Below are 144,179 nucleotides of genomic sequence, written 5' to 3'. Positions count from 1 at the left end.
TCTTTGGAAGGCTAAGGAGAGCGAGGCTCACCATATCATCATCGGCTATAGTTATTCATACACTACCAAGCTCATCTCTGCATGTGGTGAGCTTATTCAGATATGTAGAAATAGTGTCACCCTTCTCCATCTTGATTTTCCAAAGCTTATCCTTGAGCGTCAGTTTCCTCTGGTCACTATTGTTCTGATAGAGGTCCTTCAATGTCTTCCACATTGAAAATGAAGTCTCCTTCCCATGGAGACTCGAGACAATATGGTCTCAAACTCCCTCCAGAAGAATCTGTCTCGCCTTCGCCACACACTTCTTCCATTTAGCCAATTCTTGTGCATTACCTGTCGCTGGCTTGGGGATTTCTTGATCAATGAAATCCTTCAAACCATTGTCTTCTAATACCACTTCCATGCTATGTATTTTGAACTTCCATCCAGAGCATACTCGAGTCGCAAGCCATTGAACGCCATTGGTGAACTTTGAAGTATGATAAGAATTCGATTTTGCACCTGCAACCAAGAACTTCAAACTTCAAATTTCCCTTCTCAGTATACTATTCACAGCTTCAATCAACTTTTCTTCGATACCACGTAGAAATTATGACTATAGATTAACGTGATTATGAAATATAACTAATGCAAAATACTTAATCTACTTCTATAATCAAACTTGCGGAAACTTAATAGATTTGAGCAAGATCAAGTGGAACACATATAACAAAGAAGAGGAATCAATACACATGAAACACAAAAGAATACTCTGGGGAAGGCCTCAGATAAAGACCCCGCTATCTGTATTATCATACAAGCAGAAATATATCAGGATTACATACAACTTCTCTCACAGCTATCTAGCTCTCAGTACAATCCCTCTGTTATAGATCTGACCCAGACATATATGAAAAGATACCAATATACCCAATAACTGTAAATAATCACCAAAAATATATGATAATAGAAATAAACCCAAGAATAACAAGATCTGAATATAGAAATGCTTCTCTTTATTGATCAAAACCCTTAAGGTAGGACAACACCATACATTCACTCCTTAAGGAAGGAGAACACTCCACAAGCCATATGCTTGTTCATACAATATTCCTTGACATCTCTCAATGGGGAGTCCCTAGCCTCTATATAGGCCTCATACATATAACACCATGGGTCATTACCATGGTTCCCTCCATACCATGTATCTAATACCATGGGATTATTACATTATTGCTAACTACTTATGGTCCCTTACATGATACGGGTTAACCACCTTATTTATTACTATGGCCCATCCCATTATTACATTATTCCCTTGGGTACCTCCCTTTGTACCCCATATTATCTCCCCTAGGTATACTACATTTCACCCCCCTTAAACATGTTTCGTCCCCGAAACATAAGAATAACACAAATAATAAGATCTACTCAAAAGAGTAGTCCACTGGTACCATGCACGTGCATCGAGCCATCCTAGAGAAAGGTGAACCCTCGATCTAGTTGGTGCCTCGCTCACTTGAGATGGAAGTTGACTCTGGCGGCTCTTCTGTGTTGATGTGTAGTTGGTGGATCGATGCCCCTCTGTATCTGTCATGCAGGGGTTGTTGTCCTTGTGGCTAATTCGTTGCTATCTTGTTGGTTGTTTACTTGCAGGGTGATGTGGGTGGTGATATGTTGAAGTTTTAATCAACAGTGTCTTTTTCTTTAATTCACCACCTAATGGAGCCTGATTGGTAGCTAGTACATGTTGTGGTGCCTGTTGTTGTTTCTTATCTTCCAATATTACTTCAGCCACTGAGTCCTCATCTGATGTATCAACACCTATAATATTTTCTGTTTCAACCTCCTTGGATTCTCCCTATGTTTCTGGTACCTGGTTTGATGTTTGTGTTTGGTTTTCGACCATTAAAGGCTCATCATCTGATGTGTCAGTGTCATTAGAGCTTTGTGCATTTGTCTCCATAGTCTCTGCTTGGGTATTAATAAAAATATCCTGCAATGTTATTTTCTTCTTATTATACCAGAGCTTCAGGAATTTCTTCTGCACATTAATATTGACAGTACCCACAGATTCCATCTAAGGATATCCTAAAGCAACATCCATGTTATCCATATCTGAAGTATAAAAATCACAATGCAACACATACTTATCCATAGAAAGCTTCAAGTCTTTATAAACTTGAACATCCTCATTATCAACCTGTGTGTTTTCAATGTGTTTTGCTGGAGCTTGCAATTTTTTTGCCAAATTAACATTGATAAATTTATGCTTGCAACTAGGATTTATAGACACAATGATCTTCTCCTTCTGAATCAATCCATGATCTTGAAATAAGGAGATACCAGTAGGAAATAACCCCACATGTTTCTCATTATCTTGTTTTCTGGCATGAGACTATCTGTCAAAAAGGAATTTTTCAAATTCTCCATCGGGCAGGTTGGAACATTTCTTTTGGTTAAGTAATCCCCACCATGTGGCCGCCTCATCTTTAAATTTAGCCACTACCCAAAATATCCAATGTTTTTCCCATAATGAATTTTGTGTTTTTATGTGTTCTTCAATAGTAGGACCATTATCGTTTCCTATAAAATCTGGAACTGCCATGAAGAGTGTTTTGAAAAAAAATCACTTGCCGAAAATTTGAAATAGTCACAATTTAGTCAATATTGCTTAGAATCCCTATTATGACATGTTTTTTGAAAATGAACAACCCTTCTGCTTCTTCCCATGTAATAGAAATCCTGATCTAGGCACTGGAATTTCATATTCGCGCTACACTTGTGCCGCCGTAAATTTTTTTATGAAAAAAGAGCTATTTTTAAATTAGTGATATCTCCCTTATCTGGACTCCGATTCGACTGATTTTTTTTTTTGAAATTGGGTATTTTTTCACCAACAACTCAGATCTACAATTAGATTCTGCATATTTTTCACCAGAACATATAGATCTGATCTACAAACTTGCCGCCCCGAAAAATGTATGCAACACAGCTGATTTTTAAATCAGCGATATCTCCCTCATTCAGACTTCGATTCGACCAATTTTTTTTCCAAATTGGGTATTTTTTCACCAAAAACTCATATCTGCAATTAGATTCCATAGATTTTACACTAGAGCATACAGATCTGATTTGCAAACTCGCCAGCCCAAAAAGTTCATAAAAAATATATTCGGCTTTTCCCAAGAAAGTGCTCTGATACCACTTGTTATAGATATGACCCAGACATATATGAAAAGATACCAATATACCCAATAACTATAAATAATCACAAAAAATATATGATAGTAGAAATAAACCCAAGAATAACAAGATCTGAATATAGAAATGCTTCTCTTTATTGATCAAAACCCTTAAGGTAGGGCAACACCATACATTCACTCCTTAAGGAAGGAGAACACTCCACAAGCCATATGCATGTTCATACAATATTCCTTGACATCTCTCATTGGGGAGTCTCTAGCCTCTATATAGGCCTCATACATACAATACCATGGGTCATTACCATGGTTCCCTCAATACCATCTATCTAATACCATGGGCTTATTACATTATTGCTAACTACTAGTGGTCCCTTACATGATATGGGTTAACCACCTTATTTATTATTGTGGCCCATCCCATTATTACATTTTTCCTTTGGGTACCTCCCTCTGTACCCCATATTAACAAAGAAGAGGAATCAATACACATGAAACACAGAAGAATACTCTGGGGAAAGCCTCAGATAAAAACCCCACTATCTGTATTATCATACAAGTGGAAATATATCAGGATTACACACAACTTTAGCTCTCACAACTATCCAGCTCTCAGTACAATCCCTCACTGTTGCTCATATGCCTTCTCCTCTGCCCTCCAAGCCTCCTATTTCCTTGCGCTGTTTTACTTGGGTAATCCAGCTGTAATCTTATGTGACACTAATCTCACACACTGCTCCAACACACTGTAAAACTGCACAAATCTCAAGGAATGAATTCCTTCTGCATGCAAGAAGTTTTCTTATAGGAAAATTCTTGCAACTGATAGTACACTTTCCCTACCTTTAATCTCAACTGGATCTTTGTTTGAACTGACATGCATGAGTTATCGATAAGAGAATATTCAATTATTTGGAGTACACTAGTTTGATACATGCATGCATTAACTAACTAAACTCACAATTAGTTCCTTAAATTGTTTGGAACTAATTTAACTGAACATAACTCAGTTAACTGAGCCAATTAATTACAACTCAAATGCAACACAACCTTATGTACTTAATTAAGGGATAATCTACTTAATTTAAGGGATAACTGTTGAATGACTTCACAAAGACTTTTAGCTTGAATTTCTCCAACTAATTAACTCAAGATGAATTAATTAATTATTTTCCAAGTAGTGGGTGAGACTAAATTCGAATTTTAATTCTTAATTTTAATTCAAGGACAAATTAAAATTGGAATATTCTGAATGCTATTTTTAGCATTTCTTGTTGCTATTCTCGACATACTCCCCATTGATTTTTGAAGATAGTTATGAGCTCATTCCAAGCTCTGATAAAGTCATCTCTGAGCTGCCTAAACTAGATCCTAACATTTCATTTTAAATATTGTACAAATAATCTCATATAAACATTTTCCTCTTCTACGTTCATATTGTCAGCAAAATCTAGGAAGGTTGATACATGATCCTTTGTTGAGGGACCTATTTCTCCATTGAATCTAGGAAAATGTTTTAGATAACCATCAGGAAAATTTCCCAAGTTTGCAGGGAGAACTAAGGAAACATACCTAGCTTGCACAATGGGTCGAAAAGCCATAACATCAGGAGGAGTATGGGGTGTCTGTGTGGATGTTTATGAGGAAGAGGAAGATGATGAAGATGAATATGAAGAGGATGAAGATGAGCCAGTAGGTGTATTAATATGTGGAGGAGAGGGAGGAGACCTCTTTAAGGATTTGAAAGGGGTTTTGATAACCAATTATTGAATTCCTAGTGGGAATTATTCCTTATTGTCAAACAAAGGATTTGAATAGATAGAAAATGTCTCTTCAAGATTAGTTGAGGATGATGGAATAAAATAAGGAGTTGGTGTAATGAAATATTGAGGTTTGAATTTAGGTAAATGTAAACCCAATTCTTCCTTAGATGAAGGTGATTTGATAAGAATGGATGGAACTTGATATGATTCAAGTGACTATATTAAAAAGGCTAATGGAAGGTCTACTCCTCTAGAAATAAGATCAGAAACCCTAGGAGGTAGTTCAGTCCAATTAGGATGGGTTGGCATAAATGAAAAGGGATCTACATATGGAATGTATTTAGGGTGTTAATCTGAAGAGGAAGAAGGTGTTCTATGTTTCTCCTTGAAGAGGCTCTCCTAATGAGTCTTTTTGGGTCTGGTAGAGGGTTAACAATCTAAGAATTAGAATGTGATCTAGTATGCTTATAAGGAACTAGCTTAGACCAGTGGAATCACCAGGTGAAATATTTTGACCTATAACCTTATCCTTTATTCACCTTAAAGGAAAGGGAAAATCGTTGCCCCAGGGAAAATTTAACTTTCAGTTCTTCGCTCCCCGACAATGGCACCAGTCTGATGTTGTCCTTTGAGATAACCTAAGGTCAATTGGTTATGCCAAAGCATATAAAATGTTTTGTTGATTTTAATGGTTTGGATGACTAGTGAACTGTTTAAACAACATGTGCTTTAAACTTAGAAAGATCCTTAATAAAACAAAAGGATGTTCTTTAAATACATATGGTTATTTTGATTTAAGTGGGATGGATAAGTAAAATATAGAGAAGTATAAGTGATTGTTGGCTTTGTGGGGCCTAACCCAGGTTCAACATTAGTTAGCCAAACAAATCCCCACACTACTAGCCCTTTCAGCATCAGCTCGCAGAGCGTAGACCGAAGTCTCACCCGAAGCAGTATGGGGGGATGCTAGAACTAATTTTCCGCACCCTGAGATGGTCATGATGTCGATTTATACCCTTTTTTATTACTTTTGCGCAAGTCACTAAGCTTTAGGGCTCTATCATTTTACCCTTTATTTCTCTCTTTAGTACCTCCGCGAAGGTGTACAATTAACCTTCACGCAGCCTTAACCCGTGATCCAAGTACTTCTGCGCTGCTATGACAACGTATTGTATAGGTTCCCAAGTTAACTTAAGTGTTCTACTTATCTTACTAATCAAACACAGTTAGCGCCGCGTAAACTGATGTCCTTACTTGTGTTTAATTAACCAATACAGTGACATACATTCATGCATCATATGAAAATTATAAATTAAACCCAAAATGTAATATAACTAGATGAATTAACAAGAAATAAATACATAGCATTTGAAGAATACTTCTCTTTATTGATATCTTCATATTAATATAGAAACTATCTGCCCTGCGCACACAGTTGTAGGGGTCCATGCACTCAGCTACAGACTTCCACCCTAGGCCTTAGCACACTCACCTGCAGAGCCTCTACCTACACTAAGACCTGAGAACACTTAGACTTCAATGCTTAATTACTTACTTCATTCTTTGCTACCTAACTTCAAAAACTACTTAGAGCTTACTTACTTAGCTCCTTTTTATACAATCCCATGGTCCGCGGACCATGTGTGGATCTTTACATCTGACTTTACACTTTACAAAATAAGGTGGGCAACCCTTTATGACTCTTAACACCTTCGTGCTCTACAACCACAAAATTCGGAGACTTTACAACTTTATTACAAAATTATCACAAAACATGGGCTTTTAGCCCAAAAACTACTCTTGGGGGATCCCGTTCCCAACTGGCCCCCAACGCAAACATGGTGACTCGCCCTCGAGTCACTCTACAGGCGTGGAGATCTTGGCGTGAAGACCTCCCAGCTTAAACTGTATGACGACAACCTCGGTGGCGCACTTTGCGGCCACTTGCTTCACTTCTTCAACCAACTGCTAGGTCGCTGGTCCTGAACTGTCAACCTAAAGCTTCTGCTAAGTCGATTGCATATTAGTAAGATTTCCTTCAATAGAGGCCGTGACTGAGTAAGCCTCATCCAACCAGGGCTTCAAGCGCACCTTCAACACCGCCTCTTTTTTCTGCACTGCATCTACCTATTCTTTCAATGCTTTAGCCTCCTGCAGCTTCGCCAGTCTCTACATGAGAGTAATGATGTGCACTATACCTTTTAATTTGCCATAGCGCTGCTGCAGTTCTCGCGCCTCTATCTCTAGCCACTGTACATTAGGTTCCTCATGCAGGCTCGTCAGGACCTCGAATGACTGTTCAAACAATCGTGTGAAACCTACTACTACACTATCTACCGCCGCTATCACCTCTGTAATAGTGGTTGCACTCTACTCCTTTACTTCTAGCAGAGTTGAAAGTTTGGCATTCAACTGTAAATCTGCAATCTGTAGGTTCAGCTCCAGCTGAACCTTAGCCAACTTTGTGCGAGCATTGCACACCCCTGTAGCAAGCTTGTAGACCTGTTCATTTGCCTTCGCCTCCTTAGGAATGGCTAATTCGGTGACCATTCAGCAAGCTTCCCTCACAGTCTTAATCATATGCATATTTGTGTTAGTAAGTTCCACCATGGAAGTGAGGGTGGTGTCTCGCTGCAGTGTCATCTGCACATTATTGATCTGTTGTTCACTGATTACCTGCACAACATGATGTTCACAGGCCCTTAGCTCTGCGATCATTTCATCCTGCAATAGGTGGAGCGCCTTTCCAGGGAGCGCTGCCAAGTTCAATCCCACTCCCTTGATGGCGCTGACAATGGGTCTGTCAGCTTCATTTTTTGTGGTTAGTGTTCCATCATGCAACACTATCGCTCAGGAGACCTTTGCACGCAACATCTCAGCAGCTTCTGAAGTACTGATAGAAAGGATGGTGGACACCGTGCTAGCCTGTGATGTGTGGGTCTGGACCTCCCGCAGACCCGTTTGGATGGCCCCCAATAGTAGTTGTTGTTGCTACTCAAACTATTGTAGTGATTCCACAGTGACATCCCACACCGTGTATCCAATGTCATGAAAATCTCCCTCTATGAGGGTGACTGGGTCTAGCGAAGCCTTACGGGCCTTGGATTTCTTCCTCGACCCCACTTTTTCTTGTTCCCTTGGACTCTCGATGTGGTCCAACGTCATCTGCGGGTCCACGCCATGCTGCTCTATTTGCTCGTCCATTTCTTCCTCTGTTTTGGGCGAAGGCGACCTTTCGCCTTTGTCAAAGCCACGCTTTGTTTCACCTGTCTTATTTTCTGTCTACTGGGTGGCATCGCACTCTGCTTGGGCCTTGTCAGTGACCTCCTTCTTCCTCTTCTCAGCCAACTGTGTCATATTGAGCTTGGCCTCCTCCTTTTTGCACTGTGCAGCGGACTTGCTTGACCCCATTGCCAAGTCTGAGGTAGTGCGACACTCTGTTGGTCGATGATCAAGTACTGTATCAATCGCGTCATACGTTGCCAGGTAAGGCAAGTCATACCATGTCTGCACAGGGTCCTTCCCTGCCTTGATCGATACGGGGTGAAATTCTTCCTTAAACTCCACATACTCCTGCAGTTTGGTAAACACAGTAGATGACAATCGCTATTTGCGATTGATATGTGGATGTTCATTTCCATTAATATCTAGAAGATCTTGCTATCCTTGATGCGCTGAGCATCCTTGGTCACCCACAACGAAGCGTACTTTGCTGCTTTTGGAAGGTCTGACGCAATTGAGGGGAATTGACTGTCTTTCGGCAGCTCCCAGGCTACCAGCACAATAGACAACAAGAGCCATGCATAGTGGAAGGCCTTGTTGAGCTCCTGTGCCTCGTGGATTTTGCAAGGAACTCACCGCAGAGATAACGTGCCCAATTAAACTGGACTCCTTTGGCCCATTGGGCTGTAAGAGCAACGACTGGTAACGGTACTTCATTTCCGTGACACTTCGATATAGGAGCATCGGAGCACACTTAATTAAAATTTAAGTTCAAAGCTGTGAAAAGGGTAACGTGGACAATTATTGTAAACTGGGGCAAATTCTGTTTAAACAAAGCTAAATTGATGGAATTGAGAAGTCTTTAGAAGGCTTGATTAAATGTAATTATTTGCAATGTATGTGAATAAAGAGATTTAGGGGTATGATTGCATGATTTGTGGGAGGAAATCGTGGATCCTAGATGATCCACACTTTTGTAATTTCTTATATAAGAGAGTCAGTGTTGTGTGAAAGAGATATAGAGTACACAATGTAGCCGTAGGGCAATTCGTGATTTAGGCCGTGAGGCCTTAGCCTATAATCGAGTTCTGTATATAATTGAAATATGCATGTTATCTAGATTTTGTGTGTCTGTGTATTGTTTATATATACATTCTTTACTGTAGATTGATAAATATGCATGTGCGAGTGTAAAGGACGAAGTTCCTATGAAATTCACCTTAGACAAAGATATATTTGTGTTATAATGCGAATTCCACCAACAAGCGAATGACAGATCTGTTGGATTTGAGAACAGATCAATAGAGGATAGTATTTAATCAAAACTGGAGTTGATTGAATAGCACAGCAGAAACCGTCCGATTGGCCAAATTGACGGATAATATCGAAAGAAGAGGAATGGAGGAGATTAAAACCACGTGTCCAAAGAAGGATGGAGCGGTCTTCGCAAATGGTAAATGGTATCTTGCACGCCCTAAAGTTGGGAAGCTGTATTTCTATAATTCACGTGATTAAGCTTAGTAATCGACATGTAGCATGAGAAAAATACTTTTCTCGTTTACCCGCGACTTGATAACTATCGTGCAAGAATCTACGCGAGATTGCGCAATAGTTGTTAGATCGAGCGGGGTCACATCGATAGTGGAGATTGTCCGGGTTAGTTGGAGAGCATATGACATGATAACTGTTCGATGGAAAAAGATCCACAGTGATCACGTGGGAACTTGCAAGCACGTTACCTCAGTTAGCGGACCCAATAAACTCATTAAAAAGAGTTTACGTTTTAGAGTGATCAAACCATCCATTTAATGGGTAATCAGATGCATATTGCTTCCGAAAGTGTGTGCAGGTTAACATTTGATTCAAACACGATAAGGTTTTATACAACGGGATTAAAAACTCGTTGAGTTCCAGCCATCAAGACCATTCATTGATTGATTGGTCGGGTTTCATTGTGGTTCCATTGAGATTAACTCTTCCGATGTATACGTGGGCCCATAACCCAAAGGTCCACACGTGAATTATGTAAAGATGAAGCTTTGTTGCATCCAAACAACTTTGCTGTCATCATTTGGTATCAGAGAAGAAGAAGATTCTATGTTCAGAAGGATGTATAGTTATGTTGAAGATTGGTGAGTTTATGGTCTTATATTGTCGTACAGATAGCGGCAGAAGAAAGTGAGAAGATTGCAGCAACCTAGAGCCAAGAGTGCTCAAATGGTTCCAAAGAAGAGAGAACCAGAGAGATGCCGAACGACTAAGCTCAAAGGAGAGAAGTTTGGTGAGGTATCATGTAGAAAGGAGGACTTGTTACTGCAAAGGTTTTGTTGAAGCTCACAGAAATATCATAAAGGAAATTCCACAGAGGATGTGGGTAGAATTGCTAAGGGATGGAGAAGCATATGACTAGGAGGTCATAAAATTTTGTACCTCGGGAGTTTGATGCAAGAGCATCAGGGCACCCTTAATTAAAATTTAAGTTCAAAGTTATGAAAAGGGAAACGTGGACAATCATTGTAAACTGGTGCAAATTCTGTTTAAACAGAGCTAAATTGATGGAATCGATAAGTCTCTAGAAGGCTTGATTAAATGTAATTATCTGCCATGTATGCAAATAGAGAGATTTAGGGGTATGATTGAGAGATTTGTGGGAGGAAATCGTGGATCCTAGATGATCCATGCTTTTTTAATTTCTTATATAAGAGAGTCTGTGTTGTGTGAAAGAGATATAGAGTACGCAATGTAGCCGTAGGGCAATTTGTGATTCGGGTCATGAGGCCTTAGCCTGTAATCGAGTTTTGTATATAATTGAAATATGCCTGTTATCTGAATTTCATGTGTCTTTGTACTACTTATATATACATTCTTTATTGTAGATTGATAAATATGCCTGTGCGAGTGTAAAGGATGAAGTTCCTATGAACTTTGCCTTAGACAAAGATAGATTTGTGTTATAATGCGAATTCCACCAACAAGTGAATGAGAGACCCATTGGATTTGAGAATAGATCAACAGAGGAGAGTATTCAATCGAAACTGGATTCGATTGAATAGCAGATTAGAAACCGTCGGATCAGCCAGATCGACGGATAATATCGAAGGAAGAGGAATGGCAGAGATTAAAACCACATGTCTAAAGAAGGATGGAGCGGTCTTCGCAAATGGTAAATGGTATCTCACGCGCCCTAAAGGTGGGAAGCGGTATTTATATCATTCACGTGATTAAGCTTAACAATCGACACGTAGCACGAGAAAACTACTTTTCTCGTGTGCTCGCGACTTGATAACAATCGTGCAAGAATCTGCATAAGATTGCGCGATAGCCGTTGGATTGAGTGGGGTCACATCGATGGTGGAGATTGTTAGGGTTAGTTGGTGAGTGGACAACATGATAACCATTTGATGGAAGGAGATCCATGGTGATCGCGTGGGAACTTGCAAGCACGTTACCTAATTTAGCAGAATCGATAAACTCATTTAAAAGAGTTTACGGTTCAGAGTGATCGGGCTGTTCATTTAATGGGTAATCAGACGCATATTGCTTCCAAAAGTGTGCGCATGTTAACATTTGATTCAGATGCAATAAGCTTTTATACAACAGGATTAAACCCTCGTTGAGTTTCGGCCATTAAGATCGTTTGTTGATTAATTGGTCGAGTTTTGTTGTGGTTCCGCTGATATTAAAGCTTCCGATGTATACGTGGGCCCATAACCCACAGGTCCATGCACGAATTATGTAAAGATGCAGCTTTCCTGCATCCAAGTAGCTTTGCTGTCATCACACTTCCTCATAACCTTTCCTACTAAAATCTGCGTGACCACCTTGATAGTATGGTCATAGATACTCGAGATGGCATAGCCCCGTGGCTTCTTTACGAGCTTGAATTTCTCCTTCACGGCCTCCACAAGGGCCTGCTCGATTTTCCCCTATGTAGGGTAGCTGCGTGATCCTATGGATCAATTTGTTGGTGATGGATATTGGCCCCTCTAGCTACAGACACCCATCCTGCACCAAGCATACCAGCTGCTTGATGACCAATACTGTAATCAGGGTGCGATTGTAGTGCGACACCCATAGCTGGTTGAGCAAACCTTCCTTGTCTACTCCCCTTAGCCACTTCCGCGGTTCTAATGCAGTCTTCCCAGTGGTTGTGTCAACAATGCGACACATTAGCTTCTCTAGCGCTAAGTGCGAGAACTTCTCATGGTCAGCTAAGTCCCAATATTCAAGTTTCAATAGAGGAATCTGTCCCAATCGCGGTCCTTCAAAGACAATTTCATTTGGTAGCAAAGGTGTGTGCAAGGCGACCTTGCTTTCATCGATGTCCTTCGGGACTTTGGTCTTGCCCTTGCGCGGAGGGACGTGTTCGGGAAACTTAGTGATAGGGTCAAAACCCTTGACTTCAACTTCGTTTACTTCCACACCCAACTCCTCATCATCCATCGGGATGTCCTCAATTTCTTCCTCCTCCGGTTCCAAGTTAATGGCTTTTCCCTTTTCCTATGCGGTGGGCTTGTCCTTCGATGGGTTTCTTCTAGGCGACGCGTGCACTGGTATCGTAGGCTGCGTGCCCTTCTTATCCTTCACACTTTCCTTGGTTGGGGTTGACTTTGGTCTAGGCGTCTATGGTGATTTTGGGACTTCAACTAATACCTCTGCAACCTCTGGAGCAACTCCCTTTGCCTCCCTAACAACCTCTGGCACAACCCCCTTGGCTGTCACTGCTTCGGCGTCCATAGCTTCGAATCTTGGGATAAAATCAAGGATGAAATTGCGGTTGGATTATGGAAATCAATCAAACACTAGGAAATCAAGCAATTATTTGAGGAATGCGTAGATTATGCACATCTGAGATCTCACCAACTCAATGTTCAAAATACCAAGTGTTTTTCGTTGGGCCTCCACTTGTACTTTATAGGCCATTTTGAATTCAAATCCGACCGTTCCCCCCACATTTAGTTCATTAATTCTGAATTAGCGGAAGATTTCCAAGGATCTTACCCACAAAGTTTGTCTTAAATTACGAATGCCCACTCCATTTGGCCTTATTCCTACCGTCAAATCATGAAAAGTGACTTTAACGGTCACTTTCTGGCTGACCTACGTGATTTCTCCCTGGGTAGTGCAACTCTCTTCGCACTGTCGTGAACCTTGTGACATTTCCTCATCCCACACAATCCTCTTGTCGCGTAGTTCCCCAACCTGGGCAGTGTAGTTTATAGTCTTATGCCTCCTTTCAGCTACATCGAGTGCTAAGACTATGCTACCTTCATATAGTCATCTGGCCGGATCACTGGTGTATTGCTTCAATCGACTTCCATTCACTTTTCTTGGGAAGAGATCTCCATTCAATTTAACTAACTTAACTGCTCCACCGTCAGTAATCTCCTTAATGACATAGGGCCCTAACTAGTGTATTATGAATTTCCCTGGAAATTTATCATACTCACTGTCATATAACAAAACCAGATCATTTACCTTAAAGGTGCATGACTTAATGTGCTGATCATGCCATGATTTTTTGCGCTACTTTTGGAATTGTTGGTGAAATCTAGCTAGAAGTCTCTCTTCCTCAAGCTCAGCCAACTACGTGAGCCTCTCTTCCAGGGCTCTGCGATCCATCATATCTGTGAGTGTTGCTATGCGTAGACTAGACACGATGTATTCCATGGGCATCACTGCTTCAACACCATATACAAGCCTAAAGGGTGTCTGTCCAGTCAACTTTTTACATATCATTCGATAGGCCCATAGTACTATGGGCATGCGTAGGTCCCAATCACTTCGTTGAGCATTGCAAACCTTGGTCAGCACGTTTTCCAGCACTTTATTGAATGCTTCCACTGTCCCATTAGCCTCTAGGTGATAAGGCCTTCTTTTCTAGTGATATACCTGAAATTCCTTCGTCAGCATGCTGATCGTTTTGTTCAGAAAGTGCATACTATGATCACTCATCAAAATCTTTGGACACCCAAATCAAACAACAAAATCCTTGCTATTGTTTGAACACCTTTCAAGTAAAACAAGCATATACTGGTACCACTTGCATCATGATGCAATCTGCTTCATGACCACTTGCTCTGGTATAATGAGCTTTGATATCGCCTTCTTTGAAGGTGGGATTAATCAACCTGATGCTCTGATTGTTGGAAATAATACTGAGAGGGGGGGTGAATCAGTATTACCAAATCAGTATAACTTTTTCATTTTCATATTCAGATTCATATACGCTACTTCAGTTAAGACAAACCGTGTGTATATGCAACTGTATGTAATGCAACAAGCGTATATCAGGTAAACTTATGATTTAGTTAGTTGATCCTTAATGAGTGCATCAGAACATTATTAACCATATGAGCAGTAAATAGGAGCAGTGTAACAAAACAGATCATCACACATAAGCAACACACATGAACACCATGATATAAGGTGGAAACCCTATGTGGGTGAAAACCACTTGCTGCAACTTGTCTCTTTCTTCCTTTAATAAGGAAATTCCTTTTACAATATTTATGTACTGGTGCAGTCTTATACCAATACGCAGGCTTCTACCTGCAGAAGGCTACAACCTTCTCTTGTTCTCTAGACTCTCCTGGAAGGGAGCTACAACCCCCTTAGCTCTTGTACTACCTGAGGTACTAGTACGTAGGTGATGACCTACAGAAGGCTACAACCTTCTCTTCACTTCCAGGGACCACATTTCATAAATTTTCAGACTGGATCCATAAATACAAAACAATCACCACTGAAATACAATCATCAACTATACCTGCATCATCAATCTCTAAATCACCCAATACTAAATCACTAAAACCCTGTCATCAAAACAAAGTTACCAGAAGACAGACCAGAGCCCAAAACCCTACAACAACCACTAGAACCAACAACAACCAGAAACATCAAATCTCATAATGTATACACTACTTGATTGTGTCAAAAACGCATGTACACTCACTTTCACCAGAGAGAACCCGCGTATAGATCTAAAGATAATTATTTATACCTTCGCTGCCATTTCCAACTCGATTCAGATCGAGCCAAGCATCACAAAACCATAACCAGTGTACTAGATCTTCACACTTCATCAGACATTCATTACTTGCACTTACACCCCTTGGCCTAATGATCTTATCCTTATATAGGTTTAGCCCTCTTTCAATACCATGGTCCAAAACCACTTAGAACCAATACCTTAGACCCAATACTTGGGGTCAACACCATGGACCAAATACCACGGACCAAAACTTAGTTTTCCGACATGTACGCGCCTTTCATTCTGTGAACCTGCGTGTGTATGTATACACACCTTTTGTTCTTCTCACCCGTGTGTATACGCACTTTCATCAAGGTTAACCTGTGTATATCTCTCTCTTGACCTGCTGTACTAAGATCTGTCCTCTGATTGAGTTGCCACCACGGACAACACCTGTATCATACCTCTGAGTGAGTTGCCATCAAGGACAACACTTGTATCATAATGCCAACACTGATACCACCTGATCTAAAATGGGGCACTAAATGCTTCTTGTCAGCTTACAAGAACCTCTCCCACTCCAAAGCTTATTAATTTCCAAGATCTAGCTTATGATTAACAAATTGCGGAATTAAAAGTGCTTGAAATGGGTGTATGCTTGTGTTTTCCTTTAAACTGTCTAATGCCTTAAGTTCTGTTTCTTATGTTGATATTTAAATACATGTAATAGTAAATAATATAGCAAATAAACATACACATAAGACAACAATATAATATGGAGTTCACCCTAATATCTTGGGCTACGTCTCCTTGAGCTCTAGTCAACTCGACTAAGCTCTTTGAGATTATGGTTGAATTCTTTTACAAGCTCCATGCTCAACTCCATTGGTTTATAATTGAACCTATGGGTTTAGAATGCCACCTTATCCTGCTGGCTATCCATACTCTGTAGACAAATGTAGGCTTCTCTGGACTAAATTCCTTCAATCAATGCTCTGAGCTATCTTGATCTCTAGCTTGCACCAACTCCCTCAGAATTCTCTTACTGTCTCTAGAACTCCTTCTTCTGTCTTCAGCACACATCAGACACCAACAATAGCTGGATCATTTGATCTCTTTGCTGTTCTGCAACTTTATTACAGACCATGGCTCTTAGAAGTCTATTTTGAGCTCTCTGGCTCTGTGGATCTGGCTCTGGCTTTCAGCTCTCTGGCTCATCTGGCTCTGGCTCTCTTAGCTATTTGGGCTTTGTCCGTCTGGCTCTGCCTCCAACCTCTGGTGGCTTTACCTTTGCTCAACCCTCTGGCTCTGAAGCTCTTAGGCTTACTAGCTCTTGATGCTCAATTTCTTAGGCTCTCTATCCCTTCCTCATCCAGAGGAATCATCCCTGGGCAATTCACCCCCAACCTCTGGTGGCTCTATGCCTCTATTTTCTCTGCGGCTATGGGATGTTACAGCGTGAGCTCTCTAGATAGAGAACTTCCCATAAGGGAGCCTGCTATGAGCTCCTCGAAGGGAGACTAGCTTCTCTACTGCTACATTGTTGTGAGCTCCCTACAAGAGTCATACTCTCTAGCTTTTAAGGAATCCCTTTGGCTTTGCGACTTCTTGTCCATTTCTATATGTCTCATCATGAGGAATCATTCCTTTCTATGGCTCTGCATCTCTTCGACTGGCCCTCTGGCTCACTGGATCTGTGGCTCTGTGTCTTCTATAACGCATTCCTATTACAAAACTCCTACTTACAGCGTGGCATAGGTGAATAGGAGCTATTTTACAATGGAAAAGACACAGTCGGCCTCTTTTTGGACTAAATCCTGAATTAGCAATATAATGGAAATACACAGGAGAAACAAATCATGAACTATTTAATCGGACTTCAAATAATATGAAATCGCGCTTATGATCCCATTGGGTTAGTCTTTGGTCATAATATTGCAATCGCACAAGCAGGAGGTCGAAACCTCAATATACGGGAAACACACAAAAATCCACATAAATTGGATTTCAAATTATGTGGAATCGTGCCTATAAACTTATCGGGTCCGTGCTTTCTCACAAGTCGCAATGGCAAGGCCCATTTCTATTGCTGCGATCTCGATCACCGATCACACTATTGATGCATCATATATCACATATCACATATCGCAATGGCCCGAAGTCCATTCAACACCCATGGTTTGTTTCGATGCGATGATTTTCGCCAATCATCGATTGCTGATTTGCACCTCCGAAATGTGATTAGTGATCTATTCCTAACCGTTGATCTGCTCCTCGATTCGACGGTCAATATGCGATCGCACATTTCATATCGCAAATCCTCTAGCCAGGCCTCTTTCCCTTCAAAGCTCCGATCCGATATGTCTTACGGATCCGATAAGGGTTCTAGGCTGCAGAATATAGTTTTTCGGGTCCACTGAAAGCCTTCATGCCTGTGTTAAGGCCTTCCCTTTGGCTTTTTGCGATGTGATATAATATGTTCCATTTATAATATATATGTGATATCAATGCTACATATATATATATATTTGCAATGTGATGAACTTTAAGGTATTTTATGTTTAAAAACACATTTTCCCTTAAGTCCCATTTATAAGAAATTGCCTCCTTTTCTAAGGATAATGGGCAATCTTCTTTTTATAATAACTTCCTCATCTAAAGTCCATTTTAGCCCATTCAAATTGAATTAGATTTAGATTAAAGAGATCTATGCAATGGGACTATTTCCAAGAGCATCCCTTGACTTTTATTTTCCTCTGTGAGGAACATTTTCAGACTTAGAAGTCTATTCTAGATCCATTTTGGATCAGTGGGGGTGGTATGTGTGGAATCCTCTTCCTTATCAAATTGATCACACTTCTTGGTGAGACCTTCGCGAGCTCTTCCCCATTCCCTCGAGGAGGTGAAATCAAGGGGCTAGTCTCTAGTTCTACACTACCTGCATTACTGTAAATCCTCCCACTTTGCATAGCCCCAAACATCAATTTATTCGCTTAACCCGATTTTCACACAGTAACATTTTAATCCAAGTGTTCAGAGACTTAACGTACTTACCTCGCAGTCCTTTGAGGAAACGTTGTTCTGCCTCGCTATAACTGACTGAATTATCTACCGCAAACTCAGTAATGAATCCTCCTATAATTCGATTGAACCAGTGATCAACAATGTGCACGATCTTGTCCTCCGATACTTCCAATATGCGCAGCAACTCTGGAGTCCACATAATAGGATTTTCGAGCTTGCACCTTCCTTGGCTATCTGCTAGCTTCGCGATCCACTCGTATAGCTCAGTAGGGAAAGATGTGAATAAAATTTCGTGGATCTCTATGTACATGTAGCAGTCTAACCACTCTTCTTTTGATAGTCGCAGATTCATATTCTCCTGCATCGTGAACTTGTGAATCTTCCTATCCAACCAATCTTCAATTTCTTTCTTAGTTGGATTCCAATGATACGACATTAGACATCTTTATGTAGATCCCGGTCCTGGTAATGGAACCATTTATTGGCTTGTTGGGGCCTGACCCAGGTTCAGATTAATTAGCCAAACAAATCTCGGTACTAGTGGCCCTTTTGGCAATAGTCCGCGGAGTGGGGATTGAGGTCTCACCCAAAGTAGTATGGGGGGTGCCGAAACTAGGTTTCTGCTCCCTTGAGATGTCTGAGGGGGTTGATTTGATCCAACAGTGAGTCTCTTCGTGCAGGTTACTTTGTACAATTTCCTGGCCTTTGCGCCTTGATATATTCACCTTCGTGCATCCATAACTTAGGGCTGTGGGGCTTTCGTACTGCTGTAGCAGCAATCTGCACTATTTACCTAAGTCTCACCCGAGATCTTACTTATTCTCTTATCACCATTAGATATCTTTGCAATAATAAATGCCTTATATTATATTTACTTATTCAACACATTCATATGAGTTCGCGTAGTAAATAAACAATAGACTTGCAATTCATACCCAATAATACATAAAACAGGAAAAGATACACAGAAATATGGTAAAACTTCTCTTTTATTAATTCTTCCCATGGTTACAGACTTGACTTGCCCTGCGCACTCAGCTACGGACTACTAGGCCTCTGCGCACTCAGTTGCAGAGCCTTCTCCTAGTCTACGACCCAAAGACACAACTTACACTTCGACTCAATGCTTCATTGACTCCTATTAGATTGATCCCTTCCTTATTTCTACACTTAGAGCCTCGCTCTATTTATACAATCCCATGGTTCGCGAACCATGGGTAGATCTTTCAAACCGACATTACATTACAAAAACAAGGGCGGGCAACCCTATGACTCTATTATGACTTCGCGCTCTGCACCCACAAATCGCAGAGTCTTTCCAATGGACTTAGTCAAAACTTGGGCTTTAAGCCCCAAAACATGCCTGGGGGGATGGAGGATTCCATGCCCAACACGTTGGAATTTTAAATCTTTTCAAAGACGTGATATTTTATCTTTAATTTCATGCTTGAAAATCGTTGGAACTCTAAAGTTTTTCGGAGTCATGATATTTTATCTTTAACGTCATTATTAAAAATTGTTGAAAATTTACTTCAAAAAACAAAAAACAAAAAAAACATTATTCCAACATCAACACTTTTCATTTTCAGGGTGTATTTTACACAAAAAAATTGGTGTTTACTGCCATTTTTAAAAAATGTTAAAAATTTACCCTGAAAAAAAATTGTTATTTCAACATCAACACTTTCCATTTTCAGCCTATTTTTTCATGGTTTTTTGGGGTTTTTTTGGCTAGAGTTCTGATTTTGAGGTAATAGTTCTTGTTTGATCAGTAACTTTGTTTTTTGATCCATTTTCCTTCCTTTACCCCTTTTTACCTTGGCTTGTTGTCACTTCATTTACTTGGCTATCATTACTAGTGCTTTCAGTTGAATCCTTTTAAAGGGTCATTTTGGTTGATAACATTCTTGCTATTGCAATACCGAACAATTCCTGAAATAATCTCAACCTCACACATTAGTCATAAATTCATAAACTTATCCATTCATAGATTTCAATGAAGACCTCATAAAGTTATCTTCATTTGCATTCAATTCCAACATCTCCTCATCCATGCTAAGCATAATTTGTCAATTTCTATTATTTATCGTTTTCATTCATGCTCACAATGAATATCAAGAGCATAAACATAACATCTTAATAATGATATTTATCAGCAATAGGTCATTCCTTCCCATTTTCCCAATGGTGTTCCATATAACATGGAATCCATTAAATAACTTTACTATGTTTCCCAAAACATGGTAAGTACAAATTATATTTTCATACTATCCACACAATGATCATATTTTTAAAGATTAATCCTTTATCTTACTACTATGATGGTTCTCAACTAATAACCTTCTAGATTGATTTGTATCCTCATGCCTTTATTTCATTTTCCCGTTTTATCATATTCATAAAAGATAGAATACACACACGTGCACAATTTTCAGTTAAGGAAACTTCCTTCTTATGATATTTTCATAGTGACCGTGTCACTATCCATTTTATTCATGTGGCCCCAGCTAGGTTCAACTAGTTGTTATGTCATCTTCTTATGCCTTCCACTATCATTTATCTTATGTACAGGTACATTTCCAGTTGGGTGTTATTCAACTCTTCTCCAAACCTACTTTTCTTTTGTTTCTTCGCCTAACAACCAACCAAGACAAAACCACAAAAGGCAAAATGAAATAATGAAAAATAGAGAAATATCATAATAGAAACTCAAAGAAAAAAAATTGTAGCATGACCATAATCAAGATCAACAAATAAAAACAACAACAAAATTGTAACTACAAAGACATGCAAAACATTCCCTCCACACTTCATCCTTTAGTTCCCAAGAAACTCAATCCCTTGAGTTCCCATCTCTTTCTGCATTACAGGTTGTTGGTTCAAGTGTCTGGAGGTTGCATGTGCTTTTCTTCCATGCAACAACCACGAGGTCCTTTCCCCTTGCACTATTTTGCATATATGTTGTGTCATTGTATCATCAATACCTTACTTTACATAGCCTCGATGCTTCAATACTACACGCAACACTTTCATTGGCTTCCCAATCGTGTTTTCAACATGCTCCTAATTACATGTTTACCATTAACCATGATTTTTCATTTGAGTCATGTTATGAAAACAGAGTACTCAGAGTCTTTATGCATGCACATACATTATTGTATGCAACTAGCATACCTTCATGCATCTAGCATATCATCATTTAATATCTATTCGGTTGACATGCATCGCTAAAATATTTCATCTCTTTCATTTTATCATGCCTATGCTATTATTCATCAACTTATGAAAACTTCTCAAAACATTAAAGAAAAGTATAAACTAGCAAGAGATAATTTAAGAGTTTACCCCTTTGTTGATAGTGTTGGACCCACCAACATTTAGGGGATCTCTCCAATGTGAAGTCCAAATTAGACCTCACATCGTTTGGTGTTGGAGTCCCATCTTGATCCAGGTGGCTCTAGAGACAAACACAGGACAAAGAGGGTTATGGAAGCTCAAAAATCAAAGTGATCAAAATGCTTTTGAACTAGGACCAAAGCATAGATCTTGTCATCCTGATCGTAGCTGTGTGAATAGTTCATCAATCCGAGCTCGTGTGAGGGAGAACAAGCCAGTCAAAGTTTTGGTCAAAGTTGGGCTGTGGGCCAGGTTTAAGTGTCCTACAATTTGACCGACCCCAGGGCATGAAACCTAGCTCCCAAAAGTGGGTGAATTTGTTGGATCGTTAATTTGTCTAATATCCCCTATATTAGACAAATTCGAAAATATGTTTGTTATTATATAAAAAATATATATATTAATTTGGGTGGCGGGCTATGACCCCCACCACCCTCTTCAGACCCAAACTATATTAAAAAATATTTTAATATTTAAATATGGTTCGACGGCCATGACCTCACTGAACCCTCTGGTCAACCACCATATACATTAAACAAAATATTAAAGTGATGGGTGGGCCACCTACGATGGACCCACCCACACCCCAACACCCCAACAACCATTTATGATATGGGTCATTAATCAAATGTGAGGCCAGCGGGCATTGAACCCGCCCGACCCATGTGGGTCGGTGCCCACCGGGCGGCCACATATGGTAGCGTACACCAACCAACCAACCCCAATTTAATACAACAAAAAACAATCGCCATTTCTAGATCATGTCACGGAGGTTAAGGGGCAGGCTGCCCAATGTGGACCCAACCCCAAAAAAAATTATTAATGTGGTTTTTTTAAAACAAAATTGGGATTAATATGGAGGGGTCAGGGTTTGACCACCCGACCTCCTCCTTATAATTTTCCTTTTATTACCAATCCGCCAACGATGTCCATTGGGAGTTCCGCCCACAAAAACATTATATAAACCCTCATTTCTCAACGCACAGAGGCCAAGGGTGTGACACGGAAACCGAGACACATTTGAATTCTTTATTTCAGGTGGAACCATGAACCTAGGAAAAACACAAGCAAAACCATGATTGAGCCAAATTCTAAGGAGGGCAAAATTTTGCTAGTGTCTAAATTGGAAAAATTTTATGTCGATCTTACACCTCTCAGTGACACGAGTCTGATGGTAGAGTCAGAATTTCGATCTGAGAAATAGATCTTCAGATGACCCGGAGGAGGGAATCTTCAAGAAATCTAGGGGGAATCTAAAAGATTCCTTAAGCTCCAGATTTCCACTTTCTTAGACTTCAGAAATTTTACAATCGATTTTTCACTATTCGATGCCACAAATCTGATGGTGCATTCATATTTTCCATTTGGTCATTCTATTTTTTTGCCACTTTTCAAAGTGGAGTGCAGTTGTCAACATTCATGTACGAGCAGTCATTTCCATGCGATTCGATGCCGTGAGATTGATGGTACGACCAACTTCAGCAGTTTGACATCCTTTTCTTCAGATGGCCCCAGGATTTGAGGTATATGCAGTATGTTCATGTACTTCTTTTTGCTACGAGATGCATTGTGCTGCGTAGATCCCTGTTGATGTTTGATGTGGGATCTTGTTTTCTTGTTTCATGATTCCTGCTTGATGTGATGCAGAATCATCTGTGGGATCTACTTGTTGTCATGTTTTGTTTGAGATCCCTTTGTTTTTATGTTGATGGGATACTCATGTGTCGCCATGTATGTTGCATTGAGATCCCTTTTATGCCATGTTGGCGGGATGATCATTATCATCATGCATGAGTTTAGGTCATACTGATAAGAGTCCTTTTTGAATGAGAGTTCCTGTAGCGGAACATCTCTTGGATCCTCTCCTGCATGAGGGCATTTTCCTTGTATGATAGCGATGTCACCACCTATGTACATCATCACTCTTTCCAACACTTAATGTAGTGGCCTACACCATCTTGACACTAGGGCCTGGAGACATAGTCCCTCCTAGACGAACTCCATTATCAAAGTCTTGTTATTTTATGTTAGTGGAGATTGTCATGTTCCTTCTTCTTTACAACATGCATATATGTTCAATTATGCTATTTTAAATGAAATTCTAATCACATCATGAAAGTAAAAGATCTTGGTTAAACCCATGAGTTGAGTCAACTCGGATTACATCCTATATAAAGGCTCAGTTGTTGAATTCTTAAAGAATTTCCTTGGCTCTGACTATTAGCAAGAGAGAGGGATACAATGGTACATTCGAAAAGCAAGAAGGTGTGTCTAGTGAGTGTTCAGTTGCAACTGTGTGAAGGTTATTATACTATAGAGGTGGGAGAAAGTGAGCCTCTAAGTGAGAGGTAAAATTAACACCCAAGATGAGACACACATGAACTAGAAAGGTATGTCTCACATCCAGCGGAATAGTCCACAACGGATGCGACGGTCGTTACAACCATTAAATGAAGAAATATATGTCTAATATCCCATGGAATAGTCCACAAGGATGGGACAACAATAAAAACAATTACATCACATTCTCAATAACATAAGTACTAAAATAACCGAAATAGTTCAACTATCTTAGCACATGTGAAAGAAAACATGAAATACAAACATCCGCAGAATAGTCTTAAAAACATACATAGTCCATGCATGAATAATGTGTTGGTCTTGTAGGCTTCTATTATTAAGTAAAAGTTCCAAGACACATGTTTACAATATACATCACTATATCCAGTAGAGGAGCATTGGAGCCACTCCTTGCTCCTCAAAGAACTAGCTTATCTCTCTAATGCCTTGTGGGAGAAGCCAAGGTGAAAAGTCCTTTGCTCATACAATGAGGGAGTATATATAACCAAGGGTGACTCTTTGACTACCCTCATGATTGTTTGACTTCCAATGAATTTTTAATTTACATGACCCTTTTCATTCCATGTGTTTCCGTTGGACTTCCACTTTACAATACATTTGAATACAATATACATGATCCACAATAGTGAAGTGGCATATCACCACTCATGACATGACATTGTTGACATGGACTGCTTGATGATGTGGTAATGTCAAGTCATCATTACTTCTAAGTGTTGGATGTCTTCTTGAAGATGCATTCGCTTCCCCTCCACATGGATTGGAGATGAAAAATATTCAATGATCTACAGTCTTGGATAGTGGTCACAAACTTGTGTCCATTCTCTTTCTCTTGATTGATCAACTTGTAAGTTCAACTAAAAGAGTCTTTAGGCATGCTTCCCTCCTTCTTCTCCTTCTCCATCACCTTTCCATGACATGATAGGGTACATGTTCCTACAATTCACTCATGACTAGATGACATCAATATGAAAACCTCCTAGTCTAAGATGATGCATCTTGATCGACCAACTGAGCCTGGAACAAGTGGCTATCTAGGAAGAGTGACTCAGTAACTGTGCAGTGAGCAGTTCCAGTAGCCAGGCGAAAATCTTGAGCACTGAGACCGTGCAGTGAGTAGCTCAGGGAGGCCTGAATGACAAGACTACACAATTTCCAGAGCTAGTGGGGACATGATGAGGGAATGGGCATTGGCATATCCAACTACGTAGTTTTGGGAGTCAACGGAGCTTGGGATTCTATGTAATTCAAGGACTTAGGGGGTGATCTCGAGGCTTGAGGATGCAAATTGCACAGTTTAAGTCCGTTTGGAGGACAAGAATGCGCAATTCTGGATGCCAAGGCCAGGACTTGGGCACAAAAACTACGCAGTGTAGTAGTCTTGGGAGATAGGAACTGCATAGTTCCAAGTAGGAATGTCATAGCTAGAAGGCTGAGACTGCACATTGCGCAACTTAGAAGGGGCCTGTTGAAGCTAGGTTGCTCGGTCGGGAAGTTTTTTTGAAAATGGCTAAGTGTGGGATTAGTGATGAACTATTATGGACCTTAAATGTGATCACACAATTGGAATAATTTTATGAGACGATAACATAGATCACCTGAACACATGAACAAATCATTTCCCTCTGTGTGATTTCTTTACAAAAAGATGTAACAAGTGTGAAACTTAAGATAGAATTTGGGATGACCGTGACGACACTAGTGTGATAGTGCTCAGAACTTTTTGGATGGGTGTGACAGATGTTTTCATAGTTAGAACAACTCATATGCACAAATACACACCTTTGAAACAATCAGAATAGGCTTGTAAATATTGCGCAATAGCCAAACATGTCAAAAGATGACAGTTAATCCAACATGCAAAGGGGAAAAATATATTACAAGAGAGCTCATGAAATAAGCTATAATGTTTGTGACAACAATGTAAAAGACCAAGGAAGGCTCTGAAATTGAGTGTAAGCCAAAATTTGGAGGGTGTTGCAACAACTACAACACTTGGTGACACACTAGTTGAAATCTATCTTCTCTATCTCAGTCAAATTCTTCTGTGCAGGGCCTTGGTTCTTCAGGGAGTATTGATTCATCATGCAGATTACTTTGGCCTTCCCCACTTACCCCACAGATAGATATGGTCCCCTCTATACCTTCTTGGTTTAACACAACATAATATTCAATAATATTACAATGTTTCCAGTAGGGAAGGGTAGTGTAGCTCATGCGTTTAAGATTTTCATAGTATATTTTTTCATCTATGATGTTGCTCCATTGCCAGTAGGCCTGGACAATACCCCGGTGGAGTCACGCAGGAACACAAACGTTGCTCCACTGCTAGCGAGTCTGGAAATCACCCCAGTGGATTTGCTTGCTTCACCTATATATGCAGGTAGCATTTATATTCTTTCGCCTTTATTTATTTATTTTAAAGAGAAATGTGCATTGACACTTAAATTATTTTTGGGTGGAAGATGGATCCCGACTTATTGAGAGTAGGAGAGGTTGTTCCTTCAAATAATCATATAGAGACCTCTAATTTAGGTTTTCTTATTTATATTTTTCCCTTCTCCATTTATACTAGCTGAATAAGCTTTAAGACACAAAAACATAAAGATTGAGTATAGGCATGAGGTTTCTGAAATAGACATGGGTTCATGGTTTGACCAAAACTCTCCTTACGTGTGGATCATATTTTCCATTGGAACTTCATCGGCCAAAAGATATAACCAACATAAGGAATATAGACATAAGTCTAGCCAAATGTTGAAGTGTCACAAGAATCATTAGAGTTTGGCCACACACATACTTAGATTCCACAACATGTGCATGCATAGCTATTATTCACATGAAAAAAACAAAAAAAAAACTCAGGAAAACAAAAAAACAACAAAAGAAAAGATTATGTACACAGTATAGGGCAAAACCCCAAATATTCATTGGCCATTGAGAGGGAGGGAGTCAATCTTCCCGTTGAGTGATTTAAGATGATAAGTGTGCTAGACAAGCTTTTCGTGCACCTTGAATGGCCCAATCCACAGGGGATGAAACTTAGTGTGTTTGCCTTTGTCCTCATGGGATTTATCCCACTTTAAGACTAAGTCACCCACACTAAAGTTGTTTTTCCTGCATACTTCTTGTCGAACCACCTCTTGATATGTTTCTAGTGAAGTGAAATTTTTCTTTTGCTTTCAACCTTTCTTCCTGTAGCTTGTGAAGGGTATCCATCCTACGTTGTACTAACATACATGGATTGTCTTGGGAAGATTGTGAGAGTTGAAGAGAAAGAAAGTAGATGTTGGTTAGGAGGATGGATTCTTTTCCATACACTAAGAAGGGGAGGTGTTCAGGGAAGGTTTTGGCATGACTTGGTCAGCCCATAAGACATTTACCAAAGCAGACTGTCAGTTTTTTTGCTTAGAGAATATGGTCTTTTTGATAATATGGATTAGGTTCTTATTCATGGATTCAACAAGACCATTCCCCTGCAGATAATAATTAGCTTAATGTTTCAATATAATACCATTTTCCAATGCAAAATCATAAAGTCTTAGTGATGAAAAATATGTTGCATTATCAAAAACAAGTGAAGTATGAATGTCAAACCTGGAAATGATATTCTACTGCAGAAAGATAATGACTTATTAATCATTCACCTATTTGAGAAGAACTACTTATGTCCACTGTGTAAAGTAATTTGTTGTGGTAAGGATATAGCGGAGTTGCTTTGATGAATACAGGAAAATTTCCCCAATATTATCCAAACCCCATTGTTGAAAATTTTATTCCACTACAATGGGTTGCAATGTGGTAGTTGACTTCTTGTTTCTACCAGCACACCTCTGACAAACCAAAAACTTGACGGCTTAAGAATGAGCATCTCTGAATAATGTAGGCTAGTAAAACCTAGCCTACATAACCTTATGCATTGTTGTGTTGCCTACGAAGTATCCCTCAGTTGGTCCATCATGGATGTCACGCAATACCTTTTCTGAATCATGTGCTTCCAAACACCTGAGCAGTACTCCATTGTGGTTTTCGTTGAACAACACCCCATGCACCAACTGATAGGAAAATTATTTAAGTTAGAATTCCCTCTTCTGTCATGCAGAAAAGTGGGAGGGCATTGTTTCGTACTCAAGGTATTGGTGCACATTTGCGTACCAAGAGTTTTTTCTAGTAGTGGGGGAGGCTCGCTTAATGTCGTACATCTCAATTTCTTTCTCCCATCCTGAAAGATATTCTTCTTATTCCTTTGTGTTTATTGCTTTTGCCACTAGTTGACAAATACCATGGCCCTTGATTATGTGAACTAGATTGATCCAATATCATATTCTTGCAACCTGGTCATCTAGTTCGCTCTTCTCTCACCCAACTCTTGTTGAATGAGCTATGATATTTGCTGGGTGCGGGACAACGATAACACAATGTTTTTTTTTTAAATAGGGCCAAAAGTACTTTACCGCCTTGTATACTATATAAGCATGTTTGTCCACGGTGAGGTAGTTAAGCTCTGGTACTTGAAAAATCACACTCATAAGGAGATAGGCCACTCATTGTTCAACTCATCCTTTTGGGTGAGAACAATGGCGAGAGAAGTGTTAGAAGAAAAAGTGTAGAGCAAGAAGTCTTTATTGAAGCCTGGGTTGTACAATGGAGGTGCTTCTGCAATATCTTGCTTAATATAAGAAAACACATCCTATTCCCTTTTATCCTGTTTATAATCTGGATCCTTCTTCGCCATATCCGATATTGGTTAGACAATCTAAGCGTAGTTGGAGATGAACTTGCGAAGGAAATTGGTTTTCGCCAAGAAGGACTGAATAGCCTTTTTATTCACCGGGAAGGGAATCTATGTGTTTATCCTTACCCTATCTGGGTCTAACTTAGTCCCACTTTTGGAAATGATGGGGCCCAAGAGATTACCCTAGGACACTATGAAGATACTTTTCTTTGCATTTAAGGATATCTCGTACTTGCAACATTGCTCAAAAATATTCTTTAAGCGGTGTATGTGGTTTGACCCATGTTTAGAGAACATTGTTACATCATAAATATAGACCAATACACTTCATACAATCAGTCTTCAAAACACGATGTCCATAGTGTGTTGAAATGTTGCACCAACATTGATTAGCCCAAATGACAATCGTCTAAATCCAAACATGCCCCACTTCATTCAGAAGGTAGTCTTAAGTCGATTAGGCTCTGCAATCAAAACTTGGTTGTATCCAGAATAACCGTCTAATAAAGAAAACATTTCAAACCCCGATATTGTCTGCAATATTTGTTCCATGGATCACACACGATTGTTGTCCTTATCCGAGGCATGGTTGATATTTCGGAAATCTACACACAAGCGGATTTTCTTGGATTTATTTATCACTAGGACCAAATTTGACACCCACGTTGAGTGTCACACTCTGTATATGATCCGGGCATCCAATAGTTTCCTTAACTCTTTCTGAATACGAGGCTCAAGCGTTGGATGTACTTTTCTCAACTTTTGTTGGAATGAATTGGCCCCTTCTTTTGTTGGTATCACATGCTGGATGATTCACGTGTCATATGTTTTAAGCTCATCGTACATCCACGTGAACACATCTTGTTATTACTTGAATAATAAAATAAAGGCTTGCCGCTCTTGTGGTGTATAGCGAGTACCGAGATTGACATACTTCAAATGTTTTATTGTTCCCAAGTCAATCTATTCGTGCGGTAGTGTGGAATTGTGGGTCTTAGCATTGACAGGTCCCCGTAAAAGATTATGCAGGTCATACATCTTCTCCAACGATACCACACACTTTGGGATGTGATTTCCTTTACTTGCATTGGTTGCGTCCTGCAATGCCTTTTTGTTCATCCTCATCAATCACTACATCTTTGATCACATCATCGTTCACCATGAAGCACAGTATATGTTAGTCATCAGCAAAAATGCATAAATTAGTGATATTGTTGGGGACGTATGGCTTATAAATAATTTCAACAGAAAAATTGTCCCTCAATGGTGACAACCTAGCAACGACATTTGATAATGCATATGAAACTATGTTGCACATTCTTAGAACATAAATGATATTGAAAGCTTGGAAATGTGAAATCGGATGCCATACCTCTTGTTGATAGCTTCTAAGATGAGGTGACACATAATGTATGGTATTGCGTACCTGTCGCACCACAATTTCTGAGTCACCTACTACTTTTAGGATGGAAACATTGAGGTTAGTGGCTCTTTGCAAGCCCAATAGGAGTGTTTCATACTCTACAGTGTTGTCTGTACACTCAAATTCCAAGCGGCTAGAGATCAAATTCTTTCTTTGTAGCAGGTCTATTAAAACACAACTAGCTCCAGAGCCCTGTTATGTTTTGGAAACATTGAAGTATAAAATCCACATATATTATATACAGGGACTGAGAACCACACTAGTATTATTTCTACTACTAATGTCTGTACAAATTTCATTTTCACCAGTTGGACTAGGAAGGAGCTCCCACTGTGTACTTGGTGGGACTGGGGATGGCTACGTAAGATAGCATCCCAGCTGGGTTTCTAGGAAGCAATTGCCGAAAATTAGTTTTGTTAAATCCATCAATTCATTTTTTCCATTCAAGGGAGTGACTATATATTTCATGTATCTTTCTAAATCCAGCCAAATGTGATTATTTTTTCCCTTATTTGGAAGCCATAGATGTGACCAGTTTGTGGCAAAGTACCTTTGTAACTTGCTGAACCAGTATCTGCTCAACATGAAGCTGTTTTCTTTCGGGATGTCCACAATCAATTTGTTGATACATTGATGGAATCATCCATCACATGATAAGAAAATGATCACATCTCTGAGTTCACCAATTACATGGACATGAGTTTTGTCCATATAAATAATTTGTGTATCTATTTTGTCCCATTTTGCGTTGATTTTCTTGGCAACAGATAATGGCATTACATTAACGGATGCGCTATAATCAACCAAGGAATTGTGTACATTGAAATTAAATATTTTGAAATATAATAGGAAAGGTGGGCTAAGATTATTTGCATCCATTGTTAAAGTTTTAAATACAGATTCGAGAGAACTAGAAGACTTACCAAATCCCTTGTCTGAAGAGGCAACATTACATGTGGTGGTCTACCCAAGAGCCCATAAGAGGATTTCTCGTTGGCTCATGATCTTTGTTAACTCAAACATTGAAATTTTCGCACGAACTTTCTTGATGTCCTCATCTATGTTGTAGTCCACGGCAGGAAGAATGGTCAAAGCTTCCAAGGTTGTAATTTGGTTCCTGACTTCCAGAGATAGTTTTGTTCTTATTGCTTACAGAAGTACTTTTCATTGAGACTGCTTTCCCACACTCACTCTGAGTGTTTTTCATTGAGTTGACAAGTGGAATGATTTTTCTCAACAAAGTTTCTTTAAATTTATGATTTGGCAACTCAACTATAGTGGTTGGACCTTGGCTTCTCAAGTTGTACCGGTTGGTCTGCTTTTGGTTCAGACCATCACTTAGAGGCTTCTTATCAACAATACTCTTTGCACTGTGAGTATACAGTTGAACATGTTTACTAGATGCCCGACACTTGGAGTTTCATTCACTGCAACAACTTCTTCCTTTTCTTTTGCAGGCTCAGTCTGCTCCTCAACCATTACCACATCAACAAGATGGGTAGAAAGCATGCTCATGGCCTGATTCCACTGTGGGCATGTTTTCTCTGAATGACATTATTGATGGTACAAAAAGTATTGATCTACTCCCAAGTGTTCAATATTAAATACAACATTGGAGCTCTGAACAAACTTTTCCAATTGGTTGCTACTACTGCCATAAGTTGCAGTCCTTCTCACCAGGTTGAATCTTGGAGGCTTGCTACTCATGGTGGTCTCGCTTGACCTTTGTTTGAGCTCTTCCGTCTCGTTTGATAGAGTCTTGCCAACACAAGTCAAGCTTTGAAGATCAGATGGTTCTTTATCTTTGACATTTCTCATGGAGACCTCAGACCTTTTACCCATGTCTTTGGAGTCTTTTATTGGTTCATCATCTGAGATGACTCCGATTTCACACAAGTCCTCAACAAAAATAGCCTCTTCATAATTTTCCATTAGTGTTTATTTCTTAATTCACTTCACAAACTATGTGATGCTTGATAGCAAGGCAGAAGTGTAGTAATATATTGTGATGGATTCATGAGGTTTCGTGTTTCCAGAAATTTATTCAAGATGCGGTTGAACCTCTGATTGAAATCCTTCATTTTCTCCTTTTTCTCCATCTTAAGATTACCCAGCTCTTTCAATAACATGGCGAGGGTCTTATCATCAGCAATTTTTTCAAGGAATATTTTCTTAAACCCCCTCCAATTTTGGATGGATTTCAGAGGAAGGTTGTGATACCGTACAGTTGATCTACCATCCAAGGTACATGGAAAAAGTCTACATGCAACATCATCATGACGTACCTTAAGTGTTTGCAGATGTAGGTAAAAGTTGTCTAAATTGTCTTCAATCTTCACTATTTTATTAGGGTCATACTTTGTTAAGAGCTTCTCTGAATGCTTTGGCATCTTGTGTAGAACACCCAGAAGTGTGAGTGGGCCTTGAGTCATCCAATCCAAATCTTGGTCACCATGTCTTCTTCTTTGTTTTCCTCCCCTTCTTTTTCAGAATATGATGGCTCTTCTTCCTCTTCCTCTCCTCCACCTAACCCACTGAAACATGTGTCTGAGAGTACAATGTTATATCTGTCACCATCGTGAAAGAGTGGAGGCCCTTATTCCCTTTCAGTAGAGTTTGCTAGTCCTTCAAGAGTGGAAAGAACCACGTCTTCAAGAGTATAAACCATTATCCCTGTTTGGGTGGTCTTATTCTTCTTCATAGAATATGGAAGACTGATTACTCTTGTGATCAATCTAACAACTTTTGTAAACTAACAGGTTATAGGATGGGTGTTCTGAATCTAATCGTATGGGATTTCACAATTTTGTTCAGGCTTGGGATGAGAAGAGTCACTAACTTCAAAAATATGAGTAGGGGAGGTGAAATGAGGTTGGTGGGGTTATCAATGATAAAACACTAACTGCCCTCCTTCTAGCACCATAAATGTTGATGGTGTTGGACTTTCCAACATTCAGGGGATCTTCTCGATGTGAAGTCCCAATTAGACCTCACATTGTTTGGTGTAGGAGTCCCATCCAATATAAAGGCCCCGTTTCTAAATTATTAAAGATTTTCCTTAGCTCTAAATTTCAGCGAGAGAGATGGATGCAAATTTATCTTTGAAAAGAAATAAGGTGTGCCAGGTGAGCGTTCAGTTGCAACTATGTCAAGGTTATTCTACTCTAGAGGGGGGAGAAAAGTGAGCTTCTAAGTGAAAGGTAATATTACCACCCAAGAAGAGACACAAATGAACCAGAAATGTTCGTCTCACGTTGAGTGGAATAGTCCACAACGGATGCGATGGTTGTCACAACCAACATATGAAGAAATATATGTCTAATATCCTGTGGAATAGTCCATAAGGATGGGACAAAAATCAAAACAAAACCATTACAACACATTCCCAATAATATAAGTACTAAAATAACTAAAATAGTTCAACTATCTTAGCACATGTGAAAGAAAACATGAAATATAAACATCTGCATAATAGTCTTACAAACATTCATAGTCCATGCATGAAGAATGTGTTGGCCTTGTAGGATTCTGTTATTAAGTAAAATTTCCAATACACGTGTTTACAATGTAAATCAATAGCTCCAATAGTTGAGCATTGGAGCCACTCCTTGCTCCTCAAAGAACTAACTTGTCTCTTTGATGCCTTGTAGGAGGAGCCACGGTGAAATGTCCTTTGCTCATACAATGAGGGAGTATATATAACCAAGGTTGGCCCTTTGACTACCCTCATGATTGTTTGACTTCCTATGAATTTTCAACTTACATGATTCTTTACATTCCATGTGTGTCCTTTGGACTTCCATTTTACAATACATTTGAATACAATATACATGATCCACAATAGTGATGTGGCATATGACCACTCATGACATGACATGACGTGACACTTCTGACATACACTGCTTGATGTGTGGCAATATCAAGTCACTGTTGCTACTAAGTGCTAGATTTCTTCTTAAAGATGCTTTCTCTTCACCTCTGCATGGCTTGGAGATGTGAAATCTTCAATGATCTTCAATCTTGGATAGTGGTCAAAAACTTGTGTCACTTTGCTTTCTCTTGATTGATCAAATTGTAAGTTCAACTAAAAGAGTATTTAGGCATGCTTCCCTCCTCCTTCTCCTTCTCTATCCTCTTTCCATGACATGATAGGGTACTTGTTCCTGAAATTCACTCATGATGAGATGACATCAATCCGAAAACCTCCTAGTTTGAGATGATGCATCATGATCCACCAACTAAGCCCAGAACAAGTGACGGGCTAGGAAGAGGGACTCAGTGATTGCACAGTGCACAGTTCTAGTAGCCAGGGGAAAATCTTAAGCATTGAGTTTGTGCAGTGTGCAACTCAGGGATACGTGAACGACAAGACTACGCAATTTCCAGATCTAGTGGGGACAGGCTGAGGGAATGGGCAGTGGGAGATCCTGTTGAAAAGTGTGCAACAAGAAATACTAAAAATAGAAAATTCTAAAAATAGCCTGGCTATAAATAGCAGTTCAGCCATTGGAGGTCTTAGCAACAATGGGTGAAAAGTGAAAGTGCTAAAAATATCTTTTCTAAAAATAGCATTTCAAGATTCCTTCTTATTTTAGTCAGTCCTTGGACTAAACATAGGAAGTAAAATTCGAATTTGATATCAACAGCAGTTTGAAAATTAATTAATTAATTCATCTTGAGTTAATTAGTTAAGGAAAATCAAACTTGAAGTCTATGTGAGGAAATGCAACAATTTATCCATTAATTGAGGAATTTAACCTTCAGTTAAAGAGATAAGAGTGAGTTGTAATATTGAGTTGTAATCATTTGACTTAGTTGAACTTAATCAAGTCCAGTTAGATTAATTTAACAGTTTGTTAAATTAATTAGAGTTCAGTTAGTTAATTCTTGCATGCATGTAACTTGTTATCACCAAAATCAACCCCTGATAGGCTGCTGATCAGGAAGACTTTGAGTAACTCTTTCAAACCAACTTTTGGCTGAGGTTTAGCCTCCTCAACCTGAGAGGGCTCTCTCACTAGGTTAAAGATTTTTGGTAAAGATTAGATGGATAACTCTATGGATTGAAATCAAATGAAAATGTATAAATGGTTGAAATACCAATAAACAAGCATCTATTGGGCTATGGAGTCAGAGTATGTTTTAGTACAACAACAGATTAGCTTACATGGAAGTCAGGGCATAAAGAGTTTTAATCTACTAGCAAAACAGAGACATAATATAGGAAACACAGTTTATAAACACATGAAGGAAGTTAGAGCATTATCAATGAATTCTAAGTAACATGTGTTCATACCACTGCAAGTGAGAAAATAAGGAAAGCCATGAGGAAATCAAACACATAAAACCCTCTCTGAATCCTGAGTAGTAAAGCCAAACTTCTCCATTAACATAAAACATACAGTCTTCTACAATAACATAATATGCCTTGTTTCTCTTCTAAATTTCCAACCCTTTGTACATTAGATCTTCTTCTATATATAGAGCTCTTTACAAAACTAATATTCCTCCTCCAGCATGAGGGGAATTCAAATTCATCCTACTATGACACCTATTGATGCTTAAAACTAACTATTAAATGCAAATGACACCTAACTAGCAGTCCTAGAGACCTAATACAACTAGGAGTGTAACTCCTTATTATGATTACAACAACCTTATCTAAGCATTTAAATCATTTTTTGACAACTTGCAAACTCAAGAAGTCAAATTTGATGAAGCCTCCCACGTGGTCATCTGACTGCTGAAGACAAACCCTAGAAATTAGGGAACATGTTTCCTTGTTTTTAGGTTTAGGATCCCTGAAAATGGCATGTGGGATAGAGCCTTTATCTCCTCATCCGTGAAATTTTTTTCAAAAATGAAGGATATTTTTGTATTCCATGATGTCTAGAACAAAAACCTCTCTTGGTTTTTTAAAACACTTCTCCAGCTGTCCAGAATCTATCCTTGAAACACACGTGTCAAACAGGAAAAATCCGTTCTCTGAATTTTCGGTTTCAAAGAAAGATTATTATCTCCAAACTGAAAACACTTATGAAGAAATTGAGATAGGCTATTGTAGCGGGAGAGTTTATGAAGAGAAACCTCCTTCATAATTCCAAAATACCTTTTCATGTGACCAGAAACGGATCTTGAAAAAGACTGCTAAAACCAGAAGACCAAGCTTGACTTTCAGCAGTTTCGTAGTGCAAGTTTAACCATAAATTCCTCCCACCTTAGAACGAATTTGAAGAATCTGAAAGAGGTTTTTGTATTTTGTTATTTTAGGAAGAAAAGCCTCTTTCAGTTTTCAAAATTGAGTTCTCAGCTACTCAGGACCCCTTCTGGAAGTTGACTAGTAAACACAGAAAGCAGAGTTTTTTACGCTGAAACTGGCTTTTTTAGGGATTTTGTAGCATGCTACGAAAACTCCTAGTTCAGTGATTTCGTAGCTAGTTTCAAAATTTCTCCAAAATGATGTGAGATATGACTTCTAAACACCTGGTAAGGCTTCTAGAACATGGAATGAGGCTGTCAAACATTATTTGGAAAAGAGATATGACCTCAAAAGACTTCTAACCTTATGACCTAAAACTTAAAGCACGAAATGACCTAGAGACCCTTTAACACCATGACTAGAAGAAGGGTTTGTAAATGAGAATGAAACTAATTGTGATGAGATGACTCAAAACTTATAAGACTATGACTAGAAACAAGGCAACTTTCCAAAGCTTAGAGACAAATAATTTAGGGTGATAATAGTGGCTCCACTAGGGATAGTATGCCCTTGTGGTATACTAAGAACTTGTAGCTCCAGTGCCGCTATCCATCCTCTAGAATAAAACTCTGAACCTCTGCCCAATTTTCTCCTCAAGCCTTTAATGATTTCTGAATGAAGAATTCAAACTGCACCTACTGAAACAGATGCTCAGTCAACCTACCCTGAGCTTATTTGCACATTCCTACCTACCCTATCAGCTGCAATCTCCACTTTTAGCTCAAGGAACATGAAACTTCCAATGAAGCCAATCATCGATCTGATCTGACAGTTGAATCTCTTGACTGTGCTTGAAGTAAAAATAAACCAGATACTGAAATAACCAAGGCAACATGAGGTGTAACTTTTCTTCAAGATGAACATATAACTGGAAGCCTGAACAGTAAATCTTTTCCATGTATTCATCTATAGGGTCAAAAACACATGGTTAGTTTGATGATTCTCAAAACTTTCTGGTTGTGCAAAATGACCTTCAATAACAGTGTATTCTTCCTCAATCACGAAAGAGAAAGGAAACAACATCCTCTCCTTGTGTTCTGCCACATAAAGCTTTTGAAAAGTATGATCATGATCATGAAGACTATATGATTGAATTTGACCTTGTAAACCTTCAACATCTTTCTCAATGTCCTTAGCAACTTCATCCAAAAATTTCATCTTATCTTCTGTCTTGCACTCAAATGATTTTAGATAAGAAGACGAGGACAAAGAAAAATTTCCATCTATTTCTTCATTAATATGATCATCATTCCATTGTTTGAAACCTTGAACTGAAGGAGAGTTTGCCACCAAACCTGATCTATCTATCCATTCCTCCAAAAACATAAACCAAAAATCTTCAAGTGACTTAATAGATTTGGCAGGAAAGATTTCAATCCACTGTTTACATTTCCCTTGAAATGAATCATAGAACAACATAATGCAAACATCCTCATGTTTGACTCTAAGAAGCTCGGTAAAATCACAGAAATTTGATATATGCTTCAAATTTAAACTCAAATATTCTCCATTGAATTTTGGACCATTCCTTAGAAAATATGTATCCTTGGGAAAATGATTTGGGAAACCATGAATTCCTGAAAAATTTATGCATGCATACCTTGAAGTAAGAATGGTAGCATCTGAGTTCTTCATAACTCCAATGGAATCACCATGAATCTATGAATTTCGAATTGTTCAACAATGGAGTCGCCAAGGTAGTTTTGCAACCTCGAAAGATTTCTGAGCTCCTGCTACCTTCAGAAGTTCAGCTTCTTAATTTTGGGAATGATTAATATTCAGGCTCCTGGCAGACGCACCAAAATGTTATCACAAAATCAACCCCTGATAGGCTACTGATCAAGAAGACTTTGAGTAACTCTTTCAAACCAACTTTTGGCTGAGGCTTAGCCTCCTCAACCTGAGAGGGCTCTCTCACTAGGTTAAAGATTTTTGGTAAAGATTAGATGGCTAACTCTATGGATTGAAATCAAATGAAAATGTATAAATGGTTGAAATACCAATAAACAAGCATCTATTGGGCTATGGAGTCAGAGTATGTTTTAGTACAACAATATATTAGCTTACATGGAAGTCAGGGCATAAAGAGTTTTAATCTACCAGCAAAACAGAGACATAACATAGGAAACACAGTTTATAAACACATGAAGGAAGTTAGAGCATTATCAATGAATTCTAAGTAACATGTGTTCATACAATTGCAAGTGAGAAAATAATGAAATCCATGAGGAAATCAAACACATAAAACCCTCTCTGAATCCTGAGTAGTAAAGCCAAACTTCTCCATTAATATAAAACATACAGTCTTCTACAATAACATAATATGCCTTGTTTCTCTTCTAAATTTCCAACCCTTTGTACATTAGATCTTCTTCTATATATAGAGCTTTTTACATAACTAAGATTCCTCCTCCAGCATGAGGGGAGTTCGAATTCATCCTACTATGACACCTATTGATGCTTAAAACTAACTATTAAATGCAAATGACACCTAACTAGTAGTCCTAGAGACCTAATACAACTAGGAGTGTAACTCCTTATCATGATTAAAACAACCTTATCTAGGAATTTAAAGCATTCTTTGACAACTTGCAACCTCAATAAGTCGAATTTGATGAAGCATCCCACGTGGTCATCTGACTGCTGAAGACAAACCCTAGAAATTAGGGAACATGTTTCCTTGTTTTTAGGTTTAGGATCCCTGAAAATGGCACGTGGGACATAGCCTTTATCTCCTCATCCATGACACGTTTTTTGAAATTGAAGGAGATTTTTGTATTCCATGATGTCTAGAACAAAAACCTCTTTTTTTTTTTTAAAACACTTCTCCAGCTGTCCAGAATCTATCCTTGAAACACATGTGTCAAACAGGAAAAATCCGTTCTCTGAATTTTGGGTTTCAAAGAAAGCTTATTATCTCCTAATTGAAAACACTTATGAATAAATTGAGATAGAATATTGTAGCTGAAGAGTTTATGAAGAGAAACCTCATTCAGAATTCAAAAATACCTTTCCATGTGACCAGAAACGGATCTTGAAAAAGACTACTAAAACCAGAAGACCAAGCTTGACTTTCAGCAGTTTCGTAGCGCAAGTTTAACCATAAATTCCTCCCACCTCAAACGAATTTGAAGAAACTGAAAGCGGTTTTTGTATTTTAGCATGTTAGGAAGAAAAGCCTATTTCATTTTTTAAAATTGAGTTCTCAGCTGCTCAGGACCCCTTCTGGAGGTTGACTAGTAAATGCAGAAAGCATAGTTTTTTTATGCTGAAATAGGGTCTTTTAGGGATTTCGTAGCGCGCTACGAAAACTACTAGTCCAATGATTTTGTAGCTAGTTTCAAAATTTCTCCAAAATAATGTGAGATATGACTTATAAACACCTGGTAACGCTGCTAGAAAATGGAATGAGGCTGTCAAACATTATTTGGAAAAGAGATATGACCTTAAAAGACTTCTAACCTTATGACCTAAACCTTAAAGCATGAAATGACCTAGAGACCCTTTAACACCATGACTAGAAGAAGGTTTTTTAAATGAGAATGAAACTAATTGTGATGAGATGACTCAAAACTTATAAGACTATGACTAGAAACAAGGCAACTTTCCAAAGCTTAGCGACAAATATTTTAGGGTGATAACAGTGGCTCCACTAGGGATAGTGTGCCCTTGTGGTATACTAAGAACTTGTAGCTCCAGTGCCGCTATCCATCCTCTAGAATAAAACTCTAAACCTCTGGCCAATTTTCTCCTCAAGCCTTTAATGATTTCTGAATGAAGAATTCAAATTGCACCTACTGAAACAGATGCTCAGTCAACCTACCCTGAGCTTATTTGCACATTCCTACCTACCCTATCAGCTGCAATCCCCACTTGTAGCTCAAGGAACATGAAACTTCCAATGAAGCCAATCATTGATCTGATCTGACACTTGAATCCCTTGACTGTGCTTGAAGCAAAAATAAACTAGATACTGAAATAACCAAGGCAACATGAGGTGTAACTTTTCTTCAAGATGAAGATATAACTGGAAGCCTGAACAGTAAATCTTTTCCATGTATTCAGATATAGGGTCAAAAAACATATGGTTAGTTTGACGATTCTCAAAACATTCTGGTTGTGCAAACTGATCTTCAATAACAGTGTATTCTTCCTCAATCACGAAAGAGAAAGGAAGCAACACCCTCTCCTTGTGTTCTGCCACATAAAGCTTTTGAAAAGTATGATCATGATCATGAAGACTATATGATTGAATTTGACCTTGTAAACCTTCAATGTCTTTCTCAATGTCCTTAGCAACTTCATCCAAAAATTTCATCTTATCTTCTGTCTTGCACTCAAATGATTTTAGATAAGAAGACAAGGACAAAGAAAAATTTTCATCTATTTCTTCATTAATATGATCATCATTCCATTGTTTGAAACCTTGAACTGAAGGAGAGTTTTCCACCAAATCTGATCTATCTATCCATTCCTCCAAAAACATAAACCAAAAATCTTCAAATGACTTAATAGATTTGGCAGGAAAGCTTTCAATCCACTGTTTACATTTCCCTTGAAATGAATCATAGAACAACATAATGCAAACATCCTCATGTTTGACTCTAAGAAGCTCGATAAAATCACAGAAATCTGATATATGCTTCAAAGTTAAACTCAAATCTTCTCCATTGAATTTTGGACCATTCCTTAGAAAATATGTATCCTTGGGAAAATGATTTGGGAAACCATGAATTCCTGAAAAATTTATGCATGCATACCTTGAAGTAAGAATGGTAGCATCTGAGTTCTTCATAACTCCAGTGGAATCACCATGATCTATGAATTTCAAATTCTTCAACAATGGAGTTGCCAAGGTAGTTTTGCAACCTCGAAAGATTTCTGAGCTCCTGCTACCTTCAAAAGTTCATCTTCTTAATTTCGGGAATGATTAATCTTCAGGATCATGGAAGACGCACCAAAATGTTATCACAAAATCAACCCCTGATAGGCTGCTGATCAGGAATACTTTGAGTAACTCTTTCAAACCAACTTTTGGCTGAGGCTTAGCCTCCTCAACTTGAGAGGGCTCTCTCACTAGGTTAAAGATTTTTGGTAAAGATTAGATGGCTAACTCTATGGATTGAAATAAAATGAAAATGTATAAATGGTTGGAATACCAATAAACAAGCATCTGTTGGGCTATGGAGTCAGAGTATGTTTTAGTACAATAGAAAATTATCTTACATGGAAGTCAGGGCATAAAGAGTTTTAATCTACCAACAAAACAGAGACATAACATAGGAAACACAGCTTATAAACACATGAAGGAAGTTAGAGCATTATCAATGAATTCTAAGTAACATGTGTTCATACTACTGCAAGTGAGAAAATAAGGAAATCCATGAGGAAATCAAACACATAAAACCCTCTCTGAATCCTGAGTAGTAAAGCCAAACTTCTCCATTAACATAAAACATACAGTCTTCTACCATAACATAATATGCCTTGTTTCTCTTCTTAATTTCCAACCCTTTGTACATTAGATCTTCTTCTATATATAGAGCTCTTTACATAACTAAGATTCCTCCTCCAACATGAGGGGAATTCGGATTCATCCTACTATGACACCTATTGATGCTTAAAACTAACTATTAAATGCAAATGACACCTAACTAGCAATCCTAGAGACCTAATACAACTAGGAGTGTAACTCCTTATCATGATTACAACAACCTTATCTAATCGTTTAAAGCATTCTTTGACAACTTGAAACCTAAAGCAGTAGAATTTGATGAAGCCTCCCACGTGGTCATCTGACTGCTGAAGACAAACCCTAGAAATTAGGGAACATGTTTCCTTGTTTTTAGGTTTAGGATCCCTGAAAATGGCATGTGGGACAGAGCCTTTATCTCCTCATCCATGACACATTTTTTGAAACTGAAGGAGGATTTTGTATTCCATGATGTCTAGAAAAAAAACCTCTCTTGATTTTTTAAAACACTTCTCCAGCTGTCCAGAATCTATCCTTGAAACACACGTGTCAAACAGGAAAAATCCGTTCTCTGAATTTTGGGTTTCAAAGAAAGCTTATTATATCCCAACTGAAAACACTTATGAAGAAATTTAGATAGGTTATTGTAGCTGGAGAGTTGATGAAGAGAAACCTCATTCAGAATTCCAAAATTCCTTTTCATGTGACCAGAAACTGATCTTGAAAGAAACAGCTAAAACCAGAAGACCAAGCTTGACTTTCAGTAGTTTCGTAGTGCACGTTTAACCATAAATTCCTCCCACCCCAGAACGAATTTGAAGAAACTGAAAGAGGTTTTTGTAATTTTTGTATGTTAGAAAGAAAAGCCTCTTTCATTTTTCAAAATTTAGTTCTCAGGTGCTCAGGACCCCTTCTGGAAGTTGACTAGTAAACGCAGAAAGCAGAGTTTTTTATGCTGAAACAAGATTTTTCAGGGATTTCGTAGCGCGCTACGAAAACTCCTAGTTCAGTGATTTCGTAGCTAGTTTCAAAATTTCTCCAAAATGATGTGAGATATGACTTCTAAACACCTGGTAAGGCTTCTAGAACATGGAATGAGGCTGTCAAACATTATTTGGAAAAGAGATATGACCTTAAAATACTTCTAACCTTATGACCTAAACCTTAAAGCATGAAATGACCTAGAGACCCTTTAACACGATGACTAGAAGAAGGGTTTGTAAATGAGAATGACACTAATTCTGATGAGATGACTCAAAACTTATAAGACTATGACTAGAAACAAGGCAACTTTCCAAAGCTTAGAGACAAAGATTTTAGGATGATAACATAACTACTGTATTTCAGATAACTGAGTATTCACTCATGGATAAATCATGCATGTCAGTTCAGTCAGAGACCCAGTTGAGATCAGATGGAGGGACAATGTACTATCAGTTTCTAGGATATTCCTTGCATGCAGAAGGAATATTTTTCCTTATGGATTGCGTAGTTGGACCTGAGGTTACAGTGAGTGTGATGAGGCCAATTCACACATGTGATATCATTGGACCCCAATCAAAACTATGCAAGGAAATAGTAGGTTTGGAGGGCTTTAGGAAGATATATTCTATGTCTATTAAGTCTATGAGCTGTATTGTTTGAGTTCAGAGAGAGTAGGATAGCTTGAGAGCTGATTCCTTTTGTAACTTGAACAAGATTTCCACTTGTATGATAATACAGAGTTGGGGTTTTAGGTTGGTGCTTTCCCCAGTGATATATCTTCTGTGTTATGATTGATTACTTCTGATTCTCAGTTATATCTGTTCAGGCTCAATGATGCTCATATTTGTTTAAGCTTCCACAAATTTTATGGTAGAAGTAGATCTAGTATTATGATTTAGGACATTGCATATATCAGGTGATCTACAGTGAAAATTCTACATGGTATCAGAGCAAAGGTGATCAATGCAGAACAGTATACAAGCAGGAGAAGTACGAAGTTTGGTTTTTGAATATTGAATTGAGTTCTTATCACATCTATTTCACTGATGGCGTTCAGTGGTTTAAGACTCGAATATGCCCTTGATGGCAGTTCGAATTATATATCCTGGAAGGATCACATGGACATAGTAGTGGAAGATAACAGTCTCAAGGACTTCATTGATCAATAAGTCCAAAAGCTAACTGATGCTACTCAACTGGCAGAATGGAAAAGGTGTGTGGCTAGAGCTAGGAGAATCCTCCTGGAGGGAGTTCGAGATCACATTGTCTCGAGCCTCCATGGGAAGGAGACTCCATTTTTGATGTGGAAAACATTGAAATATCTTTATCAGAATAGCAGCAATCAGAGGAAGTTGGCACTGAAGGACAAACTTCACAAGATCAAGTGCGAAAAGGGCGACATAATCTCTACGTTCTTGAACAAGATCACCACCTAAAGGGTTGAGCTTGCAAGTGTAGGGGTCATGACTGTTGATGACGACATGGTGAGTCTAACACTCCTTAGTCTTCCTAAGAGTTGGCATAGCTACCAGGGTTCGGTTAATGGAAGAGAGAAACTGCTATATTGGGAACAATTTTGGTCGGATCTAATGCAAGAGGAGATAAGGCAAAGCACTAAGGATGGATCTTCATCAAAACAAGATGATGAAGAAAATTTAACTTTAGTGAGTAAAGCTAAGAAAGGGAAAGGGAAGGTGTCCCCATCTAAATCTTCTCATGGTAGGAAGAAGGTTGACAAGTTGAAGGTGTGATGCTTTCACTGTCATGAAGTGGGCCATTATGCTATGAATTGTCCACAGAAGAAATCCAAGAAGGGTTCCTCAAAGCTATCTGATGGTGATGCACTAGCTTCACAATTTGAGTTGGATTTCTCACTTATCGCATGCAAGGTTTCATCCATGGTGGGATGTGTTTGGTACTTGGACAGTGGAGCTTCTTTCCACATGTCAGGTGACAAGAATCTTTTCAGTACATTGGAGGAGAAGGATCTCCAAATGTGGATCGAGATGGGCGATGATGGAAAATACTGTGTCTCAGGTGAAGGTACAGTTGTGTTTCAGAGGGAGCATGGTGCTCCTCTCACCCTATCTGCTATGAAATATGTACCAGGTTTGAAGAAGAATCTTGTGTTTGTTGGTATGCTAGAAGTTAAAGGATATGATGTAGTCTTTAGTAAAGGGAAAGTTTTCCTAAGGCATATCAACATCAGACAGACCAAGCGAATTGGGATTCGAGTAAAGAATCTCTACAAGCTGGAGGTAGATGACTATGCTGCATTGAGTTCCAAAGTAGAGGTGGTGCAATGCCAAGATGTTGGCGAGCTGTGGCATAGAAGACTGGGCCACTTGCATCATAGGGCCTTGAAGATCATGTAGCAAATTTCTACCGGCTTACCCAAGGGAAAATTGGAGCAAACAGACACATGCAAAGGATGCACCCTGGGTAAGTATGCGAAATATTCCTTTCAGGATTGGGATAGTAGAGCTGGAGCAATCCTGGAGCAAGTTCACTTAGATGTATGTGGACCATTCTCTACAGCCTCCACCGCTAAGCAAAGGTACTATGTTATTTTTATTGATGATTTTTCTCGTAGATGTTCGATCTACTTTATGGAGAAGAAGGATAAGACCTTCTTGAGGTTTTGTGAGTTTAAAGCCTCGACAGAGAAAGAATCTGGGAAGAAAGTAAAAGCCTTGCGTAGAGAAAATGGTGGAGATTATGTTTCCCAGTAGTTTAGATACTTCTACACTACAGAAGGAATTAAAAGGGAACTGACGGCACCCCATAACCCACAACAGAATGGGGTGGCTGAAAGGAAGAATAGATCTATTGTGGGAGTAGCTCGAGTGATGTTGCATGAACAAGGCCTACCACTTCATCTGTGGGTTGAGGCATGCAATACAACAGTGTACCTTCAGAACATAAGTCCTCATCATGTTTTGGGGATGAAGACACCTATGGAGGCTTTTTCAGGGAAGTGACCAGATGTGAGTCACTTCTGAATTTTTGGATCATTAGTTTACTTTCATGTGATCAAAGATGCTCGAAAGAAGCTAGACTGAATAGCTGAGTTGGGGATACTTGTGGGTACACAGATACACCCCATAACTATCTTGTGTTTTTGCCTGCTAGTCAGAGGACCGTAGTGTGCAGGGATCTGAAGTTCGATGAGCAGAGAGCCATGCGAGTGTCACTTGAGAGGGAGCTCAAGTTGCATGGTGATGAGGAACTGTTAGTTCCAAAGGAGGAGGAGCCTCTTGATGATGTGGATCAGCCACATACAGAGGATCCAGTAGTGGAGACCACCACTACTGGAGAGTCTTCCAGAGACGGGCAGAAACACTTGCGGGAAGCTGACAGATTGATGTAGGACGCAAGAGAGGATGTGGGGTAGCCATCCTCTCAGCACAGACAGAGGAGATCTCCTGAGAGATACATTGGCTACATGGCCCTAGTTGGGGAGTGTGTAGTGACTGAACCTTCTTCTTTTCAGGAAGCAGTGCAACAACCAGTCTGGGTTGATGTAATGGTAAAAGAGTACGATTCTATCCTATGGAATAGTGTGTGGGATGTTGTCCCTAGATCTAGGGACAAGTCAATGGTTAGTTCCCAATGGCTTTACAAGGTAAAGTAGGTCGCTGATGGCAGTGTTGAGAAACACAAGGCAAGGTTTTCTGCCCAAGGTTTCTCATAGGTTGAGGGGATTTATTACGATGAGACCTTTGTTCCCATAGCAAGGTACTCATCCATCAGATCGATGCTAGCTCTATCAGCTCAGATGGGTTGGAAGATCCATTAGATGGATGTGAAGATGACATTCCTCAATGGGAAGATTGAGGAAGAGGTATACATTGAGCAGCCCAAAGGATTTGAGACCTTTGATCGCGAGTCGCATGACTGCCGACTCAAGTGAGCACTGTATGGGCTGAAGCAAGCACCCCGTGCTTGGTATACCAGATCGACAACTATTTCACTAGGTTGGGCTTCACCAAAAGTGAAGCAGATGCGAACCTATACCACATCATGATAGATGGTAAGCCATTGATTATTGTACTTTATGTTGAAGTTCTGATTTTGACAGGTGATGACCAGCTAATATAGTCTTGCAAGGAGGACCTTACAAGAGAATTTGAGATGAAGGAAATGGGCCTTATGTACTACTCTCTAGGCATGGAAGTTTCGCAGAAAGATGAGGAAGTATTTGTGTCTCAAGGCAAGTATGCCAATGAGATACTCAGGCGCTTTCACATGGATAAGTGCAAGCCCATGCAGACTCCTCTAGCTGGGAACTGGAGGAAGGAGGATGCTACTTTGGGTGAGGTAGTAGCTGCTACTATTTATCGGCAGTTGGTGGGTTCACTTATGTATCTGGTGAACACACGACCTGACTTATGCTTTGCAGTGAACCAGCTGAGTCAAGCTATGGTTCAGCCTACTAAGCTGTTTTGGAAGGTAGCGAAGCATGTGCTAAGATATCTCAGAGGCACTACATAGTACGGATTATGGTACAAATGGATAGAGGGAGTGAAGCTGCAAGGCTTCATGGATGCAAATTGGGCAGGTAGTCCATCAGACCAGAAGAGCACTTCTGGAGGAATATTCAACCTTGGTTCAGCTGCATTTTCTTGGTATAACAGGAAACAAAGATCAGTTGCACTTAGCTTAGTAGAGGCTAAATACATGACTGTGAGTCAGGCAGCATATGAGGCCATTTGGATGCGGAAGATTCTAGTGGGATTGTTTAGTTAGATGATGGATCCTATAGTGATATACTGTGATAATCAGAGTTGCATAAAACTCTCTGAGAATCTAGTGTTTCATGACAGGCCCAAGCATATAGATATATGTTACCATCATCGACGGGATTGTGTGGTCAAGAGGATCATGATGTTGCAGTATGTTTTGACCGAGGAGCAGGATGCAAATATTTTGACTAAGGCATTGTCAAAATGCAAGTTCGAGTTCCACAGAGACAGGATCGGGGTTACTGATAATCCCTTTCTTGTTGAGAGGGAGTGTTGAAAAGTGTGCAACAAGAAATGCTAAAAATAGCACTGCTATAAATAGCAGTTTAGCCATTGGAGGTCTTAGCAACAATGGGTGAAAAGTGAAAGTGATAAAAATAGCTTTTCTAAAAATAGCATTTTGGGATTCCTTCTTATTTTAGTCAGTCCCTGAACTAAACATAGGAAGTAAAATTGGAATTTGATCTCAACAGCAGTTTGAAAATTAATTGATTAATTCATATTGAGTTAATTAGTTAAGGAAAATCAAACTTGAAGTCTATGTGAGGACATGCAACAATCTCTCCATTAATTGAGGAATTTAACCTTCAGTCAAAGAGATAAGAGTGAGTTGTAATATTGAGTTGTAATCAGTTGACTTAGTTTAACTTAGTCAAGTCCAGTTAGATTAATTTAACAGTTTGTTAAATTAATGAGAGTTTAGTTAGTTAATTCTTGCATGCATGTAACTACTATATTTCAAATAACTAAGTATTCACTCATGGATAACTCATGCATTTCAGTTCAGTCAGATACCTAGTTGAGATCAGATGGAGGGACAATGTACTATCAGTTGCTAGGATACTCCTTGGTGAATATTCCTTGCATGTATAAGGAATATTATTCCTTACGGATTGCACAGTTGGACCTGAGGTTACAGTGAGTGTGATGAGACCAATTCACACATGTGATATCATTGGACCCCAATCAAAACTGTGCAAGGAAATAGGAGGCTTGGAGGGCTTGAGGAAGATATATTCTATGTCTATTGAGTCTGTGATCTGTATTGTTTGAGTGCAGAGAGAGCAGGATAGCTTGAGAGCTGATTCTTTTTGTAACTTGAACAAGATTTCCACTTGTATGATAATACAGAGTTGGGGTTTTAGGCTGGTGCTTTCCCCAGTGATATTTATTTTGTGTTATGGTTGATTACTTCTCATTCTCAGTTATATATGTTCATTCTTGATGATGCTCATATCTGTTTAAGCCTCCACAAAGTTTATGGTAGAAGTAGATCTAGTATCATGCCTTAGGACATTACATATATGAAGTGATCTACAATGAAAATTCTACAGATCCAACTACACAATTTTGGGAGTCAAGGGAGGTTGGGCTTCTATGCATATTCATACTTCAAGGACTCAGGGGATGAGATTCAAGATTGTGGATGCGAAGTGCATAGTTTAAGCTGGGCTGGAGGACAAGACTGCACAATTCTAAAGGTCAAGGTCAGGATTTGGGCATATAAACTGCGTAGTGTAGCAGTTCTGGGAGATAGGAACTTTGAATTGCACAGTGCCAAGTAGAAAGGTCACAACTAGAGGGTTGAGCCTACGCAATGCATAGCTCAAAATGTGCCCGATGAAGCTAGGTTCCAATCTTGTTGGGATACTCTAGGAAATATAGTCATAATTAAACTCAAATAAATATTTAAGTAACTTATGTATTCATATGTACAACAAAGTAATTTCACATAAGTACCCATGCATGCAGCACACAATTGCCAATCAATGCACACATAAAAAAATCTTTCTTTAAATAACACAAAATGTGTCATTCCAGACTGTAACAAAGTCTTAAAATTATCCTCCTAGGCTCATTCAGTTTGATTGTTGAACCTAGGTGCTTTGATACTCAGTGTAAGAACTCCAAATCTTATCTCCAGAGGTCTAGTTTAGAACCTTTTCTTTAACACCACACTGTAACACTCTCTATGATCCCCTTAGACTTCCTAGGATGATGGGAGGTGTTACTTTTAATTAACCCAACCTCCAAGGTCTCATTATGGAAATGGGGTTACAAAATTTCCTTCCTTCCCAAATTTAGTGGAATTAACTATGGATAGCACCATTGCATCCATCTCATTAATAACTTTCCGAAGATATACACATTGCCTCAATCTGACTCCTGGATTGAGATTTACGCCTATTTAAAGTTCAACCAACCAAATTATGCCACATGGAACACATGTATCTAATGGATTATCCATTTCACAGCTTAAGCCTTAGCCTAACTACTCTTAAATCATTGGACCATATCACTAATGAGGCTCATTGCTAGAACCTTCCATGTTAGTTAATGGACAACCTTCCATCACCACTTCTGGTATCTGTGACCACAGCCGGCATGGGTCAAATATACCCAATTCTAGACAAAAGGAACATATGGAAACCTTCTCATTTGTGAATGTCAATATTGTTGTCTCACCTTTTGATATCCATCCACAAGAATGGACACCTTGATCTATCCATTGGAACAATCTAGGATGATGTGGTGCATCACATGGAACCACTTGGGCGTCCATGCGTTCATATAGAGTCCACATAATTTGCTCCACATCACCCTACCTTCACAACATCTTGTTGATGTGACACCGACATCCGATTGATATCACCTTGCCATGTGGCATCCTCTGGTGATGCCACATATCATCTAGAAATTAGCCACTTGGCCCTCCACAAAGGTCATTTCTTCCTACCATGTTTCACACTGATAGGGTGCCACATCATCAACCTTACCACATCATTCCACCTAGGTGGAATCAACATAGACTTACTTGGCCCTCATTGCACCTACCACCTTGCCTTACTTTGGGACCCATTGGACTAAACCCTCTTTGTTCACTTCCATGTATTATTATTTAAAGATAGAAGGGGCTTTTGTTATTCCCTCCATCACTAGCACCAACATGACCAAACTTAGGAAGTTATCATTATCACACATCCATGGTGCAACAAGAAAGTTTGGCAGTAGGTGCACCTTTTGTCAACCATACCCCTACATCAACCTTACTCAGAACACTATAAAAGACCTCTAGGAATCTCAGCTCCATAATGACATGGCCCTTAGCCATGAATACTCCATGCCAATGCCACATAGCATCTTCAAGTCATGTCACACCATGAATCACTATTGCGTTTAAGTGGATTCATTCGAATAAAAAACTAAAAGTATCCTTTTTAGTTGCCATGTGCCACTACCAGATAGGCACTGAGTCAGCATAAAATCCATATCACTCATCCACGTTGGCATGTTTGAAGCTCCAGCCAAATCACATAGTTTTTAGTTTAATGATGGAGAGATTTTTGTCATGCCACACACCCTTTGTCAATAGCACCAAGTCTCCATAGCTACTAACACATATCACTTAGTGGGGATGTCATGGCATGGCTTAACACTAGTCCAAACCATTATGCGACTAATCATATGATTAGTGTCAAATAACATGGATAAGTTAATTCCTCCATTATTTGTAAATTTTTAATGATTTTACAAATTTAACAATGCTTATTCGACCTGAATACACCATTATTATAGAAAGAATGAAACCTTCATTCCAACACCAACCTTCCATATGTAACACATCCATAATGCTAAGATGAGGCTAACCTTAATCTTTCTATCAATCATTGAATAGAACCGATCCATGGTAGGCATTCCTTAATAAATTCAAACACAACACAGTTTCATTAAATCATAGAATGGATCTCGACCCAATCTACCAAAATCCAATGATGCATTATATTGTGCAAAGATAATCAATAATCTTAATAGTATGATATCTATAATATCCACAGATTTCCAAGACAATGAAATGTACACATTGTAGCATTTAGCTGAGTACATTAAGAAACCATACATACTCATAAAAATACCTCTACAATATAGGAACATATAAGAAAACAAAGAGGCCTCCAAGGTCCTCTTAACCATGAAAACATACACATAAAACATCTCATCAGAGACAACCAATAATATCACATTCCTCCAATGTTGAAAAATTCACTATTATAAGATATGTCAAACAATATTCATCATTCACAGTGCAACATATGCACAAGAAAATAGACTTATATGTGTATCTAAAAATGGTTGGAAACTAAAGGACGAACATCCATTCTCCACCCAACCATAAGCCAGCTACATCGAAACTGCCTTGTAGATGACCACCCCTTAGCTGAATTCATATTCTGAGGAGTTAGGAGCTCAAAGTATATTCAAACCAATCTATTTAACCGAATCACATGGGAATCCAAAGAAGACGACATCTCCACCTAGCAACCAATAGTTCAAAGCACATAGTGTCTCCAAATAATCAAACACTTTAGGGAATCTAGAGCACATGGTTCTCTAACCAATAGTCATAATAGGAATCCAAAGCCCATGGTGTCTCCACCCAATTCACACTACAGGAATCCAGAGCCCATAATTCCTCCACCTACAATCCAACATGACTCCAAAGCACACCATTATTCCACTTGATATTTTTCATGGGAAACCAGAGTCCACCCTTAGGGTCTCCACCTATGAAAAACTGTAAGAAGCCTAAGCATACACAATGCCTCCACATGCTAAGATGGAATCCAAAGTCCATAGAAAATATACCTTCTCAGCATCGTAGCTTCATCTTTACACCACTCTCCTAAGCATGCTTCCAATTCTTTTGAAACCATAGAGATAACAGGCTTTTCTTAAACAATTCTCCCTGCATGTATGAGAGTGCTTGATCTCTTTGTATGTTTTTGCATAAATATGCTCATTCCTTCCCTTTGTCCTCGAGCATAATGCTCCTCCTCCATCACCAATTCCCTCTCCTTATTTTTCATTTGTGCGTTGACATCCACAACAAATTCCCTAAGTTCACAGGGACTGTATGGGTTTTTCATCCTTCACTGCAGACAACTCATACTTTCCTTTAATGCTTACACTGACACTACCATTAAGTCATTAGGGATATAGGTGGTGAAATAATGTAATTTCTTGCATTTAGTCACTTCTAAAACAACTCCTCCTCCTCAAACCTCATAATCATTCTCCAATCCTCTTAGCCTAGCCATTATGTTTACATTGCCACAATATTTACATGAATTACAATTCATCATGACATTTACAAGAGGGGTAGAAAAAGCGATGTCACAATATTTCCTTAGAATCTTTGAGGACTAAATGCCTCCCATGAGGGATTTTTTATCCTAATGGATCCTTGAAGAATAAAAATGGCTAAGTTATAATTTCTTTGGTTAATATTGTGTGTAAGAACCCTTATTAAATTATATGTTTGTAAGAACCATTATTAAATTATATCCTTGAAGTACACCTAATGACATGGTAGCACATTGTTAACATGGATGATGCAGAGGATAGTGGATGTGTGGTGGATGGTAGTTGGATAGATGAAATCAAAGGTGGAATATACCCCTTACTTAGCCTAACCATACTGGAGGTTAAAAATTGATACTAGGTGTTCTTTGAGATTCACTCCACTACTCATTTAGGGAGGCTCCAATAAATGCTCAGTAGCCTTAAAGTAAGGGTGGAAGTGTTGAAGAATTACTAAAGTAACCTTAAACTTGTTTTGGCATAATCTTAGTCTAAGTGCAATGGCACCAAAATGGAAGTACTTACATAGGCGCTTAATTGTTCTAAGCTAAGGGTTTCCTCAAGTGACATCCCTACTCTATATTAAGGATTCCACAAAATTACCCCAAACTGTCAAGTGGGAAAACTATATCAAGATTGAAGGTACAAAGGAAATACAAGGGCCCCACAAGGATTAAAAGAAGCACTTACCACCAATCACCATGTGACATGAGTTATGTACAAAAGGGACCAAAAGGTAAAGGTTCCTTTGATCTAGATTTATGCTGGAATGAAATGAAATATAGATTTGAATAGAAATATGGAGCTACAATGAAAACATAAATTTAATTCATTAATAACAAATATTGAAAAATTGTTTACATGCAGAATGGAAACAAACTAGCTTGGGTGATGGTAGATATCTCCGAGAAGATATATGGAAGCTACATGCCTTCTAAATTATGTTATAATGAGGCTCAAAGGAATTTTTATTATTGATAAACAATGGAAAACCCTAAACACCCAAAAACCTAACCCTAGGAGATGAAGGGCCAAACATCTGTGGGCCCTATTGGGGTTTGTTGGTACATCAACTTCCTCAGGTCATAACTTTGGCAGATGATCTTCGTTTGGCACATACAATACCTCGTTAGAAATATCTATTTGAGGAATACAACTTTCAACTACTAACCTATAGTGTATCTACCCATTTTTCAAAAAACAACGTCGTTTAGGGCCTCAAAACGACTCCAAAAGTTTAGGACCCGAAAAAATACCAAAAATAGTAAATTGTGCTACAATTAAGGAAACTGAAATAAACAGTGGTGGGGGCCCAACTAGAATAGGAGGGTGGCCACCAATATCCACCTGGATCAACCTTAAATGATTTCACAACCAATGAGAGGCCACATTTGGTAGGTTGGAAAACACATAAAAACTTTGTCTCTTCCACTATAACACCTAGGCATCTATGGAGGACTTCGTGAAGTGTTTCTCTTGGTTACTAGTATCCTAGGAATAAGAAAATGAGGAATATTGTAAGCAGTTCTCGAAATTTATAGTTTTGAACCATCTATTGAGGTTCTTAACCTTCCACCTAGATAAAGGCACAAGGATAAAGGTAACTTGGAGTGATAAAAGAGTTTATATGGAGGGGAAGTGAGAGGAGTTTGGACTAGATTGTCAACATCACAAAAACAATAGAATCACCCACATGTTGGGTTGTCTTTGTGCTATATAATTTTAGAAGATATAGAGAACAACTAGGAAAAGGTTGAATCATTCATTTGTAAAAGTTTGTACAATTTGTATTTACCTTAGGCTTTTAAACCAAAGATCCTTGAGATTGTAAATTCACCATTAATAATAACCACATAAATATAGTCCTTTTGAAGATATAGTTTTCCAAATTGTCTTTCTCTAGAATATATCTTATGTTATCTATGTATGTGTGTTTGTGTATTTTTAGTTTTGTCAGCATAGATTTTGTTAAAGAAAAAAATTCATTGTAAATGTGAAAAATATTATTCTATTTATTTTCTACATATTAATATGTGTGTTGGTAATTCATTTTGGTCATAGGCCTATAGTTATAGATCATATATGACCACAAGATAATTGTGAATGGTCACATAACATCATCCACCATTCTCATGAATATCACTAGTGCATTAATAAATATGAAAGGAATTGACTAGCCACTTAAAGAGACCTTCCTTAGACTTGAATACTATCTTCCATGCATGATTTGGCTCAGTTGGCACCAATTCGTAGTCTAACATAAGATCAATATTGCTAAAATAATTGTTTCCTTTAAGTTGCTTGAGAAGATCATCAATCTCAGGGATGGGGTATCAATTCTTGACTATAATTTTATTCAAGTCTATGTCACCATATTCAATCCGTCTTCAAAACTAACACAATAGAAATCTTGTAGAATGAGAAGCTAAGTAAAATGTAGCATTTTTGTTTTTCACTCTTGCATGTGGCATTTATTCTCATCATTCTCTAAAAGTGAGTGTTTATATATAGGGCCATTGGGTAGAGGGGCACTTGACATTAGATAAATTGCATCCTTTACTTAACAACGTGTAATTATTTTCGATGAGGTAAAAATGTATTTGCATTCTTCCACCATTTGATGTACACATATTTGTTGCATAGAGGATTCCTTTCCAGAGGGCTTGATGGTTGTGGTGATTTTCTTTTCTCGGTCTATCCAAACCATTATGAGAAAAAATCTATGAGTTTGAGATGTTATATTTTTACACATTATAATGGTGATTGGAGAGGCTACAATAGTTGAGGTTATATTTAGTATCTTTTAGAGTTGATCTCCTAGTTTTAAAAAGACATTATGGGGGCTAAACTGGAAAAAAACATGATACTTCCACATATATGTTGTCCTCAAAGAAAATCACAAACTTCGAGTAGGGAAACATCACTAGCATCTCGTCTTTAGAGAGCTTGATTTCATATTATGACTGACATTTCTAGCTCTGATGTGGATGCCTTTTCCTAACTCAACCAACCAATTATCTATCGTTAGGGGCATGACAACATTATTAGGTTCGTCTTCTTGATGAACTTTCTGAGATATAATTACTTTAGCCTTGGTTTGTTAATGACCTTTTGAGATCAATTTATTTTAGCTATGATTATCTAAACCGAAATGTAGTGGTGTCCTCTACACCAAGATAAGTGACTAAAATATATTTTCGCCTTCCACAAGTTCATATATTTGGGGCTTTGTGGTGGTGGTGATAACACAGGATTCTATGTTGATGGCATGTTTTCCCTAATTTATGATATCCTCTAGCATCAATTGTAAATCATAGTGGAAGACTTCTAATTCATCTAATTATAGTTATATAGTGTGACATTTGTCATTGTTGTGCCAAGGTATTTTCGTCCCTTACACTTCTTCAATTTCTTGATTTTATTTTTTGCATACGACTTTGAGTTTTTTCTATTGAGGCCACTTATTTTTTCTTTTTCCTTTGTTCTGAGTATGTCATGAAAATTTTCCAATCCCAAACTCCTTTTGACCTTTTTCTAAAAAAATTCTCATTCTTGTTGGAATTATGGTAAGTAGATCCTAGCAAAGATATGTCCAAAAAATAATTTTATGTTTGGATTATTTGTAAACTATGTTGGATATTCAACTAAACAGTTCTATTGAATAAATCTAATGGAATTATACTTAAAATCAAAAGTCTACACTATGAAGGTTAATTTCTCCTTAATTTTTTGTATTTGTTAATTATTGTGTTATGCTTATGCATGTAATAGGAAATATACACAAAAAAAGATAACAATGAAATAAAACTCACTAACCACAAATTAACACAATATATAACCTAGGAAACATTTTTGGGAGAAAACCCAACTAGAAGTTGGGGTTGCTCTACTCTCTTTCTCTGAATGGAAATATATGCAAGTATAGGTAAGTGAGTCTTGCAGTTGTGGGATAGTAAATTGTACAAATCCTCTCTATTTTCTCTACCCCTATCCACTCCCATCTACTTTTCTCATCTACAGAACAAAATTCGCTTGAATAGAATGGAAAATGTTTTCCTCCTAGTTGCCTAGTTTTAACACAACTTGATATCCTACTAGTGGTTAGGTTTAACTCCTTGAACTCTTAACTAGAGCTAAAACATTTAATCTTGATTCTTTTAGAATCTTCTTCATCATGATCATGTAACTATCCCCTTTTACGATAAATAATGGGGGTTGATGTGGCATCCTCTCAAATTATGGTAGTCAATTTCAATAAGTCAAATTTTTAGAGGAATAACTTTCTCATACGAGCTTTGATTGAGGTGATTCTTGTGTTTTTGGAAATGTATCAATGTGTAGATTATAGAATCTAGGTCCATATTAAGATAAGTACCACAAAAAAATTTCATTTAAGGCCTCAAAATGGGTCTTGAAGTTTTTGACATGAAATTTTCCAAATTGGGACCACTGGTAAAATGGTCTTATGCATTGATTCCTCCAATTTTTCCACTCTGGGGGCATCACTATGGATGAAAAAATAAGAAAATGAACTAATATTGATCAAACATCCCCATTTTGGGAATATTTTCCTCCACCTTCTTTTGGGTGTACCATGTAGTTTTGCCTAGAAGTTATCCTTTCAACCTAACCTTCCAAAGTCCATATCACTCATGTCTTGTAGTTTTGGATCTCTTCTAAAAAAATGTATTGTCTATCAACTTTGGATGATAATTTGGTGCCAAATCCTCTACAAAAGGTATGACATGTTCCTTTTCCTAATCTAAGATGGAAGGCTCTTATGGCTTCAAATTCTCTACATTCACCACTGAGTAAATGTGCATATATGGGGCTAGGTTGAGTCTATAGGAATTATCTCCCACCTTCTCCAATATCTCAAATGGACCATATAGCAAAGCCTTGATTTTCTTACCAATACCTTGTAGCCAATCCTTATTCAATTATAACCATACTTTATTTACCACCTTGAATTACTTCCCTATCATGTGTTAATCATCCTTGACCTTGTATTTTTCTTATGATTTCAGTAGTGTCTCTTGTACTTTTAGATGGATTTTTCTAATATTCTCCACAAATATTTCAGCCCTTAAGGAGTTCCTTGTAAGATCCTCCCTCACTCCTCCCTTTTGCCCATATTAAATATCTAAAGGTGAAGGTGGCAAATATAGAAAACAAGTTTCAAATGGGGGCTTACCAGTAGATGTGTGCGCTGCTCTATTATAGGAGTGTTGTATATATACTAGTTTTTCATTCCAGGTCATCATATGCTTGTAATTGTATCCCCTCAAAATTTTCCCCAAATTCATGTTGACTACTTATGTTTTCCCATTTTTCTATAGATAGAAAGTTGTATACCTCTTTAACTTTGTGTTCATATTCTCCCACAATGTAGTCCAAAATGCATTAATAAATATTGTGTCCTTGTTTGAAATGATGCTCCTTGGTATCCCAAGGTGTACACAGAATTGTCCAAAGAACAAGTTTGTTTATTCTTTCCCATTTATGGTGTTTTTACAGGGCACTAGTACTCACATCTTTTTGAACCTGTCAACTACCATGAACAAGTATTCATGTCCCTTCCTCGTTGTTTGTAAACTTCCCATAAAGTCCATAGAAATGTTTTGCCAAGGAAAAGAAGGTACAAATATGGAATGATATAGAACCTTTCTCCTATTACTAGGCTTTCTTGAATAACAAATAATTAATCCTATTATGAGCCTAGCTACCTATTCTTGCATCTTGGGCCAATACATATACCTCTACAAGTTGGCCACTATCTTCCTTGCACCAAAATTATTTTCAACCTTGGAGGTGTGAGCCTCTTTGATCAGTTGTAGTCACTCACCTTTAGGAACACATAACTTATCTAAGTTGTAGAGTAACCCATTTTGGATATGGTAGTCAACGATGTTGTCACCATCGCACACATGACTCTAGCTTTACAACTCTTGAAACACCTCCTTGAAGCACTTATCTTTTGTGCATACCTCTATATATGAATCATGGGTGAAAGGTTTCATGTTCATAAGAGATCCTTGTATTAGGTAGGGTAGTTGATAACTTCTCCATGAAATAATTCATAATGGTAGCATACATGCCTTCCTCCATGCATCAAGATCACTCCCACAACAAACTCACTCACATATGTCCCCACTTCGAAGGGATACTGCAAGTTTAGTAATGCTAGAATTGGTGTTTGATTGATGTTTGTCTTTAACCCTTAAAAGGCCCTTTGTTGACCCTTTACCCACTATAAATTCTTTCCACTCATTGTTATGGCATGGAGTTATGCTACTACTACTGAAAAAGAGGGTATGAATTTCCCTAGGTTCTTTTCTACACCAACAAAACTATTGACCTAATAAACATTAGTAGGCATCAACCACTTCATGACAGCCTCCATATTTATAGGATTCATATTTATCTCTCCTCAACTTATCATATTATCCAGATACACCAAATATTATTGCGCAAACTCACACTTCTTGATATTTTGCAGTTGTTGGTGCTTTTTAAATGTCTTTAGCACTTGCATCAAATATGAGATGTACTCCTCCCAGGTAGAAATGTATACTAGTATATCATCCAAATAGAGAAAAACAAATTAATATATTAAAATGCACAATATATCATACTTGAGGAGTATGTCTGGGTTTCTTGGGGAGATACCCAACATTATGTCCATCTTTCTATATTTTGTGGTGTACTCTTGTACACACTGCCCCTACTTTTGCATGAATTAATTCTACTAGATCAACTAGTTCTCCACATACCTAATAGGATAAAATTGTGACTTTATGAGAGTCATAAAATCATCCCACTTAGTCACTAGAGGATCTCCCTCCAACCTCAAGGTCTCTTTGTGACTTTCCAACGAGGTTAAGGCATGGCCCTCTAATTTCGGTCAAGTGAATGAAATATTATTTTCTTCCTCTATATGATGAACAATAAAATAGATTTATAATTGTTACAATCAATAATTTAACTTCAGAGCATCAATTTCACCTTGCTACTACTTTATGTCAACCTTTGCATCCATTTTGAATAGGGATTGTGAATGGTTCATGACACTTGAACTGGTTTGATCCTTTTTGGTTTCTTTCTTAGATTCCCTCTATGGTTCTTCTCGATCCCCCAATTTCCCCTCCGATACAAACTTGAAATTAGATAATCCATGTTCTTCAAATAGTATAAGATTATTAGTCAATCCTTACATAAGGAGGATCACATTATAATTTATATCTCTGGCTTGTGTTCCTAACCATGCAAATCTCTCATATATGGTATCTTGAGGGTTATTCACAAATTCGTTGGTCATGACTAGGGCTTTATGGACTTAAAATTAACTGATATGGATACCCTGCAACTCCCCTAATATACAAAAATAAACCTTCTCTAATACCAATATGATATGTAAAATTCCATGGCTATTCCGTTGGAGAGTTCGTCACAACATATCTACAAAATTATACTTAAAATTCGAAAGTTGCACTATGAGTGTTAATTTCTCCTTAGATTTTTAGATTCATTAATTATTGTGTTATACTTATGTATGCAATAGATAATATATGTAGAAAGTAGAGAACAATGAATTAGAACTCCCAAACCACAAACTAACACAATATATAACCTAGGAAACCCTAACAGGAGAAAACCCAACTAGAAGGCGAGGTTGCTCTACTTTGTTTCTCTAAATGGAAATGGATGCAAGTAAAAAGAAGTGAGGCCTATAGCCTGTGGGATATTATAGTGCATAAAACCTATGTTTTCTCTCTCCCTATCCATTCTTGGCTACTCTTCTCATCTATATAACAAAATTCACCTGAATAGAATGGAACCCTTTTTCGTCCTAGTTGCCTAGTTATAACATAGCTCGATTTCCTACTAGTGGTTAAGTTTGATTCCTTGAAATAATAACTAGAGTTAAAATATTAACTCTTATGGAGTATTATTCATCATCATCTCATGGCTAGCCCATTTTCAATGAATAATGGGAAATGACATGGCATCCTCTCAAATTACAGTGGTCAATTTCGATAGGTCAATTTTTGAGAGGCATAATTTTTCATACGAGCTTAGATTGATGAAATTCTTGTGTCATTGGGCAGGTATCAAAATGTAGATTAATAAGGCTGGGACAAAAAAATTGATCCATAAACTGACATGGATATTCCATTAGATAGTTCGTCATAAAAGACCTAATAAAATTATATTTAAAATATGAAATTCTACACTATTACAATTTTATTAGATTTTTGGATTTGTATATTTATTGTAAATAGTGCATGCATGGAAATTTAAAATTATGTAGAAAATATATAACAATTAAATAAAATATCACACACACATTTGAAACAAGGTATGACCTAGGAAACCCTTTAAGGAGAAAAACCTAGCTAGGAGGTGTGGTCACTCTGCTCTCTTTCTCTGAATGGAAATATGGATGCAGGTATAAAGGAGCTTGGCTTGTGGCAAGTGGGCTACTACAGAGCACAAATCCTCTCTATGTTCTCTATATCCTATCCCTCTGCTATTTTTTTTAGTTATCGAAAAAATGCGCTCAAAATAATGGAAACCCTTTTCCTCCTAGTGCCCTGCTTATAATAAAACATGATAGTCTACTAGTGGTTAGGCTTGACTACCTCAACTCTTAACTATAGTTAAAATATATAATATCCTATATTCTTCTTCATTAAAATCATTTGGCTATCCCATTTTCCATGAATAATGGGGGTTGACGTGGCATCCTCTCAAATTATGGTAGTAAAAATAGGAAGGTCAACTTCTGAGTGGCATAACATTCACATATGGACTCTGATTGATGCGATTTTTACACCATTGGAAAGTTCTTTGTGTCTAAAATAGGAAAAAAATGTTCTTTGCTAAAGTGAAAAAATTTTACCCCTAAAAAACGTTGTTTGATTCTCGAAAACTCTCCTAGAAGGTTTCAGATCCAAATTTTCCAGACTGGGTCCCATTGATAAAAATGGTCCTCAGAGATGATTCCTCCACTTTTTCCACTCTGAAAACATCAATATGGATGAAAAACAATATAATAATACAATCTAGATTACACCTCCCCATTTTGGGAGGATTTTGGTCCCCAAAATATTATATTAAATTAGGTGAGGAAAAATTTCCTCTACCTTCTCTCTCGTGTACCATTTATATTTTCCCAGATGTTGTCCATTCAACCTAATCTTCCAAAGGTCATGTTTCTCTTGTCTTTTAGTTTCTTATCTCTTCTGCAAAATGATATCTGTTGCCAACTATTCCTGATAATTTGGCGTCAAATCCTCCACAAAAGGTAGGAATTTTTCCTCTTCATGATCTAGTTTGGAAGGCTAAGAGAGTTTCATATTCTCTACATCCACAACTAAGTAAATGTGCATATATGGTGGTAAACTGAGTTGATAGGAATTATCACCCATCTTTTCCAGTATCTCAAAGGGACCATACCTTAGCGCCTTGATTTTCTTACCAAGCCCTTGTAGCCTCTCCTTGTTTGATTGTAGCCATAATTTGTCTCCCACCTTGAACAATTTCTTTGTTTTATGATGATCATGCATGGCCTTCAATTTCTTGTGTGCCTTTTGTAGTGTCTCTAGTACCTATATATGGATCTTCCTTACCTTCTTTATAAATTTTTCAACTCTAAAGGCATCCCTTGTAAGATCTTTTGTCACTCCTCATTGTTGCCCATATGCAATGTCTAAAGGTGAAGGCGGAAAATATCCAAAGCAAGTTTCAAATGGGTAGTTTCCTATAAAAGTGCGGACTTCTCTGTTGTAATAATGTTGTGTATATACCATATTTTCATTCTAGGTCTTCGAATCCTTCTGGTTGAATCCCCTCAAAAGTTGCACCAAAAGTTTGTTGACTACTTATGTCTAACCATTTGTCTTTGGATGGAATGTTGTAGATCTCTTCAACTTTGTTCCCATCTTCTCACACAATGTAGTCCAAAATGCACTGAGAAATCTTGTGTACCTATTTGAAATGGTGTTCCTTGGTATCCCAAAGGGCACCCAGACTTGTCCAAAGAACAAGTTTCCTGCTTCTTTCCCATTGATGGTATTTTTACAAGGCATCATAACACATATCCTACCAAACCTATCAACTACCACAAATAGGTAGTCATGTGTCTTCTTGATTGTTGGTAAACCTTCCACAAAGTCCATGGAAATGTTTTCCCAAGGACGAGTGGGTACAAGTAAGGGATGATGTAGACCCTATTTCTTGTTACTATGCTTATTGGTTCAACAAAGCACGCATCCTATTATGAACCTATCTACTTGTTTTTTCAACTTAGGCAAATACACATACCTTTGTAAGTTGGTCATGGTCTTCCCTACATCAAAGTTCCCTACAACCTTGTAGGTGTGAGGCTCTCTAATCAGCTACAATTGCTCACCCTTAGGAACACATAGCTTATCTACACTGTAGATTAACCCATCCTAGAGATGGTAGTAAAAGGTGTAGTTGCCATCACGCACATGACTCTGACTCTACAACTGTTGAAACACCTCCTTGAAGTCCCCATCCTATGAATATTCCTCTCATCATGGGTGAATTTCCCCATGTGCATAATAGTCCCAAAATTTGTGATCTTTGATGTGGGTGGCCTTGAAATAATGTCAGCGAACTTGTTTGTGATGCCCTTCTTCTACTTAATCACTCAATGAAATTGTTGTAGAAACCCCATCCACTTCTAATGCTCGGTCTGTTTTAACTTACTTTGTGCATGCATGTATTGTAGTGGTTGGTTATATATGTGGATTATTGTCTCCTTTCTCATCAAATAGAGCTTCCAATTCTTCAAAAATTTCACAAGGGCATAGAGATCCTTGTCATAGGTAGGGTAATTAAGAAATACCACATGAAATACTTAGAATGGTAACATACAAGTCTTACTCCATGAATCAAGACTTCTCCCATAGCATAGCCACTCACATATGTCTCCACTTCAAAGTGATGTTGCAAGTTTGGTAATTCTAGAAATGATTCTTGACTTATCTTCTTATTTAGCTCCTTAAAAGCCCTCTGATAACCATTTCCCCACTAGAAACTCTTTCCATTTTTTGTTATGATGTGGAGTGGTGCTGCTACAGCTGAAAACAAGGCTATTAATTTCCTCAGGCATTATGTCTACCCAATGAAACTCCTGGACTCATAAACATTATTAGGCACCATCCATTTCATGATGGCGTCCTTCTTAGAAAGATCTATCTTTAACTCTTCTCCACCTATCACATACACCAGATACACCAACGATTGTTGTTTAAACTCACACTTCTTGAGATTTGCTAGTAGTTGGTGCTTCTTTAATGTCTCAAGAACCTTATTGTAGCGACTGCAACACCTTCCAAAATTTTGGCCTATGCTCAATATTGGAGCCTTCCTTGGTCTTGTACATTGTTGTTGCAAACACTAAGACTCATTTCATGTATCCTTTTGAAGTGTTTTGGTCTCATTTGCTACTTAGGTAAAATGTCATATTCACATGCAGGTTGTCGTATCAAGTGTAAAAGATCATTATGGTAGTTTCAAGGGTCCATATTTGTGTTTATGAGTTATCATGATTATGTAAACCCATGTCACACTCATTCACAAATTTTTGAGCACTGTCACACAAGTTTCGGCATGCTCATCATAAAGTGTATCTTAGGTGTCACACTTGTCGTAACTGGTCATAAAGCGGTCACACATAGGAAGATGTATTGTTCATGTGTCATGGGTGATCAATTTTGTTGAGTATTCAAGTATTCTAAGTGTTAGATCATAGTCGAAGCCTTATCACTTCACATATCAGTATCACTGGTCTAGCACTTAAGAATTTCCGAAGAGGCTTCCTGACCCTTTAACTTGACTTCATCTAGACTGCCTAGACTAAGCATTGCATAGTTCCACTCATCTAGTGGTAATATTGACCCTTGAATCTATGCAATTCACAATTTCTTCCCCCAAGACTGCTGCATTACGCAATTCATGAACCCAAGACCCACCCTTCACCTCCAAAATTATGCAATCCTCTCAGAAAACATGGCCTTAATTGCGCATTATGCAAGCACAAGTCTCAAGATCCCTCCCTGAGCTCCTAGAATATGCAATCCCATAGTGTGACAATCTCCCTTACCTCTTAGAATTGTGTATAAATCTCCTACAGTGGTCATCCCCTTAGCCTGACCTGCTGACTACCAAAATGTGCAGACATTGTCCCTCAACCCAACTTGAACTGAGAATTACGTAGTATTAGGCCTCAAGCCTCATCCCTAGCTACTGGAACTGCACAATGTGTAGTCACTAAGACCCCCTTTCCACCCCACTACGTGGTTCTAGTTCAGTCCATCAATCATAATGCATCATCTTAGGCTAGGAGATTTTTTGAGCTGTTGTCAACTCATCATGAATGAATTGCAGATACCTGTATCTTATCATACAATGGTGGGATGATGAATAAGGGGATGAAGGAGGAGAACATGTAAAATATGTTCATGTAGCTAAGCATGCAAGTTGATCTATCAAGGCAAAGAAAAATGACACCAAATCGCAACCACAACTTAATACTTGAGATCCTTTAAGATTCCTATCACCAAGACATGAGGAGATGGAAGACAAGAGAATTCTCAAGTAAACATCAGTCATAGAAGCAACAGTGGCTTGACCTTGCCACATCATTCAAGCAGTTCATATCAATAGTGCCATGTCATTTCTTATCATGAGTTGTCATGTGCTACATCATCATTGTGGACCATGTATATTGTATTCATTGTATAGTGGAAGTCCAAAGGAAACATATGTAATATGGTGATTCATGTAAGGTTAAAATCCAAAGGAATTCAAATAGTCATGAGGGTAGTCAAAGAGTCACAAGGAAAGGAAACATCACCCCTTATCTATATATACTCCCTCATTGTATGAGCAACATACTTTTCACCTTGGATCCTCCTACAACACATTAAAGAGATAAGCTAGTTATTTTGAGGAGAAAGGAGTGGCTCCAATGCTCCACTACTAGAGCAAGTGATGTTCGTTATATACATGTGTCTTGGAACTTTTTCTTAATATCATATGCTCTTTGGGCCAGTGCGTTCTTCATGCATGGATTATAGATATTTGTAAGACTATTGTGTGAATGTTCATAATTCATGTTTTCTTTCATTTGTGTTAAACAATGTAAACTTTGAAACGGGAATTGATACTATTACCCATTTTGTAGAGATAGCAAAAAAGTGACCCGATTTTGAAAATGGGTGATGCAGAACACACATGTTTTTTTTAGAGCATAGTTTTTGGCACTATAATTTTTTTTATGTATATTGCGTTTTAGAATGGTAGTGATTTTGATGTTGATTTTTAAAAGTTGTAATTCTAACCATGGCCTTTTTTAAAAGGCTTTTTTTTTTTTTACTTTTAATTTTATAATGTTTGAAATGTAAATAATTATTTTGTAAATTTAATAATTTTTGAAGTGGTCTTCTTCTTTATATTTTCTTGTTTTTATTTTATTATTATTATTATTATTATTATTATTATTGTAGTGAGGTTTTTATTGTTTTGCATATTTAAAGAAGAAGGTCGATATTTGAATTTTCGATATTCTACATATTTATATATCGTTAATTAATTTTTCAATCCACATGAAATAATTGTCTCTAAAAAACAGTATTTTTTAACAATTGACATAAAAATAACCATTTTAAACATAAATATAACTAAAAAACTACATGTTTTGATAATTTTTTGCTATAAATAACATGTCAAAATCACAATTTTTATAGGAAAATTTTAACTAAAAATGGTTAAATAATAGTTTTTTTTTTTTATAAATTTCATGTCAAAAAATAATAATAATTATTTTTTTCAAAAAATAATGATTAACCTAAAAATTAATGCGAAAATCACATAATACAAATATTGAATGCATAACAACCTTAATTGAGTGTATATTCTTCTCATAAAATGTCAGAGTCAAAACATTGCAAATATAACTAATTAATAGTTACAAAAAATGAGCTTGCTTTCCAAGCATAACTTAAATTTAATAAAAAATGTCACGTAATCCAAACTCTTTGTCCTTTAGAGTTTCATCATTGTCTTCTTCCACAATATTTTCTGCTTCATTTTGCTCATTTTCCTCTTCTAATGGATCTTTGATGTCTGCGAATCTCCCAATGTATGCCTTTCCAATCATTCCGTGTAATGGTGGTTGGGGTTCCTTTGCCTCTTTCGCCACATGTGATTCACTAAAGTCCCCTTTCTTCAACCCAATTTCTTGCATTGCATCTGGAAGAAATTGAAGAGCATTAATTCTTTATTGATTGAAATTGCATTGTATTGGATCTTTTTCAATTGCAATGCAATTTCTTCCTTTTTGAAAGCAACATGCTATTGTTGTACCTAATTATCAAGCACAAAAGAAATAATGAAGTAAATTAGTACAATAACATATTAACTAAAAAATAACATATTGAAATTCAATTCCATATAATAAAACTTACCTGAGCCAGAAAATAAATCCAGAACCCAATCTCCTTCATTTGAACATATGTCTATAAGATAGTTAATCAATAACCGTGGTTTTTGATAAATGTTAACTATTTATCATTTTGCTTCTTTGTCTTCATATGTTAGTTTTCTCACAATAACATCATAAGTCAATATTTGGCTATGACTCTTTCCATCTACCCGATTAGAAATCTTAGACATATAACTATCATCTTTTTCCCAACTATCAATATGGATGCCCCGAATGCGGGTGTCTAAGGCCACTTTCATTGCGATGGGACTGGAGTGGGCTGAGCAGAGCCGCCACCTGCCAGCCCTGTACAGTGGAGGCGGATCCATGTGGAGGGAGGATCACAAGCATGTGGGTTTCACTTGGTTTAAAGGAATGTATGCGGGCGACATTAATACTCCGTTCACCTCCGCACGCGCTGTCTTGTTTTGGGTCTCGGCTCCCATGAATGCCACAGTTATGGCGGGAGTGTCTCGAGGTAGGGGAAGGTGCATAATAACCAGACTCCGCCATGGGTTTCTTCTGTTGTTCCTTGTGTTGTGTTGGTTGGGCTCTGGCTCAGCTAGCTCGAAGCCTCTGTCTACTTCTCCGACTCCCGCTGCTGCTTTGGGCTCCCATCCGATAGCCTGTGTGTATGGTCTTAGACATATCTCTCTGGTGGTCTGTTCTGTAATCCATAAAGGCACTGTCTCTGCTGTCATGCCTCGGCTCCGCCAAAGAATGCTCAGCTGCAGAGGCACCTCTCGGGGTGCACCTTCTCGCCCTTCTTCTGGTGATGCTACTTCTAGTCAGCACCCTCGCACTCGCAGCGGAAGAGGGAGCATTCTGAGGCCCAGTCAATTTCTTGAACCCAGCTCTCCAGGTTCCTCGTCTTCGCCCTCCTTCGGTTCTGCAATATTCACATTCAACTACTCCTTGAACCGTCCTCAGATCATTGCCCATGTATCTGTGCTCTTTCTTGAGGAAGCCCAAGAAGAGGGCGAATCTAGTGTTCTTTGGGAGGACCAGGGAACAGTTCCGATGCCAATTGCAGGTTCCTCGCGAGACATGGAAACGCCGGCCAGCAACGTCAATGACACAATGATGGAGCCTGCGCCCCCGGTTTCGACTGCGAATGAGGAGGCCCAAGCTCAGGACCTGGCTGATGGTGGATGGTGCAGGATCGTGGAGGAGACTCCTGAAGTTTAAACCAAGCTTTGCAGCTTCTTTTCAGGTTATGCGGCCCAGTAGCGAGGGCTTTTTGTCAATACTGATAATCTTTTGTATCTGCTGTTGTGTCGAGGTCAATCATGTTTGTTCTTTGTAAATCTGGTAAGCTCAGGAAGGCTAAAGTGTGTTCCTCTGGATCCCCTGCACAAGACTGCAAAACTTGGTCTTGTCCAACATCTATGCTCTGGAAATTTTCTGTTTCATGCTGCCTTCCCTTCTGGACAGCTGGTTCTTTTTGCTCGTCATGTTGTAATTTTACACTTTTAATGTGAACAATAGAATAGTCTTATTTAGAAAAAAAAACTATCAATATGGATGAACTCACAATCATTTATAAATAGTTGATCTTCACGGTTAATAAGATTTTACTTTTGCCTGTAACATGAAATAGTAAAAGTTCAATGAACTTGTACATAAATGAATTTTTCAACATTAATCAAATATGCATTTTAAATGTCTTACCGTGTAAGCTGCATCCTTGAATTTTTTTTCCCCTTGAAGCTTGACAATAACATTGCCAATTGTGTGTCTGAATTAAATGTCACAAATCTCCATAATGGTGATGAAATGACTTCTAGGAATCCCGCAACTACTTTACTTAGAAATTGATAAGTATAGGGGTCACTATCATAGTTAATATTTGGAATATTGAAACCATGGGGAATATCTGAAATAACTAGGGCATAATCCCTTTTAGGTATGAGTTTAGTAATGTCTTCACAGTCGCCTTGTATTATTTGATATTGAATAGTGTCTAGCCCATTCCAAATTAAATGACTAAGAGTTGGATCAAGTTCAACGTTCTTAATACGTTGCTTCTTCAGTCTTTTGATCTTTATTTTTCAATAAAGGTTCTGAAACTATTTGGTGCTCCATTATCATCCTTCTTCATATTTTATAAAATAAACAAATATATGTGTAAGTTATAAATTAAAAATAGTACACAGATGAATAAAAATGAATGTATAAATCAAGATACCTTTTTAAATGCAAGATAAATAACTTTTAATGTTGATGTAGAACTTGAATTTGGATAGTTGCATACATAATCATCCCGACTATCTTCATTCAACAATTTAACCATTTATTCTTGAATTTTCATGTAAGATTTGTGACTGCATAGATAAAGTAACAAAAAGTTAATATAATGATATGTATAACAAATACTACCAAGTCTAGAAATAAATAAAAATAATTCAACAAACTTACTTTTGAAATTCCTCAGACATTTCTTCCAATGATAATTCCCCTGACCTCACACGAGATAATATTGCTTTGACAATTTTTTCATCTTTCACTTCTTGCAATTATCCCCAAGGTGTGATAGCCATATCTTCTGGAAGTTACTTCATTTCAGGACCTGATTTATTGCTGCTACATATCAATGGCTTAGACTTCTTGACCTTCTGGTTTTTAATTCCAATGTTTTCCCACATGCTAAAAATCTCATTAATCAACTCCCATATATCTCCAGTTCTAAATGCCAACTGGAAAATGTTATCAAAACCTCTGAATAAATCATTAAATTTTCCGCATTTTCCACCTTTTGAATTGATTTTCTCTTCAATTGGATAGCCTATTTCCATACAACATTCCTTTCGGAAATCTACAGTAACATTTATCCTATCCCCACCACATTTTTCTTCAAATTCACTATGAATAAATCTAACCCTTTGGATGAAAGTCATAGACATCCTATACTCGTTATCTGAATTATGATCCCATGCCACTAACTTTGCTTCTGTATCTGATAAACCAACATAAATGATACTTTTCATTGTTTCAAAACATGGGTTATTGGTATATTCCTCCATCAATTGTCTTTGAGCTTCTACAGAATGGTTCCCCCCAAGCACATAATAATTGTATTCAAAACATTTTGACTTATCAAATGCTTCTTTGTTGGGAACTTGAACTGGATCAACAAGAAGCACATAACTAACCACATGAGCATATGGATTGTACCTCATCAATGTCTTCAAGTTGTGAACATGCAGATGATGTGGCTTTCTGATTTGATATTGACATTATCCTTCACTTGCCTTATAGATTTGTCTGACATTAAGCTGAAATGTATGACCACCCTCAATTAAGTTTCTCTTTGTCAAATTCTATCGAATGGCATTTTGTTTTGTTTTGATAATTCCATCCTCTAAATCAGCTCCTGGTGTAATGATTTCTCTGCTTTCTTTTGAAGTTTCACTAGGTTCTTGACTGTTGGTAATGACTACTTCAAAATCTTCAACTTTACTTTTCTTCTTCATAACATTCTCATCATTAACTGTAACAGATTTATTCTTGGGCATTGTTACTTTTGGTCTTTTACGGCTCTTCTCAGTTCCAATGTCATCTTCAGTAATGGCAACATATTCTTCATTGTCAGTTTCAACTTCATCGTCTTCAAAAGTAACTTGTCTACCCTTGCTGGATTTATCCACTAGAGGCCTTTTTTCTGATCCCTTGGATGTAGTTTTATAACATCATCAATTACTACATTTTACTTGTTTGCCATATATTCTTCTGACACTAAGTAGAAATTGCTGACAAATTTCATAATATCATTCTCTATGAAATGAATGCCTCCCAACCTAATTGAACAACTTTCAACAAAATTCTGCCAAACAAAATATCATATGTCAATAAAAACAAAGTTAAAAAAATATAGTGAGACAGTTACAAGAATGAAAAATACAAATATAAATAAAAATACTTACGATATTTTGTTTCATCTCATTTACGATTTGTTTACACAACTTTGTAGATACCTCTCTCGTGTCATACAATGAATATGATAACTGGCATTTAATCATTTCATGTGACTTGGGCGGTTTTGTAAGTATGTAAACAACTTCACTGTCTGTCACCGAACACATGTCTATGACTCTTTCCATCACTTCATAAATTCCATTATCATTCAGTATATCAATATATAGATATATATTCACATTTTGGCTTTCTCTTTTTTTCACATACCAAATTCTTAATGGAAGTTTCACTTCTTTTGGATTCTTCCAGTATGAAATCATCTTCTTATCATTTGAGGCACTTGAAAGATTTGTAGCCATTAGCTTAGGTGGAGTTCATTCACAAATATTTTTTGAAGATCCACCTTTAAGAGTCTTTGGTCCAGAAAGATTCACAGAAATCTTCTTTGATTCCATTTTCCTGAAAAAAAAGAAAATTAGATCAGATCATTGAAATTAAAAAATATTAATACTAAGAAAATTAAATTTTTCTTAATATAAATATATCGCCCTGCCGCAGCCCCCCCGCGCCACTCCGACGGCCTGCCCACCTGCCACCTCTGCCCACGAGGTGGCAGGGTGATTCTTGTCATGCCCCTACATTGGTAGTACTCTTTCAACCGCACTATAGGAGGTGCAGCACCACCGACCACTTCCTTTTCACTAATACTTGCAATCGTGGACTACGCCTTACGTCTATACTTAGTTTATTTTCTTCTTTTACCAAGTATATGTTTTCATTATAACACAGTGGAAACCATCAACATTCACCATAAACAACATTAACCATAAATGCAAAACAATATAAAGGGAGGGGTAACTCCCTGTAATGAGTTTGCCCAAAATAATAATAATGACAGTTTACAATATACAAGTTAAATCTTGAGGAAACCCCAAATTTACACTTAGAATAATTTTACATTCACCCGCACAACTCGGTTGGCTCAACTCGTCGGAGCGCCCACATAGCCGCCACACGACTCTTGCCCAACTCGTCATTTGCCCCTGAACGCGTTCGTTCAGCTCGTCGAACGATCGTGTCGTTTGCCCAACTCGGGCGCCACTACCCGTGTCATGGTGCCACCCAACTCGGGCACATTCACACGTCTATCACAACTCGTTCAAAAACCCAACACTTTGTTTCACCTCGCCTTACTTCACCACACCGGGCGCTCCCACCCGCGGGTCACCCTGCACAAGTATGTTCAGCCCAACTGTTCGCCGTTTGACGGGCGCACACATCGTGTCACCTTGCCCGAAGTTCACCGCATGGTTCTTTGCCTATGGTTCACCCATCGTGCGGGCTCATCGCACTTCGCCCTGTTCCTTATTGTAGAACCACCATGTGCTTCGCTCACACTTCTTGTTTGCCGAATGATGATCCAAGTCCACGAGTTTTCCATACATATATACAGTTGCCACACCATGTCCACACGCTGGCCAACCTTACATCTTAACTTTCAAAATGGTTGGATCACCCATCGGTTGACCCGCCCATCATTCAGCACTTGGCTTTTTTCACCCATCGGCTCGCCCGCTTGTCGGCTCGCCCACCCATCGACTCGCCTGCCCGTCGGCTTGCCCGGAACTGCCCCTAGTATAAACACCAAATTCCTAGCATTTCTTTGTGTTTCCTTCACATTTCTCCCATCGCACTGCCATTTCATTCGACTCGCCCGCATGCCCGAACGCACCTGCAGCTCGTGGGCCTTACATTCTCCCCCACTTGAAATCATTGTCGTCCTCGACAATCACTCATCCCAGCAACCATCTGTCACCAAGATATCCATACCAAGGCATATAACCCACTGGTATGTCATACATCAGAAAGTCTCCTCAATCCATGATCATCAACCACATCCATTGCAATCTCCACATGTTGCTCCCACTATGGAAGGCTGGCCCCTCCATCTCAAGCTACATGCTTACTGCAACATATCGTGTCGACCCCATCATGTATCGTCATCGTGTGAACTGCTGTCATGATACTCCAACACAATGCTAACATATCTTTGTACACTGACGTCCCTCATGACTCGAACTAGTCGGGTGATCAGTCCAACTGTCATGCTCAAACCATGAGAATGCACATCCTCATGCCATCATCAGTCATTTCTTAGACCCCTGTCATAACATCAACTTGATCAAGAATCCATCTCCATCTAAGTAAGCCATGCCCAAGTCCATGAAGTAGTCCTCATCTCATCTACAACATGTTTTCCATGATGTTTGGTGTTAATTTGCTACATGAAATCAATCGCATCTATCCCAACATCATCATCCATATGTACAAAATCCATCTCCTCAAAGTGAAGAGATCATCTTCCGACTCTTGATGTGCCACATCCAGGTCCATGAAGTAACCTCCATCATATCTGTAATGTGCCATACCTCAAGTCTGCCATAGAAACAAGTATACACCTGTCTCATTCATCCATGTAAAAAGTGGTTAAGTCTCGGCTCAACCCATGCCCCAGTGTTTCCACCAAGGCATCATCATCGTTGTAACTCCATCACTCCAAAGTGTCTCATATCGATCTTCCACATCAAGTCACTCTTTCAAGCACACCCATACATGCATTCAAAAGTATGCACCCCAACCTACATTAAAGTCCCTGACCTCAGCTCCTCAATGCATCAGATCCTCTAAGTCCACCATATATGAAGTCCTCAGAAGTCACAACCTCATGTCATCATGAGCTCCATGAGTCATATCCAACCATCATCCTAGCAAGAATACATGTCTTGGCCCAATGGTCTCTGCAAGATGCCTCGGCTCTCCATGTAGTAAGAATGCTCCATAGTCTGCTCACAAGTCCAACCAGTCCATGGCCTTGTTGTATAAGAGTACACAACACCCCCATCATCTCATGAATAAAACATCTCCATGTCACATCAACAAATCCACCTGCATAACATCCCTGCCTTGGCACTCCATTGGATGCCTATAAGTGACACCTCTACAAGTGCTCCTGCATAAGATTTCCATGCTCCATGTCTCCAACCTGATGTCCATGACTCAAGTTGCCCATGTTGTCTAACTAGGTAGACCCATCACAACATCGGTCATCCTCTCCTAAGTCTGCAAATCGGTCTAGTGAAGTCGGTCACCCAACCATATCATCATATCACGAGTCTCTTCCACCATGGCTCCCCCACTGAAGGTTCCACCAAGACTTTCTCTTGGTTTCGGCCATGAGAAGTCCACCCAAGTATCATCATACTCAAGTGTGTGCCCTCTTCTAATCTATCCATGAGTCATGTCAGGCACTTAGCCAATTCCTCCATGTGGCTAAACCATGGTCCATTCCTCTGCAATGATCATCATGTTCCTTCCTTGTCACGGGCCTTTGCACCTTCTACCATAAGGTCACAAACAACCCCAACAAGTCCTACAACAGTCAATGATCCTTGCTTCTCCATACACTGTCTCTTTGTAGACATCCATAGTAAGATCCTCCCTTGCATCGGCAAACTCACTTTGCTCTTCCCTGCATACGGTTCATCCACCAAAAGTCTCATTGAAACACAAGTATCAATAGTACTTACTTCATCATGAGGCTCCTCCATGTGAGTTTCCTCATCCACCAATGTCTGCAAATTGCACGATCCTGATCCAACTCGGTCAATTCCAAGTTCATCCTCCATCGTTGTCATATCTGCAACATTCTCAACTATCATGGCTTCCTCTTCCTTGTCATCACAATCTGCAACTTCATCCTGCTTCATTGTCCAACCAAGTCAAAGAAGTTCGTCTTCAACATTCCTTTCTAAGACTTCAAGTTTATCTCGAATTTTTGGGTTCTCTTCTTTCATCTGCGTCAACCTGTATAAGGTTAGCAAGAGCTTCCCTTCACATTCTTCCAAACCTACCATGTCTTGTCGTTTAGCTTGGCCCAAGCACGATGCTTCACCCATGCTAAACTTGTCACAAAGTGTAGTGGGATCAGCTTCTCTACAAATCCTGCACCTCATTCACCATTAGCTATGATACCACCTTTCATGCCCCTACACTAGCGGTACTCTTTCAACCACACTATAGGAGGTGCGGCACCACCGACCACTTTCTTTTCACCAATACTTGCGATCGTGGACTATGCCTTACGTCTATACTCAGTTTATTTTATTCTTTTACCAAGTATATGTTTTCATTATAACACAGTGAAAACCATTAACATTCACCATAAATAACATTAACCATAAATGCACAACAAGATAAAGGGAGGGGAAACTCCCTGTAATGAGTCTGCCCGAAATAATGATAATGATAGTTTACAATATACAAGTTAAATCTTGAGGAAACCCCAAATTTACACTTAGAATAATTTTACATTCACCCGACACAACTCGGTTGGCTCAGCTCATGGGCGCACCCAACGGTCGCGACATGACTCTTGCCCAACTCATTGTTTACCCTTGAACGCATTCGTTTAGCTCGTCGAACGATCGTGTCATTTGCCCAACTTGGGTGCCACTACCTGTGTCACCATGCCACCCAACTTGGGCACCTTCGCATGTCCGTCGCACCTCGTACACAAAGCCAACACTTAGTTTCACCTCGCCTTACTTCACCACATCAGGCGCTCCCACCCGCAGGTCACCCTACACGAGTCCATTCAGCCCAACCATTTTCCGTTTGGCGGGTGCACATGCTGTGTTGCCCTACCCGAAGTTCACTGCACAATTCTTTGCCTACGGTTCACCCATTGTGCGGGCTCATCGCACTTTGCCCTACTCCTAACTGTAGAACCACTGCGTGCTTATCTCACACTACTTATTTTCTGAATGATGATCCAACTCCACAAGTTTTCCATACATATATATGGTTTCCACGCCCTGTCCACACGTTGGCCGACCTTACACCTTAACTTTCGAACGAGTCGGCTCGCCCATCGGCCGACCCACCCATCGTTCAACACTTGGATTTTTTCACCCGTTGGCTCGACTAGGACCACCCCCGGTATAAACACCAAATGCCTCAAATTTCTTTGTGTTTCCTTCGCATTTCTCCCACCGCATTGCCATTTCGTTCGACTCGCCCGCACGCTCGAACGCACCTAAAGCTCGTGGGCCTTACATAAACTAAGTATAGATGTAAGGCATAGTCCACGAATCACCCCACCACCCCGCGGGCGGGTGGGCCACTGGGGTGGTGCGGGGGGGCTGTCACAGCCTCCCCCGCGCCACCCCGGCAGCCTGCACGCCCCCAGGGTGGCAGGGCGATTCTCTAAATCGCCTTGCAACCTTGCGAGTAGGCGGGCCAGCCATGCTCATCGCCCCTAAACTACGGGCCAGTTTGGCTGCCATCAGCATTATCGGGCCCATTTGGCTGTCGTGAGCCTTATCGGGCCCACCATGCTCACAACGGACATAGTGGGTAAATTTAGCTTGCAAAGAATTTAATTTAAAAAAAATCTACTTCATTAAACTTATTTAATATTAACATTTTCAAAGAAAAAAATGTAACTAACCTTTCAATTGTGAGAATTCTCCATTGAATATGTTGTTGATAGCAATGTAGCTGCTCCACAAATTTGCTCCAAGTCTTTCAACAAACCTTAGAAAACCTTGATGTGATGTGAGTAATAGTGATAATGGAATTTATTATATAGTTGAAATTACAGAGATGTTTTACCGTACGGTTAATGTGGGATTAATTTGTTTAAAAAAAAATTAACATGTTAATTTTTTATGGTGACAAAGGAAACTATGATAAAGCGAATATTATGGAATTATTTTACAGCGGGGTGAATGTGGGATTAATTTTCTTTAGAATGTATTATAAAAAAAAAAAAAAAAACATTCAATTGTTTAATAAATATTATATACTTTAACTATTAAAATAATTTAGGTAAAAGTTGTAGTTTACAATTTTAATTTTAAAGATTTATTTCATAAAAAAAAATTAGTTTACATTTTTCAATCAATTTTAAAATAAAATAATAAAAGGAAATAAATCTAACAAACTTTTTGGAGGGAAAAATTTTGGCGAAACTTTTTGGACGGAAAATTTCATCCTCTAAGCTATATATTATCTTTAGGAGGCTCTACATATGTATCATTCAACCTCTTCTATTTGAAAGGGATGGATTGTCCTGATAGTGAAGTTTTGATTTGTACAACATCAACATCTTCATCGTGTAACAACTCTATTCATATTGATGAATATAGAGGGATTTCTTCCACTATGAATAGAAATTCAATTCTTCCACTTAGTCCTAATCCTAAGGACTATGAGAGCAACATTGATGAAAGAGGGGATGGAGAATTTCAAATAAATAAAGAGTCACAGATTCCACGTAGTACTAATTCTAAGGACTATGAGAGCAATAGTGATGAAGAGCATGATGACAAATTTTAAAAGAATGGAGTGTCACGGTGTCCAGTTAGTCCTAATCTTATGGACTATGAGAGCAGCAGTGATGAAAATAATGATGATGAATTTCAAAAGAATGGAGTGTCACAGTGTCCACTTAGTCCTAATTCTAAGGAATATGAGAGCAACAATGATGAAGTTCAAAAGAATGGAGTGTCACAGTGTCCACTTAGTCCTAATTCTAAGGACTATGAGAGCAGTAGTGCTAAAGAGTGTGATGACGAATTTCAAAAGAATGGAGTGTCACGGTGTCTACTTAGTCCTAATTCTAAGGACTATGAGAGCAGTAGTGATGAAAAGTGTGATGACAAATTTCAAAAGAATGGAGTGTCACGGTTTCCACTTAGTCCTAATTCTAAGGACTATGAGAGCAGTGGTGATGAAGAGCCTGATGATGAATTTCAAAAGAATGGAGTGTCACGGTGTCCACTTAGTCCAAATTCTAAGGACTATGAGAACAGTAGTGATGAAGAGCGTGATGATGAATTTCAAAAGAATGGAGTGTCACAGTGTCCACTTAGTCCTAATTCTAAGGACTATGAGAGCAACAGTGATGAAGAGCATGATGATGAATTTGAAAATAATGGAGTGTCACAGTGTCCTCTTAGTCCTAATTCTAAGGACTATGAGAGTAGTAGTTATGAAGAGTGTGATGATGAATTTCAAAAGAATGGAGTGTCATGGTGTTCTCTTAGTCCTAATTTTAAGGACTATGAGAGTAGCAGTGATGAAGGACAGGATGATGCACTTAGTCTTAGTTCTAAAAGGTAGCAGTGACAAAGGATAGGATGTAGCATTTTCAGTAAGTAACCAATCACATTTTCGATGTAGTCCTAATTCTATGGACTATGAGAGAAGCACTGACAATGCACATGAGGAAGAATATCCACTAAACATTGGGTCAAATTTTCCATTCAGTCTGAATTCAAAGGACTATGATAGTAGCACTAAAGAAGGGGAAGATGAAGAATATCCTCCAAGTCAGTATTTGAAAAGCACAGCTGATCAGAGTGTGGATAAAATTCCTCTTAATGATGATGAAAATCCTTATACAAATGATGATCCAATGATGGAGATGTTGCCAAGAAATATTGTATCGAGGAGTAGGAGCGGACCTTTTTGTATCAATGCAAGGTGTTCTAGTTATACAAGGGGTTGAGTGAAATATCTGACGAAAAGAAGTTCTATCAGCGCTCTCATTTGAAGTGAATGTTGTAAAAAAGATTGCTTGAAACATATGGATTTCAAATTTGCATTAGAGAGCAAGAATAGATATTTGTCAATGAATAAAAGCATGCAAAATTCATATTTAGTTGGGTGCATACAATCTACATTGTCAAGTTATGATTATCATATTGGGACTTTATTTATCTGTAGAAAGGCTTTCAAAATGTTTCATTCAATTGGGAATTTTTGTCTCTCGAGAATTCAAGAAAATTTGGAAAAGGATCCCACATTTTATTCAGAAGTACGTCATAAAAGACAGTTTTGGCCATTATCAAATACTGCAATGGCATGGATGAAAGATTTATTTTCAAAGCATGGAGATTGTATGCCAAATAGAGAGACAATACATATTCCAAATAATTTTTCAAGACGAGAAATCTACAACTTATACAAAGAATATGTAGAAGGTGTTGAGGGACATGGCCGGTTTATTGCATATCAATATTTTGTGAAGGTATGGAAGAAAGAATTCAACAATGTCCATATTCCTATGAAGACAAGGATGGGGATTTGTAGTACATGTGCTTCTCTTAAATAAAAAAGGGACAAACGTGAAGGGTCAGAAAGAGGTAAGCATTCATAACTTTAACTTTTAAAATTGTATAGTCATCAACTATGAAAACATATTTCTTAATGGCTTTCTTTTATGTTGTGTAGATTCAATTGTCAAAGAACTTCAAGAGCACCACGAACAACAAACAAATGAAAGGAAAAAGTTGTACAAGCATTGAAAGAAGTATGATAATCTGAATAAATATTTGGGTTTGATAATTGATGGTATGGACCAGAAGAAAACACTTTTACCACATTTTGTTCGCACACCCAAAAATTTACAGGAGGAAAATTTTATTCAGTATCACTTGGTTGGTTGTATGGTATTCAATAGGAAAATGTTGCCAAGGGTGTACTTCACAGCTCCAAATATTCATAATGATGCAAATCTGAACATAACCATAATTCATGATGTGCTTTCTCATTGGTCTGGTAATCTTCCTGAAGTTTTGTATCTACAATTGGACAACACTTGTCGTCAAAACAAAAATCAGGCTGTTTTTGGATATCTAAACATGCTTGTTGAATTGAGAATTTTTCAGAAGGTAAAGGTTGGTTTCCTTCTTGTTGGGCACACTCATGACCATATTGATCAGATGTTCAGTCGTTTTTCAGTCACATTCAGGAGGAAGGAAGTTGGGAGCTTGCCATCATTAATTGAATGTATTAAGAAATCATACATGCCAAAGCCTACTTTTGATGTGTTGGAAGAAACTGTTGACATGCGAAGGTCTATTCTGGGATCACATGGTGAGGGGAAATGCATTGAAAAACTTAATGACATTAGCTTCAAACATCAATTTCGTATCAAAAAAATTGATGGGAAAACATTAATATGGGGCAAGAAGTATCCAACTACTGTAGAATGGGAACCGTCATCAAGTTTGGAATTTTTTGAAGTTCATTCCAGATCATCCAATATTTGCATCAAAAATATTGTTATTACAATCAGTTGGTGAAGTTCATAATGCACGTAGACAAAATAGAGATATAAATTATTCTGATAACCTAGAAGAAATTAAAAATGTATTAGATATACATATGAGTACTTTGACATTACTGATTCAGTTTGGTGGGAGTCATTTTTCAATAATCAAAGTGATATCATTTCAACAACATCAAATGAAGATATACCTTTGAAAAATCCATTTATTTGGCCACAAAATGTGTCGAATGAACATGAAGAAATAAAAATTGTTGAACAACAACAATCTCAAGGTATTAGTAATTCTTCACAGGCAGAGGAAAGAGAGATGTATATTGGTTCCAGAAGATCTCGTGCACAACGTGAAGCCATGGAAGACCTTTACAGGGGTTCAATATAGGATATTAAGGAGGGTTGCATGATCGCAGTGCTAGCAGATGGAGATGCCAATGGCTATCCATTCTGGGTTGCTAAAGTTATAGAGGTCTTTACAGAAAATGAGGATGTTACAGGTGTTGAAGTACATTAGTATGCCACAAATCCACATCTATTCGATGGTGTGTATAAGCCAGAGATGGTAGTTGACAAAAAAAATGGTGGAAAGAGAAAACGAAAGGGTACAAATATAAATCACCACTGCAAAAACATATTAAAATTGGAGAATGTCAACATACTTGTTTATGACTTCAATTTAACAAAGGGAGGAACTCTTCGTTTCAAGATGATAGAGATTCTGAAAAGGTTGTTACCAGAAGGAACAATGTTGAGTTGGGAGTCTGCTGAAACCAGTCATAGATCTAGAAGAATTTTGAAACCTGAAATGTTGGGCATGCATGTGGACTCAGATGGGGCACTAGTTGATGAAAGAGAAGAATATGGAACATCTTTGTCAGCATCCAGTCACTCATCTGAAGATGTGAATTCTAATGGTGTGTAAGAAAATGAGTGATTTTGAATAATTGTTTAAGACAATTTATATAACTGATGTTTGCATCGTATCTTGAAATAAAATTTTTGATTTCCATATGGTGTTAAATGAGAAGTTATGAGTCATTTTTATGTTGTTGGATTATATGTCTTAATTATGATAATTTTTATTGTTTAGAATATCTACAATGCAACATTAAATTAGAGATATAATGCATGTTTCATTCAATATACAAATAATGCCTTTTGAATTCATTTAGTCATGTAGTTTGTTCATAATGTCATGGTTTTTTAATTTTATGGTTGAAAAAATCCAATTTCTTTTGTATCTAGCATGTTATGGTTGAGAACATGTTGAATTTATACTTAGGAAAGAAAAATGTTATTCTACCAAAAACGTTAGTGTGTTTTTTTCCTCATAAAAAACTTTTTTTGGCACATAAAAATTCGGTTTTACTAGCATTTTTTAAAAATGTTGAAAATTGACCCTAAAAAAAAAATCATCATTCCAGTATCATCACTTTTTTGTTTTCAAGGTGTTTTTTGCACGAAAATTTCATTTTCACTGCCATTTTTAAAACATGTTCAAAATTGACCCTAAAAGAAAACATCATTCCAGTATACACACTTTTCATTTTTAGCACTATTTTTTTTATGTTTTTTTCGGGGTTTTTCAGCCAAAGTTCCCATTTTGAGTTTATAGTTCTTGTTTCAAAGTTTACATTGTTGTTAAAGTAGTTGAACTATTTTGGTTATTTTGTCACTCATCTTTTGAGAATTTGTTGTAATTGTTAATAAAATTGTCTCATCCTTGTGGACTACTCTGATAGATATTCGACACACCTTCCTTTACACATTGGTTTCATGATCGCCTCATCTATGTGGACTATTCCTCTTGATGTTGTATAGGTACTTCTTGTTTATGTGTGTCTCTATTAGGGTGGTACTACTACCTCTCTCTTAGAGGCTAACTTCTCCTGCCCTCCACAGTGAAATAACTTAGACTCACATGCCATTGAACACTCACCAGGCACACCCCCCTTGCTTTTTGAAGGTGCATGTGCACTCCTCTCTCTTGCTAACAGTTAGAGTCAAGGAAAATCTATATGAATACATGGAAACCGGGTTGATATTCTGGATGGGGCTCCTACTCCAAATGGTGTGAGGTCTAATTGGGACTTCACATCAGGGAGACCCCCTTAGTTGGAATATTTCTAGCACCAACAACAAATGGTGCTAGGAGGGCCGCATGACAAGATGATCCCATTGAATCTGGCCTGAACCTCTTATCTAAAATGGCTCATCCTCAAATCTCACTCCCAGGGTGTTTCTCTAATTTTTCCATTTATAAATTTTAAATCCCCGATGAGCCCCTCTATCACTTTTCTCAGCTAAAAGTTGATGGTGAGGAGGGAACACCCATAACTGAGCACATTTCTAATTTTCTTAAATTTTTTGAATCTTACGAAACTGATGATGAAAAACTTGCTTGTGTTCTTTTCTTCCTCGACCTTGAAGGTAGTGTTAATAGATGGTGTCATACCTTGCCACCTAATCCCATGAATTCCCTTCATCACTTCCTCAGGGAGTTGCATCAAGCCTTCGGTAGGTATAATTACTGAGATGTTTGTAAAAGAATCAATCTCTTAACAATGAAGCCTAATGAATCAGTTGAGGATTTTTATGATCAATTCCTTCACCTTTGCTATGAAATTTCGAAAGAAGATCTGAATTGGGAGTTCTTGAAACAAGAGTTTGTGTGCTTGGTTCTTATCACTTCACGCGGTGAACCTGAACCCCCTAGTTTCTCCACACCCCCAACTCTTGTGAATCATGAGACACCTGCGATTTCAGAGGAGGAACCTACTACTCCTTTTATGCCTTGTCCTTCTCCTTTTCTAGTCCTGATGTGGGTGCCTCCATATGATAGCAATAAAATTCCTAATTTACCTTCTCATTCTTCTTCTGCTTTTCAGAATTTAGATTCAATGGAGGAAATTCCAGAATTGCTCATGATGCCTATGGTGAAGACTAACTCCTCCATTCCGCAAGATGATCTCATTGTTCATAACTTTATTCTAATTTTTTTCTATCCTCTCTCATCTACATTCCATGACTTTGTATCATGATATGCTTGATAAATCTACTCCACCAAATAGTTTTCTTCACTCTCTTGATTTTCAAGCTGCTGGCCCAAATTGCGATTAGGTACAAGGTAGTCACATTACGCAGGAAGAGGAGCATGAAGGTGAAGATGCTTTCAATATTTCCTCTCTTTTTCAGAATCTTCCATGTCAAAACAATGTGTTTCCATTCTTGGATGATTCTCAATCTACTAATCTTGGTAGAGAAGCGAATGCAATCAATTCTTTCATTCAATCCGTAGCCTTGGGAAAAATTAGTTCCAATGATGATGACTCTATTTATGTATGCAATCACTAATTCCTAGGCGTATCAACCGATCTTTTGGTTTCTCATGAAGATTTTACTTTAGATCCAAAATACAATTCGGTCAAAGAAGATGTGCTTATCAAAACGTCCTATTCATCTCACGATTCCTTATGCTCTACCATAGGTGATGCATATACTTGCTCAAAGATACTCCATGTTATTCAAGACTACCATCTGATGAGTTAACCTCTCAATGGGCACAAGTCGATGAGATTATCCATGATGAAAATGAAAACAATCGAATATTTGAGTACAATTCCTAGCCTTCATCATCTCTTCTATTGCATGGAGATGACTCTTCAAATCAACTTGCTCACAAATTTCCCCAAATTATTCATCTTTGAAGAATCAAAAGAATATTTCCACTTGAGTAATTTGGTTGCTAAAGTTGGAAAATTTGAAAAAATGAGTGACAAATATGGTTTCCATCTGGTGAGAAGTGGTCTTATCGAAACCACTGATGGCAGTTATCCTCAAACCATGCGTGATCTTGTACAACCTTAAAAATGTGATTTTACAATCCCAGAAAGTTCTGGGACCTGCCAGTGAGTCGAGGCACTTCAACATTTTTTGATGGTTATGTTAAGATCTTGTGCCTCTCGTAAACCCCCTAAACTAAGTCAAATCTAGTTTCTCTCGCACAATCCTTCGCTTTGCATAGTTTCACTCGATGTAAGTCTCTTTCACAAAGATGTTTGGTATTTCAGATGTAATATTTCAAACTTTCAAGATTGTACTTTTGATTGGATTCAATAATCGTTTTCGGTTCATTCATCTTCATGCAGATCTCTTGCATCAAACTCGGTTTGGAATAGGTATCTCTCGTAGAGTCATGGAATTCTGAATTTTATCATTCCAAATACCATCCTTGGATGAAGGGGCCATATATATCATATTTTTTTCATGATGAGTAGCTCTTGGCTTTCCTTGTGAATATCGTATCACAAATCTTGTTCTTCATCACACCTGAAATCCTCTTGAGTATGAATGTATGCAAAAGTTATTATGTGAATCAAACTCTTTTTCATTCATTGCATCCTAGCTGGTGTCATGTGTTTGTTGTAATGGAATTCCTTTCCACTTATGCAAATGATTAATATGCTATTTTAGTGTCTTACCAGTTATGAAGAGATGGATTGTTACATTCCTCATGCGAAGAAGATGATTCTATTATTCAAAGCATTCGTGAAACTGTTCAAATTGATTTATGTTTGTTTATTGATAACTAGGAGTCTGATGCCGTAATCAGTCCATATGATCATCATTCTACCCTTCACTATCATTTTTTTTATCATTTACCTATCAATATATCCAATGACAATTTTTTTTCATCTTGTGATCTTCATCATTCAAAATCTCACTATTCAGATTTGGGTCGATAAGTTGAGGCACTTTAGCCTTCGTTGATGGTTATGGAAGGTCCTCATTGTCTCAACATGACTACTAAATATGATCAGATCTATTTTTCCTCACAAGGTTCCCATCATAATCTCAGGCCTCTAATTGAAAAGTCACCTTTTCTGAGATTTTGGGGTTTTTAAGAGGACAATCATGAATTCTACAATCCAAACACTGAATGTTTGGAGCGGTCTTACCTGGAAAACTCTATCTCAAATAACAAGTTGGAATATTTCCTCATGCTTGCTAAGAAGTTTGGTGCAGATGGAGACACATCCGTAAGAAGCTTCCAAGGTTTTTTGAAAGATGGTATTCATCGAAAAGGTAAGAACGTGAATTGGATGAAAGTAGTGGTTGTGATACATCTTTCCACCCACATGAAAGACCTTCAAAATTATATGCAATTTATTCAAGATATCATATTTTTTGTTGCACATTACTTTATATCCATTTTAATTGTTCATATCTTTGTGGATGTAGGTCGGGAACAACTATGTTGGATTCACTGGAAATTTCATTACATGTGGCCCTAACCTACTAGCTGTTAGGTTAGGAGTAGGATTAGCTACATTCCAATTTTTCCTCCTGCACCCATATCTTTTGTTCTCTTTATCCTCTCTTGTATTTTCTCACTTTCCTACGGAATTATCCATTGGTTTAGTTTCCTTTTTATTGTATTTTGGTTTTTTGTCCTTGTTGTGTGTTCTCTTTCCTTTCGTCTTGTTTCTCTTTCTTGCTGAGTTTCTCATTTTTTTTTCATCATGTGAATAAGTGTTGTGCCTAGACCTATTTTGGCTTCTTAGTATGTGTGTGGCTTAAGTCTGAATATTCTTGTGACACTTCAACATTTGGATGAACCTCCAATCTGTCTTCTTGTGTTGGTTTTGTCTTTTTCTCAATGAAGTTCTAACAAAAAATACGATTTGTCCGTAAGGAGAGTTTTGGTACAACCATGAACCTATGCCTATCTAGGAAACCTTATACCTACAGTCAGTTCTTATGTTCTGGTCTTCCATGCCTATCCAATTAGTAGAGAAGGAGAATGGGGAAAATCTAAATGAGCAAACCTAAATCAGAGGTCTTTATATACTTCTCTGAAGGAACAACCTCTTCTGCTCTCAATAAGTCGGGATCCCTCTTCCACACAAAATGAATAAGTTCCAATGAAAATTTCTTTATAAAACATAAACAAATAAAGGTGGAAGAAGAGAAAGGCTTCTTGCATAGAGAGGTGAAGCAAGCAACTTTGTCGGGGTATTGTATAGGCTCGTTGATACCAAAGCAATGTTTGTGTTTCTTTATGACTCCGCAGGGGTACTATCCAGGCTCACTGGTAGCGGAGCAATGTTTATGTTCCTATGTGACTCCACTAGGGTACTGTATAGGCCTGTTGTCAACAGAGAAACACCAGAGATGAAAACTTATACTATGAAAATCTTAAACTTGCAAGCTACACTACCCTTCCCAACTAGAAACATTGTGATATCACTTAATATTATGTTGTATTCAACCGACAGGGTATAGAGGGGACCATGTCTAGTCATGGGTTAAGTGGAAAGGCTAAAGTATTCTACACGATGAGTCAATATTCCCTGAAGAACCAAGGCCCTGCATGAAAGTGTTAACTAAAATAGAGAAACTGGAATTCTAACAATATGTTACCAAGTGTTGTAGTGGTTGACCCACCCTCCAAATTTTGGCCTATGCTCAATTTTGGAGCCTTCTTTGGTCTTGTACATTGTTGTTGCAAAAACTAAGACCCACTTCATGTATCCTTTTGAAGTGTTTTTGTCTTGTTTACTACTTAGGAAAAATGTCATATTTTTGTAAGTAGGTTGTCGTATCAAGTGTCAAAGCTCATTTTGGTGGTTTCAAGGGTCCATCTTTGTGTTTATGAGTTGTTCTAACTATGTAAACACCTATCGCACTCATTCACAAAGTTTTGAGCATTGTTGCACAAGTATCAACACAGTCGTCGTAAAGTGTATCTTTTGTGTCGCTCTTGTCGTAACTGGTCATAAAGCGGTCACACATAAGAAGATGTAGTTTTCATGTGTCATGGGTGATCAATGTTGTTAAATCGTCAAGTATTCTAAATGTTATATCACAGTCGAAGCCTTATCACTTCACATATCAGTCCCAATGGCCTAACGCTTAACCATTTCCGAAGAGGCTTCCCTACCCTTCAACTTGACTTCACATGGTCTGCTTGGACTACACATTGCGCAGTTCTAGTCCTCTAGTGGTGACCTTGACCCTTGAATATGTGCAATGTGCAATTCCTTCCCCCAGAACTATTTCACTATGCAATTCCTGAACCCAAGACCCAACCTTCACCTCCATAATTGCACAATCCTCTCAAAAAACCTGGCCTTAATTGTGCATTGCACAAGCATAAGACTCAAGCTCCTTACCTAAGCTCTTGTAATTCGCAATACCGTAGTGGACTAGCCTCCCTGCCCTCTTATAACTGTGTAGAAATCTCCCACAATATTCATCCCCTCAGCCTAACCCACTGACTTCCAAAACTACGCAGACATTGTCCCTCATCCTAGCCTGAAATACGCATTGCGCAGTCTCAGGTCTCAAACCTTAGCCTGGGATACTGAAACTATGCAATGCACATTCATTGGTCCCTCTTTCCACCTTACTACCTAACTTTGGCATATTCCATTAATCAGAATGCATCATCATAGGCCAGACGGTTTTTCGGGTGATGTTGTCTCATCATTAGTGAATTGTGTGGAGCGATAAAAAGGTGTCTTTTAAACTCCTAATTACCTCACATTAATTATCAACCCAGGGACGACTTTTTATTTCAAGAGTGTACTCAGTCTGAGGCGGCTATTACTCAAGAGTAATGTTTAGTAGTACAGTGTTCAGAGAACACAAGAGTAGACGGATGCTAAACTATGACTAAATTACTTCAAAAGGATAAAATCACACAAGACAGCTTATCAGTCAAGGGTGCGGAAGTGATAACCCATCCCTTTAGAAACTGATGGAAAGGAAATTAGAGCATGGACCATAGGTTTGGGAGCTAAGCAGCGACTTGCTGGCTCACTACAGCCTTAGACCTTCTCTCACACCAAAGCAACAAATGCAAGTAAATGGAACAGCAGAAAGTAAATGGAACAACAATCCAATAAACTAAATCATTCATTCAAACAACCATCAATTGAGGATACAGTAGCAATAACTCATTCCTCTGGATATTGATGCAATTAAAATCAAACACACAACATTAAATAACCAATTGGAAAGTGCAAATAATTAAATCAATCGTATTACTACAACTCGATGAAAATAAAACAATTGTGCTAATTAAAAGAAGGCTGAAAGGTAAGCTTAAATAATTGCAGAAAGTAAATAAATAACAACGCTAAGTATTAGAACTGAATAGCCAAACTTATATAACTGTAATGAACAGAAAATTGTTAAATTACTGGAGTGATCAGCGCAGCTTTGAAGATGAAATGAACAGCGCAACAACATGCTGACAAAAAGCAATGAGCTCTGTTAAGAAGGAAATGAACAGCAACGCAATTTAAGTACAGTATATAAAACATATCAGTTCATTCAGTCTGGAAATACCAATCAGTAAAATTACATGATTACGATAAGTAGAAATAAAATCAAACCATCACACAATAAATATCATGAAATAATGGTACAAGAACGGCAAGTGAATCCACTGGGGTTGGGCCCGTAACCACCAGCGATCACTGCCGGTAGTGCTTCAGAAGATGCGAAGGAATAATAACTCTGCTTATATATTGATCATCAAATTGAACAGCATTATATTGAGTGGTGCCTTCTCAGCAGTGAGAGTCTGTAAATAAAATTACAGTTCAACATAATACTCGTTCCATCTCTCCCCCTATCCTATCACTCTTGAATCTCTAATTCTACATCCTCAATTCCATCATTCGAATCCCAAAAGTCCTTCTGAAGTCATCCTGAAGCCATCCTCTCTCTGATCTTTGTTTTCATTTAAATAGAGAAAGATCAGAGAGCAGTTACAACATAGATAAGTACAACATGATTTCTTTTACAAAATTGGGTTGATTCTAACCAGATGATCAACAAGAAAATATATTTCCTTTCATCTCTCAACAAAAGCAAGACGAATTTGGGTTTGCAGCTAAAGTTTGGAGGACGGCCGCAACTGCAAATCTGAGAAAATCGTGCTCAAAGAATCCTACGTTTCTCTCTGTACAAGCCGAATTTGGGCAAACCGTTCTTTGTTAAAGTTAATTGGGCCCGTTCTGGACAAAACCCATGTTCCGGATTTCTCAAATTCGTCTTCGTTTGCTCAGAATCTCAACCGAAAAACTGTCACTCCTTAAACCAGCGAATTTCTGAGTTGGCAGATTTAAAAATCAAATCTTTAATCTGGAAGTTACCTTGGAGGCTAAAAATGGTGAATAATGTTATAACCAACTTATTAGAACTATCATTTGTAAAATAATGCATAATCATCAATTTATTAGAAATAAAGGAGAATAAATAATGTAAGAGCATAAATCATCATAAAATGGATTTATATAATAAATTATAATAAATGACATGATGAAGAATGGTAGAAATGGGTGGAATAAACGTTCACAAGTGACAATAATAATGGCATATTAACGACCCAACATACCCCCACACTCAATATGTTGCATGTCCTCATGCAACGAAAACTGAATATATTGCATGTCCTCATGCAACCCAAAGACAAAAACCATGTGTTAACCAAGCAATAAAATTTTGAGAATAAATGAATGCTTCCTTAATTAATGAATATTCAATTTTAGCAATCTCGATGAAGGCATAACAATTTTTACATTGACATTCAACTATATGTATGAGGTTGCAGCAAAATATGACATAGATAACAACAAACCTCATTAACCATTTTCCCAAAAACTACAAACCAGATTTTGTTGAAATGTTGCAAGTAGATTTGTAATATATGAAGGCTTCTATGATCCAAAAATCAGATCGTTTTGATGCATGGATCATGAGATATAAACAAAATGGTTGTAGGTGAGAGTGCATGATTTCCGAAATTTTATGAACCAATATTTCTTGAAATTGTGTGGATTTGTATTAATGATACGTATGTGTTTTCCAAAAATTACAAGGATTGAGTTCATAGTTTAAAAAAAATATGTGGAAATCAATTTCTTCACTGTGTAAAAATGAAATTGTATGCCTTAAATAAGGAAGAAAGTAGAAAACATCCATCATGCATAGCAATTCCTCCCCCTCTCTGAAAAATTAGCATGTCCTCATGCGATGCTAGAAAACAAATAGAGGTGGTTGCTACCAGCTGTTGAATTCTATGCTTGGTGTAAAACAACATGAAATAAGGAAGGTGTTGAGAGTGAATAAGAATAGCAATGGATGATAAAGAATATGAATGACGTGGTTATAAGAAAGAAATGAATAAAAGGAACACTCCCCCACACTCGAAAATGACATGCTGCTGAAAAAGGGGAAGTGGTAAAGATGTGGAATGAAGGATGACAAATAATGCTCAAAATGGATGTTCAGTAAATTCTCCTAAATTCGTAATAAACCAGAAAATTATGCTATTTCACCTCAAGTTTTACCTCCAAAAGAAAAATGTGGAATGACATATATGTATTGAGAGTTGTTGAAGCTGATGTAGGCAAAGTTGGTGCTGAAAGTGATGCAAAAGGTGGAATCCAGGTAAGCACATAATGTCTGAAGAGTTGTTCATGTTCGCAAGTTGCTCGAGCCGCTTCTGTTAGTTGCAATAGTGTGGGCATGCTGTGAATAGAATTTCCCCTGCATACTTGTTGTTCTCCTGTAAACAAATCATACTTGTGCATACAATGTTCTTGAATCCATAGTGTTGGTTTTGAATAGCAACAGATAAAATGCATGCAAAAATTTCAATTAGAAAAACTTATCAAATCAACAAGTTATGGCAGAGTGTAGTAATCATATCACATGCAATCCTATAAGGCATACATTCCCCCCCTCCAATTGGAAAATGGGTTCCATAACCATAAAGCATATGAGAGGGGTGGTGCGGACGGCAAGGCAATGGAATGAACAATATATCAGTGAAGCAGAGTACACTTATCAATGATAGGACGGTGAAAATTATGGTTATTTTGAGAGCAAAGTGTGTAAAGATAGTTATGAATAAGAGATAGGACGCTTTGGAGTGATGATAGTTTATGCAAAACGAAAAAGGACAACAATATGGTAAAAAGATGCTTTGCTGACGGTATTCTAGCTGAAAATGATGTGATTGATCATAAAACAATTTCTTATGCATAAAGGTTCAAAACAGGGAAAAAGTTAAGGAAATAACTTCTCTGATAAAAAAATAAGAAAAGGATATTATAATAATAGTTGACGATAAGATATAACTTCAATACCATAAGCAGAGCCGCTGCTGCCAGCAGACGTCTATAGCCTCGGCAGGGTTGCTTTTTAACCCATATGAGCCAGAATCCTCAATTTATAACTAGAGAGTTTTAGTGTTGTTCTACAGAAGAGATCAATGTGCTGGCATGGTAACCAGATAACCACACTGCCATTCACTAGGATGTAGCAAAAGTGATCAGGCCGGCTCGTGATGAGACCTCCTGTTCCATGGATAATTTGGCTATCCAATGGATCATAACCCTGGTGTGGTGGCCATAATGGGAATGTCACTTTCTTACAACCTTATGAACATGGTAGGCTGGCTCGTAATGAGACCCCCTATCCTCCATCTGCGAACAAAATTTTGTTGTTATTACATATTTTTATGATAAAAAGAGGGAGGCTCAGTACTCCTTAAGAGCAGGGATGGCGGAAGAAGTTGAAGATGTCAATAGAAAAAACATACCCATAATCTCATTTATTACAGACAGAGAAGATTATAACCAGGGATGATGGAACCAGCATGGTATTAAGATGATCAATCAATATCATGTTCAACAGAAAACAATGCAGTAAAGTAGTATATAAATAATTGTGTCCCTTTTGAAAAAGTCTATCATCAAGGAGCTGTCCTGTTAAAGATCATAACGTGAATGATATTAACTCGCTTCAATAGAATCGATAACTCTTGTCCTCATAAAAGTAGTGTACTTCATGCCATGGAAGGGAATCAGTAAAATGTGGTTGAGATGAATTAGGAATAATCCCACAAGAGGAAGGAAAGGGTTGCCCTAAAAAATACTCTCAAAGTGTTGCTTTTTTGAAGGAACAACAAAAACACTCAAAAAGAGAGTGGTGTTCTGTGTAGGGAACAACAAAGAAAATGCATACAAAAAAAAAGCAAAAATACACACAAAAAACGCGAAAATGCAAATGTCGTTCCTTTTGAAAGAGAAGAATCCATGTAAGCAAATAGTTGGGATGCCGTTTTCCTAAGATCATGAGTGCTTGTAAAAAAAATGGCCAAACTGTTGTTCTTTTTGAAAAAGGAACAGCAAAAACACCAAGTGCTGTTCCTTTTGAAAAAGGAATAGCAAAAACTTGAACTGTTGTTCCTTTTGAAAAAGGAACAGCAAAAACACGCACTGCTGTTCCTTTTGAAAAAGGAACAACAAAAACTCGAACTGCTGTTCCTTTTGAAAAAGGAACAGCAAAAACACGCACTGCTGTTCCTTTTGAAAAAGGAACAGCAAAAACTCAAACTGCTGTTCCTTTTGGAAAAGAAATGAACAGCAAAAACACGCACTGTTGTTCCTTTTGAAAAAGGAACAGCAAAAACTCAAACTGTTGTTCCTTTTGGAAAAGAAAGGAACAACAAAAACATGCACCGCTGTTCCTTTTGAAAAAGGAACAGCAAAATACACAACCATAAAATGCAAACACGCAAAGAATGAGTTAGTTGTTCACTGTATTGAAGCTGAGGATGGGTCACAGTTTGAATGAAGCAACACCTGAAACACAAAATATAAAAGAAATTAGAAAAGAAACAACATTTTATTTAAAAACAATATGTAAATTAAGTTACAACAACTATGATATTATGTAAAAAAAATGATCTTTTTTTTTTTTTAAATGTTTTGGCAGCAAAGAGATGACATGAATCTTCAAATGGAAATCAATTCTTCATTTCTTCTATGATGAACCCGTTGGGTAATAAGTTGGATGAAATTCCTTTGTTTCATTAAAAAAAAATTCTTTCAAGAATCACTCGTCCATAAATTGACCTTCTTTATTTTCCCAAAACCTGCAAAAAACGAGTATCTACCTGCAATAAAACATTAAATCATGAAGAAAGAGAGGTGTACAGGCTCCCCTAATCCAAGAATTATGTAAAAAACTAACAAGTAGTTACTCTGTAGAACAAATCCACAGAGAAAATAACAAAGTAAAATTTATTTGTTACCTGCCGGAGAGTAGTGGCCAATCATACTAACCTGCAGTGTTTTAATCACAACTTCTTTGTTTTTCATCGAAATTGAGTGATTCCAAAGCCAAATGAGAGCTAATTAAAAGTTTTATCTCCATTAGAAACAGGTTTTAAATATTCAATGATATGATATGTCAATTCTAGTTAGAACAACCTGCATAATAGAGTCATTGTCGATTACCCGACTTAGACCAACAGTTGATATTTCAAGCGTAACTTTTTCGTTTGATGTCGGATTCGAATGATTCAAATTGGAAATGAAATTATATTCATCTATTTATTTCCAATAGAAACAGGTTTTGAAAAGAAGAAAAATTGATAGGTAAAATACTGTAAGGAACAGCCAGAAAGACATAGTTTTAAGAGTGCTGATTTACGATAGACAGTCAGTATTTTGATCATAACGTCCCCATACGATATCGAAAATGAGTGATTCCAATTGAATTGTAAACTATATTCATAGGGGAATCTACCATAGAAACAGGTTTTAAAAATTCATTTATTTAGGCCTCCAAAAACTCACTGTCCCAACTCTGTTCCTGAGCTGCCCGCTAGACATCCGGTCAATGTTTTGGCTCTAACTTTTTCGTTTCAAATCCAAATTGAGTGATTAAAATTTGGTTAGAAAGTATATATCAAGGGCTACTTAGGGTAGAAACATGTTTTAAAAATATGGTCATTTAGGCCTCCAAAAACTGACTGTCCCAACTCTGTTCCTGAGCTGTCCGCTAGACACCCTGTCAATGTTTTGGTTCTAACTTTTTCGTTTCAAATCCAAATTGAGTGATTCAAATTGGGTTAGAAAGTAGACATCAAGGGATACTTGGAGTAGAAACAGGTTTTAGAAATATTCACTTTTGGTCCCTCAAAACATGACTGTCCCGACTGTTTTTTCAGAAATCTCATCAAGCCCGCAAGCCAAAAAAATGAAATTCAAACATTTTTTCAAATTGGTGATAAAAATGAAAATGAGTGTTTGTAGAACTTATTATTTCCATTATGATTCATCTATATACACAAATGAATTTGAACATTTATCATCGATATTGATTTCGATAGCATGTTGCAACAAAAAAACAACTAGTTTTACAAAAATAAATAAATAAATAAAAATGTGTTTGTTTTATTTCTTTATTTATTTTATTTTCTCCACTATCCTACTCTTCTTTGAGAATTGATTATGTTTATGTATAAGAGTATTTCCAGTGGAACCATGTTAGAAATAAGGCCTCATGTATGCACATACCCAAATTCGAAAAATGCATGTTGATAAAAATTAGGGTATGAGAAGCCAACTTCCCTTGAAAAGATGGTTTCAAAAATTGTTGAAGCATAGAGTGATGTTGCAAACAAGTGATGGAGTGAAACCAATCTTCAATATATCCTTTACTTTCTTGATTTCCCATAGCCATCATACCATGAAGTTCTTGGTCTTTTAAAATAACTTGTTGATGCATCCTACAAGAAACCTCATTTTCTTCCATAGCTTCTACAATTTTAGAATTTAAAACATTCTGAATCTCATTGTGAATTTTTTTAATGGCGCATGTGAGATAGAATGGGTGGGAAGGGTAGGTAATTTTGGCAGTTCAACATTGTAAGCATGTTGTACTGGTTTATTGTGGTGAGGGTGTGGAATTAGTTGAGCAGGAAAATGTGTATGGAATGGAGCATTTTGATGATGTGGCTGATTGGGTTGTGTGAATGGTTTTGATGGGCAAGCAAGGTGTTGTGAAAGAGCTGGTGGAGAATATGGAGAATGTGCTTGTGCTACAAGATGAGGGAGAGTAGTCATGCCATCATAAGATGAACCATGCCCAACTTGTAAACAAGATAGGTGGTTATATTGAAATTGACATGGCTGCCCTAACACATTAGCATTCCATAATGGATTATGCAAGTATGACAATGGAGAAAAAGTGTTTTGAACCATACCTGTAGGCCTTGTTGCAGCTTTCTTACCTCTTTGATATGCTACTTCCATCCTAGATAAGGAAGAGTGAATATCTATGAGATGCTCCTTTCGGTCATGAGAACAAAACATTTCATCAAATTCTTCATTTTTATGAACCTGCAAAACATCCAATTTTTCATTTAGAGAGCTAATAAAATCAACTTTAAAATGTTCAAATAACACATTGATTTCAGCTCTTATGTCTCCTGTTCTTGTAGCAGATTTGGAAAACAAAGAAAAAACATCTCTAGGATTCTTACCAGCCTTGGAGATTCCTCTTGAATACCTTATGCACAACTCACAAACATCATCATATGATAACTGAAAAACATCACCTTTTCCTATCAGATTTAAAAGTTCTAAAAATTCATCTTTGATTCCTTTAAGAAGGAGTGTTTTTAAGATCTCTTTTTCCAAATGCTTATACTTTGATTTTTGAAGGTTATAATGAAATCGATCTATATAGTCCTCCAAACTTTCATCTTCCCCTTGTATCATATAGAAAATATATTCATTGGCTTTGCAATAGTCTTGGTACTTTTTCAAGAATATGTTCTTCATGTCCTCCCATGATTGGATGCAATTCCCACCTAGGCTCATGAACCATCGGAGAGCTGCTCCTTTTAGAGTAAGAGGAAACACTTTCAATCTTTGATGATTAGTACAATAATCATATCCTCTACAAAGTATTTCGAACTCAAATAAAAATGTATCTGGATCTTCATTTGCTAAACCATGAAAATTTGGTAAAGATGGGGGAATTATGTGCATTTGTGTCACTCCTCCTAGATCTTTGATAGGAAATTCAAAAGTAGAAACGTGAGCCATTTCTTACCATAGTTTAAGATGTTCTTCATGTGTTTCTTCGAGGCTCCTTCTTCAAATGTTCCTGTCAATCGGTTAGTGAAATGGGTGGTGCTTACATCACCACTTGCGTGAGATCATGTGATTCATTTTTTAAAAATTTCTATCTTTTTCCTAATCATTCACACAAAAATTCAAACATCTATTTCTACTCTAGGTTCTTTAACAGTCCTGTTGGAAAGCGGACGGGGGAGCAGGGCTTTTACATGCTCCGTACGCAGGTTCTTACTTTCCGTTTTTAAGATCCAACTCTTCCCTAGCAGGCACTCATCAGATTCACACTACTCTTTAGAAATGGCTACACTCTCCCCGGCAACGGCGCCAAAATGTGGAGCGATAAAAAAGTGTCTTTTAAACTCCTAATTACCTCACATTAATTATCAACCCAGGGACGACTTTTTATTTCAAGAGTGTACTCAGTCTGAGCCGGCTATTACTCAAGAGTAATGTTTAGGAGTACAGCGTTCAGAGAACACAAGAGTAGACGGATGCTAAACTATGACTAAATTACTTCAAAAGGATAAAATCACACAAGACAGCTTATCAGTCAAGGGTGCGGAAGTGATAACCCATCCCTTTAGAAACTGATGGAAAGGAAAATAGAGCATGGACCATAGGTTTGGGAGCTAAGCAGCGACTTGTTGGCTCACTACAGCCTTAGACCTTCTCTCACACCAAAGCAGCAAATGCAAGTAAATGGAACAGCAGAAAGTAAATGGAACAGCAATCCAATAAACTAAATCATTCATTCAAACAACCATCAATTGAGGATACAGTAGCAATAACTCATTCCTCTGGATATTGATGCAATTGAAATCAAACACACAACATTAAATAACCAATTGGAAAGTGCAAAGAATTAAATCAATCGTATTACTACAACTCGATGAAAATGAAACAATTATGCTAATTAAAAGAATGCTGAAAGGTAAGCTTAAATAATTACAGAAAGTAAATAAATAACAACGCTAAGTATTAGAACTGAATAGCCAAACTTATATAACTGTAATGAACAGAAAATTGTTAAATTACTGGAGTAATCAGCGCAGCTTTGAAGATGAAATGAACAGCGCAACAACATGCTAACAAAAAGCAATGAGCTCTGTTAAGAAGGAAATGAACAGCAACGCAATTTAAGTACAGTATATAAAACATATCAGTTCATTCAGTTTGGAAATACTAATCAGTAAAATTACATGATTACGATAAGTAGAAATAAAATCAAACCATCACACAATAAAGATCATGAAATAATGGTACAAGAACGACAAGTGAATCCACTGGGGTTGGGCCCATAACCACCAGCGATCACTGCTGGTAGTGCTTCAGAAGATGCGAAGGAATAATAACTCTGCTTATATATTGATCATCAAATTGAACAGCATTATATTGAGTGGTGCCTTCTCAGCAGTGAGAGTCTGCAAATAAAATTATAGTTCAACATAATACTCGTTCCATCTCTCCCCATATCCTATCACTCTTGAATCTCTAATTCTACATCCTCAATTCCATCATTCGAATCCCAAAAGTCCTTCTGAAGTCATCCTGAAGCCATCCTCTCTCTGATCTTTGTTTTCATTTAAATAGAGAAAGATCAGAGAGCAGTTACAACATAGATAAGTACAACATGATTTCTTTTACAAAATTGGGTTGATTCTAACTAGATGATCAATAAGAAAATATATTTCCTTTCATCTCTCAACAAAAGCAAGACGAATTTGGGTTTGCAGCTAAAGTTTGGAGGACGGCCGCAACTGCAAATCTGAGAAAATCGTGCTCAAAGAATCCTACGTTTCTCTCTGTACAAGCCAAATTTGGGCAAACCGTTCTTCTTTAAAGTTAATTGGGCCCGTTCTGGACAAAACCCATGTTCTGGATTTCTCAAATTCGTCTTCGTTTGCTCAGAATCTCAACCGCAAAACTGTCACTCCTTAAACCAGCGAATTTCTGAGTTGGCAGATTTAAAAATCAAATCTTCAATCTGGAAGTTACCTTGGAGGCTAAAAATGGTGAATAATGTTATAACCAACTTATTAGAACTATCATTGGTAAAATAATGCATAATCATCAATTTATTAGAAATAAAGGAGAATAAATAATGTAAGAGCATAAATCATCATAAAATGGATTTATATAATAAATTATAATAAATAACATGATGAAGAATGGTAGAAATGGGTGGAATAAACGTTCACAAGTGACAATAATAATGGCATATTAACGACCCAACAAATTGTAGATACATGTATCTTATCATATGATAGTTGGATGATGAAGAATGGGATGAAGGAGGAGGACATGCAAAAGACATTCTTGTAGCTAAGCATGCAAGTTGATATATCAAGGCAAAGCAAAGGGACACCAACTCATGACCACAACTCAAGACTTGAGATCATTGAAGATTCATATCACCAAGTCATGAGGAGGTGGAAAAAAAGAGAATTTTCAAACAAACATCATTCATAGCAGCAGCAATGGCTTGACATTGCCACATCATTCAAGTAGTTTGTATCAGCAGTGCCATTTCATGTCTTGTCATGAGTTATCATATGCCACATCATCATTGTGGACCATGTATATGGTATTGATTATAAAGTGGAATTCCAAAGGACACATATGTAATATGGAGAGTCATGTAAGATGAAAAGTCATAGGAAGTCAAATAGTCATGAGGCTAGTCAAAGAGTCACAAGGAAGGGAAGCATCACCCCTTGGTTATATGTGCTCCCTCATTGTATGAGCAACATAATTTTCACCTTGGCTCCTCCCACAAGGCATTAAAGATATAAGCTGGCTATTTTGAGGAGCAAGGAGTGCCTCCAATGCTCCACTACTAGAGATAGTGATGTTCATTGTATATATGTGTCTTGGAACTTTTTCTTAATATCAGAAACCCTCTAGGCCAACACATTCTTCATGCATGGATTATGGATATTTGTAAGACTATTCTATGAATGTTTTAATTCATGTTTGATTTCATCTATGTTAAAGTAGTTGAACTATTTCGGTTATTTTGGCACTCATCTTGTGAGAATGTGTTGCAATTATTATTAACGTTGTCTCATCCTTGTGGACTACTCTACTGGATATTCGACACACCTTCCCTATCTCTGAGACAATATGTGGCAGATACATACCTCTGAACTGTGTTAAAATGAGGCCCAAGGACGTTTTTATTATTGAAAAACAAAGGTAAACACTAAACAACCAAAACCATAACCCTAGGAGATGAAACACCAAGAGTTTGTGGGCCCCATTAGTGTTACTTGGGAGGCCAACTTCCCAAGGTCATAACTTGGTCATATCACCTTCGTTTGGAGCATATGATACCTCAAAAAAATGCCATTTAGGGGGGTCAAAGCAACTCTAGAAGTTCAACACTCGAAAAAACTGCTAAAAATAGTAAATTGTGTTACAATCAAGGAAAATAATGAAAATAGTTGGAGGTCTAGGTGAAATAGGTAGGTGGCCACCAATATCCACCTTGATCAGTCCTCCCCACTTAGGAAGGAATGGTCCCCGTTGTGTGAAAATCCTCCATGAGGTGAGGAAATTTTTGTTGAACCTGGTCCCTAATAAGCCACTTTCCCTAGTGAAGGAGTTGTCCTACATTGACAACTCGATATACCTAGATCCTCTACTGACAATTATTTTTTGTCTTTGTGTCCATGAACCTATCATTCATGTCATGTTCGATATATCTTGGGTTAAGCTTTGTTGGTGTCATCTACTCAACAATGTCGGATGTGTCAAGCAATAGGGGAAAGTGTGGTCGTAGCCAATCCACATTGAATATTGGGTGTAGGCCAAGGAATGGTGGAATGTTGAGCTTGAAAGCATTGTCCCCTACAACCTTATTGATGGTGTAAGGCCCATATCAAAGTTGGTGAATCTTTTGGTGGGCCCCAACAAGCCGCTCCTTTAGCAAATGTAACCAAACTTTGTCACCCACCTAGAAATTGTATGGCACCCAATGTTGATCATGATGTTGTTTGTACTTATAATTTTCTCTGTCCAATATGTCATGGACCTACTGGAAGATGTGTTCAATTTGTTCAATGAAATTGGTAGCTCTATCATCTTCGGACTGGACATGAGCCGGATCTACCTGAGTAGTTCCAAGTGGTATGGCAACATCAATGGGATATATTGGGCGGAATCCCAACCCCATCTGAAAGGGTTTGTGGTTGTTTATGTTGTGGAGATCTCTATTTTAGCTATGTTGGAAATAGGGGAGGCTTTCATCCCATGTGTGTGGATGCTTCAAGTTTTACATGCGTAGGATGTGCACGATGATCCTGTTGATGACCTCTTTTTTTCCATCAGTTTGGGGGTGGAAGGTCTTGGACTTAGTGAGCTTGGTATCCAACAAAAACTAGATGCTTGATTAGAATGAAATAAGGAAATTGTTATCCTGGTCTGATATAATGGATTGTGGGATCCCAAAGTGTACCCATACTCATTCAAAGAATAGTTTGGTAATGGATTCTATTGTGATGCTCTTCTTGCAGGCTACTAGAATGGCAATCTTAGAAAATTTGTTGACGACCACGAAAACACAATCGTTTCCATGCTTGGTAGAAGGAAGTTTGGCATGTAATACATGGATATGGATTACCAGGGTTGACGAGAAGTATACAGGCCTTGCTTCTTGATTGTAGGTTTGGCAATGGTGAAGGCAGTCCAGTGTCTGATGTACTTCCCAACATCCTGTCATAGGTTTGGCAAGTAAAAATACTTCTACAATACTGCCACTATTTTTCTACCCCAAACTATACAACGACCTGACAGTAGTGCACCTCCCATATCATCTTCACATGTTCGCTTGAAGAAACACATAGGTGTCCCAAGTGTCATAATAGTGTGTCTTGGAGGTGAAAGTCTGGAACTTGCTTTCCTTCTAAGAGCATTTGGTATGTGGTGCCGAATTTTGGATCACTCTTGTAAAGACATGGTCATCCTAAATCTTGTGTCCACAAGAAGAGAGCATAATGGTGGTTAAGGTTATCTGCAACATTATTGGTGTTTCCCTTATCATACTTAATTTTCAAATGAAACTATTGTAGATATGTGGACCATTTCTTATGGCAATCATTCTACAACTTTCCTTGTGTTTGTATTAACTGCAAGGGTCAGTGGTCTATGTGGATGACCCTTTCCTTCCCCAGAATGTAATTCTTTCATCGTCGACAGACCTGCATAGTGGAATAAATCTATTTTTCATAGGTAGGGTACTTTCAGATTATATATGAAAGTGTCTCACTATGATATGCCACCAAATGCCCCTGCTACGTAAGAACTACACCAATAGCATGGAGGAATATGTCTCAATTTTAAATGGTTGTTGCAAGTCTGGTAATGTGAGCACTGTTACAAAGTAGAGTCAATGATTCAACTAGGAAAACACCTTCTATTGGGATTCGAACCAAAATAAATTTTCTTTCACTCTGCCCTTGGTGACTTGACTTAAAGGCCAAGTGATATGAGAGAATATGAATAAGAACCTGCGATAGAAATTGGCAAGACCTAAAAAGTTGCAGATCTCTATTAGAGTGGTTTGGGTTGTCCAATCCTCAATAACTTGTATCTTGGTTGGGTCCACATGCATACCTCATTCATCAATGATGTACCCCAAATATTGAACCTAGGTCATACCAAAAGTGCTTTTCTCCAAATTGGCACACAATTTGTGTTGTCGTAGGGTTTGGAGGACTTGTCGAATATGGTGTAGGTACTCTTCCCTACTCTGGATGAAGATTAGGATGTCATCCAAATACACTACCAAGAACGAGTTGTTGAAGGGAAACAAGATGTTGTAAATCAACCTCATAAAGGTTATAGGGGAATTAATCAACCTGAAAGGCATGAACATCCATTTGAAAAGGCCCTCCTTTGATTTTAAGGTAGTGTTCCACACATCAGAGGGTTTGATTGGTACCTATTGATAACTAGACTTCAAGTCAATCTTGCTGAAATATTTGGCCCCCATGATCTAATCCAAAAGGTCATCAAATTGTGGAATTATATACCTATTATGGACAATGATATTATTCAATGCTCTATAGTCAATAAATATCCTCTAGGTTCCATCCTTCTTCTATACCAACACAATTGGGCTCCCATAAGGTGAGGAACTTGGCCTAATGTTCCCTTTCTGCAATAGTTCCTAGATCTACCTCTTGATTTCATCAACCACTAGAATATAGCATCAATATATTGGTGCATTGGGTAGTGGTGCATCCGACGTCAGATCCATGGAGTGTTTGACCTGATAGTCTAGGGGTACCCCTATGGGTGAGGTGAATATGTCCCTATACTCCTCCATAACCTTATCCATATGTTGTTGTCGTGTGAAGGAGCCTTGTTTAGAGGCTATGGATGTGGCCACAATCTTCCTCTTGCTCTGAGGGCGAATCATAAGGAAGACAAATTTCCTAGTCTGGGAAATGATCTTACTACATTGTTTAGCAAAGATAAAAGAAAATGCAGTAGGAGGTGCTACCTCTGGTATCCTGTGCAATTTCTGACCCAAAGTAATAATAACAGAATAAGGTATGGATTCATATACAACATGATGATTCCATAGGTATGGTTTACCTAATAAAAAATCACAAACTTCCAAAGGGGAAACATCGCACAATACCTCATCTGCAAAGGGCTTAACGTCATAAGGTAGGAAACACTGTTGGTTGACACAAAGATTTATCCTTTGGAATAGCCACGTGATGGTGTATGGTTTTGGGTGTAGTGTTGTTGGTAGCTTCAATCTCTTACTGACCTTGGCTTAGATTATTTTCTTTTGGCTCCCATTTTCAATGATGAACTGCACCAGCAAACCCTTTACCTACACATGCAAGTGGAAGAGGTGTTGCCCCTCCTCTGGATCCTCAAGTTCCACCTTTTTGAGCTTGGTGGTGGCTACCATCTGAATGAGTTATACATCAATGATTTTCTTTCCCTTGTGAGTTCCCTTGTCGGGTTTTGGCTCAAAATCAGAGCATGCACCTATCTCTGAGTCTTTTAGATCGACCACCAACACCTGCTTTGTGTAACATTCATTTTTATTATGAGTGGGAGTTTTATGGAACTTGCACCACTTGCTGGTGTCCTTATTTTCCTTACCGATATTATTGGATTGTGGCTTTGAGGTTTTATCCTAGGGGGTCACGGCCTGGCTCTGCCCTTTTCTTTGTGGCTTGGGGGCACCTTTTCTTTGCTTTGGGCTTGCAGATCCAAAGTCTCACTTCTTCTTCTTCAATTTCTTCTCAATCTTGGCAACATATCGGTATGTTGCACCAAGCTAGGAGGTGTCTAGGAACTCCATTTCCTCTCGAATGTATTTAGCTAAACAACCGTGATCCTTGAGCACAATACGTTTCTCAGAATTTTTGATACCCAACTTTGTGCACAGGGTATTGAAACTATTCGTCATCTCATGCACATCTTGATCCCTTTGCTTCTGCAACATAGTCCATTGTATGTACTTATCTTCATAGCTCCTGATAGGGTAATACTATTCCTTGATGGCATCTTAGAAAATTTCCATGTGGGGGCAACTGAAAATAGTGAGGGTTCCTTGTCATCCCTCTACACACAGTAGCTTTTCCACCAATCCTTGATGTGGGGGATGGCTTTGAGGAGTGAAAAGGTAATCTTCTCCCTATTGGAAAAGTAATGAACTAAAAAATATCCTTCCAACATATTTAACCATTTATCTATGGTATTTTCATTTATCTAGCCTTCAAATGAGGGAATGTCAAAGTTGACTTGTACCTTAAAGGGAGCAGTGCCTACCGAGTGGATTTTGAATGAAGATGGGTCGCCTGTGGACATCTGTCGAAGGATCTAGATAAAATTGTCCATCATTGCGTTCCTTTGTCACTTGAGGGCCTCTTCAAGCAATAATTTGAAAGGATCTCCGGTCTTGCAAAGGTTCAACTAGTTCAAGCCCTAACTCCTTATTCCCTGACCTTGTTGGGGACATGGAAAAAAAAAACAGAGAAAGGGCAGCACACTCTAATACCATTGATCCAGACTTATGAAAGAACCAAACATAATACATATATAAAGATAAATGCAGAGATGCAGTAGAAATAAATATTCATTTCATTAATATCAAAGAATTGAAAGATGCTTACATACAAAATGGAAATAAACTAGCTCGGGTGATGGTAGCTTATCTCTGAGAAGAGATGTGGCGGCTACATGCCTTTTAAATATGTTACAATGAGGCTCAAGGGCCTTTTTATTAGTTAACAATAAATGGAAATCCTAAAAAACCAAAACCCTAACCCTAGGAGATGGAACGCCAAGAGTTTGTGGGCCCCGTTCGGGTTAGTTGGGTATCCAACTTCTCGAGGTCGTAAATTGGTCATATGATCTTTGTTTGGCATGTACGATACCTCGTTAGAAAGGTCTCTCAAAGTACTACAAGATTTATGGCAGGCCCTTTCTTATGGCCACATGCCTACTACAGACCTCAAAAAAGCATCATTTAGGGGGTCAAAAAAGCTCTGGAAGTTTTGGACCCGAAAAATGACTAAAAATACTAAATTGTGCTATAATCAAGGAAATTGATGAAACCAACTAGAAGTCTAGGTGGAATAGGTGGGTGGCCACCAATATCCACTTGGATTAGCTACTTAGATTCACCTCCTTCTGCATTAACATACAAACAATATTAACATCCACATCTGTGTTGCTTTCAACTTGGTTCCTCAAATCAATGGCCATTTTTGTTATTCAGGTTTATCTCTAGATGCAACTTCCAACACTTCTCCTTTGTATGGTCATCAATGATGCAATGGTTGCTGGGATCTTTGCATTGGTGATTTGTTCTTATTATCTTTTTATATTTTCCCCCTTTCTATTTCTTCTTCCATTCCTTAGAAGCATCTCGTTGCTCCTTCTACTTTGATCCATTTGATTGTGTTTTCTTCAAGCCTATGTTCTATAGGTCTTGTTCCTATACACAACCCTCGTCCATTGATTTGTGCTTGAACAACATCACTTTATCTTGTAGATGGTGTTGTGGACCCCCCAAATACTTGAGGAGAATGGGTTCTTTGGATATATACCCAACATTATGGCCATATTTCTGAAATTTGTGGTTGACTCCTGCATGTTTTGCCTCATTTTTTTCCTAAAGTAGTGCCATAGGATCCACTAGTCCTATAAATACCGAATATCATAAAGTAATAAATTAATGATGGTTTTTAAATACTCCCACTTAGTCACTAGAGGCTCTCCCACCAACCTCGGGGTCTCTGTGCGGCTTTCCTACTAAGTCAAGGCATGGCTCTCTAATTTCAGCCATACAAATAAAATAATTTTTTCTTCCTTAATTTGATGGACACTAAAATACACTTCCAGTTGCTACGACTAGTGATTTAGCTTTATAGCATCAATATCGTCGTGGTACGGCTTGATATTGACTTTTTCTTCCATTTTAAACAGGGGGTTGTTATTGATTCATGACACTCGAATTGGGTTGATATTTTCCAGGTTCTTTCTTCAGTTGGCTCTTCATTTCTTCCTGATCTCTTGATCCCCATTCTAATCTGACATTTGCATTTGAACCCCCATGTTCTCCAAATATACCAATCTTATTTATTAGGGCTGCTATGAGGAGATTTACATTATGATTTGTATATGCGACATTGTTCCGGCTGTGAAAACCTCTCCTCTATAGAATCACAAGGGTTATTCATAGATTTGTAGACGATGATTAGGGTTTTATGACTTTCTCCTAGTCGATATAGATCCCCAGAAAATAACCACAATATTCCCAAAGAAACCTTCTCTTATACCAATATGATCTGTAAACTATTGTTGATATTCCACTAGACAGTTCATCACAACATATGTGATAAAACTATATTTAAAATATGAAATTCTACACTATTACAATTTTATTGGATTTATGGATCTGTAAGTTCATTGTTAATAGTGCATGCATGTGAATTTAAAATTATGTAAAAAATAGAGAAAAATGAAATAAAATATCACACACACATTTGACACAAGATTTGACCTAGAAAACCCTTTCGAGAGAAAACTCATCTAGAAGGTGAGGTCGCTTTGCTCTCTTTCTCTAAATGGAAATATGGTTGCGAGTATAAAGAAGTATGGAATATGGACAATGGGCTACTATAGTGCACACATCCTCTCTTTGTGCTCTATCTCCTTTCCCTCTCAGCTATTTTTGTTTAGTCCTGGAACAAATGTACTTGAAAGAACGAAACCCCTTTTCCTCCTAATGTCCTGGTTATAACATAGCTCGATAGCCTACTAGTGGTTAGGTTTGACTACCTCAACTCTTAACTAGTGTTACAATATAGACTCTTCTAGAGTCTTATTCGTCACAAGCATGTGACTAGCACCTTTTCCATGAATAATGGGAGTTTATGTGGCATCCTCTTGAATTATGGTGGTGAATACAATAAGGTCAACTTCTGAGTGGCATAACTTTCGTGTACAAACTCTAATTGATGTGATTATTATGCCATTAGAAAGGTATTTGTATGTAGAATAGGTAAAAGGGGTTTTACACAAAAGTGGTGAATTTTTATCCCCAAAAAACATCATGTGATGCTGCAAAATGCTCCTAGAAGGTTTCAAAACGTAATTTGGAAAATTGAGTCCCACTAGTAGAAATGGTCCTGAGAGTTGATTCCTCCAATTTTTTACTCTAAAAGCATCGAGATGAATGAAAGACAATATAATTATTCAATATAGATAAAAAATTGTTCATTTGCAGCCTCAAAATGGATCCTAAATTTTTTTACCCAAAATTTTCCAAATTGTGACCATCGATAAATGGTCTTGCACACACATTCCTCGGCTTTTTCCACCCTGCGAGCACCACGATGGATGAAAAATAAGTTAATGATACAATTTGGATCATTGGATGTATCTTTGTAGGCATCTATTGTATTTTAGTACCAAGCATCATTAAGAGTCATTAATGCTCGATTATATATCCTGGGTATGAATGACATAGGTGTGGCTAGATTGTGATAGAAGTGCTTCAAGAAGAAATTCAAAAAGGGGCACGAAGTTGCACATAAAAGTCAAAATATGGGGATACATAAAAAAAATTGGATTGGCACCTTAAAGGATTTAATACTTATTTATACACAAAAGGAAACTCTAGTAAATTAAACATGGATCTCTACCAATGGTCAATGTAATCACTCAATTACTTTGATGTGTAGTTTCCAACTAGAAAAAGTAGCACAACATACATAAGTAAAATGTAGTCTTTCTTTCACGGCTAGCATTAATAACAGAGTACGCACACATATATACACTAGTAGATCCCTACACATAGAAATGTTATAACTCATTATATACACATCCCCATATTGGGGCATATACTATCATTAATTCTCTCCTACAATTTTTTAACCCTTGTTGTAATCCTTTTGTGGGGCGTTAAGACAATGGAAACCACCATGGAAGTCTTGCATTGAATTTTCAAAAAATAATGCTCATAATAAATAGGTCATTTGAATAATAATGCAAGGAATAAAGATACTTTAATGATCATTGTAATCCTTCTAAAATATTCCAAAATGCCACTAAATTCCATTACCAATTTAGAGTTTTAATCATTATTAATAATAGTTCCCAAAATCTGTACAAACACTGTAGATCCAAGGACATGTATATTCAAGACGGGAATATAAATCATTATCCATTATATAACATTTGAACAATAGTAACATATACACATTATATATATACCCTAACCCTAATGTATATTCCATGAGTAAACCCTACTTGTAAAAAACAATTGGAGTTGCTCTACTCATCAGCGCTGAGTTGGGCAACTGCACAGTCAAGCCCATAGCCACACTAAGGACATATATAGAAGTTTAAAATGGGGAAAAAAGCTTAAACTTATCTAATTTATAACTCCATCTCGAATCACTTCATCGGTTAAGACCCAAAAGAACAAGGCCTTAACATTGAGTCCTATTAATTTTTTTATCGTGGTGGTGTTGATCTGGCCCAAGATTTCGCTCATGTGCTTCTATTGGTAGCCTTAATGAGGTTGAAACTACATGGAATCTTGGGGTTAATGAGAAATCCACCATTGGAAAAATTCATCAATTAGTCTCCTATGTTAATTTGTAAAATTCCCCTTAGGAAGTTGAATTACTCCAAAAATATGTAGGCAAAGAGTTGCCCAGGGGATCTAACAGAACAAAGTAACAAAGAAATAAACTTGGCCAATAATTCCTTATATTTTCTATAATAAATGTTTACAAGTGAAACATTTCCGTCTTGGAATTCAAATCGATGCATATTCTTACCATGGGTTGCTCCCTTCTAAACACAAATGTTAGGTGGATGTAATGTTACTAATACATGGGCCCTATTTTACTTGTCTCCATGATCCCCAATGCAAAGTGCCAAATATTTGATTCATGTGTAACTCCTGCCCAAATGGAATATTGAGATTTATCCATTCCTTAACTCGTAACTACGAAAGGGGCCAAGTAATTGAGAAACTGAGTTGATGCATTAGTTTTCATGTTGCAATTTTTTACATGCTTGAAGCTTGAATAAATCCACATTCCATTTCTTATGCAATCTAAAATCTATGAAACTCACTTTTAAATATGGGATTCAATAGAGAATTCAAGAACTTTTTCTGATAATTTGGAGGGCCATGGTGATGATGTTATGGAGCATAAAATGATGTACAAATGGCCTTAAGTTGTGTTGCCAATCCTGGATTTTAGTACCATAAAATGTGTTTTTCCTTTACTTCTATGTTTCCTTTTTTTGCTTCCCCTCTAACCACTCATGCTTGAATTTTTGGTGGTGCTTCTAAAACTAATGCTTCTAGATTAGTTGATAGTTCCATATAATAATTGCTTAGCTTGGAAAAGAAGTGGGCACATCCTTAATTCCTTGATTCCTATATATAGCTTTGGCTCTTCAACATTTGATTCATAAGATAAATAATAGTTGGAATCCTCTCAAATGGACAAGAAGATGTAACTATAAGTATGGGGAATAGTGAAGGAAAGAACTTGTTTCTCTGCTTCCTAGTCTAGACCACTCCCACCCATCTATGGACCTAGCACCCACTTCCATGCATAATAATTTGAGAGCTTCTTTCCTTTAGTAGCTTAGGGAGAGAGATTGAAATAATACATATCATTGGTCATAGTTTGCTCCATCAATCCATGGGTGTTCAAGAACCTACTAGTATAGACATTCAAGCAACAAATCATTTGGTAAACCAATTCAATTATGTATATATTACTTATTGGAGGTCCATACTAGGATCTAGCACAAGTAGTGCACCCTTGTCGACTATGAACATTTGACCAACTTACCCAACAAAATGGAAGGGAATTGGAATGCCTTATGGTATTCTAAGAGAGCCAACTAGGATGGAGGGAAAGGAAATGTCCTTACCAGTAGGAAAAACAAAGTAAGTAGCTGAAATTGATTGTTTTCTCAGGCATTACATTTTCGTTCTCAAGATCTTCCTACACAATTCAAACTCATTTTTTTATTATCTTAACTATCAAGCTATCATGGGTAGAAATCCAACTCACAAATGGAAGGAAAAAAGTCTAAGGTTGAGAGTGGGCTAATTTCTTGGATGAATAGTGTTTGGTTTACATTGGTTTGTGATGCCAAATTATGGCCCCTACATTATCCTCCATTTATGAATGTATGTTCCATTTTATCTATGTGGAAGATGCCAACAATTCAAATGGATGTTAAGATGAAGAATATAGTGTATATTATGTGGGGAAGAAGAGGGTTTTGCAATTTAACATTTTCCTCATTTCCCAATGCCAGATGATGAGGTCTCTCCTCTATGTTTAGGATGAGAATACTTCATTCCAGCTCTTCTAATCAAGTAGATTCTTATAATAAAGTAGACGTTGTTAGATTTGAAGCTTATTGTCACTTATTTCCCTTATGAATAGAATGTGGAAAAAGGATGAACAGATGTCCAAAATCAAATTATCAAGAAATACAAGTTAATTGGTCCATGAGTCATTGGTCCTTATTTCTATTTATGATTGTAGTATGTAGGTTTATCTATTGTTCAATGTTTTAGTTATGGTTGGGTAGTTTGTACATTAAATGGTGTGTTTGTGTAGGCCTAAGCATATGTAGTCTATAGTTGTAGCTTCCTTCTTGTATCAAGGTTCTGTTCATATTTCTTATAAACTTTAAAGGAAGCTTTAATTTAGACATTAATTTTTTCAAAAGGATTAATGGCATGGTTCCCATGTTTTTCTTCAAATAAAAAACCATACCAAATTGGGTATTCATGTAACACCCCTATCCACCCCAAAGCTTGTACTAAGGGCAGAAGTAGGTATTAATATCATTGGCTTGACCTCCAAAGTATATCCATGGAAATGGGGTCTTAAAATTTGGTTATTTTGCAAGCCTCTTGAAACTAAAAACTAACACAATCATCATGTCTTACTTGTTCAGATATTTCAGGTGATATATAAAATTTCAAAAAATGACATTTGGATCACATGGTATGGTGGTTGTTTGAAGTTGGGCCATTAAATCCTTGCCATGTTAGAATTGTGCTACCACCTAGCACCCACATGGACCCCAAGTGGTGGCCCTCCACCCTTCCGAGGAGGTTCATGTCATTATGTTGATCCACCCTCTTAGCCACACAAGTTAGTTGTTTTGTGCTATTACACAAATTGGACTCGCATCCCATATGTACATGTTTTCCATGATAAAATGAATATAATACACACGTCCCTTAGTCAATCAACGAAATTCATTCAACGGAGAGACCGATGGTTGATATTGAATCAAGTACACCCCCTCCTCCTTGTTGATGTCAACGGGGGGGTTCCTCTATCATTATTCCATTCTTGGTTCCACACCACAAATCAATGGAGAACATTAATTAGGTTAAATCAACGAAAAATGCGGGATCGGGGGAGGGGGGGTCTGTTATCAACGTTCTTCCCCTCTCAGAACCTTGTCACCTTCCATTGCTCTAGGGAGAGATGTACATGTCCTCATTAATTGACAACAGGGATTTCCGCCTTGGCCCCCCTCAAATTCATCTTGGGCTTGTTGTACTCTCTCCACAAACCTTTGAAGGTCTAATGGGAATATTTCCATTTCATGTTGTAGAGATCTCTCTCTCTCTCTCTCTCTCTCTCTCTCTCTCTCTCTCTCTAAATTTCTTAGAAGTATCTGCAATTGTCATTTTGATATAGTGAGTTTGTTGTGGTTTAGAAGCACTTCCATTCATAAACTTATCCATTAACTATTAATAACTTTGTTTTTTCTCCATTCAGCTCATCTTTGCTATGTATAAATGAAATGGTGCATAAACAAAGAAAATAGTGTATGTTGTTGCAGGAGCTTCTGATCTGTAGGGAGACCTCATCCAATTCTTCTCCACATACACTGCCAAAGTCCACCAAACCCTAATCCGAATTCTTGTTTTGTAAGAAAAGTGGTCATTTTCCTTGAGAAAATCTAACCATATTGAAGCATTTGAATGAGCCTTGGGTGGTTTGCACCTCCTATATGCCTTATTTCCCCATCAAACACCTTTCCCACACTTCATTCTACCTTTCTTGCCTCCTTATAAGCTTTCAGCCTGTTTCCTGTAGTAAAACGGGGCATCCTATAGTAGGACTAGGACATTCTATCGTACTACATGAAACCTTGTAGCAACCTATTTTAAGACCAAATTGAGCAGAAATGGTCATCTGAGCTTAGTTTAGACCTCCACTTGGCTTCCATACCCTTGAAATTATTCCAGACCTTTCCCCCATACCTGTCTCCCCTGCCAAAGAAAAAATTGGAAATTAGCATTTGCATTCATAAAACTAAAAAATCCAAAAGGGTTTTTTCTACAATTCTTAAGTTAGCACATGCATGCAGCAGTCACAATATTTCTTAGATAAAATTCCATGCTCAATTAGTCCAGATAACTAGATGTTATATACAAGGTTAAGTTAGGTCTCTTTTGCAAGAAAAATGTGTATATGCTTAGCTAGATGATTTCATGTCACTTTATAGCACCTTCTAATTCAACACTTTCATTTCCTAGAGTAGCGTTGTGAAAGGGTCCCCTAATATCAATTTTTGGGCAAAATCCCAAGTATTGGGGCAGAAAGCCCAAGTTTTTGTTATGTAAAGTGTAAAGTTTCCGCAAGTTGTGTTCGTGGAGCATGTAGATAGTAAAGTGTCATAAAGGGGTTTTCCCTTCTTTAATGTAAGTTGTGTCAGCTTTAGTAGATCTACCCATGGTCGGTGGACCATGGGATTGTATAAAAAGGAGAGTCTCAGAGAGTCTAAGGAAGATAGATGGTAGATAAGAATGAATGTAATGGGTCATTAGCAGAAAGAGCGAAGAGTCTTAGAGTAGAAGAGAGCCTTTGCAGGTGTGTGCGCAGAGGCCTAGAGTAAAGTCTGTAGCTGAGTGTGTGGAGCCCTGCAGCTAAGTGCATAGGGTAGTATTGAGTCTGTAACCAGAACTAAAGTATCAATAAAGAGATTATTCTAGAAATATCTATGTTTTGTCCATTTACTTCTGTTCTAAATAAATGCATTTATGTTATAATGAATAATGGGGTTATGATTTAATACTATATAAAGGCGTGATTTTGCATGTTTTACATTTTTATATGAATGCAAGTACTAATAACTATTTACATGAAGAATATATTAATGCATGTTAAATACATCATATACTCAGATCAATCTGCGTAAATACATAATTAAGGGTAATTACAAAGGCGTGTAAGTAGTTGATTCACCTGTTTAGTGTCCACGAACGATAGTTGTAGACCTTCACAAAGCTCTAGAGGTTAATAACAGAAGTTATATCGATAAGCCTTAAGGGATTATTGCTCTGCACAAATGAATATTAGGGGTATAAAATGAAATCACGATCATCTCTGGCTGCGAAAACTTGGTTCCAGCATCCCCCCATACTACTTCAGGTGAGACTTCAGTCCGTGCTCTACAGCTTGATGTCGAAAGGGCCAGTAGTGTAGAGATTTGTTTGGAAAAATTAACTGTAAACCTGGGTCAAGACCCACTAAGCCAACAAATGGTTCCTTTGCCAGGAACTGCATAAATATATGTGTGATGTCGCATCACTGGAACCCAATGTGGAGCGATAAAAAGGTGTCTTGTGAACTCCTAATTACCTCACATTAATTATCAACCCAGGGACGACTTTTTATTTCAAGAGTGTACTCTGTCTGAGGCGGCTATTTACTTAAGAGTAATGTTTTGCAGTACAGTGCTTAAAACCCAAAAGTAAATGAATGCTTGAAAAAGAAATCTAATTGAAACAACAAGAAACTAAATCATTCATTCAAACAACCATCAATCGAGGATATGGAGCAATAACTCAGTCCTCTAGAAATTGATGAAGGAAAAAGGAATTAGAGTATGGATCATGGATCTGGGAGCATAATAGCGTCTGCTATGTCTCACGACAGCCTTGATCCTCCTCTCACACCAAAGCAATAAAGGCAAGTAAATAAATCAGCAGAAAGTAGAACGGAATGACGAACTGGAAATGGGACAGCAATAAATGATACAGCAGTAAAATAGAACTAAATCTCGCGAGTCAAAAGTAAACTTGAACCAAACTCACATTTTGCAATGAAATAACAATCTTCAAAAGCAATTTACTTTATGAGGCGATATTCACAAATGAATTATGGAACAGCAGTTATCATATATACAAAACACACTAATAGAACAACAATCATATATACATTCAACACACTAAGATAGTAATCTGAGATGAGAACTATGTTTCCAAATACAACATTACTTCCGGATTCTGATAATCATAACTTCAAATAAATCTTGTGATGGTAACGTTTAATACAAAAGCTCTGTAATAGAAATACCCGATTCAGATTGATACCATGCAATCAATTCTGGAAAAGACTTAATAATATAACGCAGAATCGCCACAAGGAATTCGTAAAGAACATTAATGAATTAATGATCACATAGCATTCATGCATCAGATTACTGAACAATAAAGATAGCAAACCACGCATAAAACAAAAGAAGATACTATACAGTAGTAGCAGCGTATTCCGCCATAGGCTGGGCCCTTAGCCGCCAGCGGATGCTGCGGGATCACTTCAGAATAAGAAGAATGAACAGCAATTCCCAATTCATTTATTAATCAGCCAATTGGAATCATTACAACAGCAAAAGCTACAGCATGAATAATCCACCACCGTTGTCCATCATTTCTCTATCATTCTTCCATCATCACGTCTCTCTCCAATCTCTCCCGTCTCTGATCTTGGGTTTCATTAAATAGAGAAAGATCAGAGTATAGATAATTACAATCATGATTTCTCTTACAAATTTAGGTTGATTCTAACCCATTGATCAACAAGAACAAGGCGGATTTAGGTTTGCAGCTAAGATTTGGAGGGCGGCCGCAACAGCAAATCCCAGAAAATCGTGTTCAAAGAACCCTGCGTTTCTCCCTGTACAAGCCGAATTTGGGCAAAATGTTCTTTACAAAGATAATTGGGCCCGTTCTGGACAAAACCCATGTTTCGGATTTTCCAAATTCGTCTTCATTTGCTCAGAATCTTAACCGCAAAACTGTCACTCCTTAAACCAGCGAATTTCTGAGTTGGCTGATTTAAAAATCAAATCTTCAATCTGGAAGTTACTTTGGAGGCTAAGAATGGCGAATGATGTTACAACCAACTTATTAGAACTATCATTGATAAATTAATGCATAATAATCAATTTATTAAAAATAAAAGAGAATAAATAACATTCATCCATGAGAGCATAAATTATTTATAAAATGGATTTAAATGATAAATTATAATAAATGTCATGATGAAGAATGGTGGAAATGGGTGGAATAAACGTTCACAAGTGAGAATAATCATGGCATATTAACGACCCCACACTCAATATGTTGCATGTCCTCATGCAACGAAAACTGAATATATTGCATGTCCTCATGCAACCCAAAGACAAAAACCATGTGTTAACCAAGCAATAAAAAATATGTTCCTCTCAGCTCATGAAATGGATAGAACAAATGAATTCTTCCTTCACTTTTAGTAATCTTGATGAAGGCATAACAATTTTTACATTGACATTCAACTATATGTATGAAGTTGCAGCAAAATATGATATAGATAATAGCAAACTTCATTAAGCATTTTCTCAAAACTACAAACCAGATTTTGTTGAAATGTTGCAAGTAAATTTACAATATATGAATGTCTCTATGATCCAAAAATCAAATCGTTTTGATGCACGGATCATGAGATATAAACAAAATGGCTGTAGGTGAGAGTGCATGATTTCCGAAATTTTATGAACCAATATTTCTTGAAATTATCTAGGTATGTGTATTTTAATAGTATGTTTGTGTTTCCTAGAGATCACAAGAATTGAGTTCATAGTTTTTGAAAATATGGGAAATCAATTTCCGCACTGTGTAAAAATGAAATTGTATGCCTTAAAGGAGAAAGAAAATAGAAAACATCCATCATGCATAGCAATTCCTCCCCCTCTTTGAAAAATTAGCATGTCCTCATGCGATGCTAGAAAACAAATAGAGGTGGTTGCTACCAGCTGTTGAATTGTACGCTTGGTGTAAAACAAGATGAAATAAGGGAGGTGTTGAGAATGAATAAGAAGAGCAATGGATGATAAAGAATATGAATGACATGGTCATAAGAAAAAAATGAATGAAAGGAACACTCCCCCACACTCGAAAATGACATGCTACTGAAAAAGGGGAAGTGGTAAAGATGTGGAATGAAGGATGACAAATAATGCTCAGAATGGATTTTCATTAGATTCTCCGAAATTTATAATAAATTAGAAAACTATGCAATTTTACCTCAAGTTTTACCTCCAAAAATGACATATATGGACTGACAGTTGTTGAAGCTGATGTAGGCAAAGTTGGTGCTGAAAGTGATGCAAAAGGTGGAATCTAGGGAAGCACATCATGTCTGAAGAATTGTTCACGTTCACGAGCCTCTACTGTGAAGTGCAATAGTGTGGTCATGCTACGAATAGAATTCTGCTCATACTTGTTGTTCTCCTGTAAACAAAGTACTATTTTGCATACAATGTTCTTGAATCCATAGTGTTAGCTTTGAATAGCAACAGATAAAATGCATGCAAAATTGCGATTAGAAAAACTTATGTATACATGCAATAGTAATATGTTGTCAAATCAACAAGGTATGGCAAAGTGTAGTAATCATATCGCATGCAATTCCATAATGCATACATTCCCCCCTCCAATTGAAAAAAAGGGTTCCATAACCATAAAGCATATGAGAGGGGTGGTGCGGACGGCAAGGCAATGGAATGAACAATATATCAATAAGTGAAGCAGAGTACACGTATTAATGATAGGACGGTGAAATTATGGTGATATTGAGAGCAAAGTGTGTAAAGATAGTTATGAATAAGAGATAGGACGCTTTGGATTGATGATAGTTTATACAAAACGAAAAAGGACAACAATATGCTAAAAAGATGCTTTGCTGATAGTATTCTAGCTGAAAATGATGCGGTTGATCATAAAACAATTGCTCATGCATAAAGGTTCAAAACAGGGAAAAAGTTAAGGAAATAACTTCTCTGATAAAAAGAAAATGAGAAAAGGGTATTATAATAATAATTGACGAAAAGATATAACTTCAATACCATCAGCAGAGCCGCTGCTGCCAGCAGGCGTCCATAGCCTCGGCAGGGTTGCTTTTTAACCCATATGAGCCAGGATCCTCAATTTATAAATGGAGAGTTTTAGTGTTGTTCTACAGAAGAGATCAGTGTGCTGGCGTGGTAACCAGATAACCACACTGCCATTCACTAGGAGGTAGCAAAAGTGATCAGGCCGGCTCGTGATGAGACCTCCTGTTCCAAGGATAATTTGGCTATCCAATGGATCATAACCCTGGTGTGGTGGCCATAATGGGAATGTCACTTTGTTACAGCCTTATGAACATGGTAGGCTGGCTCGTAATGAGACCCCCTATCCTCCATCTGCGAACAAAATTTTGTTGTTATTACACATTGTTATGATAAAAAGAGGGAGGCTCAATACTCCTTAAGAGCAGGGATGGCGGAAGAAGTTGAAGATGTCAATATAAAAAAATATACCCATAATCTCATTTATTACAGACAGAAAAGATTATAACCAGGAAGGGTGGAACCAGCATGGTATTAAGATGATCAATCAGTATCATGTACAACAAAGAACAATGCAGTAAAGGAATATATAAATAATTGTGTCCCTTTTAAAAAGAATCTATCATCAAGGAGCTATCCTTTTAAAGATCATAACGTGAATAATATTAACTTTGCTTCAAAAGAATCCATAATTCCTGTCCTCATAAAAGTAGTGTACTTCATGTCATGAAAGAGAATCAGGAGAATGTGGTTGAGCTGAACTATGAATAATCCCACAAGAGAAAGGAAATGGTTGCCCTCAAAAATATTCCCAAAGTGTTGCTCTTTTGAATGAACAGCAAAAATACTCAAAAAGTGGTGTTCCGTGTAGGGAACATCAAAGAAAATGCATACCAAAAAACAAAAATACACACAGAAAACGTAAAAATGCAAATGTCGTTCCTTTTGAAAGAGAAGAATCCATGCAAGCAAAAACTCGAACAGCAAAAACTCAAATTGCTGTTCCTTTTGAAAAAGGAACAGCAAAAAACTCAAACTGCTGTTCCTTTTGAAAAAGGAACAGCAAAAACTCAAACTGCTGTTCCTTTTGAAAAAAAGGAACAGCAAAAAACTCAAAGTGTTGTTCCTTTTGAAAAAGGAACAGAAAAAACACACCAAATGTTGTTCCTTTTGAAAAAGGAACAGCAAAAACACACCCAACGTGAAAGTGCAGAAGTGCTGTTCCATTTCGAAAAGGAACAGCAAAATGTAAAAGTGCAAAAAGTGCTGTTCCATTTCGAAAAGGAACAGCAAAAATGTGAAAGTGCCAAAAAGTGTTGTTCCATTTCGAAAAGGAACAGCAAAATGGAAGAGTGCCAAAAAGTGCTGTTCCATTTCGAAAAGGAACAGCAAAATGGAAAAGTGCAAAAAGTGTTGTTCCATTTCGAAAATGAACAGCAAAATGGAAAAGTGCAAAAAGTGTTGTTCCATTTCGAAAAGGAACAGCAAAATGTGAAAGTGCAAAAAGTGTTGTTCCATTTCGAAAAGGAACAGCAAAATGTAAAAGTGCAAAAAGTGTTGTTCCATTTCAAAAAGGAACAGCAAAATGAACTGTGAAAAAGGAACAACAAAATGAATGGCTGAACCAAAAAGTGCTATTCCTTTAGAAAATAAATAGCAAAACGAAAATGATGTCCCTTTGAAAAAGGAACAGCAGGAACGACAAAAATGCACACAAATGTTGTTCCTTCAGAAAAGGAACAGCAAAATATGCAACCATAAAATGCAAGCACGCAAAGAATGAATTAGCTGTTCGTTGTATTGAAGTTGAGGATGGGTCACAGTTTGAATGAAGCAACACCTGAAACACAAAATATAAAAGAAATTAGAAAAGAAACAACATGTTATTTAAAAACAATATGTAAATTAAGTTACAACAGCTTATGATATTATGTAAAAAAATGATCTTTTTGAAAAATGTTTTGGCAGCAGTAACAAGACATGAATCTTGAAATTGAAATCAATTCTTCATTTGTTCTATTATGAATCCGTTGGGTAATGATTTGGATAAAATTCCTTTGTTTTATAAAAACTTCTTTGAAAAATCACTCGTCCATAAATTGACCTTCCTTATTTTCCCAAGACCTGCAAAAAACGAGTATCTACCTGCAATAAAACATTAAATCATGGAGAAAGAGAGGTGCGCGGGCTCCCCTAATCCAAGAATTATGCAAAAAACAACAAGTAGTTACTCTGTATAACAAATCCATTGATAAAATAACAAAGTAAAGTTTATATGTCACTTGCGGGAGAGCAGTGGCCAATCATGCTAGCCCACAGTGTTTTAATCACAACTTCTTTGTTTTTCGTCGAAATCGAGTGATTCCAAAGCCAAATGAGAGCTAATTCAAAGGTTTATCTCCAATAGAAATAGGTTTTAAAGATTCAATGATATGATATGTCAATTTTGTTTGGAACAACCTGCATAATAGAGTCATTTTCGATTACCCGGCTTAGACCAACAGTTGATATTTCAAGCATACTTTTTCGTTTGATGTCGGATTCGAATGATTCAAATTGGAAATGAAAATAGATTCATTTAATTATCTCCAATAGAAACAGGTTTTGAATACAAGAAGAATTGATAGGTCAAATACTTTAAGGAACAACCGGAAAGGCATAGTTTTAAGGGTGCTGATTTACGATAGACAGTCAGTATTTTGATCATAACTTCCCCATACGATATCGAAAATGAGTGATTCAAATTGAATTGTAAACTAGATTCATATGGGAATCTACCATAGAAACAGGTTTTAAAAATTCATTCATTTAGGCCTCCAAAAACTGACTGTCCCAACTCTGTTCCTGAGCTGCCCGCTAGACATCCGGTCAATGTTTTGGCTCTAACTTTTTCGTTTCAAATCCAAATTGAGTGATTCAAATTGGATTGGAAATTAGACATCAAGGGCTAATTAGGATAGAAACAGGTTTTAAAAATATAGTCATTTAGGCCTCCAAAAATTGACTGTCCCAGCTCTGTTCCTGAGCTGCCCGCTAGACACCCTGTCAATGTTTTAGTTCTAACTTTTTCATTTCAAATCCAAATTGAGTGATTCAAATTGGGTTAGAAAGTAGACATCAAGGGCTACCTAGGGTAGAAACAGGTTTTAAAAATATTCATTTTCGGTCCCTCAAAACGTGACTGTCCCGACTGTTTTTCCAGAAAGTTCATCAAGCCCGCAAGCCAAAAAAAATGAAATTCAAGCATTTTTTCAAATTGGTGATAAAAATGAAAATGAGTGTTTGTAGAACTTATTATTTCCATTATGATTCATCTACATACACAAATTATAAAAAAAATTATCACCGATGTTGATTTGCATAGCATGTTGCAACAAAAACCCTAGTTTTACAAAAAATAAAAAAAATGTGCTTGTTTTATTTCGTTATTTATTTTATTTTCTCCACTATCCTACTCTTCTTTGAGAATTGATTATGTTTATGTATAAGAGTATTTCCAGTGGAACCATGTTAGAAATAAGGCCTCATGTATGCCCATACCCAAATTCGAAAAATGCATATTGATAAAAATTAGGGTATGAGAAGGTGGCTTCCCTTGAAAAAATGATATCAAAAATTGTTGAAGCATGGAGTGATGTTGCAAATAAATGATGGAGTGAAACCAATCTTCAATATATCCTTTATTTTTTTGATTTCGCATAGCCATCATATCATGAAGTTCTTGAGCTTTTAAAATAGCTTGTTGATGCATAGTAAAAGAAACCTCATTTTCTTCCATAGCTTCTACAATTTTTGCATTTGAAACATTCTGAATCTCATTGTAGGTTTTCTCTAATGACACATGTGAGATAGAATGGGTGGGAAGGGTGGGTAAATTTTCCAGCTCAACATTGTAAGCATGTTGTACTGGTTTATTATGGTGGGGTGTGAAATTAGTTGAGCAGGAGCATTTTGATGATGTGGCTGATTGGGTTGTGTGAATGGGCAAGCAAGGTGTTGTGAAAGAGCTGGTGGAGAATATGGAGGATGTGCTTGTGCTACAAGATGAGGGAGAGTAGTCATGCCATCATAAGATGAACCATGCCCAACTTGTAAACAAGATAGGTGGTTATATTGAAATTGACATGGCTGCCCTAACACATTAGCATTCCATAATGGATTATGCAAGTATGACAATGAAGAAAAAGTGTTTTGAACCATACCTGTAGGCCTTGTTGCTGCTTTCTTACCTCTTTGATATGGCACTTCCATCATAGATAAGGAAGAGTGAGTATCTATGAGATGCTCCTTTCGGTCATGAGAACAAAACACTTCATCCAATTCTTGATTTTTATGAACCTGCAAAACATCCAATTTTTCTTTTAGAGAGCTAATAAAATCAAATTTAAAATTTTCAAATAAAGCATTGATTTCAGCTCTTATGTCTCCTATTCTTGTAGCAGATTTGGAAAAGGAAAAACAAACATCTCTAAAATTCTTACCAGCCTTGGAGATTCCTCTTGAATACCTTATGCACAACTCACAAACATCATCATATGATAACTGAAAAACATCACCTTTTCCTATCAGATTTAAGGTTTCTAAACATTTATCTTTGATTCCTTTAAGAAGGCGTGTTTTTAAGATCTCTTTTTCCAAATGCTTATATTTTGATTTTTGAAGGTTATAATGAAATCGATCTACATAGTCCTCCAAAATTTCATCTTCCCCTTGTATCATACCGAAAATATCTTCATTGGATTTGCAATAGTCTTGGTACTTCTTCAAGAATATGTTCTTCATGTCCTCCCATGATTGGATGCAATTCCCACCTAGGCTCATGAACCATCGGAGAGCTGCTCCTTTTAGAGTAAGAGGAAACACTTTCAATCTTTGATCATTAGTACAATAATCATATCCTTTACAAAGTATTTCAAACTCAAACATAAATGTATGTGGATCTTCATTTGCTAAACCATGAAAATTTGGTAAAGATGGGGGAATTATGTGCATTTGTGTCACTCCTAGATCTTTGATAGGAAATTCAAAAGTAGAAACGTGAGCCATTTCTTACCATAATATAAGATGTTCTTCATGTGTTTCTTCAAGGCTCCTTCTTCAAATGTTCCTGTCAATCGGTTAGTGAAATGGGTGGTGCTTACATCACCACTTGAGTGAAATCATGTGATTCATTTTAAAAAAATTTCTATTTTTCCTAATAATTCACACAAAAATTCAAACATCTATTTCTACTCTAGGTTCTTTAACAGTCCTGCTGGAAAGCGGACGGGGGAGCAGGGCTTTTACATGCTCCGTACGCAGGTTCTTACCTTCTGTTTTTAAGATCCAACTCTTCCCTAGCAGGCAGTCATCAAATTCACACTACTCTTTAGAAATGGCTACACTCTCCCCGGCAACGGCGCCAAAATGTGGAGCGATAAAAAGGTGTCTTGTGAACTCCTAATTACCTCACATTAATTATCAACCCAGGGACGACTTTTTATTTCAAGAGTGTACTCTGTCTGAGGCGGCTATTTACTTAAGAGTAATGTTTTGCAGTACAGTGCTTAAAACCCAAAAGTAAATGAATGCTTGAAAAAGAAATCTAATTGAAACAGCAAGAAACTAAATCATTCATTCAAACAACCATCAATCGAGGATATGGAGCAATAACTCAGTCCTCTAGAAATTGATGAAGGAAAAAGGAATTAGAGTATGGATCATGGATCTGGGAGCATAATAGCGTCTGCTGTGTCTCACAACAGCCTTGATCCTCCTCTCACACCAAAGCATTAAAGGCAAGTAAATAAATCAGCAGAAAGTAGAACGGAATGACGAAATGGAAATGGGACAGCAATAAATGATACAGCAGTAAAATAGAACTAAATCTCGCGAGTCAAAAGTAAACTTGAACCAAACTCACATTTTGCAATGAAATAACAATCTTCAAAAGCAATTTACTTTATGAGGCGATATTCACAAATGAATTATGGAACAGCAGTTATCATATATACAAAACACACTAATAGAACAACAATCATATATACATTCAACACACTAAGATAGTAATCTGAGATGAGAACTATGTTTCCAAATACAACATTACTTCCGGATTCCGATAATCATAACTTCAAATAAATCTTGTGATGGTAACGTTTAATACAAAAGCTCTGTAATAGAAATACCCGATTCAGATTGATACCATGCAATCAATTCTGGAAAAGACTTAATAATATAACGCAGAATCGCCACAAGGAATTCGGAAAGAACATTAATGAATTAATGATCACATAGCATTCATGCATCAGATTACTGAACAATAAAGATAGCAAACCACGCATAAAACAAAAGAAGATACTATACAGTAGTAGCAGCGTATTCCGCCATAGGCTGGGCCCTTAGCCGCCAGCGGATGCTGCGGGATCACTTCAGAATAAGAAGAATGAACAGCAATTCCCAATTCATTTATTAATCAGCCAATTGGAATCATTACAACAGCAAAAGCTACAGCATGAATAATCCACCACCGTTGTCCATCATTTCTCTATCATTCTTCCATCATCACGTCTCTCTCCAATCTCTCCTGTCTCTGATCTTGGGTTTCATTAAATAGAGAAAGATCAGAGTATAGATAATTACAATCATGATTTCTCTTACAAATTTAGGTTGATTCTAACCCATTGATCAACAAGAACAAGGCGGATTTAGGTTTGCAGCTAAGATTTGGAGGGCGGCCGCAACAGCAAATCCCAGAAAATCGTGTTCAAAGAACCCTGCGTTTCTCCCTGTACAAGCCGAATTTGGGCAAACTGTTCTTTATGAAGATAATTGGGCCCGTTCTGGACAAAACCCATGTTCCGGATTTTCCAAATTCGTCTTCATTTGCTCAGAATCTTAACCGCAAAACTGTCACTCCTTAAACCAGCGAATTTCTGAGTTGGCTGATTTAAAAATCAAATCTTCAATCTGGAAGTTACTTTGGAGGCTAAGAATGGCGAATGATGTTACAACCAACTTATTAGAACTATCATTGATAAATTAATGCATAATAATCAATTTATTAAAAATAAAAGAGAATAAATAACATTCATCCATGAGAGCATAAATTATTTATAAAATGGATTTAAATGATAAATTATAATAAATGTCATGATGAAGAATGGTGGAAATGGGTGGAATAAACGTTCACAAGTGAGAATAATCATGGCATATTAACGACCCCACACCCAACAAAGAAAAAAATTGAGCAGTAGTTGGATAGAAAGTTCACGAATTTGCGGCGCAAGAAAATAGAAATCCACAATTGACTAAAGAACAGTTGTTGGATAGATATCTGTATACAGAGATACACAAAATGTTATTTTTTTCCTTCCTGGTAGAATTATACGAGTGGATTGATAAATTGGTAAACAACCAGGGAATGTGGAGGCTTAATGGTCCAATAGTGTGGACCCCAGAGCTAGTGCGGAGATTGGAAGCCTCTGAAGATAAGATCGCACACGATGTCGATCACTGGCTTGATTGTGTCATTAGACGATTTGTGACAGAGTTCACGGTCGATACCTCGGTTAGCTATAGTGAAGCAGAGCGATGCTTATTCAAGGGACCACGAGGTAAGTATTTAAAATCTTTGAATACTTTGATTAAAATTCTCTTGTGTGAAAAGCGGGTTATGCAATTACCTTGATGTTTGGAGCTAAGTGAAGTGGAAAGTTATTTAGGGATAGAAGGAGAATAGGTCCTGAATATGGCCCATTGATTGAGCCTCCTTTGAGTAACAATGAAGGAGGAGCATAGGCTTCTTTATAGAGCGTTGTTCAGTTAATAAGGCAAGGGTTTCCGTGAATAACACATCCACACACACCACCTCCATATTCACCTCCACAACATACACCTTCGCCCACACCGCCACCACCTCTGCCACTTTTCAATATGGCGAATGCAATGAAGCTGCCCGTTTTCAAAGGGCCCTTGGGAAATGAGGATCTAGACCATTTTTGGTTCATTGTGAAGGTTGTATGGCAAACTCAGAATATTACAGATGATCAAATGAAGAAATCAATGTTGGTTACTTCTTTACAAGATCGTGCGCCAACGTAGTACATTAAGTACTGCATTGATAACTTGACAACTGCATCGGCAGACATTCAAACTGCGCTGAATAAGGAATTCAGTATGCCCAAGTTTGAAGTGCAATCAATCGTTGGATTCAAGAAAATCATGATGAAGCTGGGCAAGGCACCCTGGGATCTGGATCAGAGACTGAAATTCAAGATCCGTGAAGCTAACAGGAATCTTACGTATGGGTAGCACCGCAAATAGTTTGTGGCTTCGCTCTTGCCTCATTTAAGGGTTTCTTTATCACATCAAAAGATTGGGACCCATATGGAATCCCTGGAGATTGCGATGAGACTACATGAGACACCGATTCAAGATGTTGCTTTGGGATTTCAGTAGATTCATACGGAGTTGCAGAATCTTTGCCTAGAATTCCAAAGTCTGAAAAAGGATAGAGTGGCTTGGCTGGAAGTGTGCGAAGAAGTTTCGTGTTTGAAATGTAAGAGTCAAGGGCATGATAAAGATCATTTCCCTGTCTTCGTAAATTATGTTGTAGGAGGAGGGATGATGCCTCTAAGGCTGGAAGCTCATGAAGGGCCAAGTACAGGGCCTGCACTGTGGTGTGCTATATGTCAGGTAGCTAGAAAACATGTGACATACAATTGTCACTTGCTGCAGAAATTTGTACAGACATCGCAATAGCTCTTCTGCAACTTTTGCAAATCAGTAGGTCACAATGAGCGCAATTACCGTAGTTATGAGTTAATGATGGAGATAACACCCAGATATTAGATGCAAATAGAAACTTGACCTATGGATCAAGGTGCTGGGGGAGCGCGAGGAGGATATCAGGGGTGCGGACGAGGCTGAGGTAGAGGAGGACCTGCAAGAGGTCGAGGACAAGTTATTTGCTATGATGGTGGAGGGATAGGACACTGCATGAGAATGTACTGATCTGAAAATCACCCTTGAATGATATCAGTTAAAGATTTATTAAATGAAGGTATTACAAACTCATGTGCTAGTGTGTGTATATGTTATTTAAGGCAGTTGATCGATCAGATTGCAAAATACATAGACACTGGAAATACGGAAAACAGCTAAGAAACATAGTAACCAAATACAAGAACACAACAAATTAATAAGGAGTTCACCCTATCCTCTAGGGCTACATCTCTGGTCTAGCTTTCAGTGGTGGCCTTCTTTTATTGTGTCTTTAAAGCAGAGAATTACAATGAGGAGCTCAATCTGAGTCTCCTGAAACAGATTTTCTTTGCAGGGTGGTTCTTGGATTCCCCAAGCCACTAGATTGCACAGACTCTTTTCCTTACCAGCTCTTGACCTCTCCGGTCTTTAATGGGAGGAGCCCAATGCAGTGCTCAGTCCCCTGACAGATCCTCTCATGGATGGCTCGATGCTACCTTATACTACATATCATCTCGGCTCTCTATCTTTCTGCTCTTTGCTTCACTGTCTCTTCATTCTCTCTCTTTGTCTTCTTCTTTCTCTGATTCTCCCTCTTGGTGTCCTCTCCGGTGTCATGTTTTCTGTGTGTTCATGGCTTAAAGCCACTCTGGCTCATGACTGTTCGTTTCCTCTTCCTTCACCCATCGAGTCACCTACTACTACTCGCTTGGAGTTCCCTATCTCTATGTCTTCATCAATGGCTCACAGGAAGTGGCCACTTGTCCTGGACTTATGAACTGCGCCAGCTCTTCCTCGTCAGTTCGGTGTTTCGGTTACACTGTGGAATGACTCATTTGCCACCTCAGCGGTTAAATCAGACCTCGAATCCTTATACATTGCGGCTTAATCCCCTGTCAAATCTGGTTCTCCCACTGGGCGCGATCTCAACCGTTAGATCTAGAGCCCCTAGATCCGACGCCATTTTCTCAATTCGCGTGGTTGACTTGCTCCACTGTTAGCACGTGATGACCAGTGGTTTTCTCTCTCCTCTACCTGCCACGTGTCGAGCGCTGAGTGGAATCGCTCGTTTTTCTCCAAATTTGCTTACCGCCCAAGGGTGCCCCTGATAAATACTACCATTTTTGGAGCGCAGGTCCCGCCTTCAACCTTTAGCGCTTTCCCCCATGGTTTTCCTAGCTTCCATGTGACCAAGCACTCGGGGCCTCTCCTTCTCGAGGGGTTTTTCCCAGCGATGCGTGATTAGCGCTAATCTGCTAATCGCACATCAGAAACTGCCTCCTTTCCCGATTCGGGCTTCCCAGGTGCTAGTTTCGCCTCCTGCACGGTCTCCATGGGCCTCGGTTAGCGTGCTTTGACCGAGGTCCTCGTCGTTCCTCACTGGCTGCCAACTGCCACTGTTCAGAGGTCTTCCTGATCACTCTATGCTTTTGAATTCAAGGTTTTATCCTGATTTGATAAAATCATGGTGCTTTGGTTATTCTTCATGGATCCAATTTGGATCACAGCCTTCCCACTGAAAAAGCTTTTGGACCACCAAAAGTTAGTTTTCAAGCATCGACTAAGTGAGGGTACAACTATCTCACTTGTCCAATCTCTATCCACTTTGCACTGCTCAGCTTTTAACCTTTAAGCCCAATTCTGAGGTACTCAACATCTCCTCTGCGTGTCGTCCTCACCTTCTTGTCTAAAGTTGTGTCTTCCTGTAATTCATTAAGATATTCAGGTAGCAGGTCATCAATAGAAGGCAATTCTGCTCTTCAGGATCCTCAATTAGAGAGGGTTCAAACAATCTCAAGAAATCTGCATTTACGACTGAGTAGATGTGCATGTAAGCTGGTAGATCAAGGCGAAAAACATTCTCACCAATCTTCTCAAGTATCCTAAAAGGTCCATACCTGATAGGCTTTAGCTTCTTACCTTCACCTTGCATCCTATCCTTGCTGATGTATAGTCAGACTTGGTCACCAACTTGAAAACTATGCTCCATACGATGCTTGTCATGCCTAGCCTTATATTTGGCTTGTCTCTTTTCCAGCTGTTCTTATACTCCCTGGTGGATCTCCTGTATTTGTTCAATGAACCTAGTTGCCTTGTCCACATCACTGTGTCCATCAACTGTGGTATCTTTACCAAAGAGAAAATCCAAAGGAGACCTTGGTGTGAAACCAAAACAGGTCTTAAAAGGAGATCTCTGTGTGGAATAATGTTTTGCTCCATTGTTCATCCCAAAGCTTAGGATGGTTTTTGCAATATCCTCTGAGTAACTGGACCACTGTCCTATTAACCACTTCTGTCTAGCCATTATTTTGTGGATGAAAAGCTATGCTCTTCTTCATTTTGGTGTCCATCAGTTCCTGCATACTTGACCAAAACTTCCCCACAAATCAGGTGTCTCGATTAGATACAATGGAAGTGGGTAATCCAAAATGAACCCATACATGTTCAAAGAACAATTTTGCATTTTGTTCAGTTGTAATCTGTTTATTACAAGGTATCAAAATACACATTTTACTGAACCTATCCACAACAACATATAGATAATCATGACCTTTCCTAGATTTAGGCAGTCCTCCAACAAAATCCATGGAAACACTTTCCCAAGGGTGAGAAGGAACTGGTAATGGAGTGTACAAGCCTAGCTTTCTATTTTTGGGCTTGCTTTTAGCACACATAGTACACCCTCTTACATATCTAGAAACTGTTTCATTCATTTTTGGCCAATAACAAAATCTTTGTAGCTATGCAATTGTTTTACTTACCCCAAAGTGACCTGATATCAGAGAAGTGTGTGCTTCTCTAATTACCTTTACTCTTTCAGTTTGTGGAATGCAGAGTTTCTCACAATTGCATAAGAGTCGGTCCTTTACATGATAATCCAATTCTTCTACTCTTTTTCCTTGACTTAAAGTTGCATATACATCTTTAAAGTCTATATCTTGAGCATATTGTTCAATGAAACTCTCATGTAACACAAAATTATGCTTAAGTATAGTAGATGCACTTCTAATGGATCTAGATAACATGTCTGCAACTTTATTATGTATGCCCTTTTTATATTTGATGACTAAATGAAACTGTTGTAGAAACCCCATCCATCTGTAGTGTCTTGATTGCTACAACTTAATTTGGGAGTGTAGATATTGAAGTGGTTGATGATCAGCGTGTATTACTGTCTCTTTTCCCATTAAGTAATGTTTCCACTTTTTCACAGTCTGAACTAATGCATACAATTATTTATCATATGTAGGATAGTTAACTACTGTAGGATTAAAAGTCTTAGAATTATAACATATGGGTTTATCATGTTGTGTCAACACTACTCCCATGGCATAGTCACTAGCATCTGTTTGGATCTCAAATGGTCTCTTCAAATCAGGTAGTGCTAGTACAGGGGCTGTACTAATCTTTTATTACAAGGTGTCGAAGGATTTCTGATGTTTGCCTCCCCACTGAAACACCTTGTTCAATCCTGTCAAAGCATGTAAGAGAGCTGCAATTGAGGAAAAGTTAGAAGTGAAATTCCTCCAATATTGTGCTGCCCCTAAGAAGATTCTCACTTCTGTAGCAGACTTTGGTTTAGGCCAATTTACAGTTACTGCCACTTTAGAGGGATCTATTTTCAATTCACCACCCCCTACTATATGACCCAAATAATTTAGAGATGTTTTTCCAAATTCACATTTTGAGAGTTTAACATGAAGTTTTTTTCTTTTCAAAACATCTAGTGTCTACTTAACATGCTTTAAGTGTTCTTCCCATGTTTTGCTAAAAATCAGAATGTCATCCAAATACACAATAACAAAATCATCAAGAAAAGGTCTGAGTACATCATTCATTAATCTCATGAAGGTAGTAGGAGCATTAGTTAAGCCAAAAGGCATAACCATCCACTCATACAATCCCTGCTTTGTTTTGAAAGAAGTCTTCCATGCATCTTGTTCTGCAACTCTGACCTAATGGTATCCACTATGCAAGTCTAGCTTGGAAAAATAAACAGCTTCCTTCAATTGATCCAAAAGATTATCTATGCAAGGAAGGGGATAACAATTTTTTATTATTATCTTATTCAGTGCTCGGTAGTCAAGGCACATTCTCCATGAGCCATATTTCTTTCTCACCAACACGATTGGTGACCCACATGGCGATGTGCTAGGCCTGATGAACCCTTTCTCAAGCAACTCCTGCACCTGCTTCTTGATTTCAACATTCTCTAAAGCAGACAACTTGTACATTCCAATGTTAGGCAATGGAGCATCTTGCTGCAAAATAATATCATGTAATATTTCCTTTTTGGGTGGCAGACCTTTAGGTTCTTGAAACAAGATATCATACTTTGAAACAACCTTTTCTAAATCAACTTGTTGTTCAGCGTTATAGCCTTCAAATACATTGGTTTTATCAAGTTTCTTTTCCTTTACAACCATCAGTAAGAATTGTTTACATGAATTTATCATTCATTTCATCTGCCCTGAGTTTATGAGAGTATACTTATTCTTGAGCTTATGAGCTCTTACAAAGTATTCGATTCCATCTTTAACAAGTAGATACTTGTTCTCAGCTCTATATAAAATAGATTTTCTGTCATACAAGTAAGAACTTCCTAAAACAATTCCACATATATCCAAAGGAATTATATCTATCTCAACCTCATCTACAAATGTTGACCCAAAATAAAACTTGAGTTTGCACTATCTAGTCACTTGTAGTTGTGCTTTATCATTCAACCATCCTAATGGGTATGGTTTCTTGTGAGGTGTAGTTACTAATCCCAATTTCTTTACAATTGCTTTAGAAATTAGATTTACTTGTGAGCCACTATCAAACAAAGTATCAATCTTTTGATGTTTGGAAATAACCCGAATATGGAAAAGCTCATGTTTTTTTTCTCTCATTTTCTTCATCAATAATAGATTGTGCAGAATTACTAGTAAATGCTTTAGAATTCCTACCTTGTATACCTGTAGCTGCAATAGTTGTTTCATCTCCTGAGTCTAACCCCAAATCTTTCTGAATAGCTGTAGCAGTCTTCTTCTTCTTGCCCTCGAACTTCTTAGGTCTTATCTGTGGATGCAAAATCTAATAATGCTCATCATCATGCCCATCCTTTTTACAGTGAGTGCATGAAGCTTTGCTCTTCTGTGCAGTATTAGCCTTCCTTGCTTTCCATTTCTGCTTTTTTTCTCCTTATTCTTGCTTGCAGTGGGTTGGGATGGTCCCCCAACTTCTGGATTTCCATTCTTTCCTCTAGCTTCTAGATGAGTAGCTTGTACAGATACCTCATCTATACTAGTGGGATTAAACATGAGGATGGTATGCCTCATGTAACTGTGTAGACCACCAGTGTACTTCAACAAAGTCTCTGGTGAGTCTTGTTAGGGTCGGTATATTCATCCCTCCGTCAGAGATCAAATTCTCTTGTTGCATCACATATTAGGTGTCTCGGTTAGTCACCTACATTCAATCAGGAGCATGGATCATCTGACAGTAGTGGCTTGTTGTACACTTTCCCTCATGTCCTTTACCTACTGGCCCATTTCCATTCATCAAGATCATCTGCAGTCACTTTTTGTCTTTAAATTTGCAAAAGTCATTTCTAGGGTTTCAGTTTCATTAGGTCTAGGTTTTCATCAAAGAGGTCTTCAAAATGTCCAATAATAGCCAGCAGGCACTTGAGGAGGTTGAATAAAGTTCCAGTACCAAGAAATTTCATAATCAATTGCTCAGAAATGTATTTTTCCTCAAAACTCTGTTTTGAGGAAAAACAAAGTATTTTAGGTTTTTATTGTATAAATTCATGTAATTTCAGTTCTCTTGTATGTAAATCACTTCAGTGGCAACCCTGGTCACCTTGCCAAGCCTCAGTAGCTCCATCCCCTGCAATGAAAACAAAAATCAAGTCATTCAGTTCATCAAAAGGCTCAAATAAAGTAAACTGCTCAAAAAACAGAGGTGAAAAGTAAAGTCACATGGCAAACATTATAAAAATTGGTTTTATGCATCAAAAATTAGAAATATCTTGTATATAAATCATGTTTTACAATTCAAAAGCTCATTGTCATTCTAAGAAGAAAAATTGACTAAGGTGAAAGCTGTGTTAGAAAAAGGAAAGCAAATCGCAGCAAAAGCACTTAGTTTTGGAGGTGCGGCGCATACAAGAGGCGTGGCGCATAGGGCCATCCTCCTCAATGTTAAATTTAAACTAGCACGACACACAGAGGAAGCGCGAAGTGTGGCGCATAGAGCTGCCAAGCCTGTTTTCCTCAAAAACTTCCTCACATTGTCAAAATTCACTCAAGTCTTCTAGTGTGCAAGTAAGTCAAGATCTTTTCCTTGCTAATGAAGGAGTTTTTCTTAAAAATTTACGGTGGTTGTGTGAAGAAAGTCAAACCCTATTTCCTTGCAATTTCTCAAAAACCATTGCCTGGGGTTTGCATTTGTCATTTTGCTGCCAAATTCATTCTACCACTCCCTCACTTTGTCACTCCATTTATTTTCCCAGCTTATCCACCCATTCCCTAAACTCCCATATTCCTAAAAATCATTTACCCCTATCCCCAAATCCCATTTTCCCAAATCTTAATTACAAATTCCCAAACCCTAATTGTTGTCCCTAAAGCTTCCATATTGTTTCCTAATCCCCTATTTCCCACAAAACCTATCATAATAGTCCCAAAACCCCTCATATCCTCTCCCTCCATAGTCCCTCACATATTCTTACCCTTGGTGGCAGAAAACATAAAAATCACCATAAATCTCTTCATAATCATCAAGAAAATTCACACATTAGCAAGCATGGAATCTGATCCTTCATATGACTGAGATGAAGAGACACACAGTGAGTCTCCTATAGAAATGCATGCACCAAGGAGACCTCACAAGGGTGGCAAACATATAAGAGAGGAGCCTACTTCACTTGCTGAGCTACAGGCCTGCCCTGTTGCTATCACATGCTTCCAACACCAATCCTGTTATCAGTTCTGTGAGATGGTTTCTAGAGTCCAATATCATCATGAGTTAGCCCAGTTGTTTGTGCTTCATATACATAATGGCCAAACCACTCTAGCTGGTGTGACATTCTCCTTGACACCGGAGTCTATTTCTCTAGCAACTGGCATTCCTAATGTTAGAGAGCAGTGGAATAAAAGGCAACAAATTGATAGGGAACACTATGAACCATACATCAAGCCCGGTTATTTGAGACAACTCAGCAGAGTTTTTCCCTTTCTGTACCTGAAAGACTCATATGCTCCCTTGATGAAACTCATAATGAAATATTTTAGTTGTGAGGGCCGGTTTTCTCGCCTATATGCTTATCATATCAGATTGTTGATGCAATTTAACAGGGTGAGAATGATGAATCTCCCCTACTTCATGTGCTAAAATATTGAGAAGATGACCACACTAGTACAACAGAAGACTCCTCAACAACAGTTTAATAGTATATACCATTTTGCACTCATCGAAATTGTGGTCATGCATCAGCTTGGTTTGAAGGGCATCTCATGGGAGGATTTCATTTCTCATGAGTTCTTCACAGCTCCTCATGTACCTATAGAGACTTTTCATGAGACAGGTGGACCTTCTCATCAGCAGGAGGGTCATGAGACACAGACCGCTAGTGTAGGTTTTAACCCTGTACAGAAATTACCTGCATACGAATTCTTAAACAAAGAAAATAAACAATGCGAGAGCATAACCCATAAAACACATATGCACAGAGATTTTTCCCTGGATCCCAAAATCGGGACTACCAACTTGATTTTTCATTATGTTCCTTTCAATGTTACAATACATATTTATACATGCCGAAGCATCCAATACCATGGACCGAAAAACCATCGCGTCCAATACCATGTGCGAAAATCATGCACAAAACCATAGGTAGGTTCGCCCAACCTAATATAGGGTCCAAAAAAAATTTTCCCGGGGCGCTGCCCCGGACCCCGTAGAGGGGGGCTACCCGCCCCCCTCAAACCCCCCAGACAGGGGGGGCTGCCACCCCCCCGCTGCACAATCGGCGCAACGAAGGGGGGCTACCGCCCCCCTCTAACACAACCCAACAATCTCCCACTTGTTGTTTTCTTTCCACAGGGGGCCACAGGAGAGCTTAGTCATTTTTCCAACCCTAAAACACCCATTGTTTCTCTACACCAAGAGAACTTTTCAGAGCTCACAGATTTTGTCAATGCATCTACAGTATTCTTCAAAGTGTCCACCTTTACCAGCAACACCTTTTTGTCTTCTATCATATCCCTCACAAAGTGATACTGAACATCAATGTGCTTTGTCTTTGAATGATAAGTAGGGTTCTTTGCCAAGAAAATTTCACTTTGGCTGTCACAGTCTATTCTTATAGCTCCCTGTACTAACCCCATACTTGAACACAATTTCTGCAACCAAACTGCTTCCTTGCTTGCATGAGTGGCTGCCATGTATTCTGCCTCTGTAGTTGATAGTGCCACTACAGATTGTTTCTTACTCATCCAACTGACTGCACCTCCAAATAGGTTAAACACATACCCACTTGTAGATCTTCTCTGATCCAGATCTCCAGCCCAGTCTGCATCAACAAAACCATGAATATCCAACACTCTGTCCAATCCTGGTCTTCCTTGGTAGCACAAACCATAATCACTAGTGCCACGCAGATACCTGAAAACCCGCTTCACTGTTGTCCAGTGCTCCTTCCCAAGTTTTGACATAAACCTGCTCAATACTCCCACTGCATGTGCAATGTCTGGTCTAGTACAGACCATTGCATACATCAGGCTACCGACTGCACTTGCATATGGAACACGGGACATGTCCTCTTCCTCTTCTTGTGTCTTGGGACACTGTTCAGCAGATAACCTCACACCTACAGGAATAGGAACCTTCACCGGTTTACTATCCTGCATATTAAACCTCTGCAGTATTGTCTCGACATACTTCCTCTGGTTTAACCAGAGCTTCCTCTTTGCCCGATCTCTTTTAATTTCCATGCCCAAAATATAGTTTGCAGCACCAAGATCTTTCATGTCAAATTTGGAGGACAATTGGGTCTTCAAATCCTGGATAATTTCTTTGTCATTTCCAACCAGCAACATATCAACCACATACAAGACCAGATAAATAACACGGTCACCAATTAATTTAAAATACACACAATGATCTGCTTTGCTTCTGGTGAAGCCAAGTCCCCGTATAAATGTATCAAATTTCTGATACCACATCCTTGGTGATTGTTTTAACCCATACAGAGACTTCTTTAACTTGCATACCAGTTCTTTCTTACCCTTCACCGCAAAGCCTTCAGGTTGCCTCATGTAGATTTCCTCTTCCAAATCCCCGTGAAGAAATGTTGTCTTCACATCCATCTGTTCTACCTCAAAATCAAAAGCAGTAGCAACAGATAAAAGTAATCTAATAGAAGCTACCTTGGCAACAGGAGAAAAAATATCACCAAAATCAATTCCCGGCATCTGGGAATAACCTTTTGCCACCAACCGAGCTATGTATTTCTCCACCTTTCCTTCTACATTAGTCTTCTTCTTGAACACCCATTTGCTGCCAATGGGTTTCCTTCCAGCCGGCAACTCTACCAGATCCCAAGCCTCATTTTTGTGCAAAGATGCCATTTCATCAACCATGGCCTCTTTCCAGAGTTTTCCATCCTCTGAATCCACTGCTTCCTTCACAGTTTTGGGATCATCATCAGTAACAGACAAAGCAAAATTTGAACTGAAAGCAGATGGACTATACCTTTTTGGCTGCCTTCTTTCTCGACCTGATCTTCTCACAGCCGGAGTTTGTGGCTCTTCATCTTCTAATTCCTCCTCTGCTGCAGAGTCTGATTCTTCCTCCTTTGGCTCAAACTCTATCTTCTCAGGTTCCTTTGGTTGGACTTCAGATTGAATAACATCTTTTACCTCTCTGAACACCACATCTCGGCTGTACACAACGTTCCGTGTGACTGGGTTCCAAAGCTTATAACCCTTTAAACCATCCTTATACCCAATAAAGATGCACTTTTCAGATTTACTATCCAACTTGGTTCGTTTCTCCTTTGGAACATGTACATATGCATCACATTCAAATACCCTCAGATGTGAAAGAGAGGGTTTCTTACCAGTCCATACTTCTTGTGGAGTCTTATCCTCCAATGCTGATGAGGGTGATCTGTTGATCAGGTAACGTGCAGTATCCACCGCCTCTGCCCAGAATTCTTGTCCTAACCCGACACCACTGAGCATGCTTCTTGCCCTTTCCATCAACGTCTTTTTCATTCTTTCTGCGACTCCATTTTTCTGAGGTGTATATGGAGTAGTCTTCTACCGTGCTATACCACACTTCTTACAAAATTCTCCACCATTATCTGTCCTCAACACCTTTATCTTCTTCTCTGTCTGATTTTCCACCAGAGCCTTAAATTCTTTAAACCTGTCAAAGACTTCAGATTTCTTCTTAAGGAAATATATCCATGTATTCCTTGAGAAGTCATCTATGAATGATACATAGTACACAGACTTACCCAGTGATGGAACCTTCACAGGTCCAAACACATCACTGTGCACAAGCTCTAATATCTGTTTCGTCCTCTTACCACCAGAGGGGAAACTCACTCGATTCTGCTTCCCATACACACAATTTTCACAGAAATCAAAATCCAGAGAGCTATCATTCATACCTTCTACCATACCTTTACCATGAAGTATTCGAAGGCCCTTCTCTCCAATATTTCCAAGCCTTTGATGCCACAACATGGTCTTCTCTCCAGAGACCACTATATTTTCTACTCCATTTTCAGGAACCATAGAACTATTGCACCCATCAACAATAGTGCTACCTTGCAGCTTGTACAGAGTTCCAATCCGAACTCCCCACATCAATATCAGTGCTCCTCGAACCATCTTGCAGGTATCTTTCTCGAACACCGTCTTTACACATGCATCATCCAACTTGCTTACAGAAATCAGATTTCTGGCCAATGCAGGAATATGTAGAACACCTGGAAGTGTTCTAACCCTTCCACCTTGCAACTTCAACTTTACTTTTCCCCGACCAATGATTCTAGCCTTCCTATCATCTCCTAAGAAGACATCACCACCATCGTATTTCTCATACTCGCAGAACCACTCTCTATGGGGAGTGAAGTGAAAGGATGCACCTGAGTCAATCAACCATGCCTCATGATCTACATGTGTACTTGAAGAAGCCAAGTACACATCCCCACCTTCATATGAGGTGGTTTTCGCCTCTGCAGAAGGAGCATCATCAGATCCCTTTCCTTTATCAGGAGCTTTAGATTTACAATCCCTTCTTAAGTGCCCTTCCTTTCCGCATTTCCAGCACACCACCTTTGTAGGTTTTCCTGGAGATTTAGATCTCCCTCTAGATTTAGATCTCCCACTCGATGACTTATTTTTGTTTTTGTTCTGGGACCGTCCTCGTACAGACAAGGCATCACCATTCTGGTTGTCCATATTCTTCCGTCTCATCTCCTCCGTCAGCAAGGTTGAGACTATTTCATCAAACTGCAAAGCAGTTGCATTGCTACCTATTGCAATAACCAGACTATCCCACGAATCTGGTAGAGAACACAATAGACTGATGCACTTATCTTCATCTGAAATTTTAATATCAACAAATAATAATTGACTTACCACAGTATTAAACGCATTCAGATGCTCTGTCACCGAGTCTCCATCTTTCATCCTCAGGTTATACAGCTTTTTCTGCAGGAACAGTTTATTCACCAGAGACTTAGATTGGTACAAAGTCCCTAACTTGACCCACAAAGCCTTTGCCATAGCTTCCCCTGATACATTCAGCAATACTGAATCTGAGACACACAATCGTATTGTGCTCTTTGCCTTCCGATCCAATTTCTTCCATTCTTCATCGGTCACTCCCGATGGTTTAGTACCCGGATCTACCGCGATCCACTGATCTTTATCGACCAACAGATCCTCCATCTTGAGTTTCCACAACTCAAAACTCTGACCATTGAACTTCTCAATCTCGATCTTTCCACTGCTTGCCATCTTCTTTCACCACCAGAATAGATCTCGCAGATCTCCCACTGAACAGGGTCTACCACAGGCCCGAGTGAAACCCCTCAGCAACAAAGGCGTCCCCTTGAAACCAAAACAGCTCTGATACCAAATGTAGGTTTTAACCCTGTACAGAAATTACCTGCATACGAATTCTTAAACAAAGAAAATAAACAATGCGAGAGCATAACCCATAAAACACATATGCACAGAGATTTTTCCCTGGATCCCAAAATCGGGACTACCAGCTTGATTTTTCATTATGTTCCTTTCAATGTTACAATACATATTTATACATGCCGAAGCATCCAATACCATGGACCGAAAAACCATCGCGTCCAATACCATGTGCGAAAACCATGCACAAAACCATAGGTAGGTTCGCCCAACCTAATATAGGGTCCAAAAAAAAATTTCCCGGGACGATGCCCCGGACCCCGTAGAGGGGGGCTACCCGCCCCCCTCAAACCCCCCTGTGACCCCCCCGCTACGCAATCGGCGCAACGAAGGGGGGCTACCGCCCCCCTCTAACCCCCCGTTTCACTACGTAGGTTAGTCGTGGAAAGAATATAACACAACCCAACAGCTAGTGTGTCGGTATTTGTCACATATCAAAAAAAGCACTAGACGGTTGTTTGTAGCAGCAAAGCGAGTATTATCTCCACCTGGGGTGAAATGGGTCTCGCTTCCTTCATCAGCACAGTAGGTTCAGCACAAGGGCAAGAGGCCATTTCATGATGAGGGGCCTTCAGGTGAGCAGGAGACCAATTTCTTTCTCATTCGGGATGATGACATAGATTTGGGCCCATAAAGCTCAAAGCTCAAAGAAGTCATCCAAGAGCAACAGACGGACATCAATGCTTTGTCCCTCAACTTGGAAAGATCCGAGTGGATAATAAAGTACCTGGAGCAAAGAAATAAGAAACTAGAGGATCAACAAACCATAATGGAGCTTAGAAACATACGAGAAAACCAGCAAGCTGCCAAACAGAGGAAAGTCACGTTCACAACACTTGAGCAAGAAATCAATGCTAATCGTGTGTCTTGGTTGGAGAGGACTAATATCCACATGGAGAGGATTCTAGAGAAAGCCATCAATGAGAAGAATATATTGAGAAACATGGCATATCATTATTTGTCAAGGAATATGGTGTGCCAAGCTAGAATAAGGAGCTTGAAGGCCAAGTTGAAGAAGAGATCAAGGAGGCAAAAAGCGCAAGATAAATTTTAGATCTTGGATAAGGCTTCCTTTGCCAAACACAACACTTGATGGAGAACACTCAACCCAAATTTCAAACAATTTGGGGCACTTTTTGCATTTTTGAAATTTTTGGGCCAAAACACAGAATTTTTTGCCCAATGCGTCACGCCACATGGCACTCGCTTTAGATAGAGGCCTCCAAATGACAAAAACTTAGCATCTTTGGATTTGTCTTGGAAAAATATGCATGCCTACCAATGGAAAAGAAATTTTGATAGGTTTTGAGCCCCCAAAAAGGTCAAAAACACCCAAAAAAGGACCTTACTGCCCCTATTTTGACACACAAGTAGCAGTGTTGAGAGAACTCAGTTTTGGAGGGGCAAATGAAGGCCAAATTAAAAAATTCCACTTGATTGGGAAACTAGACAGGCAGACCTTTCCAAAAAGCACACTTGGAGGAAATTTGTACACGGGAAGGCCTCCAAAAGTGGCTGCAAACAGGCACTATGCATAGAGAAATCAGCGCAGCGCATAGGGGAAATTTTGCTTAGTTTGACCAAGTATACTCTGTTTTTCACCTAGTTCCTTGACAGTTTGACTTTTCTCTTTCTTAATTTTAAACTTATGATGTAATTTAATGTCAATTGATGGATCTTGATGTAATTATGTCAAATTTTCACTCATGGAGGTAGAATCATCTATCAAAAAGTAGTTTGCAACTGAATGAATCAGTTCCTTGGTTTCTAGAGGCAAGCTGTTCCACTGCCTAATTTGTAGTTCTCAGTTTAGAATTAGTTGGAACAGCTCCTAAACTCATGAGCTAGACCCATAGAGGCTAGGATGAGTTGTTTTTTGCCTATATCTTATGTTTTTTTAGTCCTTAGCGTGTTTGACTTTTGAGAAAGTTTGGAGCTTCATTGTATACATTTTCTCAGCAGTTTTGGCTAAGGAATAGACCAGGGTTTGCAGCACTCTATGGGATTCATGTGGCATGTCGCTTTGATATTGTGTTTCCTTCTATAAATGTAAGTTTAGATGTGTTTTATGTATGCCACTATCTCTCTTGCTTCTTCTTAACTAAAACAAACAAGGATAAAGGTAGAATCCATTGAAATTGCAGTGCTCTACCTAGGGTTTGCTTAGTTACTGATGTTTTCAGTTGTTTGAAGAGGATCCTTGAGATTTTCTTACCCTCTTCAACTCCTCACCTGTCTAAATCTCTCCATTTCATTCAATTAGAAGTATCAAATCACTTTCATACCTTGCCCCATTGAGACCTCTACAAAACTGAGCCTCATTCCCAAGACCCAAAAACTGCCTTTCCATTTGAGCCAACAAAACATCATCAAATTCAATCAACCTTTTTACACAAATACCTAGCCTAAAATCAGTCTTCATTCAAGTCATCTCAAGCCTCATTGATCATTTTTGCTGATATTTACAAGAGAGAGCCCTCCCCTAACCTGGTAGGGCTAGCTACCGGGTTAAGCTTGGTTTGATGTTACCCTAGATCCTACCTTTCTCAACCTAAGGTAGATTTAGGCCCTAACATAGTGGCGACCATACTGGGGAAGAAATTGTTTGTTTGTTAGTGTTCTTCATTTTATAAAATACAGACGGAGTCTGAAGATTAGCTAGTTAGCCTTCGAAATGCTTTTTCTTTGCATTAGTGCAAGTAGATAAAAGCTACTTCAGTCAATCTTCGGTCTAGTCTTATAAATGGAATATCTAACTTGCAAATTGCCCCAGTAAGGTCCTTTTTATTCCTGAAGATGAGGAGTATTCCGAGAATTCAACTGTTCAAAGGGATGAAAATTTCATCTTGGTGAATGAAACAGTTCTTGAGGAGGAGTCCAATGAATATCAAAGATGATACATGAATTATTTGTCAGCCCAACAGTGACAATATTCACTCAGAAGTAGAGATGTGCCCATAAATCCAATTCAGAAAAGGAAGGAGATAACAACACCAAAGAATGATCCTCCCATTATGCAGAAAAGGGAGAAGAGATAGCTGATCCTACCACCAAAAAAACGCCATCAGAAAATGAAAGATCCAATCAGCCAAGTGTGTCAAAGGAGAAAACTAAAAAGAAGGATTTTTCAGCAAAAGAGGTAGAAAAGATTTCAGTTTTTAACTTAGAAAATGAAATTGCTAAGTTAAAAGTATCTATTCCTTTGACTGAATTGATGAAAAACAACAGCTACAAAGTTCAAGTGTCTAAGATTTTGAATTTGGATCCATCATCTGATATGGTGAACATGGAGGATGATAGACCTGAGTTGATATTCGGTCCAGCATTGGAAGGTCGGTCTCAAGATAGTGATGTAGCTCCTTTTTATATCAGCCTTAGGGTGCATGACTATGTATTACACAATGCTATGTTTTTGATTCCGGAGCCTCTCATAATCTCATGCCTAAGGCCATCATGGAGAAATTGGGATTGGATATCACTAGAAAGTATCATGACCTCTACTCCTTTGATTCTAGTAGAGTAAGGTGCATTGGTCTTATCAAAGATTTGGTGGTCAGTTTGGATCAGATTCTGGATAAAAATGTTTTGATGGATGTGGTTGTGGTGGATATACCTCCTAGATTTGGCATGCTTCTTTCCAGACCTTAGGGAGCAAAGATCAAAGGGACAATGCAGGTTGATTTCTCCTATGCTACCATTCCTGTGTTCAGTCAAATGAGAAACTTACCCTGGGAGCAAAAGATGAAGTACATGATTACCAGCAAGGAGAAACTGGTAAATCATCCAATCAACTATGTACAAACTAATTTAGAATCATTTGTTTTGTATTCAGATAGCTTTAATGATGTAAATAGCCAAGTAGTAGAAGTAGAAGACATTCCAGAGATCACTGAAAATTTTAGAGAGGTCTTAAAGCAAGAAAGACAAAGATTTGATAGTACCGCTGAGCAATCAACCTTCCCACAGTAGCAAGATATTAATGGACAACAAGGAAGAGTAACACAACAAACAGAATTTCAGCATTTGGAAGAGGACAAAGCAGGCCTGTGGAGCATGGATTTTGATGGTGCGGTAGGAAGGGAAGGAGCAGGAATTGGCATTTGGATACGCAACCCTGTTTTCGCCCCAAACAAAGTACCAAGCAATGTAAGGGTCTGTTCTTATAAACTAGCTTTCGACTATTCAAATAATGAGGTTGAATATGAGGCTTTAATTGCTGGTTTCAAAATTCTTAGAAAGTTGAATGCTAAAAGGATTTCAGTATATGGCGACTCTGAGTTAGTTATCAAGCAAGTGAAAGGGGAATACCAAACTGAGCATCCTCGAATGGGGGCCTACTGCAATGCAGTATTAAACATCTTGAGAGTATTTTCAGATTATACTTTGACATGTGTCACTCGTGTTCAGAATGTCATTGCAGATTCACTTGCAACAGCAGCAAGTAATTTGAAAATTATGATGAATTCAATCAAAAAGTTTGAGATTCATGTGAAACATCACCCAACTGTTCCCGACAATCAAAGGTATTGGCAAGTGTTTCAAGATGATGAAGAGATCAATGAATTTCTGCAAAATGAAGGTAAATTCAAAGACTCTTCTATGGATGTGGAGTATGATGATGTTGAGGTGGATATAGAAGTTAATCAGATGGAAGTTTTGCAGCTGAAGGACAACGTCATTCCTAAAGGTCTAATACCTTTAGAGGAGCTGTTCGATCAAGATGATGTGGCCCGAAAACTGAGCTTGCTGCTAACCGAGAAAGGGGTTGAGGATGTGAACATTGGATCAGCTAAAAATCGTAAAATGGTGAAGTTATCAAAGGCATTACCTCCACAGGTAAAAGCAAAATATATCAGTTTACTATCTTCTTTTATTGATGTATTTGCTTGGGATTATTCAGATTTGAAGGCATATGACACAAGCATCATTCAACATATCATCCCGATCAAACCAAATCAAAAGCCTTTTTCGTCAGAAGCTAAGAAGAATAAATCCAAAGTTGCTACCCTCAATTGAAAAGGAATTCAATCGGTTGTACAAAGTAGGTATCATTGTTCCCATACGGTTTTTCGATTGGATTTCTAATTTGGTGCCTGTGCACAAGAAAACAGGTGAGCTTCGGTTGTGTATTGATTTTAGAAATATGAATAAAGTATATTTGAAAGATAATTATCCATTGCCCAAGATGGATCACATACTTCAGAGGGCGGTTGGGGCTTCCCGCATGTTTCTACTTGATGGGTATTCCAGGTATAACCAAATTCTGATCCATGAAGATGACAGAGACAAAACAACGTTCACCACTCCGTGGGGAACTTTTCACTTTGCAAAGATGCCTTTCGGATTGAAAAATGTTGGTGCAACCTTTCAGCGGGCGATGGATATTGCATTCGCTAATGAAAAAGATGTTTTTCTAGTTTTTTATTTTGATGATTTGACAGTTTTCTCTAACTCAAATGAAGATCGCCTCTATCATCTGAAAATTGTATTTCAGCATTGTAGAAAGTATGGTATTTCTCTCAATCCAAAGAAGAGTCTGTTTACCATGGATGAAGGCAATCTTCTCGGTCATATCATATCAAAGGAGGGCATCCGCATTGATCCAGCTCAGGTGGAAGCCATTTAAAAGATTGATTTTCCATGAAGTAAGAAAAAAATCCAATCATTCAATGGTAAGATGAATTTCTTACATCACTTTGTGCCTAATCTTGCAGAACATTTAAGGGAAATCAAAAACATGCTTAAAAAATATAGTGTAGTGAAATGGACCGAGGAAGCAATTAAGTCTTTCAATTTGGTGAAATTGTCCCTTTCTTCCACTCCGGTTTTGATCAGTCCGGACTATACTCAAGATTTCATTTTGTTTTCATTTGCCTCGGATCACACTATGGCAGCAATATTGATGTAGAAAAGAGACTAGCTTGAGAAACCAAATGCGTTTTTTAGCAGGACCATAAGGGATGCGGCATTAAAGTACAATATTATTGAAAACCAAGCTCTTTCTTTGGTAAAGGCATTGAAATATTTTCAGGTTTATATTCTGCATTCTCACATCCTTGCTTATGTCCCTAACACTGCTGTTAAAGATGTCTTAGTGCAAAT

This window comes from Pinus tabuliformis, chromosome J (genome assembly GCF_031772625.1).
Source record: "Pinus tabuliformis cultivar Carrire ecotype Pingquan chromosome J, CPIR1, whole genome shotgun sequence".
NCBI classification, from domain to species: Eukaryota; Viridiplantae; Streptophyta; class Pinopsida; order Pinales; family Pinaceae; genus Pinus; species Pinus tabuliformis.
The sequence above is the reverse complement of the archived record's forward strand: the minus strand, read 5'-3'. Positions refer to the sequence as shown.